We start from the raw sequence: 144,179 nt of genomic DNA, 5'->3' as shown, positions 1-144,179 counted from the left end.
TGTTAGAGTTCAACATTCTGTGCATTTGTGCCCTTGTCAAATTTTCTCTATCCATTACGATTTTCAAAATATTAGACAAAACTTGCATTTTACCCCTTTGTTCTATTTTAAACAATGGCGGCCATGTTGGTTGCCAGGCAGATTCATTGGACACACTTTTTAAATAAGAGTCCCAAATACGATTATGGCCCATTAGTTCCTGAGGAATTGATTTTTGTAAAAGTTAACAGAAGACGACGATCGACCGACGCCAAGTGTATCAGATAGAACTTGACCTAATGAACACTTTAACACCTTGTCAGATTGATGTCTTCTCGATTGTCCCACTTTTTGAAATTACAGGTAAAAAGGTAATGATATTATGTGCGACAGTCGGGAATATGTTTGTTGGACTATTGGGGAGCTTTAATGTAGGACAATCGGGAATAGTTGTGATAATGATTAATTTGTTTTTAAAGTGTGTAGCAGGCATTTGAGGTAATTATCAGTGTAAATTATAAAATATGAAATAAAAAGGAACAAATAATCATGAATACATATTTTATTTCACAGAAAAGGTACAATTGAAGTATCTTCAAATAAAGAATATAATATAATATAAAGTTAAACATAACTTATATGAAGCACTACGCAATTCTTCAGAAATGTATAATAAAGGGTTACAAATAAGCAAACATACTTAACACGCTTAATACAAGAAAGCCCACATAAAAAACAGTATAATTCATTAATGCACCTATATGATTTGGAGGGCAGATAATATAGAGCACACACAATGCAGAAGGAACATCAATAGACACATAATACATAAGTTCAATAAAAAAGCACATACAATACGTAAGTACAACAATAAAGCACACATAATACATAACATAAACATCAAAACACATCATCTAATTGTAACACATTTAGTACAAGTGTTACAAATAAGAGGCAATGCGTTAGCATACTGAGAAACACAATAACTCCTTAATCTAAAAATACCCTTAGAGTTCTTATGTAGGTAGATAGAGTTGTGTGTGTTTTTTTCTATTTTTTGGCTGAACTCCCCCAGCTGGGTACTCAATGATGGTCACATTTAAGCGTGTATATGTTTGGTTGTGGTACTTAGATCACCATTTTTAAGCTGCTGTGCCATCCTTTGAGGTGGTTTGTCGTCATTGATCCTTCGGTTTGGTATTGGTTCCCTAGTGCATGTTGCCCTAAATCCAGTATCTTGTGATGTGGTCCATAAACGAAGTTGTGTTTGCTGTTGAATCCAAATTCTTCAGGTCTTCTAGTGCATGGAATCAGGCGTCTTCTATTCAAGCATGTGGTATCAGAAAAAAAATATGTTCTATATATAAGTTTATGAATGTCTAGTTCTCCTTTATAGTCGGTCACGAGTCCTGTTGATTGCACTTCACGCCAAATACACTGTGTAAAGTAAACAAAAAACCTTTAAGGTGTAACATGTGTAATACCACCACATAATGGTACGTCACATCCGGTTGCATACGAAAATAGGTCGAAAAAAAATATTCCCTTGAATTTGACAGTTGTAGGTAATTAATCCTATGTTTTATTGCAGTAAAACATTTCTGTGTCATAAACATATGTATCTTGGGTATTTCAAAGCGCCATGATTTTTTTATTTTGGGTTTCTATAGAATATTTTGGAAACTTAAGGTTACATGGTTACTAAAGCTTGTACACAGGTTAAATAAGGGGGAAAATTTGATTGGTTAAATTCCAGTGATGGTTATTTTCTTATATGCATTGAAATGTAATGTGATTTTTTTTTTATATAATATTGGACAGGATACAACTTTACTCATGCTAAGTATTTCTTTATTTGATACAAAGATAAATTCTGCACATTTTTTGGAAAAATGCAAATTTAACAAAGACTAATAGGGGTAAAACAATGGTGGTATTACACCTTAATAGTAATTCCTTGAACTGGCTGAATTCTGGACAGCAGCTTTGTTACCAATGAAGCAAGATGTTGGTTACAGGTGAATCTGACTATTGGTGAAATCAGTCTTCAGTGGTGAATGCAATCTTTGGTAAATGGCATCTGAATTCCCTTGTAAAAGCCTAAAAGCTTCTCTACGACAACAAGTGTGTGTATAGTGTACAGTGTAAATAAGTTTATACTGTTTTTAATTGCATGCATTTTTTGTAAATTTATTTTAAAAATACTTTAGAAAAAAATATTTATATAACAGCAGTATTGACATTTGGTTTATAAATAAACGTAACATTGTAGACATATTTCATAATTCATAAACGCTATATCCTTTAATAAAAATAGCATTAATCTAATGATTTACACAAAAAAAACATGTTTTATACTTTTATAAAATTTGAATAGTTAAAGCATGCAATTATTAATTCTTGTTTATATAGCAAAACAAACAATAGCTACCTTGTTTTTTACGAACGTTTTTCTTCATAAAATAATGTGGGAAAATCAGAACTTTTTATGTGGGACAATCTGAACTCTAAAAAATCAAAAATTGGACAATCGGGAATAAACGATCAGATTTGAGATATAAGCGGAAAACTGCATTTTACTCCTATGTTCTATTGCCAGCCACGGCAGCCATGTTTTTTTATGAATATCTTAATAAAACACAAACTTTATACTATTTATCATAAGGATAATTCTATTTAAATTAGGTTGAAATTGGTTCAGCATTTATAGAGATGATGTTTTAAAATTAACATGCATGATGAACAAATTGTGTAGAATTGTTTTTAAAGGTAAATTACTCTTCCAGGGGTCAATAAACACTTTTAGATATTTTGACTTATTTAAAGATCTTACGCTGCTGAACATTTTAGCTGACTACAGTTTATCTTTATCTAAAATAGTAATCAAGAGGGGCGAAAGATACCAGAGGAACAGTCAAACTAATAAATCGAAAATAAACTGACAACGCCATGGTTAAAAATGAAAAAGACAAATAATAGTACACAAGGAACAACATAGAAAACTATGGACTGAGCACCACAAACCCCACCAAAACTGGGGATATCTCATGTGCTCCAGAAGGGTATGCAGATCCTGCTCTCCATGTGGCAAGATAATAACTGAAATCTGCAAAATTTCCTTAAAGTTATAAATTCAGGAGCAATAACCCAAAATCGGTTGTCTGACTTGTCTGAAAATTTTACTGCAGATAGATCTTGACCTTAGGAGAACGCTTTTAGTCCAGTCAGATTTGCTCTACATGCGTTAAGATATCAGCCAAATATATTCTATTTTTAGCCATAGTGGCCATTTTGTTTTTTACGAAACTGTTATTTGAACAAAATATTTTATACTTGATACCCTAGATCATTCAGCATAAGTCTGGGTGCAATTGGTTCGGTAGTTTCAGAGAAGAAGATGTTTGAAATAGTTTACACTGGACAAACGACGATGACTAACGACAACGGACGACAACGACGGCAAGTGATGGCAAAAGCTCACGTTTGCTTTTAAGAAAGGAGAACTAATAAATAATGTTGTTTATACTTGTCTGCTTATATATATTAATTTATTGTTTGGGCAATACTAAAATATTTCTATATCTTTTTACAGTTCCTTGCATTGTTCAATCAACTACATACAGCTTATAATTTAAACTTCTAATAAAACTACAGTTGATGCTCAGTAGAACACAAAGCTTATCTATCTTGTACCTTTAATTAATCTAGCTGATCAATGTTAAAAGAGCACTGCTCACTATTTTCTTGGACAGACATTTAATTCAATGATTTCATTTTAATTGTGCATTCGGTGTAAATTGATAGATAGTTAATAAAATAACTGAACCTGTTTGACGAAGCTTTAATTCATTTTGGCATATGTCAGTTGATTCTAAGTCAGAAGCTAGCTCTGCATTAGCTGAGACGGAATCCTCTTTTAGAGCCTCCAGAAGAAACAAATAATCTTGTTCACTTCTGATCTTAGCTATTAGTTTTCTATTCATTTCAGCTGGCACTCCACTAGAAGATATAGCGGCATGGTCATCTGGTTCTAAAACTCCATTTGATATCAATGAATCAATGACATTTCTTACTTCAGATAAATTCTGAATCAGATGGTGGTAGTTTTTTTGTAACGTGACTGAATGGTACCCTGTAACTAAATCAAATTAAGCAATAACTTATCATGTTTTTGTTGATTAATTGAGTACAATTATGACACACTGGTATCAATACAAGAAATATACTATTAACATGTTTATTATCTCAGTCTGCAATATATAGCTTATTTCACTGCATCAAGTGTGGTACAATATTTCTTTACTTGAGACAGTTAAATTTTTATCAGTTTCTATCAGTCATAACATGGATTTTATTATACAATGTATGAATAAATTAAACACAACTATGTTACTGCAATAAAGTCGTACAATATGACAATAATTGTATTTTGGCATTGCACAAGGTTGTGTTTTCCAAACTGTTAAAGGTGTCTTAAACATATAAATAAATCACTTGGATGTGAACTGATTGATGTTTAAGTTTGGGAAACAATTTATTAATCTATTAGTAGAGTGCTTTCAACTAGCTTTCAGTAACTGCGAATTTCTGTTGTTCTCTTCTATGGGTACTTTATTTTGTCTTTATTTAAAACACCCTTCCCATTAATATTTAACGTTTGGTCTAATGGTGTGTTTTTACATTAAATCACATCTCGTGAAACTGCATTCATTAATGAGATTTATTTACGGTTAGTTGCCTTGGATGAATTTGAGCATTACTATTTCAGAATTTGTATTATTTAATGCAAAATAACATTATGGTTATGGTTAGAATTCTTACATTCATTAATTTAATGACCAATCTTTCCTTTGTATAGCCATAAATTGTGATTAATATTAGTACATGAACAAGCCTGCTGTTAACAGGTCACCAGTGGTACCCATTGGAATACCTGGCCCTGTTATTCAGTGATCGTAATTGTTTTTCATTTCTTGTTTAATTCTCGAATCAAGCAGTTAGTTTTTCAGTTTGAATGGGCTTTTTTCATGTATGGCCTTTAATAATTTACAATACATTGCTCATTGTTGAAGGCGATATGTTTTATACCTATAGATACTTACATTTATGTTATTTTGATATCTGGTAACAGTTGTATCATTGGCAGTTATGCCACATCTTCTAATTTTAATGTACTATTGTAAGTCTACTGATCAATATGAACAGTTACCAAAGGTACCAGGCTTATAATTTAATACGCCAGACGCGCGTTTCGACTACATATGACTCATCAGTGACGATCAGATCAAAATAGTTAGAAAGCCAAACAAGTGCAAAGTTGATGTGCATTGAGCACCCAAAATTCCAAAAAGTTGTGCCAAATACGGCTCAGGTAATCTATGCCTGGGTTAAGAACATCCTTAGTATTTCCAATAATTCATACTTTTGCAAACAGTAAATTTATAAAAATTACCATATAATTGATACTCATGTCAACACCGAAGTGCTGCCTACTGGGCAGGTGATATCCTCGGGGACGAAACGTCAACTAGAAGTGGCATCGACCCAGTGGTGTAAAAAGTTATCAACGGTACCAGACTTATAATTTAATACGCCAGACGCGCGTTTCGTCTACATACCCCAGGATATATAAGGGTAAAATTCAAATTTCAAACAAGTTTTTTTTTTTCTCATTGGCATTTATTAGACAGACACTGTTTTCCATACAAATAATCAGAATGTAAACTTAAAACTCACTACTTGATTTAACTTTGGACTGTGAAACAACTTTATGATGGGAAAGTTGTTGACCTTCCATATATTCTATCAGGTCTGTAGAACAAGTATGAGACTCTTTAAGAACATCTAATAATACAATGAAGGAATCTTGTGGTCTTTGAATTAGAAGGTCTAAGATACATTTGTTGCGTTCAGATTGCCTGGGATATTGTTCAATTTCTGCTCTATCTTCTATCTTAAGAATACATCTGGAAATTAGTATATCAAGGACTTCCTTATCTAGAATGGCGTCTTGTTTTAGCCTATCATAGACATGGTACAATCTGTGGTGAACTGGCAAAGAAACAAAACATGTGGTTACTTTGATGATTAAGATAGATATATAATCATAGTTTTGTCCACATTACTGTCCTGAAAATATGATAGTCTGTGAAAAACAAGAAAATCTTTAACAATATTGTCTTTTTGGTTTTACTAAAACATGTTGATTGCATCCAATATATGTTCTTGGTGCGACATATGTGTTGGTGGGATATCATACGTATCAATTTGGTATCGTAAACAAACAAAAATAAACGATATTTTGTACAAATGATGCTCCAAATTGTGCTTCTCAGACACGTTAACTTCTACGCCCTTATTAAAAAAAAACTTGAACAGGGTTGAAATAAAATAAGAAAAAAAGCAACAGTAAAGGTTCATTAAGGATCAGCATATTTTGACTATTCTCTGTGTGCTCCTTTTGATCATCTTGCTCCAGATGAAATTTCCTGGATTTAGATTACTTGGGTTTGAGCGTTTAAAATTAAGGTAAGCAAGAAACAGCTTCATACTAACCTTCTTAATAAAATTTCAATTTAATTGTTATCAACTTATTACTTCTTTCAGGTTCTCAGTATAAGGTCACATCCATTTTTTACTATACTGTTGTGTTCCACTGTTTCAAATATATATATCATGAATATTGAAACTTTGATTCTGTTCATCGAAGTAGTCATATGTCATTTTCCAAATTTTAAAATATGTTTTGGGCCTTGTCGAGTTATAAAAAAAAAATCATCAAATAAAACTAAGGTGACCACCCTCATTTTCAAGAAAATTAAGACTAAAAATTGGGGATTTTTTTCACTTTGTTAATAAATTAAGCAAAGTTATAAATATTTTGGGTATATATTCTTTGTCAAAAATTAATAAGATTGCATTCCATCTAAAGCTGTGAAAAGAGAAAGTAGATGCAAATTAATCCCTACAAGAATGCCTTATTGATTATCTTAACCATGCTTTAATTTCTGCACAATATGCTAAACGTGGGATATTTTTTTACCTTAAAATGGAACAATTTGTTCCTATGTTGACATTTTTAATAATAGAGTCTACAAATTTAATGGGCTTAGTTCGAAATCTTATATCACACAACTGGCACTGTGTACTCTTTAACAAATTTATGTGATTTAGACTTCACATGTCCACCACTGTCTTTAACTGAACTTGTCCTAAATAATTTAATCATGAAAACGTAGGAAATGTATTATAGAAGAAGAAGAATCTACTTCAACCAGTATGACATGATTGCATACCTGCCAACCTTCTCGTTTTGAGCGGGAGTCTCTCGCACAAATGACGAAATTCCGGGAATCTCCAGCTTGTAGGTCTGCTCCCACATTTTGATATTTAAACCCGCGTTCGTATTTCTCATGATATCTCATTACTTTCCAAAAAATAAAAAAGCAATCGACACCCTTATGAAAGTTTAGTCAGTAGTTTTTATGTCCGATTTATAAGTAAGTCTCTGTCTGGGCCATTTAAGCGGCAGTGTTAAAGAGAAAAAATATAACTGCAAATTTCAAGCAGGTTTGATGAACGATTTCAAAATTAAACCACCAAGTTCACTGACGACAGCAACGAATCTTCATGTTGTACAGTATGTTCAATCAATTGTTTGGTTGCTTAGCGTGAGACTCAGAAAAAAGTCAAATATTGATTGTTATGACTATTGTTTAGACTCTGATGTATTAAATTAGAGGCTCTAAAGAGCCTGTGTCGCTCACCTTGGTTTATGTGCATATTAAACAAAAAAACACACATGGATTCATGACAAAATTGTGTTTTGGTGATGGTGATGTCTTTGTAGATCTTACTTCACTGAACATTCTTGCTGCTTAAAATTATCTCGACCTATAATGAATTTGGCCCAGTAGTTTCAGAGGAAAATATTTGTGAAAATTTACAAAAATTTACAAAATTTTTGAATATTGTTAAAAATTGACATAAAGGGCAATAACTCCTAATGGGGTCAATTGACCATTTTGGTCAGTTTTATTTGTAGATCTTACTTTGCTGTACATTATTGCTGTTTACAGTTTATCTCTATCGATAATAATATTCAAGATAATAACCAAAAACTGCAGAAATTTCATAAAATTACCAATTTAGGGGTAGCAACCCAACAACGGTTTGCCTGATTGGTCTGAACATTTCGGCGCAGATAGATGTTTGACCTATTGAACAATTTTACCCTCGTCAGATTTGCTCTAAAAGCTTTGAATTCAGAGATATGACCCAAAAACTGCAGTTTACCCCTATGTACTATTTTTAGCTATGTCGGCCATCTTGGTTGGCGGGCGGGGTTTTCGAACACATTTTTCAAACTAGTTACCCTAATGAAGATTGTGGCCAAGTTTGGTGAAATTTTTCTCAGTAGTTTCAGAGGAGAAGATTTTTGTAAAAGATTACAAAAATTTACTAAAAATTGTGAAAAATTGACTTCAAAGGGCAATCACTCCTTAAGAGGTTAACTGACAATTTTGGTCATGTTGACTTGATTGTAGATCTTACTTTGCTGAACATTATTGCTGTTTACAGTTGATCTATATCTATAGTAATATTCAAGATAATAACAAAAAACGGCAAAATTTCCTTAAAATTACCAATTCAGGGGCAGCAACGCAACAACGGGATGTCCGATTCATCTGAAATTTTCAGGGGAGATAAATCTCAACCTGATTAACATTTTCTTCCATGTCATATAGATGTTTGACCTATTGAACAATTCTACCCTCATCAGATTTGCTCTAAATGCTTAAGTTTCAGAGATATAAGCTAAAAACTGCAATTTACCCCTATGTTCTATTTTTAGCCATGTCGGCCATCTTGGTTGGCGAGCAGGGTCATCGGACACATATTTAAACTAGATACCCTAGTGATGATTGTGGCCAAGTTTGGTTAAATATGGCTTAGTAGTTTCAAAGGATAAGATTTTTGTAAAATTTAACGGACGATGGACGACGGACGCCAAGTGATGAGAAAAGCTCACTTGTCCCTTTGGGCCATGTGAGGTTAAAGGGGCAAACGAATAAGTTGTATAAATTGAAACAATGAATTGAAGAAATAAAGTATTTGTATTTACTCTCATTGGTGTTTTGTAGACGAATAAGTCTACAGATCATATATTTAGCTTGAACATTTACTTTGCGCAAAATCTTCCCCACAGCTGTAAGTTCCCTCATTGAAGGTTTTAGAGGGCAAGTATGCATGAATGTTACGAACCTTTGAAACAATCAATAAGTGTGATCATAAAACGGCTAGAACATTGTGTAAAATGCCAAGTCTACTGATTGTTTTTTTTTATAGACTGCAAACTATTGTAATATTTGAATTGATTTGGCATTCTATTTGTCATTTATCTTGTTTCTTCCCTCATTCTTGCTTCTTTCTGCACTTTATGATAATTCTTCATTTTAGAATATGTCTGTGTTAGATCAGTGATAATTGTACCTATTATTTGGCTGAGTAAGTCCCATTCCTCTGAACAAAGTTTGGCCCTCAAATGATCTTTATGATCATGAATAGCTTGAAGAAAGCCACCTTTGTACTCTCTTTCTATGAAATCTTCAATAGCCCTAGGTACAGTATGGAGAACAATATAGGCTGCTTGTAACAGGTTGTCTTTTTTCTGTAGGTATTCTGCTAATATAGAATATCTGTAGTAACTTTTGAGGTAAAGTAGGAAATGTGCTGAGACACTTGTTGCAGTGCAATAAAATATTTTGAGAAAATACCATGATATCAAATACATAAATTTAGACTGTGGACTAAGTTTTTTTTAATTGTTTAAAGTTTTAATGTAGGAACATAAACTGTTGCCAGAGATATATGTTTCACTTGTATGTAATTTTAATGGTATAATAAAATTAAGTTGCAGTTAACTATATGTTAAGCCGGAGGTAGCAACCTATGTATTTTTATAGCATCACCTGTATATATAGTATAAGTTACCTTTATGACTAATAAAGAATATATTATATGCCAAAACACATAATTAACAGCGCCTTGTGATGACCTTTCTATTACTAATTGTGAATAACTCCCCATTCAGATTTAGACCAAATAAAAATTAAATGTTAACACAGAGATTTGTCCCACCTACTTGTAGTTTTGACAGTAAAATGTAAATGTTGAAATCAATATATATCAATACTTTAACATGCAATTTATGCTAAACATTTAAAATCAATAAACCATGACTGTAGAAACATAGCACACATATTTAAACGGAAATGAGATAGGCTTATGCTAATACAACTGCATACTAAATAACATTTACTTATTATAAGTGGTTCTTCTAAAACTGACCTATTAACAAACTTCAACATTTAAACTAAGAAATGAATTGAATGTCAATTGACCATACCTGAGGGGTGCAGGCAAATTATCTTCGTGATAATTAGATGTGCCAATGTTTATATGTTAACAGTACATGCCAAATATCATTGACTTATTAGAAAAAGCTATATGTCTAGTTCCCGTTATGCTAGCATAATCCCTAAGTTAACTTCAACTTTTACATTGTAAACATTTTTTAGTCAAGGGACCATGTTTAAGTGTGAAGGGCCAAACAATCTCAACTGAAATGAGATGTGCCAGTGCTTTCCGCCAAATAGCATTCAACTATCATAAGTGGTTCCCTATAAATTGACATTATCACAAACTCTAGCATGTAAATTAAGCAAACGTTTCAAAGTATATAGACCATGACAGAGACGGCAGGGCCAAATAATCTCTACGGACATGATTTTTGCCAAAGCTTTAATATACAATTACATACCAAATATCATTAATTTACCATGAGTGGTTTCCTTTAAACTGACCTAATCACAAACTCTAACAGATTGTTGAAACCATCACTATTCTTTTACGCCGTTCTTCAATTTATATAGTTCGTTTGATTATATTCCTATTCTGTTTTTGTGTTCCAGTTTAGATTATTCATCTTTAACCTTATAAGAATTAGTAAGAACTTTAAAACATCGTAGAAATACCTTTTTCTTTTCTTACACGTATCTCGAACTGGATTGCAAGGTCATCCCACAACTGGAGAACATTTAAGTACAAACGTCATCTTTGACACAATTCGTGGCTAATCACAGAGTGAGTTTATTATATAATATTGTATCTGAAGCCTTCAAATTGCTCTTAATATATTTGAACCTTTTCACCGTGAAATATTGGAATTTTACCGTTCTAGAAAATACAATATTTTCTCGCATTCAAGGACTGTGCTATCAATTATATTGGATATTTCGTTCATCATAACATAAATTCAACACATTGTAAAATTGTATTTTATTTGTATTTCAACTTTTTACCATTTGTTAGATTGACTCTTGATTCAAGTATCAGCACCTGATAGTCTTTTTTGCTTGAGCCCAATCGTTGGTTATACTTAATGGTCAGGCCATTACAATAAAAAAGTCTAAAAATTGCCTTTTGTGTCTCACAGATAACGCGACTCCATGTCAGTTCTACAGCTACAACCTGCCTGTTGAGCCCTGCAAGAACGCGTCATCCATTGACGCTTAGCAAATTGACAAAAACTTGTCTACACAACTCCTGATCAGGAAATACAACGGAGCACCTTTCATAGCTGTTACCGTAACACTACGCAACACAGCTTGTGTTTTGGCAGCAAACCAACAACGTTGAGCCATCATGGATCCCAGTCACGCGGAACAGCAAGAAGAGGTTCAGCCCCCAGAAGGAGATGTCCCTGAGGAACTAATAGAGAAGCCGTCTAATAACACACATTTAGATGAAAATACCGAGACGAGGCGAGTACGTGACCTCACGGAAAAAGGAAAAGGAGCTTTCACAAAAAACGTGACAAGTTCTGTCAGAAACTAGAGGCCCTTTGGTCAGATAGGATCAAGTTATCAGAAATCACCACGCCTCCTAAAGAACTCCAGCAACTCTTAACAGCCCAGGACAAACTTGTAAATGCCTGTACGATTTATCGTAGACTTACAGACGAATACCTGAACTTTCTGAAAAGAAACAGAACATTGGACAGTCAAAAGGACATAGACGCATGACATCTCACGTTGGATATTCGACTGTCCAAAGTGGACCTGGCAATAGAAGCATTACACGAAAATCGCCGCGCTATGACAAGGCTAAATCCACTTAAACAAAGACCTCGAAGTGTACGAAAACCTCACACAGCGGTAGCTCTAACGTGTCGGACATGTCAAGCCTAGCACGGAGGAAGCGTGCCAAAGCAGAGGCTGCCAAGTCTAAAATAGCCTTTGTCGAAAAACATGTCCTGATCCTTCAACAGGAGGCAATGTTAGAGGAACAAGCACTGTTCAGACAAGCTGAAATAGAAAAGAAAGCCACGCTGAAAAAGGCTGAAATGGAGCAGGAGGCCGCACAGAACAGAGAAAAGTTCAGCTAGAACAGAGGCCATACGCAGGAAGGCTCATATGAAACAAGAGGCCGCACGAGTAAGCCGTGAAAAGCCGAGCTGAAGGCCAAATTTAACCTTCTCGAAGCACAAAGAGAAGCTGCAGCCGCAGACGCCGAGGCTCGTATAATGGAATACGACGACAGCTAAGCGTTTGGCGATCTACCTGACGAGAAAGAAGACCCGCTCCAACGGGTGCATGATTTCTCGTTAACAAGCATCCTGTACCAGCTGTCGTACAGGAAGTTACAGGACCTCAAAAGATAAAACAAATTCCTGTAAAGATTGAGTTAAGTCATGAAGCACCAGCATTCGTGCCATCAGTGGCACTGAACTTGTCGTCAAAGACAGCTGCTGTCTTGCCTACCGATACTTAATCACCAGAAGTTACCTTTATCCCAGATTTGGGAATAGTAACTGGTATACAAAAACTAGGAGTTAGAGAGGAGATCCTTGCTGAACATCAAAAACAGGGTGTTGCAGAAGAGATCCCTGTTGCACACCAGCAACAAATCAACCATACGTCGGAGATAACTAGATTTCTCCTACGCAAGGACCTGCTGTTCTCAAGGCTGACAAGCTTGGACGACCTGGGAGAATTCTTCCATACATGGAAAGCCAGCTTTTAAAACGTCATAGACGAATTGATAATTTCGGACTCCGGACAGATTGGCCTACTTATTTAAAGGCTTGGATCAGCGTCTGCCAAAAATGCCATGAGTATAAGGGCATCAAATGCAAAAAATCCAACAAGAGGCCTACAGAGATTATGGGAGAGACTGGACGACAGAAATGGTGCTCCAGAAATATTGGAGGCGTCTCTCGTCAACAAAGTTGTCAACTTCCCAACACTGACGAACTCACTTCTTTACGATTTGTCAGATACCGTCTCAGAAATAGAGTAACACAGAGAAAACCCAAAGCTGGGATCTTTGCTAGCTTATTTCGACTCTTCGTCCGGGATAAATCCAATTGTGGAAAAACTGCCATACGGACTGCAAGAAAAGTAAATAACAAGGGCTTCAAGATACAAGTCTAAATACGAAGTTGCCTTTCTGCCTTTCACTTCTCTGCCTTCATCAGGGAAATTTAGAACTATTATGGGTTCATCTTTGGGTCTAAAGTCACACCAAATACAAAAGGTGCTGCGCAAAATTTCACGACTCATACGTATTCTAAAGTCAGCGACCATAAGACAGCAGTTGAACAGCAACCTGGAGACAGCAGTGAAAAGCAAAGTCTTTGCATTTTGCATAATATCGAGGAACGCAAGGAACTGTTAAGACATAACAATGTGTGCTACAAGTGTTGTGAGTCAACCACACACAGAAGTCGGGACTGCAAAGCAAGTATCAGTTGTAATGAATGTGGAAGCCAACGACATACCACCGCACTTCATATCACTAGACCACAGCAACCTGCAAGTTCTCAGTCTAGCTCGCCCAGACAAGCCTACGGTGGGGAGCCAACACAAGCCTAAGGAAGGGAGCCAACAGAATCGGCTGAAATTACGTTAACCTTTGTGAGTTCAACCTGCACAGAGATCCACAAAGATCCTAAGAGTGAAAAAAACTTGTGCCAAGATATTACCTGTAGATGTGTACCACAAGGACATGCCAGATAAAAATTATCCGGATGTACGCCATTATTGACGACCAAAGCAACCGGCCTCTTGCCTCGCCTGAATTCTTCAGTCTGTTCAAAGTTCGGGAAAAAACTGAAAACTACTTTCTTACAAAATGCTCGGGCAGAGTAGCTACTTCCGGGAAAATATTTCGTCATAAAATCTGTACATGGTGATGTACAGTTTGATCTGCCTACTTTAATTGAATGTAATAATATTCACAGTAATCGTAACGAAAGTCCTACTCCTGAAGTCGCAATGCATCATCCTTATCTAAAAGAACTCAGAGGAAGCATTCCACCAATAGAGGAACATTGTCAAATTCTTCTCTTATTTGGAAGAGACCTTATAGACACCACGTCCTTGATCAACGCCTAGGACCATTCGGAACTCCATTTTCCCAAAAGTTGAAACTTGGTTGGGTCATAATTGGAAAAACATACATTGACAAGCAAACTGTTCCGCTTGAAGTCAACGCGAAGATAACTTACATTTCAATCACGAAACAAGAACAACGTCTTGCTGCAAGAAAGGAAATAGCCTTCAAGGACGAAAATCCAATTACTGATCAGGATAACGACCAACACTTTAATTCGAATGCCAAGGTTGCAAAATCGCATTCCATACAATTCCTTGAGTGTACAGGACCTAGTACCAAGCCTGGTAGATTTGTTAATTTCTTTACAGGGACAGCACTCGTGCTACTTAAATCAAAATCTGTGACATCCATAGAAAATGCTATGAATGAAGAGAATTTCATTCTGGAATTAACAAAACCTGACGTTCACGGAGAAGAAATAAGTCGCAGTCACAGTCAAAAGACTATTCAGGAAAAAGGCCCGATTACCAATCTCAATTTGCCTTTTAAAAAGCACGGACTACTCCTAAAAGGAATCAGTATCGTCAATTCGTCAATTCTGACTCTAATCTTAGTGAAAAGAAACCAGTGATTCTATCTGGACATCATCATTTGCAGGATGGAACGTAAGAACGGAAGGCTTACTTTCGTATGATACTCACAATCATGTGAAATTTCTCCAACACAGAAGAGGACCAAGTACTTTCTCTCGTCTGACTTACTGGAGGACCATCTTCGACCGTCATCGCCGTCTAACAACGTTGGAGAAAAAAGTTCCTATTATCGCAACAGCAACAATGGAACATTCTACAGATCACAGCGATCTCATTAGAGACAACCTTCTTCTAAGAACAAGAAACTATGCCGAACCAAGTTTCCCGTGTAATAAACTTTATAGTGAAAAGTCATAAGTTGAGAACTGATATTTCTCACACGACCAATAATGTACATTACTCCTGTACAAATATTCAATTTTTATCGGCAATTTGTACATTTTCCCTTTGATCTTACTGCCTAATATTTTAAGATCATGGACAGGACATGATACCCGAAAATATTAGGCAATGACGGCATGTATAAGTGCAACGACGTCGCGTGCTCAAGTCAATCCGCGTCAATTTATAAATGAAATGCACGCGACGTCATTCATACAACCGAACAACTATCTCAACTTTTCGTACGCGTAAAAGTAGTTTTACTATCAATTTTATTCTACTTCAAATCCTCAACCAAAAAACCTACGGTAAGGTCAAATTGCCGATAAAAAGAATAATGGCATTTTTTTTTTTTTTGATAATGACTTCATCAGCTCGAATATCAGCTCGCCCTAGCGGGCTCGCTTGATATTCTTGATGATAAAATCAGTATCAAAAACAAAAATGCCATTATTCTATATATATTGGGATAGATTCATTTATCTAGACCTTATATTCATATGCGATTAATTTATGGAATAGTGATATCAAATAGACATCAGACTGGGAGTATTCTGTTACGCCGTTCCTCAATTTATATAGTTCGTTTGATTATATTCTTAATCTGTTTTTGTATTCCAGTTAAGGAAGATTATTCATCTTTAACCTTGTAAGAATTAGTAAGAACTTTAAAACATCGTATCATCGTTGCTTTTTCCCTTTCTTACACGTATCTCGAAATGGATTGCAAGGTCATCCCAGAACTGGAGAACATTTAAGGACAAACGTCAATTTGGACACAATTCGTGGCTAATCACAGAGTGAGTTAATTTTATAACATTGTATCTGAAGCCTTCAAATTGCTCTTCATATATTTGAACCTTTTTACCGTGAAATATTGGAAATTTAACCGTTCTAGAAAGAACAACATTTTCTCGCATTCAACGGACTGTCCTATCAATTATATTTGACAATCGTTCATCATAACATTAATTCAACACATTGTAAAATTGTATTTTATTTGTATTTCAGCTTTTTACCATTTGTTAGATTGACTCTTGATTAAAGTATCAGCACCTGATAATCTTTTCTGCTTGAGCCTAATCGTCGGTTATACTTAATGGTCAGGCCATTACAATAACCAACAATGACTCTGTCAGAAACAGCATACCAATCTTAGTAATGTTTTTTACTAAGACAGGGTGAGGTGAAAACTTTTTGTATTTTTGGTCCACTCAAAAAGAATGTGATGAATCAACAGAGTATCCAATCTGAAATATCTCCCCCCGCTGAAATGGTGGACAATAATGTGCTGAAAAGATTGTGACACTGCATGGTAAAATATTAATGCTACTTTGTAACTAGGAAATAAAATGGTCTCAAGATTAGAGCATGGTACAATGGCTATATAGGTTACATTACCATTTCAGTCGAGTGATTTACTAGTAGCATCCTAAATATACAGAATTTGTCTTAAAATCTATATTACCCCCTTTTGTTCTCTGAAAACTCTTAAAATACACCTGTGACGTAAATCTTTTGTTCAAACTTTCAATTATTTTTCAGGAATGGAGCGTTATTTTCTATTGTTTGTCTTCATTCATCCGGACGTTTTGCCCTTTGGATATTTCCATGGGCACTTTCTTTAAAAGTGTTCACCCATGGGAATAATTCCAGAGGACGTAACGCGATATTGAATGAAGATGAAATCTTACTAAAACGACTGATACTGGATTTCTTTAAATTGGGATCGTAGTAATAAAATGAACACTAAATATCTCGTTATTAACAAACAGCTTTTATTTGCGAGTCGTAATTCCAACTTGTAAAATATAGTATCGTATTCACTAAAATTCAACAATATAATCCACAAATTCTTTTCCGATGCAAGTCTTGGCTGAATTGTTGTCACGGATAGTATCCAAGTGGGTAAAAACGAATATTTTCCATTGCGTCCCATTCCTCTTCTGTGCATCTACAAAATATCAAATGTGTTAACTGTGTGTGAGTCAGTGAATTCTATTGTAATATTGAACACATTAACATTATTCAATAATGAAAGTAAGAGAAAATATATTTCACATAAAGATTTGATTTTAATTTTACCAGTTAAGATATCATTTCCTTGAAATATTTTGATTTTGTACCGAGAAAAATCGTTTGTTGCATTTTTATATATATATATAAATTAAAAACACAAAAATTACTCTGATTGTTTCTACAATAATATTGTGGTTTAATAGAATAAAAAGTCAATTCCCTGAAATGGTCAAAATGGCGTATTCGGTATTTTATTTGATTGTTCGTTGTTATAATATAAATATAGTACCAATGAATATAATTTGAGAGGTAAACATGTATGAATAACATTTCAATAAGACTTATGATAAATACTGGGCGGGGGTTTTAATCAATTTTCAACAGAATCGCGTAACATACTCGAATGCATTCACTGTTGCTATATGTCCAGTGGCAAATATAACAGTAATATCGGCAGTGCAAATAAACGGCGTTAATCTTGAAATAAATAATGCAATTAAAAGGTAGACTGTTGTCCACTTAAGTTAAATAAGTTTTGCTCGTTGTAATTAGCAAACGGAACGACAAAATGTTGTGTTGTGTATGAAATACTGTTTTCTTGTTTTATTTTATTTCATCGAATAAAATGGTTTGAAATATAGAATCACATTTTGTTTTCGATATGACTATTAATCGAGCACACCGCTATTAGTTAAATAACCTATACTAGAGTGTTACATACCTGAAAATTCATTCTAGTTGTATCATTTCACTTTTCTCAGGCGTTTCTACATTCAATATTTATCAAACGAAAAACACATATAATCCATTAACATATATGCATAAATACTAGGTTGTTTTTTTCTCTCCCGAAATACCCCTTAAAGACACAAAAAAATATCCTTTCAATCCAACTACAAAAAGACGTGCGTATCCAATGATTTTAAACATAAATCTGAATGAACTTTATTCAAGATATTTTTATAGTAATTATTCTACTGTTCATAAATACTTCGTTAAGTGAGTAGCTTGATCTTAAAGTTTGCCTGCGGATTCTTGGGTACAACACGGGGAAAATGAAAAGAAAACCATTACAAAATTAAAAAAATTCTTTAAAATGTTATAATCTGAAGATTCGTTTTTAATATTTAAGGTTAGCGAACAATAATATTATTTACTTGAAGAAGTAAATAATATTTTACTTATATAAGTAAATGTTTTTATGTTCATTTTTTCTTATAAGGTTTTTATAATCGCCCCTTCATTTTCTCAAAAATTTACTAGTAGAAGTATTGTTTTTTTTTTTTACTATATTTTTACATTCTTAAGTTTTAAGATTGTAAAAACATGCCTGTTACAATTTTTAACATCTTAAGTAGTTGTGCAAGGCCTTCAAAAATTGCTCAGAGGGGGCTTGTAAATGAGCAGTATTCTGAAGATAACAGACAAATGATATTTCTATTGTCCATAGAATTAAGCTTAAATGATAAGTAAAGACATCTGCAAAGGACAGACAAACAAAACTTCTATAAGAGCAAAGAAGTCCTGAGAAATTCATGAACAAAAGTTTAATAAGTATGACCTGTTTACTTGTACAAGTAAAAATAACTCTGAATGTCTAAGGTACATAACTAAGCCAATCAACAAATTTACCTATGCAAGTAAATCAAGTATACTTGCATAAGTATCTTACAAATTTATTTGTATAAGTATATTAATGTTTACCTATTCAAGCAAATAAGAAATGCGAACTCTGCTTAATTTTGATATTTCAATTGTATTGTGGTCATTTTAGGAACTTAGAAACACTCTGAACTTTTTTGCATAATTCTAACATATTCAATAAAATACTGTGTTCATAAAACGTGTCATATATATTTTATCGTACATTAAATGAAGTACAAAACAAGACTTTGTGATGTCACTACAGAAGGTGTTCACTACATTTATTATTCAGTTTTTAACCAATATATATCAAATCATTTGAAAAGTAAAACTTACGGTATAGCTTTAATCAACGGATTATGTGTGTTTCTCTCTTGAAATTCTGCAATAACAAAATATAACTTATTATTTAGCTCTACAAAGTTACTTATTATTTTTGCAACAACTCAATAATTAAGCAAATATATATATTGAAAAGAAACTTTTTTTTATATCAGTTTTCGTTCTCAAATAATATTTAAACTGTACATGACTTTGACTCCATTTAACAGTTTTTCAACAGTAAAATATAATTAAATAAGTGTATAGGGACATAACTCCATAACGGTAAAAGTGACGCTACTCATATTTTTACTTGATCTGAGTTTTAGTTGAGGCAAACTAAAGTTAGAAGACGGAAACGAAAAATTAAGAATATTTGTCCATCTGTGAAGGGGAATAACTCTATAATGGTAAAAGTGACGCAAACAAAATTCAATCCTGACCTGTGTTTAGTTTTTAAAAGCATTGTGTATAAGTTACATAATATTTGGTTGAGAAAAAACTTAAGTTAAAGAATGAAAACTAAATTCAGCAGCTTTGATCAATTGTAAAGGGCATAACTATAAAACAATCTGAGTGATGCCACCAAATGTCCAACTCGAACTGTGTCTTACGGTAATTAGCATTGTGTACAAGTTTCATGGAAACAAATTTTGGGACGTACGGATGGACAGACGGACAAGGGTATAACTAAATGCCTCCTCCGTTACGGCGGGGGCATACAAAATTGCTAACCTCCTTGGTACAGCAATATTCAGAGAAACAATTTTTGTGTTTAAGTTTTTTTCTACATTTATCTCACAGTCAGGATTCTACTCTGTCAAAAATATCTTCCCATTACGCCAGTATACTTTTACAATCGTATAAATGGACGCCATTGAACGGATGACACCTTGCCAATTTTGCTTTTGAAAAGCGATAAATTTTACTATATAGCATCATTACGATCAAAATGGGCAGAATAATAGAATCAGAAGCAAAATGATGTATCAAATATTTTTGATTTATACGTTTTCAAGACAGAATAGTCAACTCAAGAACGCACTCGACTTTCTCTTTCCGATGCATTTATTGTTCATATTTTGGATTTTTTTCCAAAGAAAACCTTTGCCAGGGGCAGAGATGCAAATTAATAATGCGTTAGAAAGATCAATCTATTATCTTTCTGTGGATTTATTTATGTTTATGCACAGAAAAAATCCACATGATCCACTTGGATATGAACCTGCCAAAATCTACTGTTTTATGAAAATTAGTCTATAACTATATTTCGAAGCTCCATACTATAATTTAAACAAAACACGTATATAAGATGCATAAAATGCCAAATTATACATCTTTATCAAACTTTAAAAGACCAGAGTAACAGATGTAAACAATTCAAATGTACCAATTTTGCTTTTTTTTTAACCTTCTCCAACAAAGATTTTCATTTCTTTTGTTTCATTTCAACTGGATTTCCGACTGATCATACTAAAAAATTCTTGTAATAGTTATAAAAGTAGGCAGGAGAAAATGAAAGTTGTCGAATTCAAACTCAATTATCTGGGGCCGGTTGTTCAACTTTTCGCCATGCCAGTACCACATCCGTTATAGAGAAGATGGTCCCATAGCATTTAAGACGTTAAATTCAAATTAACTTTTTTGCAATTACATTGGGATATTTCCGATTTTAATTTTATACGTCAAATCATTTTACAATACAGATTTAGCATTGCAAGAAGAGCAATTTCAATGCAATAGTTACAATGATATGACTGAGAGATGTTTGGTCAACGTCAATGAGGCAGTAATCCAACAACATAAATTCGAAAAAGGGTCCTTCAAGTTAAGAACAGGAGAATGCCGATACATAAGTTTTGCCATTGCGTTGTCAATTTGGCTTTGATTTATGATTTTGAATATCCCTTTGGTATCATCAGCATCACTTTTCTAAAACAGTTGTCTAACTACTATTTCAAAACCATGAAAGATATGCAATGCAATTCAAAATATGAATATGACACATACTTCTGTATGCATGACATATTTTCCACCTTTAATTAATTTACACTAGATAAAAATTTAATAAGCCTGTAAATATATATTCAAGATCAAAATGAACCCGGAAAAGGTATATAGAATTTTTGGTGCTTGTGCAATGGTGCATAACATTGCCCTGTTCAAAATTGACCTGTAGTGAATGAAGACTTTGGTGTTCGACTTGATCGAAGAAACATAATAGAACACGTTGCCAGAATATTTTTCAGCAACTGAAATACATATTTAACTAACATTGTTTTATTTAGATGGCTTTTTCTAATAAAGAGAAACATAAAGAGATGTGGAATGGTTGCCAGTGGGACAACTATCCACCAAAGTACAAATAACGTGAATGTCAGGAATTATAGGCCATATTCAATACCAGTAACTCCTATAATTATACAATCTAATTAAAAACCAACCCCTCATTGCTCCTGTCTTCTGATTTGTCGAGTGACATATCAGAAAACAGATGCGATGAGAGATCGGTATCTAATTATATTGACAATGAAAGGACATGCATGCAAACCATTTCAGCTGTTTTGACTTATTATTTTTCTTCTTAAATTTTCTTTGTTTCTATTACAGTTTACATCAAAAAGCCAAGTTCAACCACTTTTTTGTTGATCTTCATTTGGTGCTTTAAGTTTTTCTTCTTTTCTTTCATAGTTTCTTAAAAATATGCGAAAATGGGAAAAACTCGACTGAACATTTTACTCATGTTGACCTACAATGTATCTTACACTGACGATAAGTTATGCTGTTTACAGTTTCTTTCTACATGATCTATGATAGTATCTGCAAAATGTAAAATGTGTCCCTCTAACACACTTAAAACCTACATGTATAAGGAATTATTTTCAATATAAAATTAGGGAAATGTGGTATGATTGCCAGTGAAACAGATATCCAGTACAGTTCAATAAAGTGTATGCAAGCAATCATTGGCAACTGTCCAACCTTTAACAATCAGCAAACCCATACCATTTTTGTCCACAAACTAATTATAATTTATAGTAATATCTTGCTGATAATTTCTGCAATTTAATGTTTCTCATTTTTTACTAAGTGTTCATGATGATAGCCAACATTGCAAAAATTTTATAAATTGTAAAAAAGTCAATAACTCATTTTAAAAGTTGTGTGACAATTTTGATCAAATTGGATAAAGGTAGATCTTGTCGGAGTTAAATGAAGATTTCAGTAAGTTGACCTGTTCAAATAGCAGATCTTATTTTGATCATCATTGTTTGCTGTCGTAGTTTATCTTTATTATAGTTTTCACCGGAAAATCAAAAAGGCAATAACTCACATAAGGATAAGTCTGATGACAATTTCATCTATTTGTAGATCCTGTCTTGCTGATCATTTCTGTTATTTACGGTTTCTCTCTTTCTATAACAGTTTTCATATAAATAACAAAATTTGACACAAAAATTAAAAATAGACATTTAAGGACATAACTCATTTAAGAAGCTGTAAAATTTTTTGTCAGAATGGTGAGTAGGTAGATCTTGACAGACTTAAGGAGCTGATTAAATATTTATAGCAATGTTAAATTATTTGTAGATATTATAGGCGAGAGACATTCAGACCTACAAAATATTTGTAATGCACCTATCTAACACACGGCTACAGAGAAAATTGTCAGATTTCACACCTTTTTACCATTATGAACTACTTTGAAGCTGTGGGGTTATGAAATCGTTTTTTGTTTACTTTATTCAATATTAAAATTTTGTATGAAACTACATACGCTACATGCAAGAGCGGTAATTTTGACGTTTCTACTCTGATATGAGTAGAACAATACTTATGGCAAGATATGACTGAATACGAATGAATTTGACCTTAAACGTATTATTTTATATTGCAACTTTGGTTCTAGCATGCATTTATAAAGGAAATAATGATTTTTCAAAGATACAAGTGTAATAGCTGACTTTTGGGCTTCATATAAGACTAAAGTCAATATGATAGGGTTCAGTAACGTAAAACACCCAACTTTTGGAGCAATGTAGTTACTGCTATGGCACAAACCAATCCAAATGTACATACTGGTATATCACACAGTGATATCTATATAACAGCTTACAAATTGTCAGAATGGCAAGTCTGTCAATACAATACAATCATGACTATTCAATATAAATTCTCAACAACTTCAATAGCTACTGGACATAAACATCTGGCCATTTCGACTCCATTAGTCCTTCTAACTCAAAACATAGAAACTCGCAACTCAGCGCTAAAAGTTTAAATCAACCAATCAGATTATTTGAAATCCAAGTAATCAGGAATATTCAGCAATAATATATGGAAACTTTTCAGTGTAATAAAAGTTTATATAAGACAATGTGTTTTGAAGTTTTATATAATATTAACATAATCATTCATCTTTATTTTACAATTACAATTTAAACAAAATAAAGAGGCTATCACATTCTCCCCTGTGTGAAAGGACTTCCACGTCATACGATTCCTCCTCCCTCTGACGCAGAAATGACATTCTCGGCATTCAAAACTGGTATTTCACTATGATGTTTCTTTCACAATCTCAATGATGGTACGTGTGATGTCATTTTCCATACCTCTAAACATTCCTTCTTGCAGTTGTCTTTTTAACCATTCTACTTTCTGTAGCCAAGATGTTTGTCCAATAGCTGGTTTGGTGATGTATAATCTTTCAAATATTCAGGTGGTTTTCTAATTCTTGCTCTTGATGGTAATTTTCTTGGTGTCGTAGGAAGTATTCTGCGTCGTCTGAACCTTACTGTTGTTGCTATGTATTATCTTGAGCCGTTGTGTTATCTGTGTCTGCCTCGGTATCACCTGATGTATCTAGGAGCGTACTGCCATCCTGCTCATCCTGTTTGTCAGAAGTATCCCCTCTGTCAATCTGGTCAGTCGCTTCTTGATCTGTTGTCACATCAGCCCCAGGGGGTGGTTCACCAGTATTTAACTGTACTGGAGGGATAACGTCTTGTCCAAAACCATTCTCTTGACTACCATCAACTAAAGTCTGATCGTCACCAGCCAAGTTGACGGTCTCTTGTTGCCAATCTACCACAGGTGCAGCATTACTGTTGGTGTTGCTCTGTGTGTCTTCCTCTGGCAAATTAATAGTATACCCTTGCTCTGACTCCTCGTCCGATTCTGTGTCAGTATCCTCTTTAGTACTGTCGGAGTTCGTCTTATTTTCTTCAAGGACTGTCTTCATATGTTGTTTCCTTGGTGCAAGGTTTCTCTTAGGCTCTGTAGCCTTTTCCAAACAGGGAAGATGTCTAATTGGAATAAGGAGATTTCTATGCAGTGTTCTTTTGCGTCCTTCTCCATTTTCCTTCTAGACCACGTAAACAGGTATGTTCATGTTAGGCTGTCTTACAATTCTGAACGTGTCCTCTTCCCATTTATCCGCTATCTTATGCTTCCCTTCGAAGGCAACTGCTTTAACAAGTACACGATATCCAGGTTGCAAAATGGCTCCCCGGGCTCTCTTGTCATACCCCTCTTTCTGTCGACCTTGTGCTGTCTTTGCTGAACGAGATGCAAGTTCATATGCTTTCTTCAGACGCTCCTTCTTGACTTCAGCATACTTTGTAGATCAATGTAGATGGTTCCTTAGTACCAGTATCCTCAATTTCAAATGATATATCCACAGGCAAACGTGTGGATGTGAACCGAACCGAACATCAAGAAGTAAGGAGAAAATCCAGCGGATGTCTGTTTGGTACAGTTGTACGCATACATGTACGAATCCAGCTACGTGGGACTTCCAGTTTTTCTTCTGTGTAGTCTGTACAGTTCCCAGCATGTTTAATAAGGTTCGGTTGAATCTCTCTGTAAGTCCGTTATCCATAGGATGGTAGGGTGTTGTTCGGGACTTTTCCATTCCAGTAATGTTGCAGAGTTCTTTGATGATCTTACTCCCAAAGTTCGCTCCTTGATCAGAATGGATACGTCTAGGCAATCCATAATGTACAATGAAGTTGTTGAAAAACGCCTCTCCTCTGGTTCGTGTGGTCTGGTTCTTTGTAGGAACTGCTAAAGCATATCTATTGAAGTGGTCTGTGATTACCAAAATGTTGTCATATCCACCTTTCGATCTTTCAAGAGTTAAGTAATCCATGCAAACCAGCTCTAAAGGTTGTGTTGTTTCTATGTTGATAAGTGGAGCTCTATAATTCGGAAGCTGTTTTCGACGAGTGCATCTTTTGCAGTTGGTAATCCAGTTCTCAATGTCTCTGTGCATACCATACCAGATGAAGCGGTCACGTACCAATGATAAGGTCTTGTCTCTTCCCTGGTGGCCCATATCATCATGTAAAAATGTGAGGACTATGGATATGTAGTTTTCTGGGAGAAATAGTTGTCTTAAAGATTCTATCTCTCTGTACAGCACTCCGTCTATAATCTTCAGCTTCTCATAGTTGTTAAGGAACCAGTTATTTAGTGGTGAATAACTCAGCTGTTGTTAATCTGGTTTACGATGTTCACTTATCCAATATATCCAGTCTTTGATGAATCTGTATCTGCGCTGTTCAACTAACTTCTGAGATGGTAACGAAGGATCATCTATAGTAATAGATAGGCTCTGGTATTGAGGTTCAGCATGTTGCAGGTTACATATGGCCTTCACTGACTCTGGTTGAATGGTTTCAGTACATCTAAATAATCGGGGAAGTCTAGATAACCCATCGGCATCTGCATTAGCCTTTCTTGGTCTGTATACAATGATGAAATTATAAGATGACAGAGCTGCGATCCATCTGTGTCCGGTAGCATCAACTTTAGCCGACGTCAAGACATAGGTGAGTGGACTGTTGCCAAATAGGTAGTCGTGGAACTTTTCTGTCACTGTCCACTTTATCGCCAAGAACTCAAATTTGTGGACAGGGTAATTCTTCTCAGATTTACTCAAACCTCGGCTGGCATTAGCAATGACTATCTTCTTATCATTCTGTGCCTGATACAAAACAGCACCTAGTCCAAGCATCGATGCATCTGTATGAAGTTCAAATGGCTTGGAGTACGATGGAAATCCAAGGATCGGGTGGCATGTGAGCTGCGACTTCAGTTGTTGAAATGCATCTTCTTGTTGTTTTCCCCATATCCATGATGTATTAGTTGGTTGTAGTTTCGTCTTGCGCTTTCTTGTCTTCTTAGGTGGTGGCATAAGGTCAGTAAGCGGTCTTACAATCTTCGAAAAGTCTTTAGTGAACTTCTGGTTATAACCAATGAAACCAAGGAACTGTCTTACCTCATCTGCAGATGTTGAAGGTGGCCAGTTGACAACTTTCTCTATCTTGCTTGGTCGGTTTGTGTACCATCTCTAGACACTATATGACCGATGTACTTTCATATAATAGTGAGATAAATATCGAAAAAAAAGCTGTTAAAAGTAGACGTTTTTGTCGCATCAACAGTAAAGAGGGCCTCCTGTTTGTGTAAAGGCTATCATCCACGTCAATGTCGAAGATTGTCTGGCGGTTTATATTGTTTTTTATATTTTTAAATATTTTTTCTTTTGTTAGATAATTTTAAGGGTACACCAAAGGGGTTTTGATTATTTGAATATATGGTTTTCATGACCATTTATTATCTAATGGAACGCAATGTTAAAAAACTAAACACTCAATGCGACGTATTCATACTGTGAAAAAAGAAAAGTAAAATCACAAAAATACTGAACTCCGAGGAAAATTCAAAACGGAAAGTCCATAATCAAATGGCAAAATCAAATGATAAAACACATCAAACGAATGGACAACAACTGTCATATTCCTGACTTGGTACAGGCATTTTCAAATGTAGAAAATGGTGGATTGAACCTAGTTTTATAGCGATAAACCTCTCACTTGTATGACAGTCACATCAAATTCTATTATATTTACAACGATGCGTGAACAAAACAGACATAATAGGCAAACAGTCAAAATATGGGTACAGCAGTCATCACTTTGTCACAATCTCAAAACAACCAAATATTCAACAAAAAAGCACAAAAAGCATCTATCAAATTTAAAAACCACATTCATTGCTTCGCGTGTTTGACGTCAGAAAATGAAAACGTTACATAGGAAGAAATATAAAATAATTTTGTCTTTCAAAGTATTTTCAAAAAAATTATTATTTCACATGGGGAATGGTGGTAAACAGGGTTAAAAAATAAATGTTTTGTTAGAACTAAATTCAGAAACAGACCGAGATTTAAAATTATCCAGAAGTTCATTAGAATTTTTAAGAATACACATATGGTTAATACCACAACGCGAGTAAAATAATTTTGTCGTTCAAAGTATTTTCAAATTCATAATAGAACAATAACATAATGACATATAATAGAAAAATAACATAATGGCGGAATCTTTAAAAGTACAGTCACGTCATATGTACCAAAGAAACACAAAAAGTCGCACATACAAAATACACCAGCAAAAAAGAAAGATAATACAAACACATTGACGGGATGTATAAGAACCGAACCACGTCAAATTAATATCACAGAAAACAGACCAAACAGTAAAAGTAATATTAATAACAGAACAAAGACAAATAAAAGAACAACATCATACGTTGTTAAGATGATAAACAACGTCAGTACGCAGAATCTATACATCAAGACCATCATGTAGCAACAAGGTCTTGGTACCTTCCGTTGAACTTTTTTAGAAAAAAGACGAGACGTTCTTTGACATACCCCTGGTTCATCAACTTTCTGTTCAGACACTGGTGACGTTTTACTAAGTCTGAGTAGGAGTTGCAAGCTCTTGTATATCGAATAAGTTGGGAAATGTATATCCCATATGCAGGTTAAGTTGGTATATTGCTACTACGGTGAGGGAAATTGATAATTTCAAAATCAAAATCGTCTCGTTTGTCATAGATTCTGGTACTGAGATGACTGTGTATGTCAAATTCGAGGTATAAGTCTAAAAATGAGGCAGAGGAAGTGATTTATTAACACTGAAGCAACATTTAAATTCATATCTTAAAATTGAAATGAAGTCTGAAGAGCTTCCATTTTATCGTAATCGTCAGGGCCCTGTTGACTTGTCAATATGTTAGAATAGAGATCGCTTCCCTGACAAGGACTTAGTTCTGTGCAACGAAGATTTTGTTCAACACAAACATATTCTCTACTACAAATCTGTTTTTCTCTGCAAGAACAAATCAAATCCCGAATAAAGTTTGATGGCACAAGTCCAGTGAACAGAACTGGGGTTGGACCATTGTAACTTTTTCCAACCGTATTCATAAGGTTGGCAGCTTTGCTTGGTGCGATTTCATCTATATGTTTGTTTGTATGCTGACTCTCAGAACGTGTTGTTTGAATGACAATTCGTTTGGTGGAATGCGAAAGAAGAGAGCAGGATTTGCTAGTTACAAGTCTAACACGTAATGTGTTCAATTCAAGGTGACTTGACTTATATTTGCATTTTGGGTCATACAACATGTACAACTTAATTAGATACAAGTTTTCTCGCAACACAGATATGGGTGTAAATATCTGAGTAACTTAGTTGTGATAGACACGCCAGTTCTGCAGATGAAGACTTCAACAGCTTAAAAACAGACTTTTCCCAATGTCAAAGAGACTTGGTGTGGTGTCACAACCAGTAAGAGCATGAACTGCAGGTAGAATTTAACAAGTCATGTTTGTAAGGAAACAACACAACTCATGTACGGGGATGTATCGCCTACCAACCTTACATCTAGTGTCAGAAGCCTTGAATAGCCATAGTTGATCTGTGTTAAGCATTAGAGGAAAGTAATGAACAGAGAAAACTAAAACATCAGTGTCAGAACATTTGACAATCGTTCTCCCTCTTACATTACACTTTTTGAATGTATGAAATAATTTACATTTGTCATTTTGGGGCCTTTATAGCTGACTATTAGGTATGGGCGTTGGCCATTTTTGAAGGCTGTACGATGACCTAAAATTGTTAATTTCTGTGTAATTTTCTCATTTGTAATAATACCACATCTTCTTATTTTTATATTAGATATATATAATTCAAACAAGATATTATACAAACTAACAAATGTTGGTTTAAAATGATCAAATAGTTTCAAGGTTTTATAGATATCCTCAGGCTGATATTTTAATTGTTGTATGAACTTAAACTAAATCTTTTTGTATTTGTAGAGAAAATTAAATAAAAAAATACCCGTACTAGGACTGGACAATGCCTGTAAATCTGTCTGACTATTTTGAGATCGATACTTGTCTGCCTCGTCTACGGACTGGACCACGTCCGCACCAGATTCTGCCATTCTCAACTAAGAACAATATATGTTGTCAGCTAGCTTGTATAATGATAAGACAAACTACACAGGTGGCAAAGTGAGATGGCGTTGTGGCATCTACATGTTTTCTATATTCAAATAAAAGGCAAGAGAGCAAATAAATTAATTCAAAAATTTACAATGCCTTCAATGACTTAGTATCTTTTAACACCACCACTTTTGTATGTACTTGTCTCAAATCAGGAGCATATAATTCAGTTGATGTCGTTTGTTGCTGTACATTTTTGACAGTATATAAATATTTGTCTTTCGTTTATGGTTTTGTATATAAATCAGGCTGTTAGTTTTCTTCTTTGAATTATTTTAAATATTCATCATTTTAGGGCATTTTATAGCTTCCTATATAGTCTTGGTTTTCATTGTTGAAGGCTATACGATGACTTTTAGTTGTCAACGTCTATGTCATTTGGTCCCTGTGGAGAGTTGTCTCATTGGCATTCATAGCACATCTTTTTTTAATTTTTTTGGGGGTATATGACTGATTTATTATTAAGGCAGTGATATACCTTAATCGGACTATTGGGATATCGAACTAAATTAAATTTACTTTTACGACAGTGAATTATCTATGTCGGATTTCTGACGTGTTGAAATAATTGGTGTCGGACTAATTTACTATATATATAATGGCAGTAAGCTACATATATATCAGACTATTATGAATTGGACTAATTAGGGTGTCTGATGAATGTGTTATATCGACATCGATTTTCCTGAGTCAGACGATTTTAATGTGGGATTAATGGGGTGTCGGATTAATTCACTTTTATGGTGGTGATTAAATCTTGTCGCACTTTTGGGATCTCGGACTGATTAGGGTGTAAGACTAATGTACTTCTTCGACGGTGCGGTGATTTACCTTAGTCAGATTAATGGAATGTTGAACTAATGTGAGGGCAGACTATTTACCTTAGTCGGGATTACAGACTCATGGTTTTATTAATTATTTACTATAACTGTAACTTATGATACTAGTAACGACAGTAATTAACCTTAGTCGTCGAACTATTGTAATGTCGGACCAGTGTGAAGGTTGGTGGCTTAAGACAGATTGCCAGATTAAACTAGTTTTTTTTCAGATCCTACCCTTTCAAATCTAAATCAATGGACTGATTAAGGTTAAATAAAGATATACAATAAAAATCAGTACAGTACCTTTCCTTGCTAACACACTTGATTAATGATCCTTATGTTTTGACTTCTAATGAGTTTGTCTATAATTCATTGACTGTCTGTTTTGTATCTGGACAACAGTAACTAATATATATTAAAAGTTATCAATGAAATTTGTACTTTGTACCTGTACGTGTACTTAATCATCAGTAATGTGCACGATGTTTTTCAATGATTACTGACCCATTTTTCAGTTTGCGTGTGGATGATCAACTAATTTTGTTTCCTGTGAAAGGGCGGCGGGGTCTAAAATTTAAAAGTGGATTAAATTACGTTTCCTATCTTGAAAGGGGAGTTTCTTTATTTATCTGTTTCATAGAAGAACCAATGGTTGTCTGCAAGATTAACTAAATTCTAACAAAATGGAAAAGAATGGTTGATTGATTGTTCGTTGCTTAACGTCCAGTGGCAAATAAGTAAAAGAATAAATTTGTTTTATTGGACAAGTAAAAATTGTGCATTATGATATAAGAAATGTCTCAAACACAAATAATTGTGTTATTGCGATGGTAAATGTTTGTTTATATGTATAAAAAGGGAAAGACTATAGGTCACCGTACGGCCTTCAACAATGAACAAAGCCCATCCGCATAGACAGCTATAAAATGCCCCAATGACAATGCAAACTATTTGTTTGTTTTTTACAGTGATTAAAATAATAACACAATGTTGACTTTTGTACCCCTATTTTTTACATTTATATCTATTATGTCTGTTTGTTTTGTTCACACATCGTTGTCAGTATAATGGAATTTTATGCGACTGTCATACAAGTGAGAGGTTTAGCTATCTATATACCAGATTAAATCCACCATTTTCTACATAGGAAAATGCATGTACCAAGTGAGGAATATGACAGTTGTTATCCATTCGTTTGATGAGTTTCGGCTTTTGATTTTGCTATTTGATTAGATACTTTCCTTTTTGAATTTTCCTCGGAGTTCAGTATTTTTGTGATTTTACTTTATCAATATATATGAGTTAAAATATTTTAACATGGGTGTTACGTATACATTATTGTACCCCATTCAATAATCAGTTTTTGTATGTCAGTATGGTGGTTGTAATTTTTTCTCAAGACAAAGAGAAGAACAAAAATTCTGAAAACTTAACCAGAGGAATCTGCATTGTCAAAACGATCAGTCCAATCCACCTTCTGAGGTATAATATTATAATTCCTTCATTTCTTGTTGCAAAAACCAGGTTAAAATAAATATTTGTTTAATGTCAAATCAGGTAAGTTGATGTTAGATATAATTTATCGTACCTCGTACTGTCTAACACCGATCCAGTGATTGTATTTATATCTAATCTTTTATGTGTCAGGTATATCGAGTACTTAGGACATTGAATAACAATTTTATGAAGCTGCAAATTATATGCTCACCCGGATCTATGTGCATCTTCAACAATCGCCTCTATCTAACATTGTAGACTAGAATATATTTCATGGCTAACATTAATTGTATTCTGCTGATTATTGTTACTGTTTACGGTTTCTCTCTATCTTCTGTATGGTTTCCCATAATGAAAAAAGTAAAACTTGTTATTTAAGGGCAATACCTCCTATAATGAGTTGTCTAAAAATTTCGGCAATGTTGACCATTTTTGCCGTTTACAGTTTTTCTTTATCCACCATTTATTTTAGATTAGATTATAAAAATCATCCTGAAAGGGCAATAGACTAAGAACTTTTCGATAAGTTTGACGTATTTCTAGATCTTGTCCCGTTTACCTTTTTGCTTTTTAAAGTTTATATTAAAGTAGTATAGTTTTCAAGATAATAGGCAAAACCGCAAAAACTTGGTACAAATCGTGATTTAGAGGCAATTACTCCTATGAGGAGTTGACTGACAATTTGGGCCATGTTGACCAATATGTAGATCCTAACTTACTGACCATTTTTATCATTTAAATTTCTATATTTCAATTATAGTTTTTAATATAAAAAAGAAGATGTGGTATCATTGCCAATGAGACAACTTTTTACAAGTGACCAAATGACACAGAAATTAACAAATATAGGTCACCGTACGGCCTTCAACAATGAGCAAGCCCACACCGCATAGTCAGATATAAAAGACTTCGAAATAACAAATGTAAAACAATTCAAACAAGAAAACTAACGACAAAATTTATGTACAAAAAGTTAACGAACAACAAATATGTAACACATCAACAAACGACAACCACTGAATTACAGGCTCCTGACTTGGGACAGGCACATACATACAAAATGTGGCGGGGTTAAACATGTTAGCGGAATCCCAACCCTCTCCTAACCTGGGAAAGTGGTGTAACAGTACAACATAAGAACGAACTATAAAAATCAGTTGAAAAAGGCTTAACTCATCAGATGGATACAAATACAAATACAATAATAAGATAATAAGTAAATACGCCACTAAATGAATTGTCATTTAAGGCAAAAACTCGTATAAAGAGTCGACCATCAATTTCAATAGTCTCAACTTATAGCTGATTTTTATCATCTTAAAATCTATAATATACTACATTTGTATACAACAGCGCCTGCATATACTGTACATATTCCCCTATTTTGCAAACACAATGACGAGACGGATGACCTATATAGAATATCGATCTGTTTCACCGATGACGACGGATATGTTCCAATCGTCGTAAACCACAACCCCGTCCTCTTTTTCTCGAATGTGACCTACCAAGCAACACGACCGGTGCCACAATTAGAGCAGGAGCTGTTTACCTTTCCGTAGAACATGCGATCATCCTCGATTTTTGGTGGGGTTCGTGTTGCTTAGTTTTTAGTTTTCTGTGTTGTGTTCTGTATACTATGGTTTGCCTTTTGTGACGAATGGCTTTGGGACGACTATGCATTAAAAAGGGCGAAGTCAGTAGTTACTGTCCCCTTTCGTATTTGAAACTCAAAACAGATAAACATTGGAACTAAAAGGTACAGTAACAATTTCCTTATCTGATTTAATACTTACCTTAAACTTCATGGGCTTTATAAGTTACATTTTATTAAAGATACAGAAAGGTTAATCATTTTATAACTTGCATTATTTCGGACTATATTCTACTTTCCAATGCGAGTGCTTATCTCTGACTATTTAATAAACTGGCAAATAAGTACACTTGTATGAAGAATCCTCGGCGTGAGATGCAATTACAATATAATTGGTATTTTTATGGTCATCGGGTACCATAATATCTTCCTTGAGATAAGATATTATCGTTTAATAACTTGCCATCCCTTGTTTCTCTGATATGCTCTATATGGCACAGTCGAATAAAGGTGGACTCGTCCAGGGTTGAAACACCTTCGTTACTAGGCAATACATGGTAATGGTATTGTCCAATAGTGGTATATCCCAATCATCCAGGGGTATATAAACAGCCGTCAGCAGTCAGTCAGGGTCGGCATTACGATCAGATCACACGTATAAGTGATAAGATAAATACCTGCTTATTGTTCCTAACATTGGATTGACTGCTCAAGTCTTTCAAATAACTGAAACTTAGCAGAAGAATTATCTGAAGCTATAAGTAAGCTGCATCGAGAAAAGCGGAAGAGCTATAGAACTAGAAGAGCTTCGTTGATTAAGATAAAGATATAGCGGAAAGAGCAACAATATTGCGAGCCTGTTGAGCTAACTATTTGAGATAGAAATATTGTGAGCCAGTGGAGCTACAGCGCTAGTGAGTCTGTTGAGCTAGGAGCTACAGAGTTAGTGAGCAAGTAGATCTTGGTATTTATTTGACCTATCGAGTCAGTTAGCCAGTTGAGCTGAATATTTATTTGAGCTGGAGGAGCTTTAATGAGCCAAGAGAGTTTAAAAGGGATCTGAAAAAACTTAGTAAATCTGATATAATTAATACGATTGGGAAAACCTAGTAAGGAGTCCACAAAGCTTTACGAGTCAATTATACTCTCAATTATATTTAAGACAATAAAATATTTAAAATACTGTTGTTGTTATTTCTTGAAAAGTCATAATGGCAAAACTATTTCCAGGTGAAATGGATGAGTTCATGAGCAAAATGAACGTAACAGAAAATCCCAGTCAGTCTACACCTAGACTACCTTCGCATCGCTTATCTTATGATTTTATGGAAGAGTCTGGGTATGCTACTGGTCGACCATCGACAGAATCTGAACTAATAGATTTAGAGATAAGGAAATTGAAAGAAAAATTGGAGCAATTAGAATCCTTTAAGGAACCAACTGAGGACAGATTGTATCCAAAGTTACTTGATGATAATAAAGATAATGTTCCATCAGGGGTAACTGTAAGATCAAAATATCGCTCTACAGATACTAAGAGAAATAATGAACTCATTATGAAGACAGATAATAAAAACTTGAGACAAAACAACTCTACATCAGTGCGAGTTAAATCTGCAACATATGAACGTATCTCATCATGGTTAGATTTTAAGTCCCATTTTGAGACTTGCTCAAGTATTAATAATTGGTCTGAACATGATAAAGGATTGTATTTAGCAGTCGCATTAAGAGGGCAAGCTCAAGGCATTTTGGGGGATATACCGATTGATTAACAACAAAATTATAAAGCGTTGGTAAATGCTCTGGAGCAAAGATTTGCTCCACCAAATTAAACAGAGCTTTATCGAGTACAGCTTACAGAGAGGAGACAAAAAGCATCAGAGAGACTGCCAGAGTTAGGACAATCAATAAGACGATTACCTAATCAAGCTTATCCAACGGTATCAGATGATGTACGAAATACCCTTGCAAAACAATATTTTATTGAGGCTTTGGTAGACTCAGAAATGAGAATCCGTATTAAACCGTCCAGGCCTCATGATGCACTTACAGTAGCAGTTGAACACGAAACGTATAACAGGGCAGAAAAACAACTTATAGACGGCCGTTCCTATTTAAGACAAGCATTACAGACTGAAGAAAAGGAGAGTCATGTTGACAGAAATGAAAATTCTGATCACATTGCATTAACCGAGTTAATGTCAAAGATGGAACACAAACTTCAAGAGCTGCAAATTGACATCCGTGAGCTAAAGAATGACAGTAATAGTCGTCAGACAGACGAAACTAGAACACAAAATAATAACGGACAAGGACGATTTAACAGAGGTGGATTTCGACAGAGGATGTCGTTATAATAATAATGAACGTGGATTTTCAGGTAACACAAATGAGAATAGAGTAATTCTTATAACGGACAAAGTAATTATAATTCGTTCAATGACAGTAGAGGTAGAGGTACAACACGCATGATAAAAAGGTTCACAGAACCAGAAAAATGGCTTGCATGGTAACATAGGTGTCTCGACAGCAGCTTATGAAGCTGACATGTATGTTGACACTGACCTATATGGATTATCAGCTAGTTCGCTGGTAGATACAGGAGCCACGGTAACTATTATTTCCGTGAAAACATATAATAGGATACCTAGGGCAAGACAACCAGATTTGATGAGTTCAAATCAACTAGTGTTCACTGCCAATGGTGATCAACTTAAGATTGTAGGTAAAGGTAGTTTTCATCTGGTTTTCCAACACGGGAAATATGTTGTTGTTGAGTCTATTGTGGCTCAAATCACAATTGATGGTATCCTTGGACTTGATTTTATGAAGACAATCAAAGGTAAGATTGAAATTGATGGTACTCAGGTTATGTTGAAATATGAAGGAATATTCGGTTGTTTCAGAGTTATTGTCAAAGAGAAAGTGGTCGTGCCCGCTAAAAGCGAGATGATTATCACGGGAGCTGTGAATATTCCAAAAAAGGAATCTATTATCAATGCAGACCTAATGGTTGAAGCTTCAGATAAGTTTTTACAAAGTGGAAGAGGTTTAGTGGGACGCTCATTAGCTAATTCAGGTGGAGAGGTTTTAGTTCGTTTGATGAATACATCTGCAGATTCGCAGATCATATATCCTGGAACTGCTATTGCTCAGGTAAGTCCTGTGCAAGAAGTAAAAATAAACGAACAGAATAAATTTGACAAGACATATCTAAGATCAGATTTGAAGAATTTACTAAGTTGGTCACAACAACACTTGAATTCAAAAGAATATGCTGTAGTTGAAAAACAGACTTAACAGTAAAAGTAATATTAATAAAGACAAATAAAAGAATACTACAACACGTTATTAAGATGATGAACAACGTCAGTACGCAAAATCTATACTTCAAGACCATCGTGTATTATTTGTGAAGTTGATACGGAATATTTATCAACAAGTTCTTGGTACTGTTACGATTTAGTAATCGTATGATTAAATTAATGGATCTCGTGTTGTCCGTAATTTATAGTAGTAATTTTACGAATCAGCTGTTTTGTTTACGCTTTTACATCGCTGTTTTTACGATGGAATTTTACCTCGTACAGAATATTTACGGTTGGTTGGCAGGTACGTTTATGTTAGATGATGTGGGAATGTGTTTACCTTTTTAACTTACTTATTTTCTTAATATAATAACTTGTGTTTTAGCCGTAATTATCTAAATTCCAACAGTGCCATAATCTATTTACTCGATCAGCCATATTAGTTGTGTATTGGCGTTTTATTACACGAGATTGCTTGTTTACATAACAAAACGTTTTGATTGGTTGATCTACTGACCCAAAAATTATAAATAGAAGGTTGATGAAACGAACTTCAGAATAATTCTCATCGTCTGCAAGAGCAGTCACAAATTTAGCTTAGTCGTTTCCATTTTAGTCAACCTGGTTTATTACAAATATGTCTGAACCACAGTCAACCTTAAGTCTGGTACGCAGGTTTTAAATGTTTTAAGAAAACTAAACCTTCTGCACATGGCCATTGTTTGTTTTGCATAAGTCAACCTTCAACCTACGGGAACGTCCCGTCAACCGTCGTTCCACTTAGTCAACCTTCTATGATAATAGGAGAGAGGTTATCTCGAAATCTACTTTCATTTTAGCAGAAAGAAATAATATATATATGAATATTTTATTAAATTAACCCTTATAAGTATTTTATACTATCGGCAAAAGAAGGTTGAAAAGTTCAACCTTCTTCCCAATCAACCTACGGAAACAATCAACCTAATTGGAATTTCAAGTCAACCTTCCTGACCTATAAATTATAAATGATTACGGCATGTTGTGTATACATTTGTAAATATAAATGTATAGTTTGTGATGAATTGTAAATATTTGATTATATAGATGCTACATAAAGTACATCTGAAAGTTATACCTGATTTAGTTATTATTTCAACCATATACCAACTCAAAGGATCCATGCAAATTATGTTCGATCAAGCCTCTTATTCAATTTAACCTACCACTCGGTTTAAGGGGTTAAATCGTTACACTGGTGTTAGAAGTGGCATTCTATTTAACTTTGAATTTGGTGGTTGAAATGATTATTAAAAATTATACTGAAAAAGCTTTAGTATATTTGATTGATGTTAAACTGTTTCACTAAATTTTTATACAAATCTAAATTGAATTAGAAGTATTAAAATTTTAGTACATTATGGATGATTCTGGAGAAGTAATTATAGCTATTAATCATTCTTTCCAAGAGGAAAATGATGGGGAAATAACCATTCCTTTAGATGAACAGAAGGTTGATAGTGTTGACTGTGCAAGGCAGACAATAAGCCATGACAAAGAACAATATTTATTTGTTAATGAATTAAAAAAAAAAACCTTAAAAGTTTATTCCATGACCAATTAGGAGAGATAACCCATGATTTCTCTAATTGTTAAAAAGTAGTTATCTGTGCTGTAAATCAGATAAAAAGATATTTTGAAGATGAAATTTCTTCTATTAAAGTTCGTATAAGCCAAATTGAAGATGATGTACATGAAAACATGAAAAAATATTTCTACCATTTATAAAATGATGGAACAAAATAAAGGTTTAGTAAATCACAGTAATCACATGAGTGACATGGTAAACACTGAAAACATATCTGAAGTGATATCAGGTGTTGGGCAAGCAGTTCCTGGTGCAAATATTAAGACAAATCAAAATACAGAAAAACAACAACAAAACACAGATAATATTTATTTATTTAATTAAGACAAAATGTGTAATGTAAATCAAAACTATGCTGTACTGGACAGACCTCTAGTTCCAAGATTGACCAATTCCCATACCCATTCACCCAAGTCTAGTAATGCAACAATGAAGCCACAGTTGTATGAGGGAGATAAAGATTTAAATGAATATTTAGCTCAATTTGAAATTTTAGCTGAAATAAATGGTTTGAATTATGCAACAAAATCATTATATTTGGCTGGTAGTTTAAAAGGGGGAGCAAGAGCTCTGTTTAATGAACTAGATAAAGAATCTAGGAAAGATTATGATAGTTTGGTTAAAGTTTTGGAAAATAGATATGGTTCAGCTGAAAAATCAGAATTATTTAGGGCAAAACTCCAGACCCGTATGAGAGGGAAAGAAAAAAGTTTACCAGAATTGGCTCAGTCAATTACGAAATTGACTAGGCAATAAAATTGAGAATGGAAATGGGGAATGTGTCAAAGAGACAACAATCCGACCATAGAACAGACAACAGCAGAATGTCACCAACAGGTCTTCAATGCAGCGAGAAATTCCAGCACCCGGAGGCGTCCTTCAGCTGGCCCCTAAACAAATATATATACTAGTTCAGTGATAATAAACGCCATACTAAACTCCAAATTGTACACAAGAAACTAAAATTAAAAATATTACAAGACTAACAAAGGCTAGAGGCTCCTGACTTGGGACAGGCGCAAAAATGCGGCGGGGTTAAACATGTTTATGAGATCTCAACCCTCCCACTATACCTCCAGCCAATGTAGAAAAGTAAACGCATAACAATACGCACATTAAAATTCAGTTCAAGAGAAGTCCGAGTCTGATGTCAGAAGATGTAACCAAAGAAAATAAACAAAATGACAATAACACACAATTAACAACAGACTACTAGCAGTTAACTGACATGCCAGCTCCAGACTTCAATTAAACTGATTGAAAGATTATGTCTTCATCATATGAATATCAGGCACAATCCTTCCCGTTAGGGGTTTAGTATCATACCATCATAACATATATGAGAAGAACATAACCCGTGTCATGCCAACAACTGGTTTTTAAATAAATGTGTTTAGTGCCGATGCAAAGACCCTATAAGTGAATCAATATTAACGCCAAAATATGCAATCTTTAATGACCTGACAACAGTATCGTAACTATATCCCTTCTTAATAAGTCTATTTAAAGGTTTTGTTAGCTTCAGAGGTGAATACTGACATTTTTGTGCTTTATAAAGAATATTTCCATAAAAAATTGGATGTGAAATACCTGAACGTATAAGAAGTCTGCACGTTGAGCTATATTTACGAATGATGTCCTTATATCACTGTAAAAACGGCGTTTAGAATTGAAACACATCTACAACATGTTTAGATCTAAACGTGTTTATGAAAGCGTTTAGGATCTAAACGGATATTCATGTAAACACATTGAAACCTAAACATGTTTAGAATTTAAACGTGTTGCAGTTTTATTATCTGTGAATGTTATCAGTAAGCTAAACATTAAATAGCATCTAAACACTTCTGAAACACTTTCTTAAACACCTAAACACATTATACCACTTCATTACTGATTTCACCTTTTTACTCTATGTTCCTACATATTCCAACGTATTCTGTGACACTATCTCGGTTTTATTGAAATGAAAATTATGGAACAGATAATTATATTTACAAATTAGTCCCAAGTATGAGTCAATATATATGTTCCTGGTATGAGCTACTTATGAGAACAATTCATATCATCTTACCCAACTGAGTTCCGCGGCCCTTTTTTGTGTTGTAAGATTATAGATTTACTATCAATTAAAATTTCTTTATGTTAAGCAATTACTTTCTTTTACTGAATCTTGATAGTATTTATAAGGAAGATATGAGTAAAATTGAGAATGGAAATGGGGAATGTGTCAAAGAGACAACAACCCGACCATAGAACAGACAACAGCAGAAGGTCACCAACAGGTCTTCAATGCAGCGAGAAATTCCAGCACCCGGAGGCGTCCTTCAGCTGGCCCCTAAACAAATATATATACTAGTTCAGTGATAATGAACGCCATACTAAACTCCAAATTGTACACAAGAAACTAAAATTAAAAATAATACAAGACTGACAAAGGCTAGAGGCTCCTGACTTGGGACAGGCGCAAAAATGCGGCGGGGTTAAACATGTTTATGAGATCTCAACCCTCCCCCTATACCTCTAGCCAATGTAGAAAAGTAAACGCATAACAATACGCACATTAAAATTCAGTTCAAGAGAAGTCCGAGTCTGATGTCAGAAGATGTAACCAAAGAAAATAAACAAAATGACAATAATACATAAATAACAACAGACTACTAGCAGTTAACTGAATATTTTCTCTAATTTCCGGAGTCGTTGTCCGACTATGATCTGATTTTATTTAACGAAAGAGTTATCTTCCTTGGTAATTTGATACAGACGCCTTCAGACCCGCCAAAGACAAACAAAATTTAAAACAATGGATCCCATCGACCAAGCAAATATATCTATGGACGATGCAACAGATACAGAAGATCTTGTTAGAATATTGACGGAATCAAAAGCCAGCTTAACAATTATTACAGCAGCGGAAGGTAAGCAAATCCAGATTTCGTAAAAAGGGGGGTGTGGCACAAGACAGGCTTAGTTAGGAATATGTGCATTAAACTGTTAACCTATATGTATCTCTTTAAGGTGTCCGGACCCCCTTCCCCTCATTGTTCTGACTCTGATATTGTCGATAGGAGCAAACATTTAATTCGGGGAAAGGGGGGGGGGGGTCTTGACTTGACTCTTGTATCCTGGTCTCGTGGGTTTTCGTGCTATTAAGAATGCATTGTGACGTCGCTGTAAGACTTCAAAGCAAAAAAATAAAATAGCCTTTCAAGACGTCATAATTATTTGGACTAGACAAAACTAGTACCGTTGTAGTTCACTGAATTTTCAGAAGTAACAGTCAGTCTATCATGTCTATGCACACATTTTAATGTATGTATCTTTGATTTTGTTAGTGAAACATCATTGAGTTTTTATTTACATACTGTATAGGTAACAGTATTCGTCCCTGAACATAAAATCATAGTTTCATGTATTTTAACTTTGCAAGAAATAAGATCCCAATGGCCCATAGTGCAACATCTTTTACACATATAAACACTGAAATTATAGTTACACTACATTTGTCAAAGAGAAACTAAGAATACCAAAAGAACATTCAAAATCATAAGTTGAAAATAAACTGACAATACCAAAGGATCATTCAAACTTGTAAGTCAAAAATATACCGACAAGTTATAAATATATTTTATTTAAACCTGTAAATAAATTTAATAATTTGTTTGTATGTATTTATAGGACTGTGACACAGTAGTGGGAATGAAATCCCTAGAATATAGATCAAATTGAAGAAAAGATCAGATATAAAACAACAAAGAAAGAAAAGGATGACTTATTTTCAAAAGCAGATGTAAGTAAAAATATATAAGTATATTATAAAGTAGCCAATAGAACTATAATACACTGTAATATGATTGAAAAATGAAGGTTAATTCATACTCTAGTATTTATCCTGTTGAAAATAGAAAAATTGGTAATTCTAAAAAAAATATATTATAAATAAGAGAAAAGGCTGTAGCTCTCAGAAATCGAGGATTTTGTTTTAAAAATATAAAAAAACTTACATGCTATATTGTTCCCTTTTATTTATTTGTCTATTGATGTGTACATGGTTTAAAGTATTCTCTTTTTAACTACAATTTGTATTTTTCTTTTGCAAGAATCTTTTGGGAACCTTGTTTAATGTATTTTGATATAAGAATAAGTGACTGTTGCACTACAAATGTACATGTACTTGAAGGTTTCATTTTTTCGTTTCAGTTTACAAAAGTTCACCTGACAACCAAAAAGAAATGCTCACCAAGAGCCTTTATCATTCAAAAGAAGATTGTTCCGTAATGAACAATTCCTGTATGATAGGAGATGGACTGACAATTTCTGTTTTGTTGAGGATAAAATTCATGTGATTTTACATTTTCCTGTTAATGACTATATAGCTGTCTATGGCAAATTCTTTTTATTAAACCTATTAACACTTATGAAATTGGTGATGAAAATGTTAAAAATTTTCAAGGGAAAATAATGTAAAATTGTTATTGTCTCTCATAAATCTGTACATTTATATCAAGTTTATAATTGTATTTTTTGTTTGCTTTAAGTGAGACTTTTAAATAAAATATTGAAATAATTTGAATAGATTGTATGTTATCCTCAAGTCTGGAATAAAAAAAAATTAGAAGAACCAAACTCCATATTGTATTTAAAAAGGTAAAGGTCCATAAAACCTGACAAAATCAAACACTTGACTACATAACCAACAGAACAATTGAAAAAAAAACCTGTTATATTCCTTACTTGGTACAGGCATTTTCCTTTAAATTAATGGTGGGTTAAACTTGGTCTTATGGTTTACAGACTTTTCTTAGGCCTCCAGGAAGAATAAAAATTAAAAATGTGTTAACCCTATTATTATTGTTATTATCATTACTGCATTTTTCTAGCTTTAGTATTCTGTATTGACGAGGACAAATGATGGTAAAAATAATTGCAAGGACATTTAAGCAGATTTGTACACTTGAATTGTATATTCTACAATATTATACAATGCACTATTAGTATCCAATCTGTAGTGCTGTACCACCAGTAGTTCCTGTAAAATCATAGTACTAGTAGCCTAACAGTTCTAAGGTCTAAACAGCATACATTTCTAAACATCTGACATCTAAACACTTGTTGAAATCTAAACACTTGTTCAAATCTAAACATGTTTAGATGCTAAACGTGTTTCAAAACGTACACAGAAAAGGTGTTTAGATTTGTGTTTAGAATCTAAACACTGTTTTTACAGTGTACCGATGATAAAATTTAGTAAATGTTTTGACTAGTTTGTGATATCGAAAACCCTGGTGTAATAATTTTTCAGTAATACATAAATTTCTCTCGTTAAAATCTAAAACATTGTTACATACACGAGCGAATCGTACAAGTTGAGATATATAAACACCGTTAGATGGTGACAAGGGAACGTCACCATCTAAAAATGGATAATTAACGATAGGAAATGAAAAATCATCTCTTTTATCATATATTTTAGTATTAAGCTTTCCGTTAATGATATAGATATCAAGATCGAGGAAAGGGCAGTGGTCATTGTTAGTATTAGCTTTATTTAAAGTCAGTTCAACAGGATAAATTTCTTTAGTATACATACTGAAGTCGTCATTATTGAGAGCCAAAATATCATCCAAATATCTAAAAGTATTATTAAATTTGTGTATCAGATGTTGTTTCGATGGGTCTTTGCTGATTTTTGTCATAAATTGTAACTCATAGCAGTACAAAAAAAGGTCCGCAATAAGTGGTGCACAGTTAGTCCCCATTGGAATTCCGATAACCTGACGATATACGGAATCTCCAAAGCGAACAAAAATGTTATCTAGTAAAAATTCAAGGGCATATATAGTATCAAAGCATGTCCAATTGACATAGTTTTTTTGTTTATTGCTACTAAAATGACCTAAAAGAGTTTGAACATATATATTCACATTCTGACTTTTTAAATGCCCATTTAATTAGGTGTGTGATTTTTTTATAAATGAGAATGTGAGGCAATGTGGTATATAGGGTAGAAAAATCAAAACTTTGAACAGATTCAAAATCACCAATATATGCATGTAATTTATCAAGTACTTCCAACGAGTTCTTGACACTCCAAAAGTAATTAATTCCACTATTTTCGAAGGCCTTATTTGAACAATTTATTATCAGGTTTTTGATTGTACCAAGTGTACTGGTAAGAAGAATAGACAATTTAGTAGTGGAACAATGGCTTGAAGACGAAATGAATCTATATTTGTAAGGTGTTTTGTGTAGCTTCGGAAGCCAATACATAGTTGGAACTTTCATTGTATTTGTTTCTGCTTGTAAAGCGGTAGCTAAAAGTTTATGTTTGTTACAGATGTCGTTTTCTGAAAATGGAGTTTGTTGGAATGTTGGTGAATTGGTGATTTCTTTTTTCAGAACCTCAATGTAAAATTTACGTCAAACAATAATAATATTATTAGCAGCTTTATCGGCCGGAACAAAAACAAATTCCTTGGCTAGTTCTAGGCAAGCTTATCCAAGTGCCCCATCCACAATAACTAGTGTATTAGCACTAAAACATTTCATTGATGCTTTACCAGATGCTGATCTGAGACTAAGACTTAGGGAATCTAACCCTAAATCTATACATGAAGCAGAAACACTAACTGTAAGATTAGAGACCTTAAAGTTAGCGGAGAGACAAAAAGGGCGCATGGTTAGACAGGCAGATACAGTTCATAATGAGAATAATACAATTAATACAGAGTTGAACAATGACAAGGGGGGGGGGGGGGAATTTTAAATCATTAAGGCACGAGTTGTCTGATTTTAAGAAGGAACCGGTATCTTTAACTAGAGATATTAAGGGTATGTCCCAAAACCAGAATAGGAATAGCCAAGGGGGAGGTAATCAACAGAGGAATTATCAAAATGGTCAGAGAGGATATAATAACCAGAATAAGAATTTTGGACATGGAAACAGAAATTTTAATCAAAGAAATAATAATTTTGGTAAAAATAGGCAGAATCAACCTAATTACTATCAACAGGGAAACCAGTTGAGGTCGGACTCAGGGGTCGGAGCCATGCCAAGTCAGAATGGCCCAAATCGATAAAGATCAATGAATCTTTGGCAAATAATGAGGGTCTATTTGTAAGAGCTAAAATTAATGATAAATATTTAGATTTTCTTGTGGATACAGGAGCAAATGTTACTATTTCAAGTAAGAAATTTATTGATGAAATCAATCCATCATTACTTCCTAAAATTAATCCTGTGAATATTAATTTAATTACTGCTACTGGTGATAGTGCACCATTTATAGGACAAGTTGATGTTGAAATTTGTCTTGGAGATCATATTCATCACCACAATGTTTTAGTGGCTGATATTTCCAATGAAGGAATCATTGGTATGGATTTTCTTGTGACTCAGGACTGTGATGTCTTGTTAAGTCAAAATAAGTTGAAAATTAAAGGGGAGATAATTCAATGTTTTCATTATGCAAGTAGTGCTAAATCCTGTTATAGAGTTGCTATACAAGAGACAGTAGATGCGCCTCCTAATTCAGAAATGATTGTTTCTGGGGAGTCAAATTAACCTATTTTTAGAGGTTTAGCTGGTTTAATAGAACCTAATGAGAAAGGGAGAAAAATTGGTTTATTGGTGGCAAGATCAATTGTACATCCAGAGATGTACAATATTCCTTTGAGAATAATAAATATAAATAATGAGCCCTGCACTTTATATAAGGGTACAATTATTGCTACCTGCAATAAAGTAAATGAAGAAGATATTCAAACTTCTGAGGTTGTTAATAATGTGGCTGGTGTCCAAGCTACAATAAATAAGGGGGGACAATTACCTGATTATTTACATGAAGTATTTGAGTCTAGTCAAGTTAATCTTGATAAAGATCAAAGTGAAAAATTTAAATACCTTTTAATAGAGTATAGTTATATATTCTCAAAGTCCTCTGAGGACATTGGTTTAACTGATTTAGTTGAACATACCATAAATACTGGAAATCACCCTCCAGTACGTCAGCGACCCAGACGAATACCCCTAGCTAGAATGAAAGCTGCTGAAGCTGAAATTCAGAAAATGGTTCAGCAAGATATTATAGAACCCTCTACAAGTCCCTGGAACTTCAATATTGTTCTAGTGAAATCTAGTCAATTTACTGGTTTTACGTCCATCCTACCCGTTACCTCGTATAGATGACACAATAGATTCATTGTCAGGCTCCAAGTTCTTCTCAACCGTCGATTTAAAGTCAGGATATTATCAGATTCCCGTAGCCAAAGAAGATAGACCAAACACAGCCTTTTCATTTCCAGGAGGTGGTCTCTGGCAGTTCAAAAGAATGCCCATGGGTCTATGTAATAGTGCCCCTGTTTTTGAAAGATTAATGGAAACAGTTTTATCAGGTTTGACCTGGAAAATTTGTCTTGTTTATCTAGATGATGTTATTATTTTCTCAAAATCATTTGAGGAGCATATGGAAAACTTGAAAGAAGTTTTTCAAAGATTAAAAGCAGCTAATTTAAAGCTGAATCCCAAGAAATGTAACTTTTTAAAGACAGAAGTTAAATTTTTAGGTCACATTGTTAGCGAAAGTGGAGTAGCTACTGACCCAAATAAAATTCAGTCAGTTAAGGACTGGCCAGTGCCCAAGAGTATAAAAGATGTAAGAAGTTTTCTAGGATTAACATTCTATTATAGAAAGTTTATTTTAAAATATGCTGATAAAGCTAAACCTTTATATAAGGTTACTGAGAAAAACCAGAAATATGTCTGGACAGACGATTGTCAACAATCCTTTGAGGAATTAAAGAATACCTTAATTATTGCATCTATTATAGCCTACCCCACAAGGGAGGATTTATTTATATTAGACACTGATGCAAGTAATGCTGGTATGGGAGCAGTGCTATCCCAACTCCAAGATGGAGTAGAAAAAGTAATTTGTTACTTTAGTAAAACTTTCAGAAGATCAGAGAGAAAATATTGTGTTACCAGAAGAGAGCTTCTAGCTGTAGTAGCCTCTATTAAACATTTTCACCATTATTTATATGGTAAATACTTCAAAGTTAGAAGTGACCATGGTGCATTAAGTTGGTTGTTTAATTTTAAGAATCCAGAAGGTCAGTTAGCTCGTTGGTTCGAGGTCCTGGCATCATATGATTTTAAGATTGAGCACAGAGCTGGAAGGTCCCATAATAATGCAGATGCCCTAAGTCGACGTCCTTGCTATAATAAAGAATGTCCTCACTGTGCTAGAGCAGAAATAAATTATGAATTGGTTTCAACTCATAAAGACAGTTTTACGATTGAAAATTGTAATGATAGTGTCACTGTTAGTGAATCTTACAGAAATGTTCAAGATGTCAGTGCAGAGTTGTCAGTTACAATACCTAGTATTAGCTGTATAAATGAAGATAGGAGACCAAACATAACAAGTGACGAAACGTGCCACAAAGTAAAGAGTCATGTCATTCATAATAAATTTAATAGTAAGGGTCCAGAGAGAAACCCTGATGTACTCCCTGTCCATTCTAAACTAGTGAGAGTTTGTACCAGATCCAAGGATTATGGTTGTAGTCAAAATGAGAAGGACAACCCCGTTAAAGAAATAAATTTTGAAAATGTTTCAGAATCTCAGTTATCTGATGATGTAATCAGTATAATTATTCAGTGGAAAATAGATGAAGTTAAACCCACATGGGCAGATGTATCCCATATGAGTCCTGAAGTTAAATTTTATTGGTCAAGATTAAATTCCTTAATTCTTGTCAATGGAATTTTATATAGAAAATGGGAAAGCTATAATGGAAAACATTATGATCTACATATTGTTCTTCCAGCTAATTTTAAAAGGTTTGTGTTGAACCAAGTTCATAACACAGTGACCGGTGGTCATCTTGGTGTAAGAAAAACTCTGTCAAAAATTAAGCAGAGATATTTTTGGAATAAAATGAGACAGGATGTTAAATTTTGGTGTACTAAATGTGATATTTGTGCTTCTAAGAAAGCACCTTGTAAAAAACCTAAGGCCCCAATGAAACAGTATCTTGTGGGTGCTCCATGGGAAAGAATGGCCATTGACATTCTAGGACCTTTAGCAGTTAGTGTGAATAATAATCGCTATCTAATGGTAGTTCAAGATTATTTTTCCAAATGGACGGAAGCTATACCAATTCCAGACACTGAAGCAGTTACAGTTGCTAAGAAATTTGTAGAAAGAATAATAACCATTTTTGGGATTCCTCTTTCTATTCACTCATACCGAGGGTCTTATTTTGAGTCTCATGTGTTTAAAGAAATGTGTAATATTTTGGGTATTCATAAAACCCGTACAACACCATTCCGGCCAAAATCGGATGGTATGGTTGAAAAGTCGAATTCAACTATTGAAACTATGTTATCTGCCTTTGTAAGCAAACACAAAAGAGATTGGGATGAATATATTTAGTTATTAATGTTGGCCTATCGGTCATCAGAACATGAGAGTTTAGGTACATCTCCATGTTCCATGTTATTTGGAAGAGAAGTTAATTTACCAGTAGATTTAATTCTGGGTAGACCAGAGACTGAAAAGTCGCCTTTATATTTAAAAACTGTTTATGCATATGAGTTATCTCAAAGGTTGGAGGTAATTCATCAATTTGCACGAAATAAATTAAAACTGGCAAGCGACAGGATGAAAAGAAATTATGACATTTCAACAAAAATGCAGAAATTTGATGCAGGTGATCCAGTGTGGTTGCACAATACTCGTCGTGTAAAGGGGTTGTGTCCAAAATTACAAAATAATTGGGAAGGTCCATATATTGTGGTAAATAAACTTAATGATGTGATATATCGTATACAGAAATGTCCAAAGACCAAACCTAAAGTAGTGCACCAAGACAGGTTGAAGCCCTATCTTGGAGAAAATGTTCCAAGTTGGTTTAAATAGATATGATGGATATGAGGGGAAGTGAAACCCTAAAATTCCATATATCTATCCAGTATAGTACAGTTTTTGGTTTATTTTAAAGAAATATATAAAATTAAATAGCGAGATTTTAAAGGAAATGTTCCTTTTTATAATTGCAGGTCACAGTATATACCTGTGGAATTTGCCATGATTTCACATTTGACCAGTCAATAATATGCAAAAGGCATGTGACGGAACAACATAGTGAGTTTGGTTGGAGGTGCGAGGAGTGTAGGTTGGTGGTAAGCCGTAGAGCTGCCCATAAAAAGTGTGACGGGGAGTTAAAATTGATTAACCGGTCCACCATGACCTGTACAAAAGAGGAGGAGGAGCAGTTCCTTTTATTTCAAAGGCAAAGAGAAGAGAAAATGATAACAGAGAAAGTGAGCAAAGAAGGGAAAAAGGAGTTACAGAAGGACAGTAATTTGAGATCCCACAGAAAGGAACAAGACCAGAGTTCAAAGAGGCAGAGAACAGTACTGGGGAATTTATATCCTGAGATCAATATGTTATTTGGGAAGGGTATGGAGAAAAAGCAGAAGGAAACAAAGAAGGTGCAAGAAAAGAGAAGAACACCAGAGGAGGAAAGAGAGAGGAAGGAGAAAAGGGAGGAGAAAAAGAGGAGGAAGGGAGAAAAAGAAAAGGAGAAGGAGAGCAAGAAGGGAGAAGAGGAGGAGAAGAAGAAGAAAGAGGGGAAGGAGAACAAGAAAGGAGATGAAAAGGAGAAGGAAAACAAGAAGTCTGTGCAGAAGCAACAAGATGTCCTTTCCAATCTGTTGAAGGAGATGGAGACTTCCTCGGTGGGAAGTCTCGAGGGAGTTTCCTTGTGTGATCTAGGAGAGGATGACTTCTTGGAGGATATTGAGGGTTTAACTTCGGTAGTGGAGCCTATTTCTCCTCTGTCAAGTGATCCCTGCAAGACCATAACTGATCTTTATATCCGTGCTACAACCATCCCTGATACTGACATCCCTGCTATAACCCTCCCTGTTATTGATATCCCTGCTACAACCATCCCTGATACTGACGTCCCTGTTTTTGAACTCCCTTCATCAGAACTACCCATCAGCTCTACCAGTTTATGTATCCCGTTATCTGTACAGCCTTGTCCAACATATTCGCCTACTCAGGAACTCCTCTCCCCATCTGAATTGAGAAAGGCTGCTGCCATTTACACCCCTACCCCAGTGAAGAAACTAAAGTTGGAACAAATACAAAAGAGCCAGCAATCCCGTTTTTTTATAAATGTTGGTGGAACCAGGTTTGAGACCTCAGCCACATTTTTTCAGTCCTTCCCAGAGTCAATATTATCTGCAATGATCAAGGAAGACTCTCCTGTAAAGATGGACGTCATACCTATTTTTTGGATCGTGATGCCAATTATTTCCCCCTTATCCTGAATTATTTAAGGAACCAGGCCCGGACTCATTCCGACATGCTTCCCAGAGATATCCGCAGTTTACAGGAGTTGCAGGTGGAATGCAACTTCTATGAATTGAGACACCTGGAACTCGCCGTCCAAAAGAAGATCTTGATTTAGGAATGATAATTGGGGGGTGGATTTTATTAGGACAATTTATTTTAAAGGATCATGTGATGAACATTGGGGGGTGGATATTATATATATATGTGTGTGTTACTTAAATAATTCTATTATGCATAATGATGATAGGTATTCTTAATGCAGTACAGTATTACCTTAGAAAAGCCCTATGATGTCTTTATGACTGATGAAGTATATTTTATCGTTTTCTTTTCTCATGTTTTACTGTCCAGTATTGGCTTATTTATTCACATATAGTAGAAGGTATTGTTTATTAGTTTGTTATATATTTATGGATTTTATATACATTGATGATGCCATTTGAGATTTGTTGTTGAATTTTCATAACCCATTTACTGGTATGTGAATAGATGAGTTTTAATAATAGACGGAATGAAACAAGCTGGCAGTGTAGATGTACAAGAAAATAATAAGGAAGAAAAGTCTTCACCTAAAGTTAGGAAAGATGTAGAAATTGGTAGAATGAAAAGAAAGCCGACAAAGCCAATCATAATTGCAACTAAGAAGAGGCCTTTTCAGGCTATTACATCTACAGAAACTAATGATCTGAGTCCAAAGGATTTAAGACATATCATACCAAGAGCCCCTACAAAAGTAATTAGTAGCGATTTAAGAAAAAGACTGGAACGAAGGCATCAGCGTTAACAACTGTCAGAAGAACAGAAACCACTAAAACTGCATACGAAGAAAAAAAAAGTAGAAATAATCGAGGTCGTTGAGCAGACCATTTAAACGACTAAGTCACTGGTATCCTTAAAACTTTATCAAAGCAAGGAATGCTTTACTGATAAAGAGTTGTGATAATCTCAAAATTGAAATTGCTAAACAGTTTTATATATGTGTATGTATACGAATATGTTTTAAAAAAAAGGGAATCTGAAATGACCCGGTTGTGTTGAATGAATAGGATAAGATAACGGAGTTGGCAGATAATTTTGTATAAGGAAGGACGTTATCATTATGACACTTTTTGAAAATGAATAAATATATAAAAACATATATTCACTTTGTTTCATAAATATGTATGTGTCCGGTCGGATTGGGGACGTTAACTCCAAGGCTGGTGTACATTGAATGTCACACTTTGTGCACCTTAAAGATCCGTTTGTAGCAGCAATATCTGTTGACATCTTGTTCGATAATAGTAGGCTTCTTGTGAGCCGTTACATAGGCAAAATTATTTCATACCGGTTATTTGGTTAGATCAGTACTTCCTGTGGCAGTTAAGATTATTGTGTCTTTGTATCATCATTTGATCATTATCCCTAAGTTTATCGGGCAATGAATGTGTCGCTAACTTGTTAAAGTAGGAAAATGTATTTCTGCGAGTTCAGAAGGTAATTCCTGTTATAGGAATGATTCTGTCTTTGCAAGGAAAATCTTTTCAACTGACATAAAAACGCGAGGACGCATTTCTCGGAGGCGTGGATAATGTGACGAATGGCTTTGGGACGACTATGCATTAAAAAGGGCGAAGTCAGTAGTTACTGTCCCCTTTCGTATTTGAAACTCAAAACAGATAAACATCGGAATTAAAAGGTACAGTAACAATTTCCTTATCTGATTTAATACTTACCTTAAACTTCATGGTATTTATAAGTTACATTTTATTAAAGTTACAGAGAGTTTAATCATTTGATAACTTGCATTATTTCGGACTATATTCTACTTTCCAATGCGAGTGCTTATGCATATCTCTGACTATTTTATAAACTGGCAAATGAGTGAACTTGTATGAAGAATCCTCGGCGTGAGATGCAATTACAATATAATTGGTATTTTTATGGTCATCGGGTACCATAATATCTTCCTTGAGATAAGATATTATCGTTTAATAACTTGCCATCCCTTGTTTCTGTGATATGCTCTATATGGCACAGTCCAATAAAGGTGGACTCGTCCAGGATTGAAACACCTTCGTTACTAGGCAATACATGGTAATGGTATTGTCCAATAGTGGTATATCCCAATCATCCAGGGGTATATAAACAGCCCTCAGCAGTCAGTCAGGGTCGGTATTACGATCAGATCACACGTATAAGTGATAAGATAAGTACCTGCTTATTGTTCCAAACATTGGATTGACTGCTCAAGTCTTTCCAATAACTGAAACTTAGCAGAAGAATTGTCTTAAGCTATAAGTGAGCTGCATCGAGAAAAGCGGAAGAGCTATAGAGCTAGAAGAGCTTCGTTGATTAAGATAAAGATATAGCCGAAAGAGCAACAATATTGCGAGCCTGTTGAGCTAACTATTTGAGATAGAAATATTGTGAGCCAGTGGAGCTACAATGTTAATGAGTCTGTTGAGCTAGGAGCTACAGAGCTAGTGAGCAAGTAGATCTTGGTATTAATTTGACCTATAGAGTCGGTTAGCCAGTTGGGCTGAATATTTTTTTGAGCTGGGGGAGCTTTAATGAGCCAAGAGAGTTTAAAAAGAATTGTAAACAAAAGAAACTATACATTAAGTCTCAGATCTCGAGAATCAACTCGGGTACGGACCTCCGACACGTTACACTTTTCTTAATTTTTTGTTCATGTCATTGGCCGTTCGTTTTCGACTTATGGGTTGGAATATTCCTTCGGTATCTTTCGCACTCTTGTTATTTCAAAATCGTATGCAATAAAAACAATTGTGAAAAACGTTATACTAGTATATTAATAGTAGGGTGCCCAGTATCGAAAAAGGCGTCTAGTTAACGAGTTTAAGTTAACGGATAACACACGGCTATATTTATTTATACGCAAACTATCGGAAAATAATTATATTTTCCAATCATGAATGTCGTCGTAAGCTCCCGTGGTCACGTTTTTCAAAATTTTGAGGTTTCCTAGGCTACTCAACGATACCGCACCATACAGGTCTTCTCCAACACGAACAATAAAATTATTGCTCTCTGTGTAATTTGTTCAAATGATACTTAGCATTTAGCTCAAACATTAAATTAAATCATATAACGAAAGCTGAAAATATCTATATAATTTAAGTATAAGTATTTCATAATTTTAGTAAGACTATTTTTTAGCTGAAATTTACCACAATGTGAACGGAAGAAACTTTATTACGAGTTACTTACACGGGAATTTTACTCTGATTAAAGCAACAAACATGGTTCATATGTGTGCCAAATGTCTTTTGTGTAATATTAAACGATGTGAAGAAAATAGCAATTTAAAACAAAAATTAAGTAAAAATGTCTGCCTTGATTCAAACACGCCTTATCTCGTGCCGTTAATCGTTTTGTAGCTTACACTGTCAGGTTATTAACTAGGACAATTGTCACTCACTTCATTCCTCTTTTTTGTTTGTTGTATGGTCGATTTGTATGTTTTGAATAGTCCAGTTAGTTTGAAAGTCGTTGTTTTGTTTTAGGAAATATTTTTTTTGTAAATTTTATAACTTTAATTGTTTTGTTTTTTTGTATTGATAGTTTTGTTATATTTGTAATATACAAATTAAATCCTTCGGTCACGTTTCAGACCCGGAATATGGCACACATTCACATTCATGTTAAACTATGCCCATCAAGCCCATTAACGAAGTAGGAATGAAATACAATGGAATAAGTGTGTTATATGTCAGGGTTCTACTGAATTGCTTATTAATATTCGAGGAATTAGCAAAAAAGAAGAGCTTTATTGAGGCTAAGGGAACACGGGAAGATCGTGTATATTTTGGTATATTGCATGATGCTTCCGACCTAGATCACCTTAGTACTGATGATTAAAGTATTGTACCACCATTCTTGCTATAAATCTTACACTAGCAGACACAACTGCAGTTATTTTAAAGCTGAATCAAGTTCTTGTTCGTCTGTAAAAGTGTTTCAAGTCATATATAGAAGTTCGTCAATTTCCTGACTGGAAAAAGTTTCTTAGAGTCGGTGAGAACAAGCAGGCCTTAATCAGATTTCTTGGCGAATCGATTGTTTAGCCTCATGGTAGATCAACAGTTAATATGACACATGAGGAAGTCATTTATTTAGCTGGCACTTCCATTGACCCTAAATCTGCTCAGAAGGAGTATTCAGATTTGAAGAATTATTTTGTACGCACGATGAAGCGGATACTGGCATGACTTTCATGCTTTTCAGGTAAACAAAGAGTTCGGTGTGAAAGGAATCATGGTAGGATATTAATAATGTCACCAGATACCGATGTACTGATCTTATGCGTTCATTACTTCCCCTCCATGCAGCATACGCATGAGCTATGGTTTCAAACAAGCACTTTAACTTGCACACAAGATTTGCGCCGCTATATACCTGTCCACGAAATATAAGTCTCGGGTCTGTCATCTGTAACATTCCACCAGCCGCACATGCTGTAACAGGATGCTATACAACGTCATCCCTGTTTGGGATCGGTAAGCGCACTGTTTTTAAAGTCGGTCGTGAAGGACAACCCAGACGATTTCATCGATTTGTCAGACTTTTCGAATTGTGACATCGATGAATCTATAGATGCAGCTCGAAATCTTGTTGTTAGGTTGTTTGATCTCAAGTCAAAACTCAAAACAGATCAAAATGACCTAAACAAATTGAGGGTAAAATTGGCTACAATTAAAAATTTCTCCCTTGTCAAACTTCCTCCTTGTGAATCTACCATTAAACAACATGTAATATGACTCAGAGCTTCACTCCAGACCTATATTTGGATGTCGTCCCATATAGCAAAACTACCCTTACATTCTCCTCTTCAGTTCGGATGGGAAAAGAAGAATGAACTTGTTCCTGTCTATTTCGAAGGTCAGATGTCATCTGAATTTTTGCAAGATTTAGTTTGCACGTGTAAGGAAAAAACAGTGTGTTCAAATGGTTGCATTTGCTTTGAACAATATCTATCATGTACAGTTGTATGCCCATGTCATGCAAATGACATATGTGATAATGTTAATACTCGTCTGGTTGCAGTTTGAAACATTAATGACGACGAAAATGACAATGTATAAGATTATTTATTTTTCTGTTGGTACCTTATTAATCATTGGTATAAATCGAATGAAAATTAAGCAGTCCTTAATATTTTCCAAACAATAAATAAAATATCTACTCAATTTTGAAATCGTGGGAAATATAGTAATCATCTATCTAGTGGGGAAAGATATGTAAAAAACAAAACAAAAACAAAACTGCCATATGGATTCTGACCTTGACGTGGTTGGTGGGCTTTCAAACTAACAGGAGACCATAGAACGTAGTAGCTAATACTAGCTACGATACGATGATAACGTTCTATTTGCATGTGTTCTTTCTTTCGTCGTTTATCGTGTTTTTGCCATGCTGTTGTCATATTGTCTTCAATTTATAATTTTTTAATGTTCCTTTGGTATCTCACGCCTTTTTTGTTTGCAATTGTTTGTAAAATACATCGGTGTTGTACATAACCCTCTCCCTGATTATATTTTTGAATACTTGTAAACATTTTAGCCAATTGTTGCTCATTTAGTCATCTGTATATGTAGGATGGGGTGTTTTACCTGTTTCTAACAGACGTTTTGATTTCATAAATTTAACCCACACCCCCCTTTCTCCGTTTGCAGTAATTTTTACTTCTGTAAAGCAAAGCATTACACAGACTCTTATATTCAACCAAGCTCGACGTTTATGTTACAAAAATTTCGAAACAAATCAATATTACATACGCTTTCACACTCAATAACAGAAATTGGATATTTACCTAGAAATTGACGAACACCTTACTATTAAAAGACGTGACCAACATATTTTGTGTTCGACAAATTATTAAAGTTAAGTTCTAAAAAATATATTTAGATCTTACTTGTAACGAATTGAATGTAAAAATTCCAAATTTTGAAATTGAAATGGGTCAAGTTCACTGTTATTTACCAGATGTTTGAAAATTTCAAATTTACACCCTGTTGGTAAAAAATGTGAATCTAGTCATTTTTGGCGATAAAAATATAAAATCAGTTCTAAATTAAGAAACAAAAGATATTTTTCTATCGATTAGTTGTATTTATTCCCCAAAACACAGATATGTAGGAGAAACAAGCTGTCTAAATGTGACTCTTCATTTTCCTGGAATTTTTGCTTTAACCTTTGACCCTGATTTAAAAAAAAAACGTGACCACTGCAGACAACGACGACAACGGTATTTCGATGAGGCTTGTTCTCCTCTTTCCAATGATATAAAATATAGCCGTGTGTTACTCCGTTAACCCAAATCGATCAAATTCGTTGATTGGGCACCCTACTTATAGAGGCAATAACTGCTATAAAGATTCAACTGAAGATTTCGAAATTCAACTCATTTATAAATCTGGTTTTGTTCATAATTTTTTTCCTAAAGAAAATGTCTCTTATAGTTTCAAAACACTAGACAATATCAAGCACAAATAGATAAACATTTAAAAGCAATAAGGCGCAACTCCTTTAAGGAGTCAACTGTCGATTCGGCAATTCAATATTTGTAGATCTTGTCTTGTTGATGAGTCGGGGCTTTTTTCAACTGATTTTTATAGTTTGTTAATATGTTCTGCTGTAACAGTCATGTCCCAGGTTATGGGAGGGATGAATGCACAAAGTCATGTTTAACTACACCACATTCTGTATGTGCCTGTTCTAAGTTAGTATCCTGTGACAGACACCCATTAACTTATACAATCTGAGAACAAGATACGAGACATACACCACATTTACTTATACAATCTGAGAACAAGATACGAGAAAGACACCCGTTAACTTATACAATCTGAGAACAAGGAACGAGACATACACCACATTAAATTATACAATCATATATTAACAAGAATTATACAATCTGAGAACAAGATACGAGACAGACACCACATTAACTTATACAATCTGAGAACAAGGAACAAGACATACACCACATTAACTTATACAATCTTAGAACAAGATACGAGACAGACACCACATGAACTTATACAATCTGAGAACAAGGAACGAGACATAAACCACATTAACTTATACAATACAATCTGCGAACAAGATACGAGAATGACACAACATTAACTTATACAATCAGAGAACAATGAACAAGACAGACACCACATTAACTTATACAATCTGAGGACAGGGGTCGAGACAAAAAAACACACAAACAAAGAACAAAACAGGCAACACATAAAAGTATACTTCTTGAAAACAAGAAACGAGACAGGCAACGCATAAAATTAGACCATCTGAGAACAAGGAACAAGACAGATAACACATACACTTATACAATATGAGAACAAGAAACAAAACAATCAACACACACACTTATATAATCTAAAACAAGGAACGAGACAGGCAGCAAACAAACTAATACAATCTGAGATTAACGAACGAAACGGACAACACACAAATTAATACACTATTAGAACAAAGAACGAGACATACACCACATTAACTTATACAATCTGAGAACAAGATACGAGACAGACACCATATTAACTTATACAATCTGAGAACAAGGAACCAGACATACACCACATTAACTTATACAATCTGAGAACAAGGAACTACACAGCCACACAAAAATGTATACAGTCTGAGAATAAGGAACCAAACAGACGACAAATTAGGTTTCTCTAATTGTTGTGCTATTTTCACAATTCCTTTCTTAGAACAAGGAATGAAACACACAACACACAAACTTATACAATCTGAGAACAAGAAACTAGACAGAAAACACAGAAAGTAATAAAATCTGAGAACAAGGAACAAGACATAAAAAAACCTGTTCAATCTGAGAACAAGGAATTAGACACAGAAGACACAAACTTATCTAATCTATTAAACACGGAACGAGACATGTAATACACAAACTTATACAATCTGAGAGCAAGGAACGAGACAGACACAAATAAACTTATACATTCTGAGAATAAGGAATGAGACAGGCAGCCCATAAATATATTTAATATGAGACGAAGGAATGAGACAGGCAACCCACAAATGTAAACACTGTGAGAACAAGCAACTCAACAGCAACACACCTATAAACTTATACAGTCTGAGGACAAGGGACGAGACATGTAATACATAAACTTATACAGTCTGAGAACAAGGAACGAGACATGTAATACATAAACTTATACAGTCTGCGAACAAGGAATAAGACATGTAATACATAAACTTATACAATCTGAGAACAAGGAACGAGACATGTAATACGTAAACTTATACAATCTGAGAACAAGGAACGAGACATGTAATACATAAACTTATACAGTCTGGTAACAAGGAACGAGACATGTAATTCATAAACTTATACAATCATAGAACAAGGAACGAGACATGTAATACATAAACTTATACAATCTGAGAACAAGGAACGAGTCATGTAATACATAAACTTATACAGTCTGAGAACAAGGAAAGACATATAATACATTAACTTATACAATCTGAGAACAAGGAACGAGACATGTAATACATAAACTTATACAATCTGAGAACAAGGAACGAGACATGTAATACATAAACTTATACAGTCTGAGAACAAGGAACGAGACATGTAATACATAAACTTATACAGTCTGAGAACAAGGAACGAGACATGTAATACATAAACTTATACAGTCTGAGAACAAGGAACGAGACATGTAATACATAAACTTATACAGTCTGAGAACAAGGAACGAGACATGTAATACATAAACTTATACAGTCTGAAAACAAGGAACGAGACATGTAATACATAAACTTATACAATCTGAGAACAAGGAACGAGACATGTAATACATAAACTTATACAGTCTGAGAACAAGGAACGAGACATGTAATACATAAACTTATACAATCTGAGAACAAGGAACGAGACATGTAATACATAAACTTATACAGTCTGAGAACAAGGAACGAGACATGTAATACATAAACTTATACAATCTGAGAACAAGGAACGAGACATGTAATACATAAACTTATACAGTCTGAGAACAAGGAACGAGACATGTCATACATAAACTTATACAGTCTGAGAAGAAGGAATGAGACATGTAATACATAAACTTATACAGTCTGAGAACAAGGAACGAAACAGACACAAATAAAATCATACAATCTGAGAATAAGGAACGAGACAGGCAGCCCATAAATAAATACAATGTCAGAACAATGAACTCAAAAGGCAACACACAAACTTATACAATCTGAGAACAGGAAACTAGACGTACTTTGACCTTTAATGGTTTACTTTTACAGATTGTGACTAGGATGGAAAATTGTCTCATTGGCACTCATACCACATCTTCGTATATCTATGAACGGGGACACATGATCAATCGCGTTGGTGTGTTGCCATTCTCGTTATATGTTCTCTGATTGCAAAATTATGTCTCTTACTTAATCTGTGCCTGTTTTCTTGACTAAATGGATGACAAGGCTTTGTCATTAAATCGGAACTAAAGAGAATGCATTTGGTAATTGCTTAAACTTTTTAGGAAAACATAAACCGAGTGTCTTTAGTTCTGGCTAGCCAGTAAGAGGTTAAATCTCTTTTTTGAGCCTGTAATCCGTTTGCATTTGCGCAAATGTTCAATATCAGCAGCAGTGTCATGTGGCGCGGAAAGTGCCCCGAACGAAGTGTGGGATTGGAAAACCGCGTTTTGAGAATTGGAGATCGTGTTTTATATCTAACTGGAGGTTACGAGTAGCCTGTGTCGCTCACCTGATATTTTTGTTTACAATTGATGCTTGAAATAATGCAATCATTATACTTTTGCTTTAGTTTCAGAGATACATTGTATAAGCCAAAAACTTCATTTTACCCTTATGTTTTATTTTTAGCCATGGCTGACATGTTGGTTGGCAGGCGTGGTCATCGGACACATTTTTTAAACTAGATACCCTAATGATGATTGTGGCCAAATTTGGTTAAATTTGTCTTCGTAGTGTCAGAGGAGAAGATTTTTGTAAAAGATTACAAATATTTACGAAAAATTGTTAAAAGTTGTCTTCAGAGGGCAATATTTCCTTTTGGGGTCAATTGACAATTTTGGTCATGATGACTTATATATAGATCTTAATTTGCTGAACATTTTTGCTGTTTACAGTTTATCTCTATCTATAACAATATTCAAGATAATAACCAAATGTTCTTAAAATTACCAATTCAGGGGCAACAACTTAAAGACGGGTTGTCTGATTCGTCTGAAAATATCAGGGCAATTAGATCTAGACATGATGAACATGTATATATCCATGTCAGATGTGCTCTTAATGCTTTGATTTCAGAGATATAAGCCACAATCTACATTTTACCTCTATGATCTATTTTTAGCATCCATCTTTTGGAGTCCTCTTAGTTGGATGGTCGGGTCATCGGACACATTTTTAAACTAGATACCCCAATGATGATTGTGGCCAATTTGGGTTAGTTTCAGAGGAGAAGATTTTTGTAAACGTTAATGGACGACGACGACAGACGACGGACGACGGACGCCAAGTGATCAGAAAAGCTCACTTGGCCTTGTGGCCAGGTGAGCTAAAAATGACCTTCAGAACATTAGAGAGAATGTGATTGCTTTAAAAACAATGTCTATGGGACATACTTAAGAACAAAAGCGTGTACACGATGTGCTTTATATTTTTCTACTTCTACTAGATCTTTTTTCTTCAATATTACTTATTCCCAGAAAATTTTATCTGACGCTTAATATCAATAACGTCCGCGTGGAGAACGTGTAAAACATTAATAGTTTTAATTCTCATGGATGAACTTTTTACCACTTCTTTCTCCTCTGAATGCTACACTTTACAAAAAAATACATTCATTGTTCATTAATTGTTATGAATGGACGGTTAAATATCATCATATAGCAGAGAAAAAAATGGTCCTCCGGGTGGTCGGAAGAATAGATTTTTTTTTACTATTTTTCTTGCTAGCCAGAAGAATAGCCACTGCCAAAACATAAAACCAACAAATCAGGAAAAAAAATGTCTTACAATTTTAAGTTAATTTATTACAGTTTAAAGTTAGGCACATGAAATAATTGGTTGCCCTTCAGGGTCCCTCAAATTTGTTTGTTACATCTCTTACTCATAACTTAAGTAATACAACAGCACTTCATAGTTCAAACATCAAAATAACACATAACACAATCTTCTGCAAAATGGCTGGTTTAAGTGTTTGGGCACAAAGACATATCTCTAGGATTGAGGAAAACTTTACACAAGCTGATAAGGATAATAGTGGGACCTTACAGCTTTCCGAAGTTATCCAGGTACTTCGGAACTCCGGATTTAAAGGAAGCGATGAAGAGGCAAAGGTATGATTTTTCTATGGAAACATTTATATGAAGAAGATTCTTAAATTAGTTAAATACACATTAATATTTCCGCTGATATTTGTTCTTATGTCTTTCTAATTTCAGGTGATTCGAATCTTTCAATGAGATAGCTTTCTTTCAAATATTAAAAATTAATTGCTAGCTCATTTTTTGCAATTATGACTCATAGATTAATCAATGGTAAAGAAGCTAAATTGGGAAGATTGCCATGTATTTTGATAAGCAACTTATGGGACGACCATTTGATATTCATGGGGAGGGGGGACAGAATGATAGTTTGCCAATTGAATTATAAATCTTCAACTGTTGCTACTTGTATGCATGCTTTTATATTTTCAGCGGCTGTGCAATTTACAACGAGAAAAACGTTTCTTTAGCACACAATTATTTAATTATTTCCTGCATTTTGGGTTGCAGAATATTCATTTCCATCATGTTTTGGGCAAGAATATTTATTTTTCAGTTATTACTAGGCCAGGGTATTCATTTTCAAAATCCACAGAAAATCAAATATTTAAACGGCAATGATTAGAAATAAAGAGTTCAATTTATTTCGAAGTCTAATTTGGACACGGCTATCGTTTAACACGCATTATCAGTGAAGACATCGTTGAAGGTAGCACAATACAAAGATTTTTTACTTCCAATCTCCAAACTTTAAAATGATGTTACTTTCTTATGACTGCATATAAATTAATTAAAGAGGTATATATAGATAGATAAAAGATTAATCTTTTAAATGAATGCAATATTATTGTTATGCAATCATTATGTAATCAATTATTATGCAATTAATGGCAAAATCTTGGTCAGTTCACTTGAATGAATTTAGCTCTATCATCTCTATAACTATACAGGAAATTTTAACGAAATCTTAATCAACACAGCAGGAGCTACAAAAGGGTGTCTCAAATTATCGCTATCGTATTCCATCCTCTCATAAATCTCTAATAAGTGTAAACATCCTTACCACATAAAAGTAGATAATATTTGATTAGGTTCAAAATCTGAGACATCCTTTTGTAGATAATGGCTCTAGGAACAACATATAATAAAATCAACCCTCTTTGGGATATCCATGAAGAAGCTAATTTCAATTGAAAGTGGAAATGTCTTGTAAAATTTTGTAGACACAGTTAACATTATAATTGATTACATAATTGTTGTATAATACAAATTAACATTGCATTAATTTGAAAGAGTAATCTGTTACATTTTGTAGCTATCCATAAATACCAAATGTTCAAGCATTATAAAGAAAGTTACAGCATTTAAAACTTGGGAATTGGAGGTATAAAATCTTTGTATTGTGCTACCTTAAATATGTTTATATGATTATCTCTTACAGAAAATATTCTCCGAGATAGATGCCGACAAGAACCAAGTGGTTTCAAGAGTAGAATTTAAGAATGCGATGTCAAAAGTTCCGAAGATCGATTTCAAGTGAGATCATATTTGAATGACGAAACAATACAATGCAATACAATACAATACAATACAATACAACAATTTCATTGTCGATCAAAGACACCCAATGAGGGCAGTATACTTACAAACAATTTATTACACTGATTGATATTAATTCGTAATGATGTATAGTAACAAAATACAGAATAGAAAATAAATACACACAAAAAACAAACAAAAAACAGGTATGTACATATATATATATATATATATTATCTATTATATATAACATACTATATGCAAATGTCTATGGATGTAGTGCCAAAGATATTAAAGATGTTATAAGATGCATTATATACGGTATACTCGAAAACTTTAAACACGAAAGTGATTCATAACAAACTTCGTTAGTGATTGAAGTTTTACTATGCAATAATAGACTGCTTTATCTATCAAGTCTATTGCAGCTGTTGAAATTGCTACTGTGCAGTTCTATAAATACCACATATACAGGCGCACACATTCTAATTACATTTGCTGTATAAAATAATCACTCAATTATCTATTAGTATGTCTGGGTGCATTACACTTCAAAACATCTCAATGCTGGCAATAACATGTGTGTCTAGCGTTGATGTGATTGAATGTATTAGATGTAATCCTTTCATAACCTTTTTGTTAGCTCCGAAGATATGAGAGGATTACAACTTATTTACATATACGTAAAATATAAATATTGTATCTTTTCTCTTGTTCTAAAAAGAGCCGTTAGTAACAGATACTAGAATGCGAATTCTTATTACTGCGATTCTCACTCGGATTCTATCCCTGTCTCATTATTCGCATTGATAAAAACCTTGCAATTATTTCTGAATTACAGTGCAATTACATTTTTTCTCTCTTCAAATATCGTCTGACTGGTTAAATTTACAAATACTAATTCTAACTGCGAACAATTACAAATCAGAAAACTGAAAAAAGCATATGTTCAACAGTTGCTTCGAAACAGAAACAGTAATTTCTGGAATATCGAATATATGTATACATTGGGACGGGACTTAATACGACACCAAATTAATTCGGAATAATTAGCCCAACAATGTAGTAATCCGACACCAATTCATTCGGAATAATTAGCGCAACAATGTACTTATCCGACACCAAATTCATTCGGAATATTTAGCCCCACAATGTAGTTATCCGACACCAATTCATTCGGAATAATTAGTCCAACATTTTAGTTATCCGACACCAATTAATTCGGAAGCAACACACTATTCTGACAAACCAACTAGCTGATTAATTTAATAGGAAAGGTTAATAAAACATGATCCTTTTTTTGTGATATTTTGAATATCAGGCTGTTCATTATCATATGCACACCCCAATAACCAAAATTATAACTTTTTCTAATGACATTTTCTTTTCTTTTCTTTTTGCTAAATAATCGCCGCATTAATCTCATTGGAGCAAAGGTTCAAAATCATTAACATGTATGATATGCATGTGATATTTGCCACTGAACATTAAACGCCAATCCTTTCATTCATCCATTCTTTCGTCTTTTGTAGATAAAAAATCAATATTTTTTCAAATAAAAATCATATAGAAGACTTAAGCATTAAGTTTTCGGCAAAAATGAAAATGACAAATAAATTAATAAAGCAGTACAAAACACAAAAACGAAAACGAAAACGAAAAAATCAAAAAAAAACCTGACAAACTGAGTGAAAAAAAACCGTGTAATTCCTGACTTGGAAATTTTTCCAGAGATAAATGGTGGGTTAAATCTGGTTTTATAGCTAGCTAAACCTCCCACTTGTATGACAGTTGTTTATAATTACATTTACCATTACTTTTTCATAGCCACTTTAATGATGAGCATTGTATTGTACTGCCACTAACTTTTACATTTTCCCAGACTTTATATTGTACAGTCATTTACTTTTACATTTACAGGACTCTAGTGATGAGAAGATCGTTTAAACATTTAGATACCGATGGAAGTGGATTTTTAACCAGAGACGAGATTCTGGCAGCAGCAACCAATGAATGTGGACTTGATGTAAAGGCTGAAATGATATCAGAAATGCTGCTAGCCCTTATAAAGGATGATGATAAAAAGGTATAGTAGTGCCAGTATTATATGATATCAGAAATGTTCTGGCGCTTATAAAGAATGATGATAAAAAGGTATAGTAGTGCCTTTTAAATTGCGTCTAATAAAAAAAACAAAGATGTGTATACATTTCTATGAATCAACAATTTAAAAAAAATACAAGACAACACAGAAAGACAATAAAAAATTAATTAAAAGAATCTGGTTCAATCAATTACTTATAATCAAAACTAACCGTTCTAAGTCAGAATCTCCAATGTTTCAGACGCTATCAACATAGATTTTTAAATTACGTGTTTACATGAAGCTTGATGCGAGATTAAAACTTCCTCAATCATAAGACCCAATGCATTTAAAAGATTTTCGAGTATACATTTATTTATTTACCATTAGCTTTAGAGTTCTAGCAAGAAGAGGTAGAGTGAAAAGACTTATTACAAACAACAGTGCAAAGTGTTTTTTTTTCTTGCAAACAAAATACATTTTGAGGGGAAATAACTATAATTTTCAATACATTTCGATGGAATATAATGCATTTTTTTCATTTTTGTTTTTGTTTTACTTTGAGTAATCTTTTTTTCATTTTTTCATTTCATTTTTTTTTTTTTTTTTTTTTTTGGGGGGGGGGGTCCTTACTCCTCAAATGTCAATAAATCACAACTAATTTAGCTGTCTGGCCAGTAAGTTGTGTTTTGGCCTGATACGTTGTGCAAGATTTGAGTAGAATGTTTGTTGTACTGTAGAATGTGGTTCCATCCACTACTTTTTGTCGAAAGCTTCTGTACCAAGTGATTACTTGGACATTTAATCCCCAATGTTTCAGACGCTATACATGACATCTAGATCTAAAGTTGTTTTAAGAGGGACTTCTTGTTTGCATTTAGATTTATGATTCTTAAATTTGATACATTTTGGATATCAACAATAGGTTGTCATCACCGGTATCTGAGAATGCGTATGATAAAATGATATGATGTTACTAATTGTAAATAAATTTCAGTATTTAACAGTATTTATCTGATAAATAAAATGTAAAAGTTATTTGATTTCTTGATATAAAAATTTTGAATAAATAACTGTGGCTGAATTCTGAAGCATCAGTTCATTATGTTCACATTGTGATGTTTAAAATGTTAATAATTATGTTCTCTTTAAGATTAACTATGACGAATTTCTTGATATTTGGGGTCGGCGCTCTACTGGTGAACTTCTGAGAGACATCTTCAAACGGCTTGATGTGGATAAGAGTGGAACATTGTCTAAACAGGAACTAATAGACGGAATCAAATCGGATGAGGAGTTGAAACTTTGTGGTAACAAACTGTCTAGTATGCTGATCACATGGTGTAAAGGCGAGGACAACAGTCTTAAATACGAAGACTTTATCAGAGCTTATGAAAGCGCAAAGTAACTATCATTACGAACGTATGGAATACATTTGTTGTAAAATTATTGTTGTATTTATATAACTTATATTAATTTGTACCAAACATTTTACTCGTATATATATTTTTTTCATCGTAATAAAAGTTTTAAATCGATTGTAAAACGTTTTTAACTTATAACATTTACTGCAAATATGCAATGTAATGCTCTCACCTTTACATTAACTTATTTACAGTGTCGACTAAGCGAGGTATACACGACAATAATAAAATCGACTTCAATGAGGGACATATTAGTTTTTAAAAGACAAATTAAAACAAACATGGTGTTAATGCGACTGTCGGTTTTTGCTTGTCGTTCTATCAGTTTTCTGTCCTTAAAGGTCAAATTACAGTAAAGAGGACATGTCACAAAGTTTTGTCATATATTGCATACAGCTGCGAAATTTAAAGCTTTAACTGAAAATCATAAGAATAGTGTATTTGTCTCTTTTATTTTCTGAATATTACAGAGTGAATTCTTTTACAATAGGTAAACTTTTGCACAGAAAGCACACAGATTCTGCCAAAAAACGTTCTTAATTTTGTCCTGAAATCAAATCTCCAATTACATATAAATTCATAGATTTTTTTTTTAAATTAATATGTTGTTGAAGCATCAATTTCCGTGTGATTGATCAAATAATTATTTTTGTGTACATACTAATCTGGTACCTGTACGGTAGTGGAAACGTCAAAAGTACATGTATATGTAATACTATCAACAACATATAAATTTTTAAGCAAAATCTTTGCATTGGGTTTTGGAGGATATATGATTTAAAGACATATTAAAGAACATTTTTCGCCGTTTTTATGTGCATTCTATACAAATGTGCATCTCATTAGAAAGAATAAATTCAGTTATATTTTGGAAAAAAAGATTAACGAAAAATTGTTTCCGATTTTCAGTCAGAGTTGTAATCAAAACTATACTAAAATGTGTAACATAGTCCATTCACTGTACTTTGACATTAACATGTTTCTGTGGTAGGTATATTGCAGTCTTTGTTAAAAGTTTTCCGATCGTTTAGGAATGCTTTTGGTGATATGGACGTCTCTGTTAAAGTTTTCTGTTTGTTTAGGAAATGTTTTGATGGAAGGTATATGGACGTCTCTGTAAATGTTTCCGTCCGTGAAGGAATGTTTTGGTTGTAGGTATATGAACGTCTGTGTGTGAATGTGTTCCGATCGTTAAGGAATGCTTTTGCTGATAGATATATGGACGTCTCTGTTAAAAGTTTTCTGTTTGTTTAGGAAATGTTTTGGTGGAAGGTATATGGACATTTCTGTAAATGTTCTCCGTCCGTTAAGAGATGTTTCGGTTGTAGGTATATGAACGTCTGTGTGTGAATGTTTTCCGACCGTTAATGAATGCTTTTGGTGTTAGGTATATGGATGTCTCTGTTAAAGTTTTCTGTTTGTTTAAGAAATGTTTTAGTGGAAGGTATATGAACGTCTGTGTGTGAATGTTTTCCGTCTGTTAAGAAATGTTTTGGTTTTAGGTATATGAACGTCTGTGTATGAATGATTTCCGACCGGTAAGAAATGCTTTTGCTGATAAGTATATGGACGTCTCTGCTAAAGTTTTCTTTTTGTTTAGGAAATTTGTTTAGGAAATGTTTTGGTGGAAGGTAAATGGACGTCTCTGTAAAAGAGGGGCGAAAGATACCAGAGGGAAATTCAAACTCATAAATCGAAAATAAACTGACAACGCCATGGCTAAAACAGAAAAAGACAAACAGACAAACAATAGTACACAAAACACAACATATAGACGTACATGTTTTCTGTTTGTTTAAGAAATGTTTTAGTGGAAGGTATATGAACGTCCGTGTGCGAATGTTTTCCGTCTGTAAAGAAATGTTTTGATTGTAGGTATATGAACGTCTGTGTGTAAATGTGTTCCGTTCGTTAAGGAATGCTTTTGATGGTAGGTACATGGAAATCTCTGTTAAAGTTTTCCGTCCGTTAAAGAATGTGCTGGTGGTAGGTTTGTTAACGTCTCTGTTGAGTTTTCCGTCCATTAAAGAATGTGCTGGTGGTGGGTTTGTTAACGTCTCTGTTGAGTTTTCCGTCCGTTAAAGAATGTGCTGGTGGTAGGTTTGTTAACGTCTCTGTTGAGTTTTCCGTCCATTAAAGAATGTGCTGGTGATGGGTTTGTTAACGTCTCTGTTGAGTTTTCCGTCCGTTAAAGAATATGCTGGTTGCAGGTTTGTTAACGTCTCTGTTGAGTTTTCCGTCCGTTAAGGAATGTGCTGGTTGTAGGTTTGTTAACGTCTCTGTTGAGTTTTCCGTCCGTTAAAGAATGTGCTGGTGGTAGGTTTGTTAACGTCTCTGTTGAGTTTTCCGCCCATTACAAATGGTTTTGGTAGTGGTATATGAACATGAACGTCTGTGTTAATATTTGCTGTCCGTTAAGGAATGTTTTGGTAGTAGGTATATAGATGTCTCTGTTAAAGTTTTTCGTCTGTTAAGGAATGTGCTGGTGGTATGTTTATGGACGTTTCTATTAAAATTTTCTGTCCGTTAAGGAATGCTTTTGGTATATCAGGTATATGGACGTCTCTGTTAAAGTTTTCTGTCCGTTGAGGAATGTGCTGGTGGTAGATATATGGACGTATCTGTTAATGTTTCCTGTCCATAAAGGTTTTTTTTGTAGGTATATGAAAGTCTGTGTTAATTTCTTCCGTCCGTTAAGAAGTGCTGGTGGTTGGTACATGTGCGTCTTTGTTAATGTGTGCCGTCCGTTAAAAAATGTGTATGCTGTAGTTATATATGAAGGTCTGTGTTAGAGGGTTCGTCCGTTAAGGAATATTTTGGTGGTAGGTATATTGACATCTCTGTTAAAGTTTTCCGTCGGTAAAAAAATGTTTTAATAGACACTTTCGAAAAGTCGTCTACAAAGACACTGACACCGATACCTACACTGACTACAAAAATAGAGGGACCGTATCAAAATGTCGAAACATACTAAATGAATGACCTCGAAAAACTTGATTGCACAGACCAAAAATATATTCAGTAATATTTCTTATATTTTTTTTATTCGGAATCGGAACTAGAAACACCGAATGCTCTTGTTAATTTCGGATTATTTTAAGTAATGAATTTGTGGTATTACATCTGTTGTTATATTAATTGTTTCCGTTTGCAACCATTCAAACCGAATACAGTGTTAAGGTAGAATATACAATTAAATGCTAGAAAGAACTGTAAAGATCTCCAATGAACAAATTATCTGCTATTAGTGATATATGTGCAGGCTTAGTTTATCGTCATCTGTTCTCCTAAATAAGGTATCTTAATTCTTATGAAGCAAGCGTATATTAAATTTGTGTAAATCAGCAGGTCTTGGGATTTGTAAGTTTCGGTGACTCAAGTAGAAAATATGCAATATTAGAATAAAAATGGCAAAAAAAATAATGATGATGATGATGATGGATGACTGCTTAACGTTCAGCGGCAAATTAATATGCATTTTCAGGACGAGAACATTTTAATGTAATATGAATATTAACCCTGCTTTGTACTAGACGGACACGCTGTTTCGGATTTTTAACGTGCTAGTTCACAAGGTAACAGTCCGCAGTAAGACATGTCACCTTACTCGGACACATTATTCTGACCGACCACTCTTTGCACTCACTCCTTAATGCCGCGTGTATGCTTAGCGGTAGCAGCAAATATTAAGTCTTTGGTTTGACCCGGCCGGGGTTTGAACCCACAACATCCCGCACTCGAGGCGAACACGCTACCATGAGACCACCGAGGCGGTTTTAATAAAATTTTGACAAAATTCACAAAAAAACAAAAATAAAAAAAAATATGTAAGACTCAAATCGACGTCCGGTCTCTAATCGACGTCCGTTCCTCAAATCGACGTCCAAATCTGACGTCACAATAATAGTCTATAAAATAACATCCAAATCGAAGGCCAATTTTATGCCCCTCTAATCGACGTCGTCTTGTTTGTTGATCTCGAATCGACGTCCAATTTTTGGCTTCTCTAATCGACGTCCGTTTTGTGGACATATCGCAGTGAAATCACAACTTTATTAAAGGTTGGATTGAACCTTAAACTTAAAAAGTTGCTGAAAAATATGAGTCCAAATCATAATACTTTTATAAAATTGGCTGTACGTTATGATTCTTTCTATTGTTTGAGTCTGTATACTACCCTCCAGATGTCTTTTGGTTATCTTAGTTTTTGGGTTGTTTTCTCGTTGTCGTAAAATGTATACCCAAATATCAATTTATTTATATGAAAAAGAAAGGAAAGCGACAACGTAGGTCGAGAATATGAACGTCTTTCACCAAAATATTAATATGCATGTACATGTAATAGTAATAGGATGTTGGTGATTGTCTTATTGTCACTTTCTGATGTTTGTCCTTTTATTTTGATAACAGTTTAAGAAAACAGTTATAGTTTCTGTAAGCTATTTCACAAAAAGACAAAACGATACAGATAGTATAAACAAAGACCAATTTCAAAAGAAACGATTCAATGAAAATAGACATCGCGATGAGAGTCTCCTCATCGTTCGGACGTCGTTTTTGTGATTCATTATGTCCAATGGACGTCGATTAGAGGGATAAAATATTGGACACTGATTTGAAAACGTGACGTCAGATTTGGACGTCGATTTGAGGAACGGACGTCGATTAGAGACCGGACGTCGATTAGAGACCGGACGTCGATCTGAGTCTAACAAATATACTTAATTAAATTATTCAAGTTATAATTGACAACGCGCAGCAACATCGGTTTTTAAATTTGGAGTGGAAGTTCTTCATAAGAATTTTTTTAATTTTACATCCAGGTATAAGAATTAGTAAAGGAACGTTTCATAAGAAATGAATTGGTTTTCTTGGTGTAATCAAGGATATTCATAGTGTACATGTATACAAATCCTTGGAGTAATCAGGGTGTGTGCGGAATTTTACAATGCATTTTCAGCACCGGTGTAAAATTCCGAACACCCCCGATTACACCAAAATAACTATTAATATCATCCATGTATTTATACTTTATGTTTCAGGCTATGAAATGCTGTACAAGTTCCTGTTTCTGATTAAAGTTCTACTAATTTACACAAAGCTCCCCCTTTTGTTACAATGTACTATAGTAAGATCGGTTAATTCTCAGCTACTAAACAAAACCAATAAAGGAGCAAATGAATCCAAATAAATCTTTTATACAGTATTTAAAAAAAATGTAAATTAGAAAAAATACCATATATATGTCTGAGGTCGTTGTACACATTGAGATGACCCCTTCTCAAAAAGGTTACCTGTAGGCATAGGTATAGGTGTAAGCGTCGGTATCGAATAGTTTTCGAAAATGCCTAGTAGTATAGGTATATGGACATCCCTGTTAAAATACATACATTGTACATAAAAGGGCTTGCGGCGTACCCATTACCATAAAACATTCCGTCTACAGGTCATCCAGGCTAGTAACGAACTATGTGGTGTTAGGTAAAGACTCCTTGTCATGTGTTACATTTTTGTATGTTGCTGTATCCATGATTTCCAATATGAAAACGTGAATTTCCCAAAAGCACTTTGTAACTACAAAATATTTTGTATGGATATTTATACACCCGAAGAAACGCTTGAGAAGGAAATAAACGCCTTTTTAAAATAAAGCAAATCAGTGACACAATATCAATACTGAGTACTGTTTGTTAGAAAGTATAATTCAACCGTCTGTAAGTATCAAAGATCAGTGGTCGGGGAGTTCAACCGTCTGTAAGTATCAACGATCAGTGGTCGGGGAGTTCAACCGTCTGTGATTATTAAAGATCAGTGGTCGGGGAGTTCAACCGTCTGTAAGTATCAAAGATCATTGGTCGGGGAGTTCAACCGTCTGTAAGTATCAAGATCAGTGGTCGGGGAGTTCAACCGTCTGTAAGTATCAAAGATCAGTGGAAGTCGGGGAGTTCACACTTACTGTGGTTAATAAGATGTGGTATGATTTCCAATGAGACAACTATCCACCAGAGACCAAATGACGTAGCAACTATAAGTCACCGACTTCATCAATGAGTAAAGCCCATACCGCATAGCAAGCTATAAAAGGCACCAACATGAAAAAATTAAGTTATATAGGTTAAAAAAATCAATTTTGAGACGAACGTGAGTACTAGAGATAAACCATATGTCACTATCGGCGGAATAAAAATGTTAAGTTATAAGATTAAATACATTTATTTTAACCGAAAATAAATAAAACCATTTTGGAACCAATAATGAGGCCTCAGATACCATGATTTAAGAGGTAACTTTCATGTATAATTTTAGCTTGGACAGTTCAATTTTACATTTACAATTGCAATACCAATAATGCTTAACCGTACTATACCTTTAAATTGAGCATAGTTCCTTTTAGGAAGACAAGTAACTGTATATCTCACTGGATATAAATGATTTGATATGGAGGTATAATTATTTCACTGAATATGAATGATTTAAATTAGACAACAACCAAACAACACAATAGTACCAAAATGACGCATGGATATGTTTACAACACAAACTTGCTTCTTTTCGACCATTCAACGTAATAAATTCAATTATCATATACTTAGACTAAATAACATATGATTTTTACCGTGTGATAATAGCATTAAATTTACGTAAATTCCATATTTTTCGAATTGGTGCTTAGCGGGCTGATATGAAAAGTTTATCACATGCTTCGACTTTTATCACATGCCTTTCCGTAACGTTATCGCATGGCATTCCGGTGATACTCGGCAAATCCCGGAAAATACACCTCAATGGTACATTTTCAGTGAAACACATAACAAAGTAGGATACAAAACAATTATTAGGAAACAGAAAAATATATTATATAAAATGCAAAAAAAACAAATGATACATAAATGCATTTTTCAACGTTTCCAGCATAATTTAGAAAGTTACTTTTCTGTACAAATGTTGACTTTTCCAAACAGTGTTCATTATGTTTTGTTGATTTTTATATCGTCAATATAAAAATATATTATACTGTTTTATTTCTCCTCTGTTGAGGCATATGATATAAAGATTTCATATCGGATGTATTACATTTGGCGTCCGACGTCCGTATACTTTTCACCTTTTTAAATTCTACTTGAGAACCACTTAAAAGGATCAATATTGTAAACTGTTATTGTTCTCCATTGTTGAAGCATATAATAAAAAGATCATAACATGTCATTTTTCATATCAGATGTATTATCAGCCCTCGGTCAATATCAGCCCAAGAACCTTGGGCTGATACTACATCTGATATGAAAAATGCCATGTAATAATCTGATAGTAATGCATTCTCAAGATTAAAAATAGTATTAGGGTGTTTGAAATTGATTATCATTTCGAGTAATTTATAATTCATTCCGTTCGATTTTCTTCCAACACAGGTCTCACACATTTGCAGTCGTTACATTACATTGAGCTTTCGAATAGTAAATGATACGAAATAATAAGTCAGGTAAATATATAAGAGACTAAACAGTTTGTGTCATATACATATATAAACAGTAGTATATATATACAAGTCTAAATTGAAAACAACGTTCAAACCTATGATTGCGTTGGATAAAAACTGCAATTTTTATACGTGTACAGGCAAAACAAGTTTCTTGGTAGAGGGGTCTAAATACAGCATAATTACTAGTAGTATATATATACCAGATGGCAAACATTAATGGCTGGACGAATCCAATATCGAAAGAAAGAATAAAACTATAGTTACAAAAACAAACAAATACAATATTTGCTATACAAATATAAAAAAGGTACTTTACGCTACAATAACTGCCTAATTTTTGCCATGGTCTTATTTTATCCAAATCAAAATGATATAAAAGTATAAAATCATGTTAAAGGTTATGTTTTCAAATTCTTCTATTAACCGAGCGCTTGAACTACGTCTGCTGATAAGGTTCAATTAGATTAAATGTTGCATTGATTTCCTTCCCAGAATTCCTATCGACAGCAGTTATTCCTATTTCCGTATTACCTAAGACATATTCGACGTCTACCCACCTTGTTTCTTCACAAGTATCGGTAAATGTTATTGTTGGTTTACACAGCAAGTTACAACTTTCGTCATCAACGTAGGCTGGATTAAAATCGTCTGATATGTATATCATGAAGTCCATCTTGTCTTGATGTTTATACGGTGTAAAGTACGATCTCTTTATTTTCGTACCCGCTTCGACACTTTCGTCTTTTAAGACAATCACAGAAAATATATTGTCGCACCTCTCTTCCCCGTCCATAACGACCAAATGCTTCCGATCAAACTTCCTCTCATCAAATGGAAGACTTGTTTTGACGCCATAACTAAATCGCATGATTCTTGATTTTATATAACTTGGATTGTGTCCAAATAATACTGCTCCTTTTAAGACGCACATTCCTGCGTCTTCCGGAGTTATAATACGTTTCTGTGGAAATTCTTGTTTTACTGCGTCGTGTATAAGTTGACATTCGGAAAAACCACCAACCATCAGGAAATGCGATATCCCTTTTGTTTGTCTGTTGCTAAGGACTTCTTTTAACAAAGAAATAACTTTGTCAATAGATGGTTTAAAGATATTCCTCATTGCATCAGCGTCCATTCTCATTTTATCACCAAGAAGCTTGATTTCATTTGCATATTTTGATGATTCGACCAAGGCTTGGAAATCTTTGTTGTGATCCTTTCGGCATACTTTATCGAGCGAAACGACAGGGATTGTCATATTCACTTTCCCTTTTTTCTTTGTTTCAACTGTTCTCTTCACAGCCTCAAATTCTCTTTCGATGTCCAAATAAGCCAAAGGGTCATTTTCTCTTAAAGATTTCAAGGTCGACTCACCAACAATGTCTTCAAGTATTTTAAAGAATCTTTTATCTACGGATGTTCCTCCGCAATCATTTCCTGTGGCTCGATGTTTTTCTATTAGCTGACCGTTAGCAGCTTTCCGGTGGACCGTTATGTCTGCCGTGCCACCTTATAATTAAAAGAAAAAAACATTTATTTATGTGTATTAAATAGATACCAAAGCTATATTTAACATTGTCAAATATGATAATAACTTTTAATTACGTCCATACATATCAATGTAACAAACGGGTTGTAAAAGTTCAAGTTAAGAATTTAAAATTTATCTAATTTGTAACAATCGTTGGTTGTATAAATATTTGGATGTATCTCTTCAATCTTGTTAAAGAATTACAATTGCAATAAAGAAAATATTCACCGTCATTTTTTTAAAGGTATTACTTAGTTTTTTTTCCTTTGAATATTGTTGAAACGACAACTTTCTATTCTTATTTTACGGACGCCATCACGAGTTGGTTGATCGTTATGGAATATCTGGTTCACAGATGTCGACGGCTATGTTCCAATTGTCGTAACCACAATCCTTTCCTCTTTTCATCGAATGTAACCAACCGAATTAGATTTATCACCGAGTTTGTACTTAAATTAGCAGCACTATGGGTGCCACATGTGGAGCAGGATCTTCTTAATCTTCCGGAGCACCTGAGATCACCCCCGGTTTTTGTTGGGTTCGTGTTGCTTAGTCTTTAGTTTTCTATGTTGTTTTTTGCATACAGTTGTTTGTCTTGTGTTTAGTTTCTATGTTGTTTTTTGCATACAGTTCTTTGTCTTGTGTTTAGTTTCTATGTTGTTTTTTGCATACTGTTGTGTGTCTTGTGTTTAGTTTCTATGTTGTTTTTTGCATACAGTTGTTTGTCTTGTGTTTAGTTTCTATGTTGTTTTTTGCATACTGTTGTGTGTCTTGTGTTTAGTTTCTATGTTGTTTTTTGCATACAGTTCTTTGTCTTGTGTTTAGTTTCTATGTTGTTTTTTGCATACTGTTGTGTGTCTTGTGTTTAGTTTCTATGTTGTTTTTTGCATACAGTTGTTTGTCTTGTGTTTAGTTTCTATGTTGTTTTTTGCATACTGTTGTGTGTCTTGTGTTTAGTTTCTATGTTGTTTTTTGCATACTGTTGTGTGTCTTGTGTTTAGTTTCTATGTTGTTTTTTGCATACAGTTGTTTGTCTTGTCTTTAGTTTGTATGCAGTGTTTTGTATAACAGTTACTGTTTGTCTTTTGGTCGTTATTGACTTTTATGCCGTGACATTGTCAGGTCGTTATTGACTTTTGTGCCATGACATTGTCAGGTCGTTGTTGACTTTTGTGCCATGCCATTATCAGGTCGTTATTGACTTTTGTACCGTGACATTGACAGGTCGTTATTGATTTTTGTGCCGTGACATTGTCAGGTCGTTATTGACTTTTGTGCCGTGACATTGTCAGGTCGTTATTGACTTTTGTGCCATGACATTGTCAGGTCGTTATTGACTTTTATGCCGTGCCATTGTCAGGTCGTTATTGACTTTTGTGCCGTGACATTGTCAGGTCGTTACTGATTTTTGTGCCGTGACATTGTCAGGTCGTTATTGACACTTGTGTCGTGACATTGTCAGGTCGTTATTGACTTTTGTGCCGTGACATTGTCAGGTCGTTATTGACTTTTGTGTCGTGACATTGTCAGGTCGTTATTGACTTTGGACCGTGACATTGTCAGGTCGTTATTGACTTTTGTGCAATGACATTGTCAGGTCGTTATTGACTTTTATGCCACGCCATTGCCAGGTCGTTATTGACTTTTGTGCCGTGACACTGTCAGGTCGTTACTGACTTTTGTGCCGTGACATTGTCAGGTCGTTATTGACTTTTGTGTCGTGACATTGTCAGGTCGTTATTGACTTTGGACCGTGACATTGTCAGGTCGTTATTGACTTTTGTGCAATGACATTGTCAGGTCGTTATTGACTTTTGTGCCGTGACATTGTGAGGTCGTTATTGACTTTTGTGTCGTGACATTGTCAGGTCGTTATTGACTTTTGTGCCGTGACATTGTCAGGCCTTTATTGACCTTTGTGCCGTGACATTGTCAGGTCGTTATTGACTTTTGTGCCGTTACATAGTCAGGTCGTTATTGACTTTTGTGCCGTGACATTGTCAGGTCGTTATTGCATTTTGTGCCATGATATTGTCAGGTCGTGACATTGTCAGGTCGTTATTGACTTTTGTGCCGTGACTTTGTCAGATCGTTATTGACTGTTGTGCCGTGACATTGACAGGTCGTTATTGACTTTTGTGCCGTGACATTGTCAGGTCGTTATTGACTGTTTTGCCGTGACATTGACAGGTCGTTATTGATTTTTGTGTTGTGACATTGTCAGGTCGTTATTGACTTTTGTGCCGTGACATTGTCAGGTCGTTATTGACTTTTGTGCCGTGACATTGTCAGGTCGTTATTGACTTTTGTGTCGTGACATTGTCAGGTCGTTATTGACTTTTGTGCCGTGACATTGTCAGGTCACTATTGACTTTTGTGTCGTGACATTGTCAGGTCGTTATTGACTTTTGTGTTATGACATTGTCAGGTCGTTATTGACTTTTGTGTTATGACATTGTCAGGTCGTTATTGACTTTTATGCCGTGACATTATCAGTTTGTTATTGACCCTTGTGCCGTGACATTGTCAGGTCGTTATTGACTTTTGTGCCGTGACATTATCAGGTCGTAATTAACTTTTATGCCGTGACATTGTCAGGTCGTTATTGACTTTTGTGCCGTGACATTGTCAGGTCGTTATTGACTTTTGTGCCGTGACATTGTCAGGTCGTAATTGACTTTTATGCCGTGACATTGTCAGGTCGTTATTGACTTTTGTGCCGTGACATTGTCAGGTCGTAATTGACTTTTATGCCGTGACATTGTCAGGTCGTAATTGACTTTTATGCCGTGACATTGTCAGGTCGTTTTCGACTTGTGAGTTTTTATTATCTCTTTGGTATCTTTAGCCTCTCTTTTTCTTCTAAGTTATAATCACTGATTCAAAATTTTATAATAATTTGTCTATTTCTAAGATTAAGAAAATTTTCTAATTGTTTAACTGTTTTAAATTTTACTATATAAGGTATTTATAAATAAGAAGATGTGGTATGAGTGCCAATCCATGTCACAATATGTAAAAAGTAAACAATAAGAGATCAAATTACGGCCTTCAACACGGAGCCTTGTCTCACATCGAACAGCAAGCTATCAAGGGCCCCAAAATGACTAGTAAGGGTAAAACAATTCAAACAATAAAACCAACGGTCCATTTTATATCAAAAACGAGAAACGAGAAATACTTTTAAAAGAACCACACTAACAAACGACAACCACTGAACAACAGGCTCCTGACATATATAAATGCATATGTCCCCATTAAAAAGCATTTATAGTAAAAAAAAGGAGGGGTTCCAATCCTTTGAACCACCCGGATCCGCCATGGGTGTCAGTTTGAGCAAACATTAACCGAGAATTATCCTGTAATGCGTGCATAATTTATCTTACTAAATAATTTACCATTACTTATTCTATAATTCAATACCCGACTCTCTCATTTAAATCTATTACCTCCAAGATCCACAACCATGTACTCTGTTCCCTGTTTCGACATAATAAATGATTTCTCAGCTTTTAGTTTCTCCACTGGTAGGTACTGGCAGAAAATTGATGCTGTTTCTGGTTCCAAGGCCAATATTAATTTATCAGGAGGAATGCCTGCCTGCAATTAGAGTAGTTCGATTTTATTGAAATATAAAGATCTAATAATAAAAAACGGTTTTCTCTTACTGATACTAACACCAACGTTAACAAAGACCCCAAACAATGCTTCCTGTAGTATGACAGCAGTATACCAAAAGTGCATATCGAAAGGAATAGGGACACACGTAGGAACTGTGACAGAAACAATAGAAACAATACTTTAATTATGATATTTCTATCACAAATTAAATTATTAATTTTATAAAATAACTAATTCATCTACGTCTTAAAGGAAAACCCTAAATCCTTTAATCACAAATAAAGTAAACACTGGAATATGTCATTATTCACTTGACTTAAAATCTTGATTTTTTCACTATGAAAATCTATTTAGTTTTGCAGCATATTCCATATGCTGCAAAACTAAATAGATTTGCAGCATATTCCATATGAGTTTTCCTTGGTGCCTTTTATAAATTAACATAACAAGCATTCTGAGAGTATTGCATGGCAATACATAGTCCCCTACCGGTTAAAAATTCATTTCTATGTAACAAATATCAAGTCAATATCTTCAAGCATGACAAAAAGTGTGGAAAGCTGATTAATTAAGTGAATTTTCAAGTCCACGGACCATAACTCTGCACAAAATCATCAGACCGGAACAAATTTCGAATTTTATCTCCAACTTGTCATGTTAAAAAAAAACTATATACCAATCATCATATCCATATCTTCAAGCATGACGAAAAAAAGTGCTTTTTATAATAAAACAATACACCAAAGTTCAAATCAATATCTTCAAGCACGAAGAAAAAAGTGTAGAAAACTAATTTACCGGACTGACGAACGGACCGACCGACCGACCGACCGACCGACAGACAGACAGACAGACAGACTGCTGACTGACTGACAGAGTGCAAACCAGACAGACAGACAGACAGACTGCTGACTGACTGACAGAGTGCAAACCTAAAGTCCCCTTCAACTTCGTCGGTAGGGGACTAAAAAGAGATTTGAAGATGACAAAACTGTTTTGATTAATAATAATGCAATATAATAAAAATGACAATAATAATGAATACTACTGTCCAAGTCGGGAGCCTCTGGCCTTTGTTGGTCTTGTATGGTTTTTTTTTTATTTTAGTTCCTTTATATGTTTTGGAGTTTAGTGTGACGTCCAGTTTCACTGAACCAGTACATAATTTTATTTAGGGGCCAGCTGAGGACCACCTCCGGGTGCGGGATTTTCTCGCTGCGTTGAAGACCCATTGGTGGCCTTCGGCTGCTGTCTGCTCTTTGGTCGGCTTGTTGTCTTTTTGACATATTCCCCATTTCCATTCTCAATTTTACTACAATGACATAAGACAGCTGTTTTTTTGGGGTTTTTTTTGCTTCCGTCATGAATTAAAATTAAATTAAATACAGTATATCATTTTTCCCATTACATATAGCTTTTTGCTGTAATGCGGTCGTAGAGAGCTCCTCTGATTTTATTTTATAGTTATTTGTAAATACATTTCTTTTTTTCCACATCTGTATTCGTAATCGCACAGTTATAGAAACAAGAGGCAGAAGATATCAAAAAGGGCTTTCAAAAATCATAAGTAGAAGAAAAACAATTATTAAAACGTCAAAAAAAAAGAAACGAAACCACTACAAAAAATAGATGAGGAATGTGTCCACGAGACACAGATGATGCCCCGCTAGCATATAACGTTATAAAAGGACATAACCCAAGACCGGCAAAAGTGACGCTATCTAAATTCGTACTTGATCTGATTTTATGGTAATAAGCATTGGGTATAAAATTCTTAACATTTTGTCAAGAGAAACTTAAGTTAGAAAACGGAAACGAAAACATTCAGCAGTTTTTCCAATTGTATAGGGGCATAACTCTAGAAATGTAAAAGTGACGCCACCCAAATTCAAACTGGATCTGCGTTGGAGTAATAAATATTGTGTATAAGATTCATAACATTTGATTAAGGCAAACTAGAGTTAGAGAACGGAAACCAATTTCGGGACTTACAGACGGACGTACAGACGAACACGGGTACAACTTAATGCCCCTCCTCTACGGCGGGAGCATAATAACAAAGACTGGGCACAACCAGCTCAAACAAAAAGAACATTGCATGAGGGTAATGATTTAATCATTTCCAAATTACAGTTTTCAAGTTTCTAGCTTGTGGAAGTCTTTCCAAAAAAAAACAATCACAGGACTACAAAAATAACCAATAATTCCTTGCTAGACATTGAACAGCCACGCTACATTAGTGTATTGATGAACAATGCTTTGGGGTGAAATCAATAAGTTAAACCGAGGTTATTTACCTGTTCTGCACTTGACCTCATGAACTGTTTCGCTGTATCTCTCCATATTGCTGGTACTGTCAAAACCCATTGTACCTCGTTATGCTGAACACCGGTACCTTGTTTGTCTAACGTTTCTAGCAAATGGTCGACTAAAAACTTGATTGACAACTTGAAGACTTGAAGAGCTGTGAGAGGTTTCCCAGTTACATCCTCTAATACCATGTCCGCTGTTATATTCTAAACATTATAAACAAATGTTAAAAACAACATATCTAACGACCTTAGTACAAATATTTGTGAATTTTAAACATTATAAACAAATGTTAAAAACCACATATCTAACGACTTTAGTGCAAATATTTGTGAATTGTAAACATTATAAACAAATGTTAAAAACAACATATCTAACGACCTTAGTGCAAATATTTGTGAATTTTATAAAAAAAAAGTTTGTCAAAATTGTTCTTATTCATTTGTAGGAAAACTAAGAATTTTACATATATTTATTTAATTCCTTTCACAAATTTTTATAATTGTCTGATTTTTTGGTTAGAAAATACATCTTCAATTGTCAATCAACCTATGCCTAATCTTCCTGAAAATACTATGCGAACATGGACGGTCATTCCTTTAACCAAAACAAGCTCCAAGTGGTGACTTGTGTATACAAATATTGTTATCCTTTGAAATTCTCCAATCCGGCAGTAAGCCCCTTGCTCAAGTGGGGCGTCCGTGTGGCTGTGCGGAATGTATACATGTGCATCCATGTCCGGTCTGAATGGAAGCTTTAAAACTGACTTTTGTAGAAAGTGTGTCGCGCTCTCTTCAGGTAAAGAACTCTTGCAACAACTCTATTTTTTTTTACCGTGCCCAATTGCAAGTCAAAATTTTGGCCTACTTGCCCACATACCTCCATTTTCCGGTCGAAATCGGTCATGAGAGAGGAGGAGGGAGGACACTAGATGCTAGACCATTTACTAAGTATAATTTATTTTTTAAACAGACTCACTTTGAATTACACGTAAATTTTACAAAAAAACAGAAATAGGAAGCATTCTCTTTAAAAGAAATCTAAATCCAGTTGCAAAAACAACAACAAAATTATACATTTTATAAATATTTCCATTATTTTGTACTCGATAGACAGGTTACCGCAGAAAGGGATTCTATTTCATAGACTACTGGATAAAACGTATTCTTCCGAAATATCACTATCAACATAAAAGACACGAATCAAGCTCACGACATCATGATATCAAAACTAAATATAGAATGAGAACTGGGATTGATAAGGAACATGTTCAAACATAAATAACATTACCTTATTGTTGTGTAAGTTCATTTTAAACCGATGAAAGTAATAATGGTCGTCTTTTTCACCATCCAAGAGAACTTCTGCATACTGATTTTCTGCGTCGTATCCAAAGGCCAGGAACTCTTTGTCTTTGTCTAACAGCAGACATGTTGGAGCTTTCAGTGACACAAACTGACGACTTCCAGCTTTCCATACTGGATTGGCATGAATTTTCATTGGGTCTGCTTTGAATTCATGTCTCATTGAAAATGCATATCCACTATACGTTGTACCAAAATCCAATGCTGCTACTATTAAATAACTTGAGTCAGCCATTTTGTCTTTAATTTAACCTAAAAATTATATATTCAAACACTTTAAGGCGAAGTATATGTAATTGCACGCCTCTAGCGGAATTTGGGATAAAAAAAAACGTGCGTCGTTAGTTACGTGAGTTATCTCCCCTACTCCAAGAAAGGTACATGAAAGAGAAATGACTTCGTGCGGTCTATCACGAATCCAAACAAGTATTCCTGTGCTATCTCAAAACTTCAAAGAAATTATCAGAATGACTCTAATCAGAAATTTGAGTATCCTAGTGTGAGTTAGTCTGACTCTATTACCACTGTTTTTGTTTTAGACACACAAGAGCAGGTACACAATACGACTCGTGTTTATTTCAACAGAAAGTAAAAACGCCTAACAACAAAATTATAACCAAATAAACAAATAAACCAATGTCAATTCTGCTTCTTTTCGTATCAAATTCATTAAAATCAAACCAGAATTGACCCCACAATATTTTTTTGAAAAACCATAGTTTTGAATGAAATTCACAGTGTAGCGTAAAATTGTAGGTAACGAATAATTACATTGCATGCATGTGAATTTGTGTGTTGAACTAGAAAGACGTTGGCATGTCCGTTTTTTATGCAATTGAAAATTTTAGGACATGATTTATATTCATATGAAATTTCTAAAAAGTATAAAAGATACTAAGGGGTAATCGACCATTAGGGACCGTTCAATATTTATCAGATGGATGTGCCGGTGCAAAATGGGGCAAGGCAAGCACATTTTTGTGTAAATATTTGGATGGGCGAGATCTTTTTTTTAATATGTATAGTGGATGGGCCAGAACTTATTTAATAGGAAAAAAATTTGCTATAAATTTTGTCGGTGTGTAGGAAATTTCTTTTGCAGGCACACAAAACACAATAAAAACAAAAGTAATGATTTTAAAGTATCAAATCATGTAACATGAAACACAACATTTTAGAAATAATTAAAAGGCACCTAATTTAATCATGAAGAATGAAAACACAACATTTTAAAACTTTGATCAACCAACAATTTTCATATGAATGGAGTCATCTCCCATGTATTAAAGATTGTAAAATTATACTTGTCTGATATATTCAGTTTCTCTAATTTTTCGTCAATTTATCCCTTTCTGCACCCATTGTATAAAAAAAATTTAATCAACGTGTGGTTCGTTTGATCTCAGTTCTTCATTGGTTAAAATCTGATTATGACGTCGAATTTTCTTGCTTTCCTCTGAATTTCCTATTGTGACGGCATGAAAAAAGGCGACCATGCCCGATGACGTCACATAGATAGAACACATCTTTTTGCAGATCATTCGAAAAGAAGGAATAAGTTTGCCTGCGTATTGTTTGAAAATCATTAGAGAAACAGATTCCACCACCAAATCTCGTGTAATACGATATTTATCCACTCTCGACAGTTAAATTTTAAATATTTAAAACGCTCGGCGAGCCTCGCGTTTTCAGTTTGAAAATTTAACTGTCTCGAGTGGATAAATATCGTATCACACTCGATGCAGTGGTAGAATCTATATATATAGCTTCTGATCAATGCTTAAAAATATAAAAAAAACTATAGAAATAGATTTGCATACTGACTTATATTCACTAATTTCAAAATGACAGTATAACTTCAAGAGCACATGTATTTAAAAAAAAATGTAAATTATCTGTTCTACTTTAAATAATACCGGCATAGGCTGTCCTTTACATGTTTCAATAATAGATAATTTTATAGTATGGATGATATTCTATATTAATCTTAAAGACAGATATAGGATCTATTTATTCAGCAATAGTTTGTTCCAAACATATTTCAAGCACCAGTCTTACAGTGTACAAATATTTCAATTATATTTCAAGAACTAAGCAGGATTTACCTATGGTACCTGTATTAAAGGAAATCCTAAAGGTTTTATTAAACGAGTTTTTGTGGTGCAATTAAAAGATATGCAGATTATGTATACCACCCATATTTTGAATGGACTTGAGTAAAAATGTAAAAAGGGATCTGAATTCAATACAAAACTGTTAGAAAGGGGAGATAATTTATTGGTTAGCAATATAATTTACTATCATTTTAAGAAAAATCATTGATGAGTTTCACATGTTTTAGTCTTGTCTATACTATATTCTGAATTCAATTTGATATTGATAGATGAAACAATCTATATATGAGAATAAATCTAGCACTATAAATAACAAATACACAGATTTTAATGTATATATGTAGATGTGAATCAATCATGTTTGCTCTTGATAAGGAGAAACAACTCCTGCTTTTTAATGTTTTCCAAATATACATGACTATACGAGTTATGATATATTACAGACATTGCTACTTTTAAATGATAATTCTGCTTTTAACATTAAAAACTAACACTTATGCAATTATTTAATACAACAAAGACTTAAAAAGAGATACATTAAACAGTTTCAAATTGAAAAAGACCTCAGGTTTCAGAATAAATATAAACTTAGTACATTTAATAGTATGGTTACGATTTCTTCATATGTTTATGACTTGTATGAATATTGTTAGCACTTCTTAAGCCTTTGTTAAAGGCTGGCTGATATAGTATACTATTACTTATGTATTGAGATGTAATTGTGATGTTTATATGTATTGTATCAGGCTGCACTTCAGATAAAATCACATCTATACATGTATATTCATACTGGATTTAAACAACAATATATGGAATAAACAAGAACATTTTGTATTTTGTATTACACCAAAGTCTATTTTTTGATTTCCAGACATAAAGTTGCATGCAAACATTAGAATAGAAAAAGACACTAAATCATTATTGATTGTCTTTAAGTTTAAGAGGGGCAAGCACTTTTTTATACAATTTGTGAGATGGACAAGCACTTTTTATGCAGAATTTGAAAGGATTGGCATCAACTTTTTTTATGAAACAATATTAAGAATGCACCGGCTCATCCCTCTGATAAATATTGAACGGTCCATTAGTGCAACATTTATAAGTCGAAGAACAACTTGAAGCCAACAAAAAAAAAAAAAACCATCAGATTCCGTCCACAAAACATTGCACAGAAACTAAGAATTGAGCACTATAACATTTATCACAGAATAAGTAAAATCTATGTCATCCAAATCTCAGTTGTCAAGGTGTAGAAAATAAACAGGTGTATTCTATTCCGTCCGCATTTTTTGGGGAAAGTAAAATCTAAATTTAAAACCATGGTTAAAACTGGAACTATACATGTATGATAAAAATAGAACATGTTTATTTTTCCTTATCAAATTCCTATTTCGATGGGATAGCGAAATTTGTTTTCTTTTGTTGTGCCTCTGTGTATCATTCAGAATTAGTGAATACAATTTTGAAGTAAAATGTTTCTTCTCAAGTCTCAATTGAAGATTGTGGTAGAATAGAGTATAAGAGTATAAGGTAGGGGAAGAAGGGGGAGGGGGTGAAGAAAATAATGTATACAATGTCGGGGCCCTTTATAGCCGACTATATATACGGTATGGATTTTTCTCATGTTGAAGGCCGTATGGTTGCCTATAATAATTGCTTACGTCCACTTCATTTACGGTAGCTGAGGTGTCTAAATTTTCGACAATAGATTTTTCTTAAACTTCTGTAAAGACTTCTGGGTCAATTTAATTTCAAATTACAAAATAAAAACTGGGGATCACGGACCTTGTTTTTTAGTAATAATACATTGAAATTAACAAAATTTGGGTTATTTTATATTGTTTATACAGGGGAAACCTAAGTTTTTCTTATTGAGGAAACTTTAAACAATAAAATTGGCTAAAATTCGATGAGAGAATTGCTTTTCATTAATACTTCTGAAATATCAAATAAAAATAGGGGGTCACGGGCCTTATGTTCTTTAAAAATATCCCCAAAAATTTTAAATATACTTTACGACACTTAATTTTTTGATAGTTCAATCTTTAAATTTCAAGTTTTAGGTATTTTGTTGTATAATGAATGATACTTGGTAAAATATTTTGAAAGCTAAAAAGTATTTTTGCAACATGACCAGAACGGACGCTCAGAAACAAGACACCCGATCTACATTAAACTGTGGCAGATAGTTGTCTCATTTGCAATCATACCACATCTCCTTATTTTTATATTATATTAACGAAAAAGCAATTCATTTGCATTATATACAGGCACATTTCACGAGTATGGCACTACACAAGGTAAACTCGTATAGCATTACATTATGAACAGTCTCCTTGCATTACACTAGGTACATTCTAATACAATTACACTTGGTACAATTTTTAGCATCATACTGGATGGATACATTCTCATAACATCGCCCTTGGTACATTCTTATAGCATTACATCAGTACATTTATAGCATTACACTAGTACATTTATAGCATATCACTCAATATACACAAACCTTTAGCATTACACTATACACAATGCTATAGCATTACGATATACACAATGCTAAGGCATAACAATGGGAATGATCTGTGCTACGGGAAGTTATATCAAAAACTCCGATCTGTTTTATTTTGCTGAAATTCATATGCGGGTTCTTCTTTTGACCTTATTACAGCCATACAAATTCTCAAGATAATATGCAGATGCAGTTTTCTTATTTTTTGGGAGTCGTGCATGTGGACATTTAACAAATAATGGTACAAGAAATTATTTCCTTTGCTACTGAAACTCCAGCAAACATTATATCATGCTTTGTCGTGTAGTTAGAGAAAAGGGAAAGCGATCGAGACAGGAAATTTTTAAAATAAAATTGCAGAGTTGTGTCACGTGCACGTGTGTTAACCTGACAAATAAAATGGGTTTGTGCGCAATACCTCGAATAGCGCCGCAAATGGTGAGGATGAAAAGATACAGAAAATTATATTTACTTTTTTAAAAAACAAACATGCAGAAATAAGATTAAAAAATGACGTGTTTACGCGATCCGAATATTATAACCGATTATTTAAATATGTATAGAATCATTCTGTCAACGCTGTGTTAAACGGGACAATTTCAAACTCGATATTTGATTCATAAAAATTAGAACAATACAAGCATTTCAAAAAAGATGTGGAACCCTGTCTAATTTAGAAAAGATGGAGTTAAAGTCTATACAGTAACTGTCTTTCACTTGCAGTTTATTTATTTGCCACTTTGCATTTTTTTGGCAGCAGAATTATCCTTAAAAATTAGTCAGTTTATTTCCTTATCAATTGATTACGCTTGAGCATTTGCAATAATTAGGAAAATGGGTTATACACACTCACGATTTTGTTACGACACTGTACGGTATAATAGCGTTGTAGAGTAGAAGTTGTGGTGACGTTACAGTAGACACCAATAACGTAGCCGATTTTTTTTATTTTTTCCTCTAAAAATCAAACTGCCACAGGATATAGCTTGAAAACTAGCGCGGTTGCTAAGGACTTTCTTTGCACCAATGGATTCGTCGTTCATTCTTGAATCGTATATCGATTTAAAAAAAAATTATGTGGACCAACGAATTAGAAAATTTTGAGTAAGTAGAAATATCTGCCGATTTTTATAATTTTCCCTATATAATATATAGTATCCTTTGTATTTTTGGCGTATCATGCTCTTAATTTCAACAGCTTGTATCTGAAAAACGAAAACGGTTACCCCTTTTATCATTTTATTAAGGTCTTTCCACTACGTTAGGAAAGACCTTATTGTTTTTCTAATGTTTTTTTTTTCTTCCAGCATTTTTTTTACATGCCCTCCCCTCGTTTCTATTGGAGTTATCAAGAGGGTTTCTTATCGTCGAGTTGCAAGTTGCGAGTTGAAAAGACCGAGTTGCGAGTTACGAAAGTCGAGTTACGAAGGTCGAGTTGAGAGTTACGAAAGTCGAGTTGCGAGTCACGAAGGTCGAGTTGCGAGTTACAAAAATATTATGTTTCTCATTATATTTATATAAACGGTCGTGTCATCTGTTTTTTTTTTAAACAGAATTTTCAGGTTTTCGCATTTAATAAGCAAAGCATATACGTGTACCCGAACTTAGTTATACACTGCATGAGGAAGGGTCCCGGTATTTTGATTGCAGGATTTGAAAGAGTTCTGTGATACTTATTTATAAGAGTCTATATGTTGCAAAGTCACGCATATATATACCAAATAGTAATAATCGAGTTGTTCAATGTACGTATATCTGAATACTACAACGCAAAAATAAGCATGCTATAAATGTCTTTCTATGGCATTATGGTAACTTCCTGGCATAGGAGATCATAATATGGATTATTTTTTTAATTTGGAATGACATTATTCTACAAAAAATAAAGGAACAGTTACAAAAAATAAAGGAACAGTTTTAAGGAATGTTATGGCGTGTGTTTTACGGTATGAGCACGGAAGCCCTGTCTGTCACAAGTTCACTTTTTTACCGGCATGCAGCCTAATTGATACAAATGTTGTAGTTTCAGATATCAGCTGGGTATTGTACATTTTTGTATGATTAGCCCGTATTTTAGAAAGAAGCTACATATTCCAAAACTGCATCTTTTGTCTCTTTTACAAAAGTATCTTTGACAGCTACATGTATAGAATAAAAAATGGAAACGGGGAATGTGTCAAAGAGACAACAACCCAACCAAAATATACAAAACAACCCAAGGCCACCAATGGGTCTTCAACACAGCGAGAAATCCCACACACAGAGGCATCCCCGAGCAGGCCCCGAAACACAATGTACACTAGATCAAGAAAATGGACGCCAGTCTATGCTCCGAAACATATAGATGAACCAAAATTAAAAAATATACAAGAGCAATAAAGGCTAGAGGTTCCTGACTTAGGACAGACGCAAAAATGCGGCGGGGTTAAGCAGGTTTTATGAGCGCTCAACCTTCCCCCTTCACCTCTAGCCAATGTAGACATATATAACTTAAACGTCCACAATTTTGAGTGTCACTGCCAAAGAATACATTTTGGGGTCCCTAACAAATATTGCCTCTGCAGCTGCCCCAAACGAAATCTGCAGAAGGAGTCTTTTACATGTATGTACTATAGTTTAGTTGCTATCTCCCTTTACGTTTAATATGATGGTGCTAGCTATGAAGTTTAATAACAATTAAACTACATCAAGCCATCCGCTGTATTTCAAAAGGCTATCTGTTTCTTCAGAAAATAACCATACTTTGCGTAGTGATTATGTAAGCAATCCATTCATTTTTTTTACACGAGACTCAGATGAAGTCCAAACAACAAAAAGAAACAACAATACTGTATATAATTCTATAAGCAATCATCATTCAAAAATGTTAAAGATGTACACCAAAAAATTAAAATAGTTTCCCCATTTTCACGCAAATCTAATTTCGTAACTTGCAACTCGACTTTCGTAACTCGCAACTCGACCTTCGTAACTCGCAAGTCGACTTTTGTAACTCGCAACTCGACCTTCGCAACTCGCAACTGAACCTTCGTAACTCGCAAATCGACTTTCGTAACTCGCAATTCGACTTTCGTAACTCGCAACTCGACTTTTGTAACTCGCAACTCGATACTCGACAATAAGTGAATCTCACATTTTACACATTAAGCTCAAAACTGTCCGAATGTATGTTCAAAAGTTACAACGAGATAATTCTTAAAAGTATACGCTATGTGTTATTCCGTCGATATACATGTTGTCTGTCCAACATCTCCACCTAAAAAGAAAGAAATTTGCTAAGTTTTCGCTTATATGAACAAGCCTCGTGACGTCATAATCCGCTCGAGAGACGCGCGGGACCTGGAAAAACTTTCCAATCTAAATATAGAAAGTTAACCAAATCAAGGATACGGACACTTGTATGAAAATGTAAACTTGGGTCCCGCCCCTCTTTTTTTAGGAAAGGGGAAGGGTGGGTAATCAAACCTGTTTCTTTCTTTAACTGTATCCTAATAAATAAAGAAATATCTCTCACTGGACGGTAAATCTGTTGACTAGGATTGTCAGTTTTCATACCGAAGGTCGGTGGTTGTCTCCGGGCACTCCGACTTCCTCCACCAATAAAAACTGACCGCCACGAAATAGCACAATAGTGTTGAAAGTGGCGTTAAACACCAATCCATCAATCAATCAATCGTAATCTAGTGTATAATAAAGATGACCACGTTTACAATTTGAAAATGATGAAGAAAAAATTCCCAAAATCTACTAATGTCTACTAATATTACTAGGCAATACGATGGATGTTGCTTCGGTAATCTACTTTGGCCACTGGACAATAAGAAGGGTATCGCTTCAGTTACCAACTTTGATCAATGGGCAAACGGGTGTCGCTACAGTAACCTACTTAGCACACTGTGTGATACGATGGATGTTGGCTCTTTATCGTATTTGACGACTGGCCAATATGACGGTTATAGGTTCAGTTATTGACCACTGAGCATTACGACGGGTTTCGCTTCATGTACGAACTTTGACAACTGGGCAATACAACGGATATCACTCCATTAGGATTATCCTTGACCACAAGACAATACGATGGAAATCGATTCAGTTACCGGCTTTGACAACTGGGCATAAGACCTGTGTTTCTTCAGCTACCAGCAGCGGCGTAGCTAGGTATCCGATCAACTGTAGGCACAAATTGCGGCAGGGGGTCTGGGGGCCGCTAAAGGCCACCAGCAGGTCCAGGGCAGAGCCCTGGTAGGGGGTTCTGGGGGGCGGGGCCCCACGACAGGAAACGGTTTTCAGCATTATAGTTGCAAAATTTTGTGTACAAAAAGTATTAAATTTACTGGTTATTTTATCATGATAATACACATGAAGAAAATTCGAAGAATTATAAATAAATTTACAATAACATCTGGTGAATTAGCGCAGTACGATCGGAAATCTAAAAAAAATATATATGTTTATTTACAATATGCATTGCCCAGCGTAGATCAGCGTAGCCCTTTATTAAGTAGTACAGACATCCTATTTAGTATTTTCATATCTATTCCTTTCTGGTTGACAATAGTTGATATATACGTTGATTGATAGTACATATAGACGATCCTTCATTAAAAGAATAGGCACGTAAACACTGAGACTAAAATATATAATAATACTATCCTTTGGGCTAGACATCGACCATCCATCTTTTGATTCTTAAACTTTCACCCCGGCCACACAAACACATACACTCACACACAGTTGATTCCCAATGCAGAAGTTCATACTATCGTGACAAAATTCAAGAAATTCATATTTTCTGATATCCTCTACTGTAAAATCCCTACCTGCTTTAGCCTTAGGAATAATTATGGTCATTATACGTAGATCTGAGAGTACTCGAAGTTACTGAAAGCCAGTTGATTGATTGATTGCCAACTTGACGTCCAGTGGCAAATAGTTATGCATGTTCAGGACAAAAACAAATTAACAATAAATACAACAGGTAGCCACTAGGTCCTGTAATAGGGGTCGTCCAGAATGAAGGTTTGAAAATTTGAAAATGACATTAGAAAATTAGGAGATAACTGTATTGAATTTTAAGCTTGGCCTTCTTAAAACGTAGATTTTACTGTCGCAAATTGAGTTTACCTAGCGACGCGTAGCGGAGATAGGTAAATGATGGTTTAGTGGATAGGGACAGAAATTTTGTCTTTCAGCAGACCACCTACGGACCCCTCAAAGAGTTGTTGCAAGTGTTCTTACCGTGCAAAAAGCGTGGCATTCTCTATACACTAGGCATCGGAGTTAACGTCCCCTTTCTGACCAGACAAGACAGCGTATTTATACATCCCGCACAGCCAAGCGGACGCCCCACTTTGACAAGGGTTTTATTGTAGATCGGATGAAGACCAAGTGGAAAAAAAGCTAGTTGAAAGCCAACAACAACTAATAAAAAAATCATGTATCTAAGAATAAAATGTCATGGTTTTGAGCATGTTGAGGCTCATTCGAGTATTTGTTGGTAGAAGTGAAATGATGTGAACCAAAGTTCTAGTTTTAGTTTCTATTCAAGGTGGAATATAATGTACATACAATTCTACCCAATACTTCATTCAATAAGGATGATAGACTAGTGTACAAATTACATTTGATAATCAAAGAAATTTGACGACTTCACGTGTATCTACAGATAACGTTGTCATTAGCTTTTTTAATACAAAAATATTTGTGAAAAAATTATGTTTAGGCACGTGCCTAAAGTGCCTAACGGCAGCTACGCCCCTGACCAGCTTTGACCTTTAAAAGTGTTTTGATGTGTATTATTTCTAAAATAATTTTCCTCATTCACGATTAAATTTATAGATCGGCACCGGCGATGTATATATAAACGTAAATGTAACTAAATAAATAGAAGCTACAGCAATTGATAATAAACTCATGTATCAAAATGACAAAAAGCTTATTTGACAATGTGCACTAATGTTCCATTTAATTCCTAGCTTCGGAAACAAAATCGAAATGATAATGACCACTTTATTTACGAAGTTCAATGTCCTCAAGTTGACTAAATTCCCCATTTCTATTTATAGATTTATTGTAAGGATGTCAAAATAAAGTATTATAACTACCGTATTGTTGAGCAATGGAAATCATTACCACGGTACCCTGCTGCATCGATTATTTTATTAAAAACTTTGTTTCAAGATATTTATATCGCTGTTCTGAATCCATTAATATGTGTCGACCTTGTCTTTTATTTAAATACGTCACGTATTTTTTGTTTGGTTAGATCCTGTCTCTACAATTTCAGGTATTTGGCATAAATAATAGGACAGGATGATATCAAACATCAATGGACGAATAATATGCGATATTATCATCAAAGTTGTATAAAAATAAGTACCTACCTTTATGAACATATGTAAAACGAAAGTTACAACTTTAAAGTTACGTACAACGTAAAACAAAACTGGTAAAATTAGGTTTATTACTGGTATTTAGTAGTAAAATATTATCATACCTTTGTTACTCTGAGATATCACCATACCACTGGTACATTGTTTGGCTTGTCACATTCGTATTATGCAACACTTCCATTAAATCTATTTAAAGAAATGTGCGAATGAATTGGGTGTTTTCCAAAACAGGTAAGATAATACCCGAGTGATTGTAAATCTCAAGACTGGCATATCACATCATGATTATTTCCCTTTTGCCAGTTTTTAATTTATCTAAATTTAAGTGTATATCGCACCAGTTTATTGGGTATTTGGGGGTGGGGTAGATGTATTCTTCTCTAGGCAAAACTTAACAACATATGGTCGATTTGTATAGCTCCTCGAGAACCAAAGCAGGTCCAGAATTTTTGAAAGGGACGTAGTTGCATCAATTGGAATCGCCAATGAAGTAGTAGTACGTTTTGTAAAAGTAGACATTTTCGAAAAGTCTTCTTTACACCGACTAAATAAATAAAGGGATCGTATCAACCATAGGTACTTGGTGACAGGGCAATGCTTTTAAGCCCTCTCCCTTTTTTTTCAAAATCCGTTATTTTTTTTGTTTTCTATTAATTCCAATTATTTTCTTTATATGCTTCTAGTTGATCTATATAATATACCAATGAGCACTGTGGATAGTTAGTACAGAAAAACCCAAAAATAATTGAAAATAATAGCAAAAAATATTTTAACGGATTATGGAGAAAAAGGGGGGCTTGACAAACATCGTCTTGTCCCCGTGCAAGTACCTATGGTATCTACATATGTCCTAAAATACTGATTAAAGAACCCCTTAAAACTTTGAGTGTTTTCTCTATAGCTATCAATGCCTTCAACAATTTCTCAAATGTTGCCATCGATTATTGGCTGCTTTCTGATGTATCCCTCCAGCCAAAGAGTCCCATTAGCATAAAATCCACGGGGTTTGCGAAATAAGGAAACTTTATGTTGTCATTATTAGATTTTACCATACTGAATGAAGCTGAATGAAAATGTTGTAGAAATCCCCAATCCCAATTTTTCTCGGCGTCGTACACTTATTGTAAATATCTACCAGTCGACCTTCAATGAGCAGCTGATCAACTTGGTGTCAAGATTAAAAATATGTTTTATTTGGAAGAAAGGCGATACAATTAAGTAGGCATGTTTATGACTTATTTATTTGTCTTAGACAAGAGCTTGTTGACATGTTAAAAAGGCGTATAATACCAATGCAGCTAGCCGACGATTAAACTTAGTCAATAATAAAGCCTACAAGCATTTTTATAATATTTTTGATCTATTCATATAACATGTATAACAATACAAAACTATTCGGTTTAAACAAAAATAACTCTTCCAATGCAGGTATTCGGTTCGTATCGAATACCTGATACATGTAAATACCACTACATGTAAATACTGATACATATTAATACCACTACATGTAAATACTGATACATGTAAATACCGATACATGTAAATACCACTACATGTAAATACTGATACATATTAATACCACTACATGTAAATACTGATACATGTAAATACCGATACATGTAAATACCACTACATGTAAATACTGATACATATTAATACCACTACATGTAAATACTGATACATATTAATACCACTACATGTAAATACTGATACATATTAATACCACTACATGTAAATACCACTACATGTAAATACCGATACATGTAAATACCACTACATAAAAATACTGATACATGTAAATACCGATACATGTAAATACCATTACATGCATGTAAATACTGATACATGTAAATACCACTACATGTAAATACTGATACATATTAATACCACTACATGTAAATACTGATACATGTAAATACCACTACATGTAAATACTGATACATGTAAATACCACTACATGTAAATACTGATACATATTAATACCACTACATGTAAATACTGATACATGTAAATACTGATACATGTAAATACCACTACATGTAAATACTGATACATATTAATACCACTACATGTAAATACTGATACATGTAAATACTGATACATGTAAATACCACTACATGTAAATACTGATACATGTAAATACCACTACATGTAAATACTGATACATATTAATACCACTACATTTAAATACTGATACATGTAAATACTGATACATGTAAATACCACTACATGTAAATACTCATACATATTAATACCACTACATGTAAATACTGATACATGTAAATACCACTACATGTAAGTACTGATACATATTAATACCACTACATGTAAATACTGATACATGTAAATACCACTACATGTAAATACTGATACATGTAAATACCACTACATGTAAATACTGATACATGTAAATACTGATACATGTAAATACCACTACATGTAAATACTGATACATGTAAATACCACTACATGTAAATACTGATACATGTAAATACTGATACATGTAAATACTGATACATGTAAATACTGATACATATTTAAATACCGATACATGCTATTACCGTTACATGAAAAGACCGATATATATGAAAGACCGATACACGTAAATACTGATACATGTAAATACGGACTAAGTAATGAAGTGCATGACATAGAGATTGGCTATCTAATAATACACCAGTTGCTTTCTTTGTGCCAATAAAAATGTATCATTCTGAAAAAAAATGAACCTACTCCAAAAAGCTGTTTCTGTCTTTCAATATTGTTATGTTGCTGTATTGTTAATGTTTAACAAATGATTTTTCCAATTGTGTCGCCTCCCCGCTTAACCGACCATCTAAAGGAGAGAACCGACCATCTAAAGGAGAGAACCGACCATCTAAAGGAGAGAACCGACCATCTAAAGGAGAGAACCGACCATCTAAAGGAGAGAACCGACCATCTAAAGGAGAGAACCGACCATCTAATGGAGAGAACCGACCATCTAAAGGAGAGAACCGACCATCTAAAGGAGAGAACCGACCATCTAAAGGAGAGAACCGACCATCTGAAGGAGAGAAGCGACATCTAAAAGAGAGAACCGACATCTAAAGGAGAAAACCGACCATCTAAAGGAGAGAACCGACCATCTAAAGGAGAAAACCGACCATCTAAAGGAGAGCTGTGTGATTTTACCATTGAGTCAATCCTTCATTTTTTATTCATTTTTCACATACAAAGACCAAAATTGGAAATGAGTCGTTTTACGTTTTAATGAAAAAATGGAATAGCAAGTAAATTTCTATTTTGATTATCAGGACAGTGAAAATTTCAAAAAAGTATAGCATGGAGGTCCAATAGTATGGCTGTTTACTTTCAGATTGTCTGAACAACAGCATATACACGAAGCATATCTTACAGCAAACAGACAATTTATAGAATAGTTCATGTTGTGTAGTCGTGTTTACGTTTAATCCGTGATATCTCTATTTGTGTAAGGACCGACAATTTAACTCTAAGGGAGAGTTTTTTAGTTTTACCATTGAGACAATCACCCAACCCATTCCATTAACACGAAAGAAACGAAATCAGGCCATATCAGTTTAACATTTTAATGATAAACATGGATATGCATGAAAACTTTGATAAAGAATTAACATCTAAAAGGATTGTCACGCCTAGAAAACATATTTAACCCGCCACATTATGTGTGTGCCTTTCCCAAGTCAGGAGCCAGTAAGTCAGTGGTTTTCGTTTGTTGCTGTTTACCATAATTGTTTTTCGTTTATTATTTTTTTACATAATACAGGCCTTAATTTTTCTGGTCTGATTTATTTTCCATATTTCATTTTGGGTCCTTTTATAGCTTGATTTGCGGTATGTATTTTGCTCAATGTTGAAGGCCGTAAAGTGACTTATAATAATTCCTTACCGTCTATGTCAATTTCATCTTTGATGAGAGTTGTCTCATTGGCACATACCACATCTTATTATTTTTATATACAATGATTAAGTATGAAGGTTAAAATGTTGAGTTAGAGTAATTATTATCCACAATCAATAGCAACTTATGACTTAGTCAAGTCAAATTCATTGAATATGTCATGATTAAGTCTCAAAAAGACTTCATGCATTTAGAAAAATAATAATTAGTCTAAGTATTTCTTTTAATAAAAGGAGATGTGGTATGATTATCAATGAGATAACTATCAATCAGATACCACAAGGACGCTGGTCAAAGTTACTTTTATAGTCATTGATCGAACTTGAGCAAATCCAATAACGTACCAGTAGTTTGCTGTTAAAGGCCCGGTTCTTTCTTCTTTTATTTGTACAAACTTGATTTTGTTTTATTTTGTGTTTTAACTGTAAGTGTGAGTGTATACCCCTAGGTTTGTACCTTTTCGTTATGCAGATACTTGCAAATACTCTTTCAGCAGGGGCCTAATTACTAACTTTGACGACAGTAAAGTGAGTTTCGGATAACATACGCCCTTCTGTTTCAGTTCATTTTATATCACTAAGAATTCTTAAATTTTAATAGTTTTTTTTCAAACCTAATATACATATATTCTAATGCATTGCGACTTCCAAATGCAAACTAGAAGAAAGCATATCTGAGATCGGACTAATGTGTGACTTAGATTTTATAGATGCGTAATGTTTTAATGTAGAGTTACCCGTCATGGCTTTGTAAGTACAGAAACACAATGAGTTTTTATAAGTATATGCATGACGTTTACTAACTTACCATATAATACGTACTACAAATAAAACAGATTATGTATATGAATAATTAATTAAAAATTGAGAATTGAATATTTGAAAGAGACAGAAGTCTCATTTGCATTATCTGTCTAAATATTATGGGTGGAGAAGGTTGATCTGTGCCTTAATTTGTTTTCCTGATTTCCTGTCTTTGGCAATCATTTTGATTTCCGTGTTTCCGAGTTCGAATTCTACGTCAACCCAACGTTTGTCTGGACAAATGTCTGGGAATTCTATTGTGGGCGTACACAGATGTTTACAGCCTTCTTCGTCGACATAGCATGGATTAGCTTCGGTCGAAACGTAAACATTGAAGTCCATCTTTTCTTGATTAGGGAATGGAGTAAAATACGACTTCTCAACTTTTGTCCCAGCTTCTACGCTGTCGTCTACTGAAGCAATCAAGGAAAATATTTTGTCGCATCTTTCCTCGCCATCCATAACAACACGGTATTTCTCGTCAAACTTCCGTGAATCAAAAAGAAGGCTTGTCATTACACCATAGCTTCTAGGCATTATTCGTGATTTGATATAATCGGGACGATGACCAAATAACACAGCCCCTTTCAAAACAGACAATCCAGCATCCTTTGGTATGATAATTCGTTTCCCAGGGAAGGATTTGCGGATTTCATTTTGTAATAAGTTACATTCTGAAAACCCTCCAACCATTAGGAAATGAGTGACCCCTTTTGTACTAAGAACCTCCCTCATCAATGATATAACACTATCAATGGAAGGCTGGAATAAATTTATAATTAAACCAACATTAAAGCGTATTTTGTCACCATGTAGCTTAATTTCGTTTGCATAATCTGAAGCTTTCACTAATGTTTCCAGCCCTTTATTGTTGATTTCTTTGCATAATTTATCAAGAGTTGTAAATGGAATAGTCATTGTTACTTTAACTTTATTGTTGGGGTCGATATTCCTTTTTGCAGCTTCAAATCCTCTCTCGATGTCCAAATAAGCCAATGGATCCTCTTTCTTTAGTGATTCCATCAACTGTTTACCAAATATATTCTCCAGCAAAATAAAAAATCTGTTGTCTACCGACGTTCCGCCACAATTGCTTCCTGTAGCTCGGTGTTTTTCTTTGAGTTGATCTTTCTCTACCTTCTCATGGACAGTAATATCAGCAGTACCTCCTGATAATTGAAAATACTATAATATCACATAATATGCATTTGTAAAACTTCTCGCCTGTCATTTTATGGCACGCGTTTCAATTGCAAATCTTAATATCAGTTATAAAAGACAGGCGGACTTTACCAAAGGATATTCAAACTCAAAAGTCGATGACAAACTGACAATGCCATTGCAAAAAAAACTCGAAAAACGACCCAAAGACAAACAAGAGATTACAAAACGCAAAATAGAAAAACTAAACGTCAAATACCAGAGCAACATGAACCCCACCAAAAACCGGGGGTGATCTCAGATCCCCGGAAGAGTAAGTAGATCCTGCTCCGCATGTGACATTCGTCGTGTTATTCATGTAAGTACACACTCGGTGATAAATCTAATTTTGTAGAGTCAAATACGTGGTAAAATGGACAGGATAATGCAAATGTATAAAAAGTGGTGGATTTGTAAACGATAATCAACGCGCAACGTTAGTTGCAAGTTGACAACCATTTCCGAATCCACTTCTATAGTCTCTAGCGTAACCCATATCGTTAAAACTACTGTCTATTTTACGTTTTGACAATACACCAAGGGAAGTTAATTTCATATTTTGTCTCTTTCATTTTTCAGTGGTTGGAAATGGTTCATATCTATATTTAGGCATCCTGCATAGGTACTACTGGACTACATAGAAAATAGAGTTCATAACTGGGAAGATTAAATCACCTCTTTTGTCGCAAAGTTCTATTTTCAACCGACCCTCATTGTCAATAGCTGAATGTACGTCAAGATATGAGGCAGACTTTATTCTTGTCTCTTTGACACATTCTCCTTTTCCATTCTCAATTTTATTACCTGAATCTGTGGTATCCTTTTATTTTTTCGATAGGACATATACGTTCAATTTTAATCCTAGCATTTATAATGAGTTTTTTTCAACATAGTCACCAAATTTTGAATTATTTAATGAGAGGACAGATGAAATATCCCGGTTAATCCTGCAATTTGATTTGCTCATTTCTCTGTGAAGGAAGTAAAGATAAAAATGGTACTAAGTGTTGAAAACGATGACACTCCAGCATAATATAATTTTTAATCGGGCTCCACAGGGGATATGGGCTCATATTCCTTGTCGGTGCCCTATATCCCCTTCGCCTGGCGGCTGATGAGATATAAAACACTGACAGGGAATATGAGCACATATCCCCTGTGAAGATCCAAAATAAAATATAACATACACTGATTTTTTTATCATGTTTATAGAACTTGTGTCGATTATTTTTTTATGTACCGACATTTATGTAAAACTTGTGTCGATTGTATAATATGTATACCGACTTTTATATAAAACGTGTGTCGATGATATTATATGCACAAACTCATTTAAAATTCAATTTACAACAAATTGAAGTGTTATTTACCTCCTAGATCAACAACCATATATTCTGTTCCTATCTTAGACATTGTAAATCCCATTTCAGACTTGGTAATTGGTAAATACTGACATAAAATAGATGCTGCTTCTGGTTCAAGTGCAAGAATTAGTTTATCGGGGTTTATACCAGCCTACAAATAAAAACATAGTTTTTTTTAAACAAATGGGACTTCTTGGAACATGTCACAATATACATCACGAGAGTCAACTTTTCAAATAACTCAGGCAGATCACCAATTTGAATGAATTGTCTCATCCTTTTAATATTTTCCTTTTATAATTTGGTATTTAACTTTCATTCTGTTACATACCACTTTGAAAAGAGTTAACTAGTCATAAACCTTCTGGTGGCTTTTATTCAGGAATATCTCATGAACAAATTTCAAACAATGAAATGTCCCCATCACCAACATATAAATCCCGTTAATGATCAGCTGCCAAATTAAATCTTTGGCGTGCCAAAACATTTTCGAAAATCTTTGGGAAGATTCATTTTTGTGTCGAATTCGTATGTCCCTTTTGCCCTTCTTAGGGCCATCGTTAGGATATCTTGTCAAATCGTGTCATCTTTACTTCATGTGATCATTGTTGTCATCTGGAATTTCTCGCCTCACGCCGACAATATACTAAGGAAAACCGGGAAACAGAGGCAAAGGAGGCAACTGAGGTCTATGTGGGTATAGAAATGGCTGTCTGACATAAGAAGAGAACACTATGCCCACTTAAAGCACTGTACTTAAGGAGTTGTAGACAGAAGATGAGAATGCCTTCTTCAACCACACGAGACTTCCCAGAGGCCTCTGCGATGAGGTTCTGCGAAGGGTTGAATGAAGAATAGAGAAGGACACATGGTACAGAATGTCTCTGCCTCCTGGTCTCAAGCTGCCAAATCCTTTACAACACCTGACCTGTGGTGACAATTACCCAAGCCTGTCCTACAACTTCAGAGTTGCTCCAAACACGATCTCCCTTATCATCAATGGATCCGGAGACTGCGAGGCAATCAAAGCTGAGACAGCTGCTGAAGTGATCCAGTGTCTTACTACAACTGAGGAGTGTGCTGCCGTTGCTGAACAGCAGTTTGAGAGGAGACGGCAATTTCCACACGGATGTGGTGCTCTGGATGGCAAGCATGTGGCGGTCACCTGTCCTTGTGATGTTGGCTTTGTGGACAGAAACAACAAGGAGTTCTTCTCCATTGTTTCCATGGCCCTGGTCGACGCAGACTACAAGTTTCTCTGGATTGGTGTCGGCTCTGGTTGTTCCATCAACGATGCCAGTATATTCAATGGGTCAGAACTAAAGGAAGGCATGGAAAGTCCAAACAACATATTCAATCATCCTGAAAACATAGGTTGTTACCTGGTGATGACGTTCCTGTCCCATACTACATAGTAGAGGACAATGCTTTTGGGATCAACATGCGCCTGGTTAACCCGTTTACCATTAGAAACATGGAGCATTATGAGAGAATATTTAACTACAGACACTCAAGCGCCTGGCGTGTAATGGAGAATGCCTTTGGTATTCTAGCACACAAATTTAGAGTTTTGCTGAGACCCATGAACCAGAGATATGCAAAAAAATCATCACAACTTGTGCGATCTTTCACAATTTCATCAGACTGAGAAATCTAGCCACCCTCATCAACCTGATGGACTTAGAGAACCAGAACCAGAATGTCACTACAGGGGCATGGAGAAATGACAAAGTAATCCTGGATGTTTACCATGAGAGGGCAAGGAACAACGGAACCTATGAGGGGAGGTAAATTAGAAAATACCTGGTTCACTACTTTACCTCAAAGTCTGGTTCGGTGCCATGGTAGAACAGGATGATCCGGTAATTATTCACACAAAGCAGTGACAGTAAAATCAATACATAGACACATTGTGATGATGAACAAATTATTTTCACATATTGTATTTCAACTCAAACATATTAAAGAAAAATGTGTATGGAGTAATAAATTTTGTTTTTGAAATTTTTATTGAAAATTTCTTTAACTTCAAAATTAAAATAACTTCTAAGGACAAACCAAATTGATCTTTCGTTCTTTGGATTCTGCCGCATCAATTTTGGACAAAACTATTTTTTGTTAAAAAAAATTTGCCCCACCAAGAATTATGTTAAATAATCGGGAACAGAATGACAAGTTAGAAGAAATGTCGACCGGTTTTGTTGTATCGGCTCACTGTCAAGGGCAAAACCTACTGAAAAAAAAACAGTAGTAGAATGCTCAATCAACGCCATTCGAAGATTTATTTGAAATATCAGATCTGACAGAAGATGCGAAATATAAAATGCAGTGTTGAGCTTTTGATTTTGTCATTTGATAAAGAACTTTTCGTTTTGAATTTTCCTTGGAGTTCGGTATTTTGCTATTTTACTTTTAAAGTAATCTTTCATTTCAAACTGTTCTGTTATTATCTCCATCTTTCTGTTTCAAGGGAATGTGCACTTAATCTCATTTTAGCTATTACAGAATGATCAGACTTGAAAGTAAGTTGATCAATATATGGTGTACGGTCTTTCCTTCGCTTGATATAACAATTTTATGGAGAATAAATTTAAAAAAAGTCACACGCTCCATAAAATTCTCTTCGCCAGAAAAAATGGCATTATGATAAAAAAAGAAAAAGAAAAAGAATCGCTCGTTCAGCCTTTTTTTCCATTTAAAAATCCAAAGAACTAAACAGTAAATTGGTGTGGCCTTAAGTGAGAATGAAGGACAAACAATACGGTAATTAAACTTAATTTCCAACGGTAGACCGTATGTTTTATGCCATCGGTAGGTCTCGTGACGCCTTCGTGACCTAGTTCGAACCAGGCATGGGGTAATGCTAATTTGTAATTGTAATGCCCTGTAATGCATTACATTTCCCTAAGTAATGCATGTAATGTGTAATGCCCAAATTTTTTGCATTACATTACAAAAATGCATGTAATTTATGCATTACATGGCATTACATAGCATTACTTCTTGTCTGATAGTGCTATATATTTATTCAAATTTCAGGGATAATAAGTACTACTGTTTTATTCTTTCCTTTAAGAAAATAGGAAAATAAAACACAAATCAATGTCTAGTTAAAGGATTAACAAACAGTGTAGATTTGAACTGTTGTAAAACTAATGATTTTCTTCATCTTACCTTAATACTAAAACATTTACACTAAAAATTAAAACAGATCTATTTTATAAACATACAGAAGTAATATTATTTTTTATTTGCAGTCATTTTCATATACCATTATAGTCATTGAAAAACCTATACATATATATTTAAAGATAGAAGAAATAAGTTGAATGATTGATAATTGACACCTTACAAAAACCACTAATTAATTTGTATAGCAATCAATTCCTTTCTTTTGACAAAAGTGAATTTGTGATTCTAAAGTAATTAATTAACATTGAGATTAAGTTAACAATATAATCAAAAATCATCATGGAAGAATAAATTCCTTACAACATTTCTGTTATTTCTTTTTTGAGAAAACACAGAGATGTATACTACGAAATATAAAAACCTGACCAGAAGAACACTCAACCTTGGCAAATTTTGTAAGCCCATCTGGTATTCAGAAATATCAATTAATTAAATGACCCAAAGCAAAACAAAGGGTGTGATCACGTTTCTCCAACATTTGATAAATAGACTAAAACAACATTAGGGATTAGGGGGTCCTCTTAAGGACTGACATCTTGATATTTACCTGTAATTCGAAGCTATAGATTCACTTTTCGAGTATATTGCTAGAAGTGATTTACTCCAATTTTCAACAGTTGAAAGTCAAAAGTTTAAGAACTTTATAGAAAAGCTTAACTTAAAATTTCAAATTCCAAGCAGGAAACATCTAAATTGATACAGAATAAGGCCAAGGACGTTTGTCAAAATTTGTTTGATAACCTTCAGGAAGCTAATCACGTCTGCTTGACAGTTTTGTCATTTGGTTTAATAGGGCAACGAAAGGATTTTTATAATATCTATTTAATAGTTACCACGATTGCAGTATAAAATGTTGTATACATGTTTCTTTTGATAATAAAATTTATAAAATGTAATGTGTAATATAATGCATTACTTTGGTAAAGTAATTGTAATTTAATGCATTACTTTCCAAAATACATGTAATTGTAATTGTAATTGTAATATAATGCTGGTTTTGTCCAAGTAATTGTAATGTAATGCATTACATTGCAATGTAATTCGCCCCATGCCTGGTTCGAACGCATCGTCCTCTAAATACGATGTTGTGTAGCCATCGTGTGGCATTCGTGTGTCCTGCGGGGAAAATTTTTAATAAAAATTCACATCATTGTGTTGCCTTCGTGTGTGGTTCGGGTGCCATCGTGTGGTCTTCTGTAGGCATCGTACTTGTTTTGGCTAATGATTGGCTGTTGACCAAGATCGGGGCCATCTTCGTGCAAAATTTAAAATTCCATATTCGTATGGTGTTAAGTCCGGGACAGTGTGACGCCTGCATTATGGAATGTGATTATGTCTATATCATAAATGGAATTTAAATATTGATAAGTCAGCTGCTAAGAGTTCATTATTTAGAGTTACCTCCTCAGCACTAGACCTCATGAACTGTTTAGCTGTATCTGTCCATATAGCAGGAACAGTAAGGACCCATTGAACTTCTTCATGTTTTACACCAGTCCCTTGTTTGTCTAAAGTTTCCAATAGATGGTTTACTAGAGCTTTTATAGACAATTTGAAAACATCGAAAGCCGACAGAGTCTTTCCTGTTATATCTTCCAAAACCATCGTGCTTGTAATGTTCTGAAATATTTAAGACATGATTATCCCATATTCTTTTTTCTTGAATAACATTATTATCATTGATGGGCAAGTCTAAAAATAATTACATCATCTGATTTGATTTTAAACTTTGAACTTATAATTCCGTTTTCGAATAGTGGATTCCCTTTAATTGTCATCATCAATATTTTGAATTAGTAGATAATGCTGGCAAATGATGGAGAAAGATGTCAACATTTTCAGGTTTGAAATGTATAAAGTTTTTCAATGTTATAATTATAATACGACATTATAAAAGAAGATATAGCGTGAAATTTCTATCTTATATTTATTTTATATGAGAAACAATGTATTCAGAGACACGATGCTGAGTATCGTGTCTTATAGTATCTCTCACTTGTGGTCTTCCAAAATTAAATACCTTATTGCTGTGCAGGTACATTTTAAAACGATGAAAATAATAAAAATCATCTTGCAGTTCGTCCAATACACACTCTGCATACATATTCTCTGCTTGGAATCCGAATGCTACAAACTTTTGGTCTTTGTCTAATAGGAGACAGGTTGGAGTTTTAAGTGACATAAATTGAGAACTTCCAGTCATCCATACTGGATTTGCTTGTATTTTTAACGGATCGGTTTCAAAATCGTTCCTAAAAGAGAAGGCATAACCGCTATAGGTTGTACCAAAATCTAAAGCTGCGACCATCATGTAGTTCGAATGTTCCATTGTCGTAATCTGCAAATAGAATACATTGACAAAATAAGAAAAGATGTGGTATGATTTCCAATGAAACAAATATTCACCAAACACCAAAGGACAAGGGTATGTACAATGTTACGTACATATACTAATCAGTATTAATGTCATTCAGAGACTCAGGTATGGAACGCCAAAACTGTCTTATTATGCCCATTTTCATTATATGATGTGCATTTACCTTTATATGATGTGCACTTGTCATTATATGATGTGCAAATATACTTATATGATGTGCAAATATACTTATATGATGTACAAACATCCTTATATGATGTACAAATATACTTATATGATGTGCAAATGTACTTATATGATGTGCAAATATACTTATATGGTGTACAAATGTACTTATATGATGTGCAAATGTACTTATATGATGTGCAAAGATCCTTATATGATGTGCAAATATACTTATATGATGTGCAAATATCCTTATATGATGTGCATTTTTCCTTATATTATGTGCAAACATCTTTATATGATGTGCTTGTGTCATTATATTATGTGCATGTAACATTATATGATGTGGTTCGGATTAGTTCATTATATGATGTCTAAACGTACTTATATGATGTGCTTTCATCGTTGTTATGGTCAATAAACATGATCACGATTAGAACGATTAATGTCTACGTCCTAACTGATTCCGATCTGCTTCCCGGAATTACGGCTCAAATCTGTAACTATCGTTTGGAAAATGGATGAGATTTAAAAGAGATAAACCTTGCCACGTTGCTACTTCGTTTCAAAGATGAAAAAATCACATCTGATATTGTTGGAAAATTGTCAAAATATGAATTGCAAAGTGTATGTTTTATCGATGGGTCTATAAAATAGTTAACATACGGTTAAGTGGATTATATTATGGCAATCTAATTAAGATATAGTTCTCTGATTTCGTTATACTCATATGTGTACGAGCACGCCAGTTTATATAGATATGAATTTTAATTAGATTGATATTATGGGTACTCGACTGTACCTGGAGTTCAAATATTTGATCTACCTGAGATTATCCTGCTTTTTTAATGAAAGTTTACTGTTTCTGATCTAGCAGCTCCAGCCTCGTATCAGCTTCCGAAAGTGCAAGTTATAGAAAAAGTGAGACAGTGCAATTCATTGAAAAAATTACACAGTGCAATTTAACTAAAATCAACGTTTCAAACATTTTGGAGGAAGATTTAGATCCATTAAAAAAGGAGCTAGTTGAAAGATTTTCCTCCTCTGCCAAAAATTTGATAAAGGAACTTTAGCTGTATTGCTATACCATTTAAGTCACAGTCATTTTAAACAGTATTTTATATTATAAGCTATAAAAGTTTCTACGCATGCATAATTATACCGGGATGGATGAAAGGAGATATGGGATGCATTACATTTGCACTTACATTTACACGTAAAAATCATTACATTTGCGAGCAGTTTTTTTTAATTTCGTTTGCTCACATTTTTATTACAGCTTCAACTAGACAGCTACCCGCAACATAAAAGGATCTTCCCACAATCATCCAGAGGTCTTTGGGACTTAAATCTCGCTTATATACAAACCTCCAGACTCAATGCACCGAACTGTTAAAAGGGCTAAGGTACCGACCGTTCATTTTTCTTCGAGGGGGGGGGACTGTAAACAGTTGAAATGGTGAGCAATACACAATCTATAGCAATGCCCAAATAGTTAGCCCTAGCTTTTTCATATTGATTTTGGATCTTGTTATGACTTTTAACTCATTTTATACAAGTAAAAAATAATGTTTTGTAAATATTAGTCCCTCCAAGCATACCAAAATTGTGAACCCTTGAAATAATTTTTATTTCTCGATAACGGTTTAGTTCGGGGAGATTCAGTTTGCAACGGTGGCTTTTAATTTTATTTTTTCAAATTTCATCCTACCCCCCCCTCCATAAAAATCAAATGGTAGCTCTCTTAAACATTACTGAAATTATAAATTAACTACCAAGGGACTACTAATTTTCTTTCATTGGGGAACCTTGGAGGAAACATTGGAATTACTCTTATTTTTTCAAGTCCCCACATTGAAGAAGAAAAGACACCCCCCTCCCCCTTTCCAAAGGCACCCCACACGCACATACATTTCTCAATACTTCTGTCCGTTATAACAAAAAAATGAATACAATTTCTTTTTCTATTATAAGTATAAAATATTGCATCAGTAGTGGATCTAGAACTTTAGTTGTGGAAGTCGTTTGCGACTTTAAAAAACTTTATTTGGATATGCCGGTTATGGTCTCATTGATATTTACCACATCTTCATTCAATTTTAACTTCAAATGAAAAATACTGTCCTGGAAGAACATGTTGAAACTTAGGAATTTTTATCTTAAAAATTGAGGCGAGCGGAGCAAGGCGAAAAAAAATTAACATCTTTCGAGCCAAAACATTATATTTTGTTTACAGTAGATGGAAGTGTATTATAAGTTTTTTTTACTATATGGAAAGCTTCGAAAACCTGCAAAAACTAAGAGACTAAACCAATAATCTCTGATATTGTCTTTCTTCGTGTCCAATAAACAAACAGAAGATGGTCATGACTTACATAAAACAAATATTGAAATGAAGATTGAAGCCAAAAATGATGCCATAAGAGATACAGATATGACATCTGAATCAAGTGTAATATACACCTGCTAAATAATCAGATATTGATTTAGGATTTAGTGTATTCATCATATAAGCTATCATATTTGCATGTTAAAAAATTTGAAATACAGAATTGCTTAAATTTTGTAAACAAATTTCGATTTATTTTCCTGAAACAAGAAAAATGCTTGTTTTTGGCCTCTTATTCCTAAACAGTTAAGACAATACCTCCAAAAATCAATCCCAAACTTCTTTTTTGGTATGGAACCTTGTAGAACAATTTTGAAAGAGATCCATACACTTATACGCAAGTTATTGTCTGGAAACCAAATGACTTCGGACGACGACAACGACGACATCGCCATACCATTATACGGCCGCAAATGTTTGCGTTCGTATAAAAAATTGGATACCCTTTCCATTTTCCTAATATCCCCTTTTTTAGGTTACAAATGATCGGTGACTTACAGGAGTTATTACCCTTCCAATGTCCGATTTTTGTCCATTTTTGCTTCTTTTTTACTAATATCTTGAGAAACGTTATATGTAAAGAGAAACTTGAACTGCTATTTTAAATGATCAGCAATACAAAATTTACAAAAAATGAACACACTTAAAATTTGTGTATTAACTTCTTATAGAAGTAACTAACTCTAAATAGGAAAGACATTTTCAATGGAAACAATCTTTTTTGTTTGCTTCCCTTCTTAAACAAATAATGTCTTTTTCAAGAAATTTTGAATCAAACATTTAAAAAAAAAAATGATGAACATCCTCAATATCTGACCCACATTAGCAAGAAGGATCATTTATAATGTTAGCTCGAAAATTGTCATAGTTTAAGAATGAAGCGGAGCATCGCAATTGCATTAAAATAATATTCAATTTCCTCGGGCCGTACAAATAAAACGTTTCAACTTTACTTAGGAGACTATCACATTTCAATTCTTTCTTAAATTAGATATAGAGTCGACGCTGCGAAATTTTGGATCAAGTTTATTCCACTCACGTATTGTGGAGGGAATAAACGATTCAGTTGTAAAGGAAAGTCTACAATAATGTCATGACCATTTCGCAACGGATAGTTGGTTGTACTTTGTATACATGGAGGTACAAGATTACATATTAGGTACTCTGGTGCATGGTTTTGGTTCATATTATAAAACATCTGTAATTTTCGTCTTCTTCTTCTTTCAAAAAGAGATTCCCAGCCAACCTCAGAGTATAAGGTTTCAGTTTTAGTGAAAATTGGTAGACCGGTTACAATTCTTGTGGCCTCTTATTGCAAATTTTATCCCACACTTCCGTGGCATATTCAAAAATGGGTCGAATAAAAAACTAGGTACAGTTTATCTAAGTTGTTTCGAGATAGTCGGTATTTAAGTTTACGTAAACATTCAAGTGTTTATTTACACTTATAATTATATTTTCAATATGATTGTTCCATTTTGCGTCACTACTGAAATTATCTCCTCGGTGCTTATGAGATGACGTACTTAAAGGGATAGTTTTACCATTTAAGAAAGTACATCTCATAAAGGGATATTTTTACCATTTAAGGAACCGACCGTGCAAGACCCTCATGGGTACTCAAGGTCGTTAACCCCCCTCCCCTAGTCGTCGTAATTTAAGGAAAAGCTGAGGTCTGGAATCTCAATATTTGAGAAAATCATAATTTCGGTTTTATCAGGGTTAAATGACATAAGCCATTTAGTAGACCAAACATCCAGCTCTTTCAGGTCGGATCCATAACATATCTAATCTGTTCTCCATCGTTACCAGAATAACTGAATGATGTGTCATCAGCAAATAGCCGATACAGTGATGTAAGCTTATCAGCAGTATCATTAATATATAAGTCAAAGAGAAGAGGGACCATAACTGATCCCTGAGGAACACCAGCTAAAACATTACAGAAGGAAGAAGACGAATTATGCAATACTACTCTGTTTTCTATCATGTAGATAATTTTCAATCAAATGTAACAAGCTTCCGTAAATACACATAATCTTTTAGTTTAGATATAAGGCCTCTGTACCAAACTTTGTCAAAAGCTTTAGGAAAGTCACAGAAAACAAAACAATTTAATTTTTTTTCCATATCTCCTTTCATCTATACCGAGGGGGCCGAGGTGGCGGTGTGGTCTAAGTAGTCAAACAACTGTATCACTAGCCTGTCAAAACTTAAGTTGTGAGTTCGAATCCCGCACGTGGCAGTTACGCTCGAGTCCAATCTTAAATTGACTAGAATTGTCAGTTTTCCTACCGAAGGTCGGTGGTTCTCTCCGGGCACTCCGGCTTCCTCCACCAAAAAATACTGACCGCCACGAAATAGCACGATAGTGCTGAAAGTGGCGTTAAATACAAATAAATCATTCAATCAACCATCCATTCCAGTATAATTATTCATGAGTACAAAATTTCTATAACTATTGTTTTGAAATACTTTTAAAAATGACTGTGATTTAATTGGTATAGGAAATGAATTAAGATAAAGCAGCAATTCAAAAAGAGGGAACAATCGTATCGGAATTGCTGTCGTTTGCAAAAAAAAATTGTTTTATCATATTTTCGTCATAGCAGAGAAATTCTTCAACTAGCTCCTGTATTAATGGATCTAAAATCTTCCAAGGAAATGTTTGAAACGTTGACTTTTATTAAATTCCATTGTCTCATTTTTTCTATAAATTGCACTTTCGGAAGCTGATACCAGGCTGGAGCTGGTAGATCAGAAACAATAGACTGGGTTTCAAAAAAAAAAGCAGAATATCCTCTGGTAGATCAATTATTTGAAATCCAGGTTCTCGGTACACAGTCGAGGACCCATAATTTAATCATTTTAACCGTATGTTCATTATTGTAGACTCATCCATTAAATTTCTAACTTTGCAATTCATATTTTGACAACTTTCCAACAATATCAGATGTGATTTTTTCATCTTTAAAACGAGGTACCAACGTGACAAGGTTTATCTCTTTTAAAATCTCATCCATTTTACAAACAATAGTTACAGATTTGAGCGAGCCGTAATTCCGGTGAAGCAGATCGGAATCAGTTATGACGTAGACAGTAATCGTTCTAATCGTGATCATGTTTATTGACCATAACAACGATGAAAGCATATATCATATAAGTACGTTTTGACATCATATAATGAAGTAGTCCGAACCACATCATATAATGTTACATGCACATAATATAATGACACAAGCACATCATATAAAGATGTTTGCACATAATATAAGGACAAATGCACATCATTTAAGGATATTTGCAAATCATATAAGGATATTTGCACATCATATAAGTATATTTGCACATCAGATATAAGGATCTTTGCACATCATATAAGTATATTTGCACATCATATAAGTATATTTACACATCATATAAGTACATTTGCACATCATATAAGTACATTTGCACATCATATAAGTACATTTGCACATCATATAAGTATATTTGCACATCCTATAAGGATGTTTGCACATCATATAGGTACATTTGCACATCATATAAGTATATTTGCACATCATATAAGTATGTTTGTACATCATATAATGTCAACTGGACACCATATAAAGGTTTTCGCACATCATATAATGACAAGTGCACATCATGTAAAGGTAAACGCACATCATATAATGAAAATGGGCATACTAAGACAGTTTTGGCGTTCCATACTCAGGTATACGGTTATTTTCGTGCATCAAAGTTTTTATAGATTTCGGGGTTTTTTTTTTGTTCTCAAAGGTTAATATACATTATTTGAATTTTCTCTCTCTCTCTCTCTCTCTCTCTCTCTCTCTCCAACAAACGTAAACATGAAAATCCGGATAGTAGAAAAACAGACAGTATATCATAAAATTGAGAATAGAAACCGGTAATATGTCAACAACCCAACCAAAAAGCAACAAACAGCCCAAGGCCACGAAAGGGTCTTTAACACAGCGAGGAGGCGGTCCTCAGCTGGCTCCTAAACAAACATGTGTACTTGTTCAGCGAAAATGGACGTCACACTAATTTCCAAAACATTTAAATGAACGTAAAGGCCAGAGTCTCCTGACTTGGGACAGGCGCATAAATGTGGCGGGGTTAAACATGTTTTGTGAGATCTCAACCCTCCCCCTTAATGTATACGTTCTCCGAGAAAATAAACCGAAAGTAACATTAGCAGTAAAACAACGTAAACCTCAGTCAATTGATTGATCAAGAGGTCACTTCTACTACAAAAAGTTGCAATGCAAAGCATTTGAACCAGAAGCAACATACTCACATTTTTAAAACAAATTAAGTGTCTTCAATTGTTAAAATATTTTTCCATTTCGACTATTTTTAAACGTGATTACTTCTTTAACATGTGTAAATGACCTAACTTTGATAAATTCCAACGATAGGTAAATGTTTAAATCAATGGTTTCAAATTTCCAGGGCATCATTTGGTTTACTATACTTCTTCGGATTTATGAAGTTACACAGTAGAAAAGTCCGTTGGTACGAATAAGCTTCGGGTCCGTGGAGATCAATGTTTAAGAGACGTTCTGCAAATTTTGTTTGATTTGATGATTTGCCGTATTTATATTTCATTTGAAATAATACTGAGTATCTAGACAAATTGTTTAACTTTTATTACAAAAAGAACACGGCAACAGAAGATTTAATAGTCAAAATGTTTTTAATGTCTAATAAAAACTGAAAGGCGATATAAAACTCCTTCAGATTGAAATAAACAATTAGTTTCCCTATAGGCGACAATGATAGCCTTTTTCGAGATACAGACTTCAGAAAGTTGATTTTTTTAACGAAACTTTGCTAGAATTAAAGAAAAAGTATTCGGACAGTATTTTTTGGTCCAAAAAATATAGGTTCCCGATGCTTTTCTTAATGTAATTTGTACTTATCTCCCATGCCTATCAATTTTGCACTTAAAAATACTTGTCTCATCCTAGCGTTGAAAAGACTTATCAGTTCCGTTAGGGCTAAGGAAAATAATTTATTTGGCCTTTGTTATAATGCATAATGCACAAAGTGTTTAATAATTAAAAATAAAGGGCGCACATATCGACCAATCAGGATTAGCCATACTCTTAATTCTAACTGGTGGTGTTTAACGACCTTCAAGTTGACTGGCTGGTAAGCCCTCGCACGGTCGGTAATTCTGAATACCATGTTATCTTCATATAGGCCGGGTAAATTCAGTTAAAAATCTCCCGTTAACTTCAATGTAAACCTACATGTTCAATTAAATTTATAACTTTTTTACCTTTAGAAATTAGAAGTTTTCATATATCATTCATTTAAGTACAAATGTAGCCCCATCTTTTGCAACCGTCAAAACATAGGGTCATGCGGCATTTTTGGGCCGTCCACATGGCTTTATATATAAAAAAAAGAAGATGTGATATGATTGCCAATGAGACAACTCTCCACAAGAGACCAAATGACACAGAAATTACCAACTATATAGGTCACCGTACGGCCTTCAACAATGAGCAAAGCCCATACCGCATCGTCAGCTATTAAAGGCCCCGAAATGACAAATGTAAAACAATTCAAACGAGAAAACCAACGGCCTAATTTATGTACAAAAAATGAACGAAAAACAAATATGTAACACATCAACAAACGACAACCACTGAATTACAGGCTCCTTACTTGGGACAGGCATATACATACAGAATGTGGCGGGGTTAAACAGGTTAGCGGGATCCCAACCCTCCCCTAACCTGGGACAGTTTACAAACACTGTAGTTTCGCACTTAATTCCTACAATAACCCCATCACTTTTAAATCCTGTTTTAAATTTTTTTAAATGCATTCAGCATTATTTATTTATTTCTTTAACCTTAGTTTTGATCCATCCAATCAAAAAAAAAAATTATTGAAAACTTTATCTACCAATCATTGACAACAAATGGAAGTTTTTAACGACCTTGACTGGCTATACAGCCCTTGCACGGTCGGTATCCAATCATTGCAACACAGGTCTTCAGTTTTATACAGAAATCTCTCCCCCAAATGGGCGGTCCTTGATGACGTATATCTATTTACTGAATTTACCCCCTAAAATGGCTGCGCCCATAAAATATAATGGTTTATTGTAACCTTCAAATCTCTAACACAGCACTGGAAAGACATAATGGCAATGTGATATTAATACAGTAATTTAAATAAAATGATTAATAAAATTAGAAATAAACTGTCCGTTGATAAATACGATACATTTAATTTAGTCCGTTGATGATTTGTAACCATCAAGTGTTGCATTTGATTTTAATTTCTTTTTTCTGTGATTTTAAGAAATTAAATCGGTGAATATGCAAAGTAAACATGGTAAACTTATCAACCTACTATGGAGACAATAAACTTGCTCTTGTCCGATGGATACCAAAGAAATAATTAAAGTCATGGGTCGAAAACAAACTGACAAAGCCATGGCAAAAAAAAACCAACAAAAAAATGACAATTAACAGTAAATAAACATAGCATAGAAAATTAAAGATTGGCAACATGAGCCCAACTATAAACCCGGGGTGATTTTAGGTACTCTGGAAGGGTAAGCAGATTCGGCTACACCAGTTTTGCTCATGTAATTACAAACTCAACGCTCAAACAGTTGCTCTTGTAAACAAATTGTACGGGTCCATGAAGAATCGGTTGGAAGGGTGACAATTATTGTTCAATAAAACATACTATTTTCTTTCATTTGCAGTATTTTCAAACCCTCATTCCGATCTTTCTACTTTTGTTTACATTTACCTAGTTTAGTTATTTATATTTGATTGATCTCGTACTAAATGTAAGTGAAATACTTGCCACTGGGTATAAATCAAACAATCAATCTATCAAACAGTTAGAATGTTGTAATTTTGCTTTCTCCCCGGTTAATCTGTAATTCCACATACTTCATTACACTAAAGACTTCCTTAACTGCCTTCTGTTATCACATACACTGTATCCTGTTCACAAAAATGATATTAGGAAAACGGATCCGGAGGATAAGGGAATAGTAGTATATCACAAAAATGACATTAGGGGCACTGAGGGTGTGGGAATAGTAGCATATCACAAAAATTACATAAGGAAAACGGAGGGTTCGGGAATAGTAGTATATCACAAAAATGACATTAGAAAAACCGAGGGTGTGGGAATATTAGCAAATCACAAAAATGACATTAGGAAAACAGAGGGCTCGGAAATAGTAGCATATCACAAAAATTAACATTAGGAAAACGGAAGGTGCGGGAATAGTAGCATATGACAAAAATGACATTAAGAAAAAAGGGGGGAGGGGGTGTGGGAATAGTATCATGTCACAAAAATGACATTAGGAAAACGGAAAATGACATTAGGTAAACGGAGGATAAGGGAATAGTAGTATATCACAAAAATGACATTAGGGACACTGAGGGTGCGGGAATAGTAGTATATCACAAAAATGACATTAGGGACACTGAGGGTGCGGGAATAGTAGTATATCACAAAAATGACATTAGGGACACTGAGGGTGCGGGAATAGTAGTATATCACAAAAATGACATTAGAAATACGGAGGATAAGGGAATAGTAGTATATCACAAAAATGACATTAGGAAAACAGAGGATGCAGGAATAGTAGCATATCACAAAAATGACATTAGGGACACTGAGGGTGCGGGAATAGTAGTATATCACAAAAATGACATTAGGGACACTGAGGGTGCGGGAATAGTAGTATATCACAAAAATGACATTAGGGACACTGAGGGTGCGGGAATAGTAGTATATCACAAAAATGACATTAGGGACACTGAGGGTGCGGGAATAGTAGTATATCACAAAAATGACATTAGGGACACTGAGGGTGCGGGAATAGTAGTATATCACAAAAATGACATTAGGGACACTGAGGGTGCGGGAATAGTAGCATATCACAAAAATGACATTAGAAATACGGAGGATAAGGGAATAGTAGTATATCACAAAAATGACATTAGGAAAACAGAGGATGCAGGAATAGTAGCATATCACAAAAATGACATTAGGGACACTGAGGGTGCGGGAATAGTAGCATATCACAAAAATGACATTAGGGACACTGAGGGTGCGGGAATAGTAGCATATCACAAAAATTACATCAGAAAAAGGAGGTTGCGGGAATATATAGAAGTAAATTATTCAAATATCTTACAGACAAGTTGAGAAAACTGTATCAAATTAACAAACAATTATAAATAATATGTCAATTAGTGCAATATAACAGCGTGAAGTGAATTTACAAATAACAATGTGCTTGAATTTACGTCATCTTTGACACTGTTCACACAAAGTTTGAGATGACGAATTGACTTGAAATAAGAGTACAATTTTATCAGGTTTTAAACTCAAATGATAAAACAGTATAGCACGATTCAACTTTGAAAGACATGGCGATGTAAAGGACATCAAATAAGTTTGAAAAATCATTCTTTTATTCCAAGACATCGAATCTTCTTTGAAAATATATAGTGTTCCAAATCATCGAATCCTCATTGAAAATATACAGTGTTCCAAGACATCGATTCTTCATTGAAAATATATAGTGTTCCAAGACTTCGAATCTTCATTGAAAATATATAGTGTTCCAAGACATCGAATCTTCATTGAAAATATATAGTGTTCTAAGACATCGAATCCTCATTGAAAATATATATAGTGTTCCAAGACTTCGAATCTTCATTGAAAATATCTAGTGTTCCAAGACATCGAATCCTCGTTGAAAATGTATAGTGTTCCAAGACATCGATTCCTCATTGAAAATATATAGCGTTCCAAGACATCGATTCCTCATTGAAAATATATAGTGTTCCAAAACATCGATTCCTCATTGAAAATATATAGTGTTCCAAGACATCGATTCCTCATTGAAAATATATAGTGATCCAAGACATCGAATCTTCATTGAAAATATATAGTGTTTCAAGCTATTAGTAATCCTAATTTAAATTGAATATTCATTTGACAGAATAACCTATCACCAATGTCAGTAACAATAACACCGTCATAACAACAATTGTCATGAGATACACTCTTAAGAAAAACGCATCTAAAATATGACATATGTCTTTCCAGGTAAGAATATCGTTTTTACGTTCTTTATCGTTAAAAGATGCACGTTTCTCGTCACTGAGTTTGACTTTCTTTTCTGTTTCTTTCATATACTCCTTGTTTCCGTCTGGATATACCTGTCGTCCACATAAACATTTATAATCTTTCCAACATGCAAATTTGGCAAGGCAACCAGTCGACAGTCTTGTCAGCCATTTTGGAACCGGGATGTCTTCATCTTTGTGGTGACAATCCAGAACGTAAATGGTTATAATAACCGACAATACTCCTAAAGCTAAGACGAGCAATAGATAAATGGCTGAAAAATATAAATATAGGAGTTAACAGACAACACACTCCTAAAGCTAAGACGAGCAATAGATAAATGGCTGAAAAATATACATGTAGGAGTTAACAGACAACACACTCCTAATGCTAGAACAAAAGACTGAAAAAATGTTTATGTGTACAAGCATAGTCCTAAAACAAGGACGGCAAAAGATACACAACGGGAAACAATAATGTTTGACAAAAGATGCTATTAATCAAGCCGATATAATATTTTTTTACTTACAGTAAAGTAACAACTTTTTACATTATATCTTCTTAGTGATTATAGACAGATGGTGCCATAAGTAGAGCAGGATATGCTTACCCTTTCGAAGCACGTGAGACAACCTCCGGTTTTTATAGTGACTCGTGGTGCTCAGTCTTTAGTTTCTGTGTAGTGTTTGGTCAACTGTTGTTTGTCTCCTATCCTCGTTTTTCGGGTTTTTTTTGGCAATGGTGTACCAAGTTAGTCTTCGATGTACAAGTTTGAAAGTCCGTTTGGAACCTTCCACCTTTTCTAAATGATAGTGATGTCTGTGATAAATATTAAAACTTAGGCAGCTATCTGATTGATTTTATATATCTTTACAATTTTTCGATTTAATTTTGTTTTTTGTATTAACGTTATGTGATCTGTTATCGTTGTAAGGTTTTATTCATGTTTATTTGTACTTTATATGCATACTTAAGATAGCCGTGGAGTTCGATGTAGAAGGTAGATCATCTGATATAATAGTCAGGTACACTGCATACGCCAATAAAACAGTCAGTGTGTAGCCCATCTTTTCACCAGAATCAGGAGGAAGTTTGAATACAATGGAACTCAGAAGCGCCAATAAAACCATCGGTATCAAAGAATTCAAGACATGAAAAGCTGGTCGTCGTTTAAATTTGAGCTTAAATGAAACATGAGGCGTTGAGGATCCTTCTCTTGTATTTGTAGTTGAAGTTGTTGTAAAACCCTCGTACGACCATTCTCCATTTTCTTTGTAATAGCTCAACCTAACGGCCTCGGATGCTATGAAAAGGGTTATTTCGATTGAAGTATATCCCCATGTAGATACTGTGACGTCACATTCTTGCGTATCAAAAGGGTAGAACGTGACATCTGTTTCACAGTGTGTTACGTAAATTCCCGAGGGTGTCCAAGTGATATTCCCCGTACTTTCGAGTCTCATCAGAATGTTTTCATCACTTATCACGGAAATATCTTTTACTCTACAAAATATAAAAAAATTCGTAAAATCTGGTTTTTCTTTCCATTTGTTTTTTTCTTGACAAAGAACGATATAAAAAAACAGAAACACGTCATTTTCTAAATATATTTTAAGGCACAGAACATTCATCTTGTGTTCGGTCATGTTTTAAATTCAACAAATTGTTTTAATTTTAAATTTCTTGAAGACAAATAAATAAATCTATTCAAAATTGGTGAAAAAAAAATATTTTTAGTTTTTCAGTATGTTATTGAAAAAACTGTTCGTGTTTTGTTAAGCAGGTGAATTGTCTTTCAATCAGTAAACAAACTATGTGTTTCTTTATTCTAAATTGGCTAGAGGTATAGGGGAGGGTTGAGATCTCACAAAACATGTTTAACCCCGCCGCATTTTTGCGCCTGTCCCAAGTCAGGAGCCTCTGGCCTTTGTTAGTCTTGTATGTTTTTTAATTTTAGTTCATTTATATGTTTTGGGGTTTAGTGTGACGTCCAGTTTCACTGAACTAGTACACAATTTTATTTAGGGGCCAGCTGAGGACCACCTCCGGGTGCGGGATTTTCTCGCTGCGTTGAAGACCCATTGGTGGCCTACGGCTGTTGTCTGCTCTTTGGTCGGGTTGTTGTCTCTTTGACATATTCCCCATTTCCATTCTCAATTTTAAACATGTATTGAAAATATAATGGACAAGGGTTTATTCACTGTGTTTGAGGGACATTGGACTCACCCACTCACGCTTATGTGCCAATTTTTTTTTTTTTTTTTATTATCTTTAATGTCGTGTCCCCCTTTTAAAAAATCTTGAACCCTTCATTAATTGGCGAAATGTCAACTAATTTTGTTGTTTTGAATTGATCAACTGTTGTAGGTTTTTGTTTCTGATATATTTTCTTGCAATAGATCTTTGGAGAAAACTTACGAATTTTCAATAATGAGAGCTGGTCTCCAAACATAGTTCTCATTACTATATATCGCAGGGATACTGCTACTGTATGTTGGGTTTGAGGACCAGTCCAATCTTTCATCAGACCATGTCTACAATAATATGTATGTAAAAGAAACTCTGAGTCATCATACTTAACTTATCCTGTGTTGTTGGAATTGAAAAAAAACAAAGCATGCCTGTCTGATTGGAAGTAATTCGGGAATATCCAAAATAATAGAACACCAACCACCAAGTCATCCGAAAAAAGACAGAAAACAACAGGAAAGCTTGACTTGATGCAGCACGAGAAGTAATGGGGTAAAGTTTTGTTTGTGTATGCCCATGCACGTATACGCATGTGTTCGGATGTGTCCACCCATGTGAGAATCGTTCACCTAACATGCGAGTTTGTTTGAGTGTGCCCATGCACGTTTGCGCATGTGTTCGGATGTGTCCACCCATGTTAGAATCGTTAACCTGACATGCAAGTTTGTTTGAGTGTGCCCGATGCACTTATGCGCATGTGTTCGGGTGTGCCCATACACGTATGCGCATGTGTTCGGGTGGGTCCACCCATGTGTGTATCGGCATTCCTGCTGAATCCATATGCAATAAGTATATGTAAGTATGACGGATTGTATTAATTTTGATATGTATCATATGAATAAAATACTAACGTATAATGCTAATTTGGTGGTTTGAACATTTAGTTTATGTCCAAAAAAATTGTTCAAACTAATTGTATCTTATTTACCGTACCGGATGTACATTATTAAAAAATTTTCGTGGTACTGAAATCGGTTTTATATGGCTAAAGGTAAAAGGGGTTCAGATCTCTTAAAACATGTTTAAACCCTCCGCATGTTTGCAACCTCTAGCCTTTGTAAGTCTTGAGTTTGTTTTTATTTTTTTTAGATTTTGGTTCATTTGTATGTTTCGCAGTTTAGAGTGGCGTCCATTTCGCTGAACTAGTATTATTGTTTAGGGTCCAGCTGAAGCCCACCTCCGGATTTTCACGCTTTGTTGGAGACCCATAGGTGGCCTTGAGCTGTTTTCTGCTGTTTGGTCGGGTTGTTGTTTCTTTTACACATTCTCCGTTTCAATTATCTATTCTATTATATACTAGCTTATATTGATTTGCATAAAACCAGTTGCTTGTTAATTGTTGGTAGAAAAATTTACTTTTTCTTCTAAGATTTCCTGTTTTCCACTTACCATTGTAAGATATCCAGCTATAGACATCGTCTGGTCACTAATACTCTAAAAAATATTGTTAAAGATGTCATGAACACTGGTTTTACACAGATTAAAAGAACAGAAAAATAACGGACAAAATTAGATATTTATAAAATAGTTTACTTGTATCATTAAAAAACGGGTTTTACTGTTATGCGAGGATAAACATCTACTTATAAATTAATCCGTCGTTGGAAGGAGTTGTACCAGGGTCTGGGGGGTACAGCAAGATAAATACGTACTGTTTTACGATACAGCAAGATAAATACATTGTACATGAAGTTGTACAGCAAGATAAATACATTGTACATGAAGTTGTACAGCAAGATAAATACGTACTGTTTGACGAGATAGAAACATAAATTCATTGTGCATGAAGTTGTACAGCAAGATAAATACGTACTGTTTGACTATACAGCAAGATAAACATATTGTATTTGAGTTGTACAGCAAGATAAACAGGTACTGTTTGACGTTACAGCAAGATAAATATATTGTGCATGAAGTTGTACAGCAAGATAAACACGTACTGTTTGACGTTACAGCAAGATAAATATATTGTGCATGAAATTGTACAGCAAGATAAAACATATTTTTATGACGTTGTTCAGCAAAATAAACACGTACTTTATATAGTTACAAAAGAAGAAACACATTCTATATATATGACGCCAAAAAAGACACATGTAAAATACTATTTGTAAGTTTAGAATTATTTCCTTTTAATCTAATGTTGTTTTTCTTTTGTAATTTAATTATGATTTTGATTTTCCTAATTCATTCACGATGCATTTTTTGTCAGAAAAAAATGTTTTACATACCAGTGAGTTGAGAGTGATGAGATTCAGTGCTATTGTAACTTCTACATTTGCTAGAGGTCTGACAAATGTGTTATAACCTGTATCTAGATAAGTTGTCCTAAGAGAATCTTCTAAAGCAAAAGTGTACGACCCCCATACAGTTGGTACACATGCACCTGTAAAATATAATTACTCAATAAACAGCCGATCGTCCCTAATGCATCTTCTATAGCGTAAGTATACAACCCCCATACAGTGAGTACAGATACATCTGTAAAATATAATTACTCAATAATCAGCCGATCGTCCTTAAAGCATCTTCTAAAGCATAAGTATACGACCCCCATACAGTGGGAACACATACACCTGTAAAATATAATTACTCAATAAACAGCCGATCGTCCCTAAAGCATCTTCTATAGCGTAAGTATATACCCAATACAGTGGATACACATACACCTGTATAATATAATTACTCAATAAACAGCCGATCTTCCCTAAAGCATCTTCTAAAGCATAAGTATAAGTATAAGCATAAGTATAAGTCTAGATAAGTTATCCTCAGAGAATCTTCTAAAGCAAAAGTGTACGACCCCCATACAGTGGGTACACATGCACCTGTAAAATATCATTACTCAATAAACAGCCGATCGTCCCTAATACATCTTCTATAGCGTAAGTATACAACCCCCATACAGTGAGAACAGATACACCTGTAAAATATAATAACTCAATAATCAGCCGATCGTCCGTAAAGCATCTTCTAAAGCATAAGTATACGACCCCCATACAGTGGGTACACAAACACCTGTAAAATATAATTACTCAATAAACAGCCGATCGTCCCTAAAGCATTTTCTATAGCGTAAGTATACAACCACAATACAGTGGATACACATACACCTGTAAAATATAATTACTCAATAATCAGCCGATCTTCCCTAAAGCATCTTCTAAAGCATAAGTATAGGACCCCTATACAGTGGGTACAGATACACCTGTAAATATAATTACTCAATAAACAGCCGATCGTCCCTTAAGCATCTTCTAAAGCGTAGTATACAACCCCCATACAGTGAGTACACATACATCTGTAAAATATAATTACTCAATAATCAGCCGATCTTCCCTAAAGCATCTTCTAAAGCATAAGTATACAACCCCAATACAGTGGGTACATATACACCTGTAAAATATAATTACTCAATAAACAGCCGATCGTCCCTTAAGCCTCTTCTATAGCGTAAGTATACAACCCCAATACAGTGGGTACACATACATCTGTAAAATATAGTTACTCAATAATCAGCCGATCTTCCCTAAAGCATCTTCTATAGCGTAAGTATACAACCCCAATACAGTGGGTACATATACACCTGTAAAATATAATTACTCAATAAGCAGCCGATCGTCCCTTAAGCATCTTCTATAGCGTAAGTATACAACCCCAGTACAGTGGGTACATATACACCTGTAAAATATAATTACTCAATAAGCAGCCGATCGTCCCTTAAGCATCTTCTATAGCGTAAGTATACAACCCCAGTACAGTGGGTACATATACACCTGTAAAATATAATTACTCAATAAACAGCCGATCGTCCCTTAAGCATCTTCTATAGCGTAAGTATACAACCCCCATACAGTGAGTACACATACATCTGTAAAATATAATAACTCAATAAACAGCCGATCGTCCCTTAAGCATCTTCTATAGCGTAAGTATACAACCCCAATACAGTGGGTACAGATACACCTGTAAAATATAATTACTCAATAAGCAGCCGATCGTCCCTTAAGCATCTTCTATAGCGTAAGTATACAACCCCAATACAGTGGGTACATATACACCTGTAAAATATAATAACTCAATAAACAGCCGATCGTCCTTTAAGCATCTTCTATAGCGTAAGTATACAACCCCCATACAGTGAGTACACATACATCTGTAAAATATAATAACTCAATAAACAGCCGATCTTCATCAGTGGGTCATCTTAAGCATACGTATACGATATCAACAGTAGACACTTGCATCTATAAACATCTATAAACATCTATAAACATCTATAAATATGTATAAACATCTATAAACATCTATAAACATCTATAAACATTTATTCAAACTATTAGCTGTCTAGACTTATCTTTGGTCAGTTTAGACACTTGGATGTTGATGGAGCCCGTTATCTTTGGTCAGTTTAGACATTTGGATGTTGATAGAGCCCGTTATCTTTGGTCAGTTTAGACACTTGGATATTGCTGGAGCCCGTTATCTTTGGTCAGTTTAGACACTTGGATGTTGATGGAGCCCGTTATCCTTGGTCAGTTTAGACACTTGGATGTTGATGGAGCCCGTTATCTTTGGTCAGTTTAGACACTTGGATGTTGATGGAGCCCGTTATCTTTGTTCAGTTTAGACACTTGGATGTTGATGGAGCCCGTTATCTTTGGTCAGTTTAGACACTTGGATGTTGATGGAGCCCGTTATCTTTGGTCAGTTTAGACACTTGGATGTTGATGTAGCCCGTTATCTTTGGTCAGTTAAGACACTTGGATGTTGATGGAGCCCGTTATCTTTGGTCAGTTTAGACACTTGGATGTTGAAGGAGCCCGTTATTCTTGGTCAGTTTAGACACTTGGATGTTGATGGAGCCCGTTATCTTTGGTCAGTTTAGACATTTGGATGTTGATGGAGCCCGATATCTTTGGTCAGTTTAGACACTTGGATGTTGATGGAGCCCGTTATCTTTGGTCAGTTTAGACACTTGGATGTTGATGGAGCCCGTTATCTTTGGTCAGTTTAGACACTTGGATGTTGATGGAGCCCGTTATCTTTGTTCAGTTTAGACACTTGGATGTTGATGGAGCCCGTTATCTTTGGTCAGTTTAGACACTTGGATGTTGATGGAGCCCGTGCTTTGACCTCAATGTGTTTTATTTGGAGGTTTGTTGTCTCGGTGTATATATCCCAATTTTCTTTTGTTTATTTTTATTAATAATTATGCAAACATTTTCATGTGGCATCGCAAGAGTAGGTGATCTCTCCCATTAAAAACTCTAGTGAAATACTAGTATTGTTAAGAATAACTCCTCTCTTACTAAAAACTCTAGTGAAATACTAGTATATAGTTAAGAATAACTCCTCTCCTACTAAAACCTCTAGTGAAATACTAGTATATTGTTTAGAATGCACAACATGGGGTGACATTAAAACAGTTAAACATTTGAATACCTCCCTTTTTAAGAGGTAAATAGAAATGTAAGCGGAGGGTGCATACAATATCACAGCATAATAATGACTTCATAAATAAAGCAAATGATACTTACATATAAATAAGCAGATCGAATAACGAATAACCTTCATTTTAGATATATGACATTTGTGTGGATCTTTTCTTTAAAAAATATATCACCAAAATATCGGACGTCTGGAAAAAAAATATACAGACATTTAAATCAAAATAAAAATTACGCGTTTCGTTTTATTCTATTATTAAATAACAAAGAACGCGTGATCTGTTAAATTGAGTCGGTTCATGCTTCTATTGACAAACTTTATTTAAACAGTTCAATGTTTCAATGGTATTAGTATCGCAAGGATCATTGAGAATATGTTCAAATTACGTACACCTGTCTATGGTAATGTGCTTAAATGTGATTTATCTCTTTAAAAAAAATAAACAAATCAATAGTTCAAAAGGGATATCAATACCCCCACGCCCCCTTTTTTCCAGTGAGGATGCGAAATTAGTGAATCATACATATTTTAAGTGTTTAATGTGTACACTTTTCTTTACCATGTTTTAAAATTCTCAATCTAATTACTGTACTAGATTCTATAGATTGTTATAAGTACCCCTCCCCGTTCTAAAATTCTCAATCCAATGAACCTCTATAGATTGTTATAAGTGCCATCACCTCGTTCTCTAATTCTCAATCTAATTAGCCTCAGTAGATGGTTATAAATGCCATAATCACGTTCTATAATTCTCAATCTAATTAACCTCTGAAGATGGTTATAAGTGCCATCACCTCGTTCTATAATTCTCAATCCAATAAGCCTCTGTAGATGGTAATAAGTGCCATTATCTCGATCTATAATTCTCAATCAAATTAGTCGCTGTAGATGGCTATAAGTGCCATCACATCGTTCTATAATTTTCAATCAAATTAACCTGTAGGTTATAAGTGCCATCACCTCGTTCTATAATTCTCAATCCAATTAACCTGTAGGTTATAAGTGCCCCACCCGTTCTATAACTCCCAATCTATAATTAACCTCTGTAGATGGTTATAAGTGCCATAATCACGTTCTATAATTCTCAATCTAATTAACCTCTGAAGATGGTTATAAGTGCCTTCACCTCGTTCTATAATTCTCAATCCAATTAGCCTCTGTAGATGGTAATAAGTGCCATTATCTCGATCTATAATTCTCAATCAAATTAGCCGCTGTAGATGGTTATAAGTGCCATCACATCGTTCTATAATTTTCAATCAAATTAACCTGAAGGTTATAAGTGCCATCACCTCGTTTTATAATTCTCAATCTAATTAACCTGTAAGTTATAAGTGCCATCAATATCGTTCTATAATTCTTAATTTAAGTAACCTATATGTTATAAGTGCCATCAACTCGTTCTATAATTCTCAATCCAATTAACCTGTAGGTTATAAATGCCATCACCTCGTTCTATAATTTTCAATCTAATTAACCTGTAGGTTATAAGTTCCATCATCTCGTTCTATAATTCTCAATCTAATTAACCTGTAGGTTATAAGTGCCATCATCTCGTTCTATAATTCTCAATCTAATTAACCTGTAGGTTATAAGTGCCATCACCTCGTTCTATAATTCTCAATCCAATTAGCCTCTGTAGATAGTTATAAGTGCCTCACACCATTCTATAATTGTCAATCTAATTAGCCTCTGTAGATGGTTATAAGTGCCATCAACTCGTTCTATAATTGTCAATCTAATTAGCCTCTGTAGATGGTTATAAGTGCCATCACCTCGTTCTATAATTTTCAATCTAATTAACCTGTAGGTTATAAGTTCCATCATCTCGCTCTATAATTCTCAATCTAATAAACTAGTAGGTTATAAGTGCCATCATCTCGTTCTATAATTCTCAGTCTAATTAACCTGTAGGTTATAAGTGCCATCACCTCGTTCTATAAGTCTCAATCTAATATTAGCCTCTGTAGAATGTTATAAGTGCCATCAACTGGTCTATAAATCTCAATCTAATTAGCCTCTGTAGATGGTTATAGGTGCCATTATCTCGTTCTATAATTCTTAATCTGATTAACGTCAGTAGATGGTTATAAATGCCAACATCGCGTTCTACAATATTCAGTCTAATTATCGCCAGTAGACGGGCATAAATGCCAACATCGAGTTCTATAATTCTCAATCTAATTAGCCCCTGTAAATTGTTACAACATTGTACAAGTGGCCCATCTCGTTCTACTATGATCAATCTAATTAATCTCTGTAGATGGTTACAACATTGTACAAGTGGCCCATCTCGTTCTATAATTCTCAATTTAATTAACCTAGGTAGATAAACCATTCTTAGTGATTAAACCATTGTCGTGACGTCAGCCTATTCATTTGTCGTGGATTCTTTTTCTAGAATCAACGCTTCCTGAATCTGTCGTTGAATTGAGCTCACCAAATTATATTCTATTGTTTCCTTTGTGTGCCTAATTTCATTAAGTTTGAATAAGCTTATTTACTGATTTCTGTTCACTAATGGAATTAATTTAAAAATTTACCTCCATCACTGGGAATCGAACCCCTCCACAGTGATAAGACTAAAAAAGATGAACCGAAAACAGATAGCAAAACTACAATGGCAAATAAAAGGTCAAGAAATTCAACAGGAGATGGCAAAAAGCAAGAACACTCACAAAAGAAAGCAAAGGTACAAACACCTACAACTCAAACTTCAAAATGATGCATGCTAAACTAACATTTCTTTATAGCACACTACTAATGTTAAGTATTTTGAAAATTTTAAGTGTGAATATAAGAAGGAGTTTTGAAACAAAAATAGATGGTATTATTAAAGATTATGGGGATTGTGAAATCATTTGTTAGCAGGAATGTGGTTATATTAAGCAAAATGTTATTAGCGATTTAGAAAATAGTTTTCTCAAAGAGAGTTGCATACAAAAGGTGTGGTAACATTGGTATAAAAAGATATTGAATGTACAAACCATTACTTTAACAACAATATATTGAAAGGTAGATTGGTACATACAGACATCATTTAGACTCTAGCAATTGGAAACTTCATTCAAAGGTTTTCAATTCTTAAATGAGACAGACAATGGTCTGCAACATAGATCTTTTTGCAGATCGTTCCAACACTCAACTTCAAACATACATAAGCTGGCTTCCCGATCCAGGAGCATTAGCATTCAATGTTCTCCTGCATCCTTAGGCAAGTTTCAAGGCTTATGCCTTCCCCCTTTCTGCTTGATAGCTCAATGTCTGAAGAAAATCATAACAGAGAAAACAACTGTAGTTCTGGTAACTCCTTCTTGGATGGCACAGCCATGTGACGCAATATTGCTGGAAATATCAATTCAACACCCAATTCTGTTGCCAACATTTCCACGTCTACTTCAGTCGCATCAAGGGGAATCTCACCCAATGATTAAAAACAAATCACTTCAACTAGTCGGGTGGCTTGTCTCAGGAGATCATATCAAACAATGTCAATATCAGAGGAGGTTAAAAAAACGTTTGCTCAGCTCCTGGGGGAAAGGAACTAAAACAACTTACAATTCGGCCTGGAATAAGTGGGTTAGCTGGTGTGTGGAACGGGAAGTTGATCCTTTTTTTGCACCTCTAACTGCTGTTCTAGATTTTTTGGCATGGATGTTCCAAAAGGGTTTTCAATACAGAACATTTAATGTCCATAGGTCTGCATTATCCTCTATTATTCCTCATATTGATGGTCAACCAGTGGGACAGACACAATTAGTAAAAAAATTAATGAAGGGCATTTTGAGGGAAAATCCACCTTTACCTAAATATCAAGAAATGTGGGACATTGATATTGTTCTGAAGTTTCTCATTTCTCAGTCTGTTTACCCAGATTTGGACCTTAAAACATTAACCAAGAAATTAGCAATTCTTTTAGCAATAGCTGCTCCGAAAAGATCTTCTGAAATTGCTCAGACCTAATATAAGATTTATGCAAATAAACAATGAAGGGGCTAAGTTTCAGCATCCAGGTTTATCAAAAACTTAATCCGACTGTAATTCAAAAGCAATATTTTACCCAAAATTTGAGGACAACCTTAAATTATGTAAGATTGATTGTTTACAAGCTTATTTAAATTGTTCTGTAGATTTTCGAGTGAAGGATAAGTCTAAGCCAAATCCATTACTTAGAACTTTAGTTAAACCACACAAAGGTGCCTCATATAATACTATAGCTAATTGGATAAAAGATATTATGATATTAGCTGGTATTGATACAACCAAATGTAAGGCTCATTCAACTAGAGGTTCCTCAACTAGTAAGGCAAAATGTCAAGGAGTTTCTATATCAGAGATTTTGAAAATAGCTGATTGGTCAAATGCTTTAACTTTTCAAAAATTCTATTTCAGACCATTGCCGGGGGATAGTGATCAGTTTTCAAAGAAAGTTTTCAGTTTACTTTCAGGTATGTTAGTAATTATGACTAACGCTTTGAACGTGCAATGTTATATCTTATGAGTTGTAGATTTCATGAGGACGCGAAGCGTCCGATATGAAATATAGATTATACTAAGAAAATGATTAAGATATAACATTGCAATTTCCCTCCCAAACAATACCCAAAGATTATATTTTTTGTGGATTAGTATAAAGAGTCAATGTATAAGAGACCATTCATATCCAGATACTTTATATACAAAAAAAAAAACAAAATCACACAAAAAAATCAAGATCTTGATATAAAATTCTGTAGTATTGAAAACATAACAATTGAATTGATAATATTTATAACAAAGAACAGGTTTATTATCATTAAACTTTATTTTTCAGATTCATCATCCATGAAGTCCTAACAGTCAGAAAGGTTGTGATGATTGACTTTAATTTCACCGTTTCATTCGTGAGATACTGTAGAAGAAACACTGTGTTTAATTTCCTGTCAGCAGAAACTTTTATACATTCCAAGAGAGACATGTTAAAGTTTTGAAATCAGTCCAGATTTGCAATATGTTATAGATATATCTTGTTGACCAATTAAATGGTGAAATAGTATTTTTTTTATTAATCATATATAAAAGGAAATGTAATTTGTACCAGCACTGGCAGCAGAATAATTACATTTCTTTTTTCAATATCCATTTGTTACAGTTGTCATTGATTATGATTGTTTTTGGTACATGTATGTTGATGAGTATAAAGAGGATTCTTGTAACACAATGTGTAAAAGAACAATATTTAACAAGGAGTATTCCAATCTAACACAATTGATACAGGTATACATGTACCTTGCAGACATTTATCGTACATGTATTCTGCCGACGTTAATTGCATTGTGCAGATGTTAATAGCAGTGTCAACTGCCCAACCTAGTACATGTATTATTTAATAGCTAGATTACTCTATAAATTGTTGACATTTATGGCTATTGTTTGAAGCTGATTGATGACCCCTCTGGACTATATAAGATCCAGCTTTTGACTCGAACAGCAGATTCCGACAGGAGATTCGGCCAAGGTCTCTCCCTCGTGGGTAGGCTGGAATTAATTCACTTACCATCTGAATTTACTCAGTCAGGACCAAACAATTATGCCACTATACGATTACGTGTCCGTGTGACGATTTATTGAACTTTCGAACAATTTAACTTTAGAGACAGTTTGTGAACATTCGAAAATTTGAACTTTAGAAATATTCTTGACTTTGTACTTACATAATAAAATTCATTTATCCATTTACTGACTTCGTTACATTCTTATATTCAAGAAGTTCTGTCTCGCAATTGAAAGCGAGTATTCAAGTGACGCGCATGTTTATATATTACACAGGTGAGCTGTTTTTCTCACTTGAGTGGTTTAACTTTAAACAGCTCGATTAGAGTTCATAAATGAAGGCAACTGCAATGTTATATCTAAATCATTTTCTAAGTATAATCTTTATTTGATCTACAATTGTACCTTTATATATACATAATAGGCAATCGTATAGTATATGTCGGTAGCCGCCAGGTTAACATGGTAAAGATCAATGTGAGTTGAAGATTCAAGTTAAAGATAGAGACTTGCCGGTTTAGGTTCGAATCACAGTATTCTTTTTGCTGTCTCTTTTCTTTACCGTCTGTTTTTCTTATTTTGTATGTTTTATTGTGGATATTTTTGTGATAATAGCTGCTTTTCCCGTTTATTTTTGGATTATTATTGGCCAATTCAGGTATTTAGAAACAAATAATTACGGTTAATGTATCCCTTTTTTTATTTATATAGTATGATTTCACCTGTTTTACTACATATCTTTACAAATGTTTAATCGCAAATACCTATGCGAGTAAATTGTGATTTGCCAATAATTAGGATTCTTGCTAGAAATTTTGGTCAGTTACTTATTATATATACTTAAAGATAAATTCGAATATGTCTTATTTTTGTAAATTAAGGATAATATTCAGATGCAAAATACTTTAAAGACGGACGGGTTATATTTGTATTTCCTTAACTTATTAATTGTGAACTTTGATTTATTAATGCATCGTGAGCATGATACCATGGCTATTTATATTAACTTACAATACCTTCTAATTAAGAAAAGGCTTTAATTTTGAAAAGAAATCATCACAATAGTATAAGTATTAGATACAATGGATAAGCGTCGATTAATTAAAAACAAACCATTCGCCCTCCGGGCTCATGAATTCTTTTTCACGAATCTACGTGTATCCATTGTATCTATATTACTTAATACAACAACAACAGACAGAGCAGAATATTCAATCATACAATTGACTCGCAGTCGATATATAACTTCAGTGGACAAATAAAAAAGTAATTTTTACACCATATTTTTACCAGTTTAACTAGCAAGATTGGGTATATTTTTTTTTCTTTTGATAATGGGATTTTAAAGGTTATAAAACACGTTTAAATGTTAACAAATAAAATAGCGTTTGTCCACACAACCATTTTGATAACGACATTTGAACTATAAAAAAGCAGATTGGGATGGGTTCGCCAGCTAATTTCATAAACAACTTAGTGAGAGCATGGTTACCGACGATATCAATGAATCATGTACTCATCTCACTACCACTATCATTAAAATTGCTGGTGAGCACATCCCTTCTAAGAAAAGGAGGGAAAATAATAAACCAGAGGTATCCTGGTGGAATGAAAACTGTACAAGGATGGTAAAAGAACGTAATAAAGCTCGTAACAAGGCCAGACATACGGGGGATGGACATGATTACTTATAATACAAAGAAGGAAAAGGAATGTAGAAATACTATTAAATTAACACAGCAATAATACTGGGAAAAGTTCTGCAGTTTCTTGAATAATAATAATAATAATAATATAGCGCAAGTATGGAATACAATTAAGAGAATGATGGGTAAAACAATTAATTCTCTAATTATGCCAACTTTGATTTACAAAAATAAAATATATGAATCTACTAAAGAAAAGGCTAATATATTGGATGAAGCATTTGCCAATTTAAGCAGTTCAAGTACCTATTCAGAGGCATTTATATCACATAAAGAACATATTGAGTCTATAGAAGCTGAAAACTTGAAAGAATATTTTTCTGAAAACTCCCAAAGTTATAATGAACCATTGCTCGTGATGAATTAAATGGATGCTATTTCTGATACATCAGATACATCTCCTGGTAAAGATAAGGTTACCTATATTATGTTTAAAAGCTTTAGTGATAAATCACTTAGTGTACTTCTTTTATTATATAACAGAATTTGGTTCTCACAAGAGCTTCCTCTGGCTTGGAAACATTCTATAATAATTCCAAGTTTTAAAGAGGGGAAAGTTTCAAGTGACCCACATGCATATAGACCAATAGCTTTAACATCTAATTTTGTAAGATTAATAACAGACTGAGATGGTACCTTGAGAAAAATCATATTTACTCACCTTAACAGTGGATTCCGTCAAAATAGAAGTACGATGGAACAAATAATTAGACTTGATAACGATATACAAAAATTATTTAAAAAAAAAGAATATTTAGTTGTAGTATTTATTGACTTCCAGAAAGCATTTGATATGATATGTAAATTTGGACTTCTAAACAAAAAAATGGTTGAAATTGGGATAAAGGGTAACATGCAAGGTTGGGTTAACTGCTTTCTAACTAACAGAACCATACAGGTCAACATAAATGATACTCTCTCTGATACTCTCACGATTCAAAATGGTACCCCTCAAGGAAGTTGTATCAGCCCGACATTATTCAATATTATGGTAAACGATCTCCCCACATGTATTAATAATTGTTCTATTTCCCAATTTGCAGGAGATAGTGCTGTATGGTTGTGTGGTAAAAATATTGGTTATATTAAAAGGAGAATACAGAAAGATCTTGACAATATCAAAACATGGTGTAATAAATGGGGATTTCTTATCTCCCCCTCTAAAACTGTAGCTATTGTGTTTAGTAGAAAGACCAAGTCTGAGAAGTTATTATTAAAGTTAGGTAACAGTTTATTAGAAGTCGTCAATGAGGTGAAATTTTTTAGGAATAATTATTGATAGTAATTTGACTTGGTTAAAACATATACAATATATAGAGGCAAAATGCAGTAAAATCTTAAATTGTATGAAACTTGTAACTGGTACTTAGTGGGGAGCAAACAGTCATGCATTCTTTTAGAAACATGCATATATATTGCACTTATAAGATCTAAAATAGACTACGGATGTGAAGTATATAATTCCGCCTCACATTCCGTAAAGAAAATACTGGACCGGATGCAAAGTCATGCACTTCGAATTTGTACAGGTGCATATAAAAATGTAGCCACAAGTGGACTGCAAGTAGAAATGGGAGACCCAACCTACGAAGAACGTAGGAAGTGTCTTATTACAAAATCCTTCTTGAATATATCTAGTCATGAAGATAACTATCCAACTAAGGAAAGTTTAGCAAAAAAAGCAACATTTCTTTGCTACCACAGGGAAATAAAACAGAATAGAAAACCGTATTTTATTGTTTCAAAAGATATGATTAAGCAACATGATATAGATATTAACCAAATATATAAATACAAACAATTTTCAACATCCTCTTGGCATTTGATTAAACCCCGTGTATGTTCACAACTCTCAAAGCTCATCTCATAAAAGGACAATCCACACTTAATTCGAAGTAAAAGTAACTTCATGGTTGATACGCAGTATCGCCAATTTTTAAAAATATATACGGACGGATCTAAAGATCCAAATTCTAATAAAACCTCAAGCCTTCAAGAGTAATTTATTTAAGGTAAAAAAAATTATTTATTGTACGATATTATAGTTTTATACAACCAGTTAGTCAAACTTGGTGGTAACATAATATTTGAGTGGATCCCAAGCCACGTCGGAATTGCAATTGCAAACCAGACAGCCAAAGTGGCTATTAATAAAGGTACAATAGATTGTCATATTCCCCTATATAAGGAAGACATCAAATGTTAAACAAAAAACATATTCAAACAAATTTGGCAAAAACAGTGGTCAGACAACCCAAAGGGAAGATTACTACACTCCTTCTAAAATAATGTATCATTAAAGATTGCTATTCCACAAATGAATAGAGAAAATGAACGAATCATATTCAGATTAAGATCTGGCTCTATTAATGTCAATAAATATCTTTACAAAATAGGGAAAAGTCCGAGTGAAATAAGTTAACAGTATATGATAAGGGAAAAATACAACATGACTTTAAGATTCTCACTAATGGACTATTACAGTCATATATTTAGAAATTAAGAAAAACAAACAACAAAAACAACACACTATACCGCATAACTGACAGACATTAAAGACATAAAATCAATATATCCAATTGATTCATCTCATCTATATTTGAATAGATATTTTTGCTTTTTCCTACGAATTCAAGTCTCAAGTTTTCATTTTTTTAACATTTAAATAAGAAATAATATTCATCATCATTTAAAGAACAATATTGACATAAGCGTTCTTTGTAGCAAGCCGTTTTACTATTTATTCGAACTTTAAGATATCTCATATAATATATATGATATCTAATATAATCTAGTTTTTATAAACTTTATAAGATACCTTATATACTTTATAAGATATTCTATAAATATTATAAGATATATTATATATTTTATTAGATATCTTATGAAATATATTTTTTTATGTTTATTGACAGCTGCCATTTCTTACAATAGTTACTTAGATTCTCTAATGACTTCTAGAACACTTAAATAAAGGCAACAGTAGTATACCGCTGTTCGAAACTCATAAATCGATAGAGATAAAAACAAATCCGGGTTACAAACTAAAACTGAGGGAAACGCATCAAATGTAAGAGGAGAACAACGACACAACAAAAACACATCATTGAAATGTAACACACACAGAAACGAACTATAATGTAACAATGGCCATTTTCCTGACTTGGTACAGGATATTTTAAGAAAAAAATGGAGGGTTGAACCTGGTTTTGGTGGCATGCCAAACCTCCCGCTTTTATGGCAACGTCAAACACAACACCAAAACGACAACATCACATGACAGGACCACAATACAAATAAATGGGAGAATATATAGGACAAAGAAACACACGAATAATAGCTAACAAAAGGTACTAGGCTTAAAATTCAATACGCCAGACGTGCGTCTCGTCCACACAAGACCAACTAGTGACGCTCAGATGAAAAAAGTTTGAAAGCCAAAACAATTACAAAGCTGAAGAGCACCGAGGACCAAAACTTCCAAAAAGTTGCGCCTAACACGGCCAGGGTTTTCTGCCTGGGACAAGAACATCCTTATTATTTAGAATAATTTATAATTTTGCAAACAGTAAATTTTATAAAATGACTATATAATAGATATACATGATAAAACCGAAGTGGGGACTAACTACAGAATAAAAACGGATACATTACATAAAACAACTTAATCCAACACATAAAAATACACAGCCGAGTTAGCCAAAGCCTCAACGCACAAAGTGACGTCACATTTGACACTTAAGCACTTAAGCACTTTCAGACAACAAAGGCAAATCATCTGCAAACATAAGACAATTGAAAGACATCTTATTAAGCGTGACTGGTTTACAATCCTTGTCAAAAATTTCAGGAAGATCATTTATATATATTAAAAAGATTAGGACTTAGACTGTCACCTTGTTTTAAGCCTCTTTCTTTAAATACAGAATCATATGTTTTCTTTATATTTGAATGAAGCTTCGGTGTGCTCATACATATCTTTTAACACTATATACAGTTTAGGTTGAATATTATCAGTATTAAATAATTTATTTAAAAGGCCTAGTCTCCAAACTGAGTCAAATGCCTTCTTCAAATCTACAAAATATCCAAATATTTTTTGGTTTTTTATTATTCATGTATAACATATGTATTGATAACTTTTTTAAGATAAAGAGACTATCTGAAGATCAATTTTTTTTCTGAATCCAAATTGTGATGGATTCATTTTGTCTTTAAAAATTAATATCAGTTTATTATTTATAACCGAATTGAATATCTTATCTTACTTAAACAATTCATTAGGAAAATTATGCCGCTCTGTTTAAAATAGTTTTATTTTCTTCAACGACAGTAGCGTCTTCTTTCATACAATCTTTCATTTCTTTTTCTTCTTGCTTCGTTGTTGAGTTGATCGCAATCTTGTCAATTTTATTTCTCAAGCCAGATACTTGTGATGTCTGCTCAACAAGTGTTCTGATGTCTTGTCAATTTTATTTCCCAAGCCAGATACTTATATTTCCCAAGCCAGTTACTTATGATGTCTGCTCAACAAGTGTTCTGATGTCTTGTCAATTTTATTTCCCAAGCCAGATACTTATGATGTCTGGTCAACAAGTGTTCTGGTGTCCTGTCAATTTTATTTCCCAAGCCAGATACTTATGATGTCAGGTCAACAAGTGTTTCGATGTCTTGTCAATTCTATTTTTCAAGCCATATACTTGTGGTGTCAGTTCAACAAGTGTTTCGATGTCTTGTCAATCTTATTTTCCAAGCCATATACTTGTGGTGTCAGTTCAACCAGTGTTTCGATGTCTTGTCAATTCTATTTTCCAAGCCAGATACTTGTGGTATCAGTTCAACCAGTGTTTCGATGTCTTGTCAATTCTATTTTCCAAGCCAGATACTTGTGGTGTCTGTTCAACGAGTGTTTCGATGTCTTGTCAATTCTATTTTCCAAGCCAGATACTTGTTGTGTCTGTTCAACGAGTGTTTCGATGTCTTGTCAATTCTATTTTCCAAGCCAGATACTTGTGGTGTCAGTTCAACAAGTGTTTCGATGTCTTGTCAATTTTATTTTCCAAGCCAGATATTTGTGACGTCAGTTCAACGAGTGTTTCGATGTCTTGTCAATTCTACTTTCAAAGCCAGATATTTATGACGTCAGGTCAACGAGTGTTTCGATGTCTTGTCAATTTTATTTTCCAAGTTAGATATTTGTGACGTCTGTTCAACGAGTGTTTCGATGTCTTGTCAATTTTATTTTCTAAGCCAGATATTTGTGATGTCAGTTCAGCAAGTGTTTCGATGTCTTGTCAATTCTATTGTCCAAGCCAGATACTTGTGGTATCAGTTCAACCAGTGTTTCGATGTCTTGTCAATTCTATTTTCCAAGCCAGATATTTGTGACGTCAGTTCAACAAATGTTTTGATGTCTTGTCAATTCTATTTTTCAAGCCAGATATTTGTGACGTCAGTTCAACGAGTGTTTCGATGTCTTGTCAATTCTATTTTCCAAGCCAGATATTTTTGACGTCAGGTCAACGAGTGTTTCGATGTCTTGTCAATTCTATTTTCCAAACCAGATGTTTGTGATGTCAGTTCAACAAATGTTTCGATGTCTTGTCAATTCTATTTTCCAAGCCAGATATTTGTGACGCCAGTTCAACCAGTGTTTCGATGTCTTGTCAATTTTATTTTCCAAGCCAGATATTTGTGATGTCTGTTCAACGAGTGTTTCGATGTCTTGTTAATTCTATTTTCCAATGCAGATATTTGTGATGGCAGTTCAGCAAGTGTTTCGATGTCTTGTCAATTCTATTTTCCAAGCCAGATACTTGTGATGGCAGTTCAGCAAGTGTTTCGATGTCTTGTCAATTCTATTTTCCAAGCCAGAAACTTATGATGGCAGTTCAGCAAGTGTTTCGATCATATATATCATTTAATTTGAATTGATTTCTAGTTTCTGTATTGTCAGTATGTATTTGTTCCAATCTATCAGGTATTGTTTTTAAATATTATGTTTTCTCTTCTATTTTTGTTAATCTTTGTTCAATAGATATAAGAATATGTGGTATGAGTGCCAATGAGACAACTCTCCATCCAAGTCCCAGTTTGTAAAAAGCAAATCATTATAGGTCAATGTACAGCCTTCAACACGGAACATTGGCTCACACCGAACAGCAAGCTATAAAGGGCACCAAAAATGACTAGTGTAAAACCATTCAAACAGGAAAACCAACGGTCTAATCTATATAAAAAACGAAAAACGAGAAGCACTTTGAACCACATCAACAAACGACAACCACTGAATAACAGGTTCCTGACTAAGGACAGGTGCAAACAACTCCGTTATTGTAAGTTTTTTCATCCTTTTTTCAAGCCTGTCAACTTTGATGCATACGCCATGTAGTGTTTTTAACATCTCAATAGCAACTATTTGTAGAGATTTCACCTCACTTTGAAGTGTTAAAGATTGTTCTATAAGGTCAGTTTGATATTGTGTATGGCATGTTATATGTCACTATCAAAAAGTCTCTCTTGATTTTCATTGTTTTTTTCACTTTCAATATCATTTTTTTTTGTCATTTTTTATTTTCATCGTATGTAAGGGAACCAGAGGCAGATCCAGAACTTTTTATAAGGGGGAATAACTGACTGCCATAAAAGAGGGCTTGCTACAGTCATGCTTCAGTGATTTTCTATATAACCAACAAAACATTTTCCCATAAAAGGGGGGTAGGGGCCCCCTGGATCCGCCTATGGGGAATGATCTGTTAACTTCAAGTGGCCCCATTTGATTTTGTGGTCAAGCAGATGACAAAAAAATATTCTGTATCCAGATTTCCCCAAATACCTAATAGTGTTAAATTTTGAAAAAAAATAATTTGATTGACAGTGTTGAAAAACTAAAAAAAATGTTTCTGACTCAGACACCCCCTCTTTTTTCAAATTTAATGTTTGCTCCCTAATCATATCTAGATTTGGTCCACTAGTGTCACAGTTTTCAGTTTGCTCTTCATTTTTGGACTGATTACTTTTGTCTACATGTCATGAGTCATTTCATGAGAATTATGTTTCGACCCATTTCTTTGTGACACTACCCTGTACTAAACAGCTATGTGTTGTATAAAGTATAGTTATTATGTTTCGACCCATTTCTGTGTGACACTACCCTTTACTAACCAGCAATGTGTTGTATAAAGTATAGTTATTATGTTTCGGCCCATTTCTGTGTGACACTACCCTTTACTAACCAGCTATGTGTTGTATAAAGTATAGTTATTATGTTTCGACCCATTTCTGTGTGACACTACCCTTTACTAAACAGCTTTGTGTTGTATAAAGTATAGTTATTATATTTCGACCCATTTCTGTGTGACACTACTCTGTACTAAACAGCTATGTGTTGTATAAAGTAGAGATATTATGTTTCGAACCATTTCTGTGTGAGACTACCCCGTACTAAACAGCTATGTGTTGTATAAAGTAGAGATATTATGTTTCGACCCATTTCTGTGTGACACTACCCCGTACTAACCAGCTATGTGTTGTATAAAGTATAGTTATTCTGTTTCGACCCATTTCTGTGTGACACTACCCTTTACTAACCAGCTATGTGTTGTATAAGGTATAGTTATTATGTTACAACCCATTTCTGTGTGACACTACCCTGTACTAAACAGCTATGTGTTGTATTAAGTATAGTTATTAAGTTTCGACCCATTTCTGTGTCACACTACCCCGTACTTAACAGCTTTGTGTTGTATAAAGTAAAGATATTCTGTTTCGATCCATTTCTGTGTCACACTACCCTGTACTAAACAGCTTTGTGTTGTATAAAGTATAGTAATTCTGTTTCGACCCATTTCTGTGAGACACTACCCTGTACTAAACAGTTTTGTGTTGTATAAAGTAAAGTTATTATGTTTCGACCCATTTCTGTGAGACACTACCCTGTACTAAACAGCTTTGTGTTGTATAAAGTATAGTTATTATGTTTCGACCCATTTCTGTGTGACACTACTCTGTACTGAACAGCTATGTGTTATATAAAGTATAGTTGTTATGTTTCAACACATTTCTGTGTGACACTACTCTGTACTAAACAGCTATGTGTTGTATAAAGTATAGTTATTCTGTTTCGATCCATTTCTGTGTGACACTACCCTGTACTAAACAGCTATGTGTTGTATAAAGTATAGTTATTCTGTTTCGACCCATTTCTGTGTGACACTACTCTGTACTAAACAGATATGTGTTGTATACAGTATAGTTATTATGTTTCGACCCATTTCTTTGTGACACTACCCTTTACTAAACAGCTATGTGTTGTATAGAGTATAGTTATTATGTTTCGACCCATTTCTGTGTGACACTACCCTTCACTAAACAGCTATGTGTTGTATAGAGTATAGTTATTATGTTTCGACCCATTTCTGTGTGACACTACTCTGTACTAAACAGCTATGTGTTGTATAAAGTATAGTTATTATGTTTCGACCCATTTCTGTGTGACACTACCACAGCTTTACTGAACAGCTATGTGTTGTATAAAGTATAGTTGTGATAAGTTTTATGCCCTTTACAAATATCTGGGTATTCATTGTTGAGCTGAATGCATATGGTTCACTCCAAGACACATGGATAAATTCACTTTCCCCTAGTTTTATAAAGTATCTCAAAAGTAAAATGGTTCGCCATATTAATGATTTTTTTGGGGTCGGTTTCTTAGTTGTACCCTTTTACTTGTGTTCGGGACTTCCGGTTTTCCCCATTTCGACTTTTTGTTAAAGGTAAAATGTTCTCTCTCTACTAATGAAGAATTCAATGTAATGTATACTGCATCCGATAATATCGTATCCTCATATTTCATAACAATTCAGAGGTCCCTTCTTGCAGGAAAAACACTTTTTACCGAGCATTTTCATCATGTGCTTTCCAAATAAAAGAGATCATTTATAAAACTCAATATATTTACATATTTATTCAAGACAAAAGGCATGAATTTTACAGACACAATACATTTAAAAGGCATATAGATATAGCATTAGATATAGATAGTTACAGACACCCAATTCTAATGCATTTTTTATGTAACAAGTTTTTTTCATTGGCTAAAAGTTACCGTCAAATCCACAGTTGACCAGGCGTAACTAAGAAGGGGCCCTCCATTGTGAATTGATTGGATTAACAATTGTTCGATTACTACAATATTATCGAAAATAAAACAACACCTACCTCGAATACGCCGTTTAAATGTGATTTTATCCGAAATTGAATCGTAGAAGTAACGTAATAACCTCCAGTTTGTAAGTTTTCATTTGTATGACGTATGTCACGTTTAGCCATGACGTCTTTGCGCCAAAATTATTTATGAAGTTTCGCGGAATTTTTTTGTATGCCAAGTTTATGCATTTTGTAAAGCTCTAACGTTTTATTTCTTTTTGTAATGCATTAGAATCGGAATAACAGTACTGTAGTTGAAGAGTTGCTACCGTCAATTTTGATTTGACGGTCGCAAATTTCCGTTTTACTGTCTCCGCTACGCGTCGCCAGTAAAACTGCATTTGCGACCGTCAACTCAACAATTGACGGTGGCAACTCTTCAACTACAGTACTGTTATTCCTTAAATGATTTACATGTTTACTTAAAATCATACTTAAAAAATTGTCATGATATTTTGATAATAGACTAGATGGTAATGAATGAAATTTATATATACTAGATTATCACTACAGCCTAATACCATAGGATGTCCAACACAAGTTATTGACACTTATTTCCAGTGGGGTACTTTTAAAAGAGAATTCCAGTTCACACCAAAGGTTAACACATATAAATAACATCAATCATTAAACATTATCACAGATAACTTGTCAAAGCTTCAGTAAAACTAATAAAAAAACAAATTCACTATTAAAGATGGATTTAAATTAATCCATCAAAAATGTTTTACCAATATAATCACAAAATAATCAACTGTTTTTTTCAAACAATATAATCAAATAATCACAAATACAGCCTCTTATAGACATAATATCTATGTTACTATGACTACCAGCGCAACTGTACAATATTACTTGATATAATATCCGATCAGCAATA

The 144,179-nt window shown here is 34.2% G+C and overlaps 3 protein-coding genes, 1 long non-coding RNA gene and 1 pseudogene across 4 annotated transcripts; 2 read left to right on the top strand and 3 right to left on the bottom strand.

The window, feature by feature from the left end:
- Positions 1–41,231: 41,231 nt before the first annotated feature.
- LOC127718573 (uncharacterized) lies at positions 41,232–43,120 on the top strand. Its single transcript, XR_007989911.1, has 3 exons — positions 41,232–41,471; positions 42,232–42,343; positions 42,754–43,120. It is a non-coding gene; the product is annotated as an uncharacterized LOC127718573 (long non-coding RNA).
- Positions 43,121–62,096: 18,976 nt separating this feature from the next.
- LOC127718571 (calmodulin-A-like) lies at positions 62,097–67,390 on the top strand. Its single transcript, XM_052224633.1, has 4 exons — positions 62,097–62,302; positions 63,672–63,766; positions 65,690–65,855; positions 67,006–67,390. Exons 1-4 carry the CDS (start codon positions 62,147–62,149, stop codon positions 67,258–67,260), a joined length of 672 nt encoding a protein of 223 aa, XP_052080593.1. The 5' UTR covers positions 62,097–62,146; the 3' UTR covers positions 67,261–67,390.
- Positions 67,391–74,093: 6,703 nt separating this feature from the next.
- Positions 74,094–94,839, bottom strand: LOC127718570 (heat shock 70 kDa protein 12A-like). The gene is made up of 5 exons (XM_052224632.1): positions 94,705–94,839; positions 83,509–83,834; positions 82,206–82,424; positions 79,737–79,887; positions 74,094–76,265 (listed from the first exon to the last, which is right to left on the bottom strand). The coding sequence occupies exons 2-5, from the start codon at positions 83,815–83,817 to the stop codon at positions 75,193–75,195; spliced, it is 1,752 nt and encodes a 583-aa protein (XP_052080592.1). The 5' UTR covers positions 83,818–83,834; positions 94,705–94,839; the 3' UTR covers positions 74,094–75,192.
- Positions 94,840–99,243: 4,404 nt separating this feature from the next.
- LOC127718569 (heat shock 70 kDa protein 12A-like) lies at positions 99,244–114,427 on the bottom strand. The gene is made up of 5 exons (XM_052224631.1): positions 114,319–114,427; positions 107,102–107,419; positions 106,483–106,701; positions 101,896–102,040; positions 99,244–100,494 (listed from the first exon to the last, which is right to left on the bottom strand). The coding sequence occupies exons 2-5, from the start codon at positions 107,408–107,410 to the stop codon at positions 99,443–99,445; spliced, it is 1,725 nt and encodes a 574-aa protein (XP_052080591.1). The 5' UTR covers positions 107,411–107,419; positions 114,319–114,427; the 3' UTR covers positions 99,244–99,442.
- A 4,863-nt stretch (positions 114,428–119,290) lies between these two features.
- LOC127718568 (neuronal acetylcholine receptor subunit alpha-6-like) lies at positions 119,291–127,089 on the bottom strand (annotated as a pseudogene).
- Positions 127,090–144,179: the final 17,090 nt, after the last annotated feature.

This window comes from Mytilus californianus, unplaced genomic scaffold, assembly GCF_021869535.1.
Source record: "Mytilus californianus isolate M0D057914Y unplaced genomic scaffold, xbMytCali1.0.p SCAF_10, whole genome shotgun sequence".
NCBI lineage: Eukaryota > Metazoa > Mollusca > Bivalvia > Mytilida > Mytilidae > Mytilus > Mytilus californianus.
The sequence above is the reverse complement of the archived record's forward strand: the minus strand, read 5'-3'. Positions and strand labels throughout refer to the sequence as shown.

Bases quoted from the DNA above. Each gene is read 5' to 3' on its own strand.
- LOC127718571 (XM_052224633.1), top strand. From the start codon at position 62,147: ATGGCTGGTTTAAGTGTTTGGGCACAAAGACATATCTCTAGGATTGAG. The intron at 63,767-65,689 runs GTGAGATCATAT...TTACATTTACAG, and splicing joins GTTCCGAAGATCGATTTCAA to GACTCTAGTGATGAGAAGAT. The intron at 65,856-67,005 runs GTATAGTAGTGC...GTTCTCTTTAAG, and splicing joins TAAAGGATGATGATAAAAAG to ATTAACTATGACGAATTTCT.
- LOC127718569 (XM_052224631.1), bottom strand. From the start codon at position 107,410: ATGGAACATTCGAACTACATGATGGTCGCAGCTTTAGATTTTGGTACA. The intron at 102,041-106,482 runs GTAACTCTAAAT...TTTTATTTGTAG, and splicing joins TGAGGTCTAGTGCTGAGGAG to GCTGGTATAAACCCCGATAA. The intron at 100,495-101,895 runs GTAAATAACACT...TTCAATTATCAG, and splicing joins TATGGTTGTTGATCTAGGAG to GAGGTACTGCTGATATTACT.
- LOC127718570 (XM_052224632.1), bottom strand. From the start codon at position 83,817: ATGGCTGACTCAAGTTATTTAATAGTAGCAGCATTGGATTTTGGTACA. The intron at 79,888-82,205 runs GTAAATAACCTC...CTCTAATTGCAG, and splicing joins TGAGGTCAAGTGCAGAACAG to GCAGGCATTCCTCCTGATAA. The intron at 76,266-79,736 runs GTAATAGATTTA...TTTAATTATAAG, and splicing joins CATGGTTGTGGATCTTGGAG to GTGGCACGGCAGACATAACG.